At 38.5% G+C, this 118793-nt stretch overlaps 4 protein-coding genes across 4 annotated transcripts; 2 read left to right on the plus strand and 2 right to left on the minus strand.

Annotated features, from left to right (window-relative positions):
• The first annotated feature begins 42674 nt into the window (after nt 1–42674).
• On the plus strand, nt 42675–65617 carry LOC135472125 (lamin Dm0-like). The gene is made up of 11 exons (XM_064751483.1): nt 42675–43165; nt 54725–54857; nt 55826–55975; nt 56585–56755; nt 57301–57426; nt 57795–58015; nt 58474–58693; nt 59597–59701; nt 61242–61358; nt 61753–61839; nt 63158–65617. Exons 1-11 carry the CDS (start codon nt 42753–42755, stop codon nt 63194–63196), a joined length of 1782 nt encoding a protein of 593 aa, XP_064607553.1. The 5' UTR covers nt 42675–42752; the 3' UTR covers nt 63197–65617.
• An 876-nt stretch (nt 65618–66493) lies between these two features.
• On the minus strand, nt 66494–90047 carry LOC135472963 (mucosa-associated lymphoid tissue lymphoma translocation protein 1 homolog). Its single transcript, XM_064752711.1, has 17 exons — nt 89793–90047; nt 87700–87893; nt 86147–86313; nt 84480–84651; nt 83229–83356; nt 80927–81150; nt 80444–80561; nt 79524–79673; nt 78203–78373; nt 76586–76985; nt 75229–75306; nt 74258–74367; nt 72871–72957; nt 71510–71662; nt 70311–70468; nt 68952–69035; nt 66494–68588 (listed from the first exon to the last, which is right to left on the minus strand). Exons 2-17 carry the CDS (start codon nt 87879–87881, stop codon nt 68220–68222), a joined length of 2751 nt encoding a protein of 916 aa, XP_064608781.1. The 5' UTR covers nt 87882–87893; nt 89793–90047; the 3' UTR covers nt 66494–68219.
• Nucleotides 90048–93065: 3018 nt separating this feature from the next.
• On the minus strand, nt 93066–102794 carry LOC135472265 (COP9 signalosome complex subunit 2). The gene is made up of 13 exons (XM_064751681.1): nt 102741–102794; nt 100792–100905; nt 99622–99702; nt 99121–99246; nt 98007–98174; nt 97609–97713; nt 96517–96586; nt 96048–96147; nt 95528–95659; nt 94950–95047; nt 94490–94572; nt 94030–94088; nt 93066–93923 (listed from the first exon to the last, which is right to left on the minus strand). Exons 1-13 carry the CDS (start codon nt 102786–102788, stop codon nt 93779–93781), a joined length of 1329 nt encoding a protein of 442 aa, XP_064607751.1. The 5' UTR covers nt 102789–102794; the 3' UTR covers nt 93066–93778.
• A 421-nt stretch (nt 102795–103215) lies between these two features.
• LOC135472277 (DET1- and DDB1-associated protein 1-like) lies at nt 103216–106510 on the plus strand. Its single transcript, XM_064751710.1, has 4 exons — nt 103216–103399; nt 104536–104587; nt 105528–105589; nt 105977–106510. The coding sequence occupies exons 1-4, from the start codon at nt 103253–103255 to the stop codon at nt 106079–106081; spliced, it is 366 nt and encodes a 121-aa protein (XP_064607780.1). The 5' UTR covers nt 103216–103252; the 3' UTR covers nt 106082–106510.
• Nucleotides 106511–118793: the final 12283 nt, after the last annotated feature.

Here is a 118793-nt window from a genome sequence, read left to right on the forward strand (position 1 = left end):
CTCTCTCTCACCCCCCCCCCCCCCACTCTCTCTCTCTCTTTCTGACTGGAAATTGATGATCCTTGCCATGATGACTGACTATGGCGCTTGTCGTGCGAGACCGGCAATCCTTATATGAAATTATCAGCATTATACAATGTCCAATGGGGCTAATCCTGGATGAAGAGTTCCGACCTTAATCAGTCTTACGCCGAAGAGAACGGTGCCGCTGAATTGATTGATTAAGTTAGAGGAAGTGAATCTAGTTTTCAAATTTCTGCAATTCCGCAAAAGGGCACACAGATAGGCGTGGACAAATTCTGCTAACAAGATTTCTGACTGTACATTTACACTCTTAACCTGAGTGTGAATGAAGATAACACATAACCTTTTCCCTATGTGCAAACGTGTCTGTTAGCGTCACAACATATGGACATGCTTTGTTTATAGGTCAAAATGTAATAGCATTGGGGAAACGGTATTTTCGGTGATGTCAAAAACAGTAAATACCTAATTAAAAGTTACCATGGAAGCAAAATAGGCCTACCTAGCAGAAACTTATACCCCCTTTATTAGAAATGGTTTTCCCAATGATCAATGATTTCCCGACGTACACATTATGTTAATTGTTAGCAATGTAAAAATGTAACAACACACAGTTATAAAAAAAACATCTTATCCCCAGATGATATCGGATTTATCTTTACGGTAGGTTCGACGTTCATTCTCTGTATAATGATATCGTTTAACTCAGAATGATGCTTACTTGCCATCCCACGGAGTATAAATGTCATTCCCTTAGGACAACATTTTCACCCTTCGGGGAACGATATTGCTGGTGCAATATGTTCATTGCATCAACAGTATCTGTTTTGGAATCTTTTTTAATTACACAAATGTTAAGACCATGTTCGTCGTTTTACCTGCAGCTGAATTGATCCGGAGCCAGTGTTAAAAAAAAGTGACAAAGGATACTTTAGCTAGTGATAAATACCACATATTTATCCTTCACACTCCTCTGTACACATTTGATTCTTTTCGTTCTATACATTATCTGCTATCGCGCCTTCTTCGGTGTCGACGTTGTCTGTCTAATCAGTGAGCACGTTGATACCAACAAGGGAAATGCGATAAACGATTACCATTTGAAAAAAATATGTGAAAAAAGATATACACGGTAGTCTACGTGCTGGTGTGAAAATGGCACAAAGATATCAGATCCTTGCACCAAACGGCCGTCGGGTGAAGCGTATTTAAACGGTTGAACAGTGTTGATTTTGTTCATCAGCTTACTTTCGACTGCGTCCTGGTGGAAATTTGTTCTTAATTATGAAAACACATAGCGTATATGTAATTGTGATTGCCTTTACCAATTATCGTTAAGGTTGTAAGTTTCAAAATGTCAAGACAATAATGAAACATGTGCGTGATAAAATTTGTTGGTGATTATATTGGACAAATACTTGCGCTGGTGCAGATGTTTGTTTGAGGGTTTTTTTCGCAGATGGATGCGACACTGCCCAAATAAAAATAAACGTATACATGGCCATGGGAATTCGGTCTGGCGTATCATTACGACTCTGAGGAAGTTCAGAAGGAATTTGATTACTTTCAACCCAGGAGATCGGGGAGAAAAGCCGAAGGTCGACAACGAAGGTGGTTGTTGGAAGTTAGGCAGCTCCACCAATACGTCACTTTTCGGTTTGAAGTCCTAAGAGTTTGCCTGGCGTTCCCTGCATACGCTATCCTTCCCAGCAACACTCATACTTTTGGAGTTTGTCTGCTGCTTAGCTTAATTCACACTTTTCCATCCCAGCTGATCAAACAGACGGCCACACTTCCAGAATGTTTATTAATATTTAAAGTAAATCTGAGGAGCTTTAGGGGCCGAGCCAGCGCTTATCAAAATTTGCAAATGGGATTATCGTGCTACTTGGCACCACACTTGAGGCCAGGTGTAAAAGCCGGGTGGGACGGGGAAACCCAGCACTTCATTAGCCCGGGCCACGGGTGATCGTGCCGGAAAATCGATGTCTAGTGACATTATCCGGAAATCCGTAATGGCGTTAACAGATACGTTCATTCTGAGCAACCGAATTACACAATATATGAAGAGGTTAGAGAAAAAGAAAGACAGAGAAAGAAAAAATAGAGCATTCTATTCACTCTTAGATATAAATATTTGAACAGAATTTTGACTCCATCAGAGAAGAACATTTTACAATAGAAAAAAATAAAGCAGTTTGTTGAGAGTTTGTCAGCGGGATAAATTTACTAAGGGCGACTTCTTCCCCAACTAGACAGGCCCCCCATCCTCCCTTCTTCCATCCACAGACAGGCTTCCTTGGGTTTTCTGATAAACCCACAATGGTTATAGTCTTCGATCCTTTTTTACTGCGGCTGGAATCCCACCGATATGCCACTTCCTTATCTCCTGTGTTCGGTGAACTGATAAAGTCATTGTGACGTCTGACACGAAGGTTAACAGCCAAAGCTGACAAACAGGACGATAGTGTAGAGCTCTGACACAAGCGATGTGTTTTACTTAATGCCTGCTGACATCGCTCATATATTACCCAAAACCCGCTTACCCGATGGAGGCAGACGCCAGGCTGTCTCAGCTCAACGTATCGGTAGCAGTGCCTCCTGGGACAGACGACTTGGTCGCTTCCGGCTACAGCCACTGGTCGTCGGTAAACTACAGCGGAAGCTTGTCCAGAATACATACTGGATCTGATTCATAAGTAAGCAGATCAAATTAACTTCTCTACGCGCCAATAGTGAAGTAGTTGGCCATAACACATTGGTGGTCACGTCTCTTCCCGATACTGTTTCCGTGGATGACTTTCCCCGTCGGCTGGCTAGTGAGCTTAAAGGCCGTAGAGGAACCGTCATTTCAATAATGCCAAATTTATTTCCACTGTTTGCCGAATGCGTTAGACAAATTTCTCAAATGAAGCTGAAGATGGGACAGTGCTCGTGCATCATATTAGCTTTTGTCCACACTGGGGTCCGGCTGCGTTTGAAGTAGGAAAGGCAAACCACTTTACGATTTATCCGGATCGGTTTGGCTTGATTGCTTTGGCCTTTGCATTCATCAACATCTTTTCTATGTCGCGTAAAAAAAGAACTGACATGTGTCTGTACAATATCAAGCTCATCAAAAACTACTAATCAAGAATCAATGCATGCAAAAAAGACGGTTACTCTGTACATTCATTTGACCTAGCTTTTGAGGGTTTTGACAAACTAATCACGAGACAACTTCAATTCTTAATTTACCTTCTCTGCGCACGAGAAGTCTTATAATTTAAAAATGGCACTTCGCCTTTTTGTACATGAACACGAAGCGAAAACCCCAGTGGAAGTTAGTTTCAATAGTTGATATAATAAACTAAGGATTAGCTGTTTGTGGAAGGTTTGTTATGAGCTCCGTGTGAGGTAAGGCCTTTACATGACAGAAACTTATTGTACCGCACCACAAGAGACATTAGACAGGCGATCAGGTTATACCACGAACAAAGCAAAGAAAGAGCCTTGCGGGCCATTAGCCGCCTATCCATAGAAACCCGGTCAGGCTATGTTCTTCTTCTGAGCCATCAAGATTTCCTAGACCAAAAGAGTTACTGAGTGGAAATTCTAAAACACGTTTGGAATAAAAATAACAAATTAGTGTAGTTTTATATAGGCAGCGCATTACCATGGCAGCTGGGTGGAAATTCTGAATACAACTTCCCTAGCGAGTTTGGTGCTCTCAAACAAGGGTAAGAACCAGGGCGCAGAGATATTCACAGAAATTATGATGTATGCGTTGCCGTTTGATATTCTTATTTTGCTACACGAAGGGAGTCTTTTCTATCAAACCACAACAAAAGGATTCCAAACACGTATGTCGATATTCGTCTCTGCCAAGATTTCAGCCAGGCAGTTTACCAACAGTTCTTTGGGAGACGACCTGGTCCTATAGAAACATGCCATAAAGGGGTTGGGCATTGTCTGACCGAGGTATTGATACACAATGAAATTAGCCGTTTTGCGGAAAGGTCAGTAACCGAAACGAATGGGCATCAAGTGGTATACCCGGTAATAGAGTTGTTCCTGCCATCGGATCTCGGTAGAATGGAGCGGATGACGCTGCTTTGACGGCTGTCCTTGGCAGGACTTGCCACGCTGAGAAAGGTTTCTCCAGGACAGAGTACCTTTGGCTCTCGGTGGATCTGGCACAGCCGTCGCTTTTCCAATTTATTCGCGATCCGTGAAAGCAATTTCGCCAGGTGACCCCCGACCTCGGTACACAAGCAAAATGCCCCATGGCGACCAAACGGAGGAGCAGAGATGAAATCCTCCATGTCTTTAATTGCGCGATTCCCGGCGAGCCTCAATTGCTGGGATGGTTTTATGAGCATTAGAATTTTATCACCTCTCGTAGAAGCAGAGAAACATTTGAAATATTTATAAAGACAGATTTTGTAGCCGCATCTCAACCGCCAATCCCAGGAAGAAATATTCCCATAACCATTGTTGGGTACGGAGAAAAACAAAAACAATCTAAAGACTATGTTTAATTCCCAAGTTCAACTAATGGCTTTTTTATGACCTCGATACTGATGTCAGAGTGTAGTAAATTCGATATACATCATCTGACAAGTATCACTTGTACACGTTATTTTAGCAACTACGATAAAAATACACGAGCTATATTTTAACCTATGATACATTAACGCATTCACCCCAAAACGATGGACGAAGGGACACAGGAGCTTCTTGGTGTTTGAGAGACGAAGGGTTCAATACTAAGGCCTTCGGAAAGGCATCAGTCTCTGTACTTCCTTTGCATGGCGCTTAGTACAAACGGTTGGCGAGGTAAAGGTTAGTCTGGTGTCAGTCCAATGCTACTGAACTGGGCGTCCAGTGTGGTGTCTTTGGACTGGCGTTGCAGTTAGGCATTCCTATAAACAACTTGGCACTGAGAACGCTCTGCAACAATGCGACATCGTTGATGATGACCAATAATAATGTCAAAAAGACGATAAACCCTAAGCAAGAAAATAAGTAACTTTTGATACTGTGACAGAAACTTTTAACGCTATTTACAGGTTGTTTGAGATTTTTCTGTTCTATGTATTTGCTGTCTATGTCATGTTTGTTATTTAGAGCATAACTCCGACAAACAAAACATCTATAATGTTTGTTTGTGTAATAAATAGCTACTTTGTACTTGATTACCATAATCGCATATTAATCGGGTTCATAGCATTTACAGGCGCCTCGTACAGACATGTTCTGACGCAAAACAATGTGTGTGAATGACGGGTAATGAGTGTTTTACGGTTTATTGTTCCATTCTATCAGGTTTGATGTTGAACTGAAGGTATATATTACATCACATGTGTAGGTTTGTACTTCATACACTGAAATTAAATCACGAACAGGGAGTTCTTTTATACAACAATACCGAAAAAACACAAAGTGACGAAATAAAATTCTACTGTTGACATTTTCACTGAGTTAGCAACATGAACTATGATCACTTTGCGCACAAAAATCTACTGCACCGTACTTTTGTTACGGATATTCTATAACAAAGTGAAGCGATGTTCTTCTGAACATTCTGGATGACTGTTACTCATGCACAAGAACAAAGAATACTGACTTTTTCTTTGAATTAAGAAAATGAACAATAAACAATTAACAACAGCATTTTTCTGTACGCCTGTTAGCGATAGACTATAACAAAAACTGAAGTGAAGCTTTACTTCTTGTCTATTTCGCTACCGTAGGAACATGATACGTCAGCAATCTTTACCCAGAAACGTCCAGTTACAGAAATGTACCATCACATAGTGAAGTAGCTACCTTCGACAACTTCTTTGACGTTCGCTGTAGAGTACAAGACGACTCTTGTTTTATGTATTCATTTCACTTGTCGTGATTGATTCATTACAATCTGCATATAAATACATAGAAATATGATCTTCTTTACAAAGCATAGTGCAGGATTGTCGCTTATACACAACATTTGAGTGTAGGTACCTGCAAACGCCACATCTCTAAACTACTAAATAGTATAGAACTGCAGCATACACTACAATGGAATGCAAAATGGGCCCTACGCTTACTTTCTGTTGCAAATAACAATGGTAAGTCACATCGATGAGCCAAGGATTTGTAACTCATTTATGAAAAGGTCGTCAAAACAATTCATACCATTTCTGACATGTTATGGAACTAACTGTAAATACCCGGATGAGACATGTCTTATGATGAACATAACACACGTAGCTACCACTGAGCTACCACTGAGCTACCACTGAGCCCAAATCAATTATACTGACTGAGAATAAATAAAGATGACCGGGATGAAAAAGTTATCCAACACACCAATACATTCCCATTTGATTTGCCCGACAGATTTGGATCAGGATTTCCCTAAACATCGTTAGTTAGCTCCTTATCCCCTACTTCAATGTATTAGTTTCTGTGTAATTACATGCTGAAGTTGGAGATAATCCTGTGTGCATATCTCCTGAACTGAAAACCTTTCCAGTGTGGCTTGGAGATTTTGTCGCGGATAAAAGCCGTTTCCATTAGCTGGTGTATTGTTATGTCGAGTTTTAATCCCTCTTCGTCGTCACATGGACGCACAGGGGCTGGACGAGGAAGAGTTGAGTTTCAGTTAGCCTTTTTCCCCATGTATCCGACCAATCGAACCATGCACCGAAGCTCTACGAACAGGCTCAGCAAATCGTTCGATTTTTCTTAAGCTTTGTTTTGTTAATGTGCAGCATTTGTAAAGGTACCGGAGCTATTCATACCAGCAAGGCTCGCGCCATGCCCAAAGCTTGGCAATCCGATTAAGCGTAGTCGAGTTTTGTGTATTGACCTAGAGTCACAAATTGCCGCATCTCTACATTTCCTTCATAATTTATACCCTGAATGACGGTCGTGCTGCCACAATAGGCAGTCAGGGAACCGAAGGGCGCTTGGGAGTAGCAGATTGGCCTCAGCCAGTTGTTGGTCTCATTGTTACTTTTCCTTATCCAGCTCATTACCTGAGACGTTATTGGCACAGAGTTACCTGGCGCTTTATACATATCTAATATACGAGCTAGTTGATTCTCTGCGTGCTGTTGTGTCGTCCAGCGTGTGGGTAGCTGGCGGAACGGGCCTAAAGACAAAGTATAAAATCTAGGGTGGGCTGAGGACAAAGCTCGGCTGACAGAACTGATTACTGGCCTCACAATGGCATAACCAACCTGACTTCATGAGGAAGTTATTTGCTCACAACTCGTCACAGAACGCACCAAATCTCCTTGATGTATTTTCCTCTTTTCAGCGCATTATTGATGTTATCCCTACGACGTGCGCAATTATCTTTGCCCAAGGCCCTTTTTTTTGCAGGAATAGAAATATCATGTCCAGGAGCTAGTTTCATTCCCAAGAGATTTGGTTAAAGCAACATTGCAAGCGAAAACTACAGTAAAGCACATGATACCCTGACTAGTCACCATCGAAAAACAAATTTTCGAACTTTCCTTCTCACATGCAGAAAAGACAACATTTTCCATCCTCATTTCCGAAGAACAACAACAACGCTTAATTATAACCTGGGTTTGATTCAACAGACTCTGCGGTGGAGAATGGCACGTCGAAAACACGAGATGGCGGGTTAAAGAAGTTACATAAACCTCAGCACGAAGGACAAAAGGTCTGAGACAATCTCGGATCGGTACCTTCATTGGTTTTCTGTGAGATTGCGGGATCTAATCAACTGTTTGAATGGACTGGTGTCTATGGTCTGGTCGCGGAGCAGTAAAACGACACCTCCGCGCAGTGTGTGAATAGAATAACTATCTCCCTCCACAGCCTTTTCACGTGTGTCTTACAGTGCACTACAATTTCAGAGGGTATTGTCCTACCAAGGAATAACAACTCATAGCCATGCTTGAGATAAAACGTGAATGTGATTTTCTTCAGAGAATCAATCCACATAAAATACATCAATTTAGGAGCCGTTTTAATGACAAAAAAAACCAACAACAACAACTTTGTATTAGAAGGGTTGGGATGACACAATCTTTAATTTGATCTTGCAACTTTACCTTAGGAACATTTGTTATGTATTCATCCGTTTATTTATTTGATTGAGGTTTAAAGTCTTACTCGGGAATGTTAGATCAGGTTTTAGGGCGGACGAGACCGAAAGAACGCGAAGAAAACCACCACCATTCAACATATATTCCTGAAACCAACGGTACATGGTTTAGAGTACGTGATTTCATTAGCCGATGGCCGATCAGTTGCAGTTAGAGCGACGCGAGGCAGCAAAGGCACCTACGATAAATTGTAACATTACATATGTGATGAACTTCTATGAATCCTGGTACTTCGTGCAGTATTCATATGGAATACGGATTTTCCTGACACTACATAACGTGTGTACTACGTCATTTGTTCACCATTAAAATGTCACAGAAAATTATTGAGTCATACACTACACAGTCTATACATTCACTGCTTTCGGCTCAAATATCTTCAGTAATGTTCTTAGAGCAAACCCAGAAGAGAACCTTAGTTGTCTGTTACCATTCCATTAGACTTGTGATTCGCATAACCTTCAGGCACGCGCAGAGTGCTGAAGATGAAGGGTGTGAGTCTCTATATGTTCACAGAACAACAGTTGTGTAAAGCTGCAGATATAATTCAGGAACCCCAAACTCCGCCTCTAGCGGCGGGGTTTTCACGCGCCATTTTGCAATTCTAAATCGGTTAGGTGCTTCAACAGGACGGACTCGGCGGGCCAGCAGGCGGGTGGCACGAAAAACCTATAGCGGGCCTTAGGGCGTGAAAGTAGGAGAACAATGTGTGAAAACGGATCATTTATGCAATTTCGCTCCTTTCCACAGAAATCCAAGTGACGGCATATGTCACTGCTGGGATTTGGCCCAAACAAGACTTTAGCTAACAAAGGCCTGACTCTTCCATAGCACATGACATTGAATGGATGACGGAGTTGTAACAGATGTAATCTATTGGATTCCCTCATGCACACTTTTGTTTGAGTTTTCTTTTGTCACGATTTTCTATTCTTACTTAACTCTTAGTATACCAAAAGCTTAATAAGCAACACCTTTTAATAAATACAGATAATTTGTCATCGCTTCCATTGTAACGGAGAGCAGCACGTGTTACGTTAATATATCCAGGTCTGACCCAATTCATCTTCACCTGATGATGTAGTTTGCATCATTCAGCAAATTAAACTCCATCAATATTGCATAGCACATTATTCTATCCCATTATACAATCCAGTAAATTACATTTGGAGCAATGGGCTATTTTCCCAGAATAGGGTCTTATTATGATCCTTGTTGTAATTTGATACAGGTATGAAATGAACTTAACAGGGCAAATATATATTACGACAATCTTTGTTAAACTGCAAAACGTGTTTATGGTACACGATAATACACAGAAATACATTTACAAATGGAATGTAAAGTTTGTATTAAGCCAAAGAAATTAAATCAGAACAAAAGACAATTTGATTTACAACATCTTAGGTAAAACAACCAAAACAGTTTTCGCGTTTTAAATCTTTTACAGAGTGTAATGGACATGTGCAACAAACCATAGACCTGAAACTTATTTATTTATTTATTTATTCATTTATTTGATTGGTGATTTACGCCATACTCCATACCAAAAAGAATTATCACACTAATTCAGATAAAGTAAGAATGTGACAAACTGTTACAGCTAAAAGGAGTTGGAAATATCTGATACAGCATTTCCTTTATCATATACAAGTATACAGACATTTATCAGTTCCTGCCTCAAAAATATGAAGCAAGATTATTCCACGTTTACATGATGCCATACACCTCATTTTCCATATTTTCGCATTTGAATAATTTTAGACGATCCTCCTACTTCAGTGGGTTTAGTGACAAGTCATATGATATTATCTCTGATTTCAGTAACTTGTTGTAAAATTCTTAGTACTAAAACAAAATGTCTTCAACTTAACCTATACCAGCGGATGACTTTATTTGTAGATATCGAATACTTTCCATAATGTATAATGTTCCAAAGATGTAAAGCACAATAGTTGATTTTATCAACATCAAAAATGCCATTTCCTCGAAGAAAAGAAAACCTTAAATCTTGTATGAGTCATATGGAAATACGGGGAGAGTTTTGGTTATGTTTTGTTTTGAAATTTGCTGTATTGTTCTTTTACAAACGTCAGAACATATCAATATTTATATTTTTTAGAACATTCATATATATATGCGGGTTATACATATTGAACAATATAAATGAGAAATTTTACATTTTCGTCGCAATGGTATAAAACACATGATTCGCATGATTTTTAGAATGACTTTCACCGGAATCAATCGATTGTTATAATAAAAGTAGTTATTATATAATTTGTTTCACTGATATAAGCTTCAAAATATCTAGTAACAGAATCAAGTAAGAGCGGAAAAGTTTTACATTTTGTACATGCCATGAATTACGGCGAGATTGTAGGTATGATTTGTCTCGTTCAGTTTTCACTGAAATTTGAGTATTTCCTTAATAGCCTTCTCTGTTTGGAAAATTTGAAAACATCAGTATCTGCATTCAAAAGCTGCGGCGAAGATGGTGAACATGTACAGCAAAAGTGTGTAGCCCGATAATATAACCACCAAATAATACCCTACAATATATATTTGCTCCGATTTAATAACAGCATAATTATGGCCAACTATATCATTACGTGTTGAGAATTTGTTAAAATTATTTACTATTTTATAGCAGACTGCATTCTGGTTAAACGATATGGAAAGTACATTACCGGTATTGATAATTGTACACAATTATATTCGTGGTTTGGGAATAATTATCTTACTGAAGTATTTTGACATTTAACAGCCGAGAGTAATTCTCAGATAACAGATGTATATAAGAACAAATAATGAGTGGATAATTCTGTTTCCGTTCAGCCTTTGAAATTATTATACAGCAATCATAAGTAAATAGTCTACATCTTTTACGCTGAAAGTGAAGTGTTTTATTTTCTGGACACGCACGTAACATGCATCTGTTGGCAAAGATTTGTGTGCTGCCACAGGGTTGAAGGTAAAACTTGAATTTATTCACGCTCAGAAGTACTATTTACTTTAGGCTGCATCGTCATGTCTGTAAATTTCCTAGCAAATATTCCGTTACATAGTCAACTCCTCGCTGACATTTCATATTTCAATGGGCTTGCTGTCGTATTGAGCTAGAGCCTACCTGCATTTGGTTTGTGCAGGCAATAAGCACTTAGCCAGTCATATTGTATACCCTATCATTTCAATGGCCCGCAACATTATTGTAAAATACACTGTTTGATTGGCTATGTTGATTCAGCTGTTGATGCAAAAAGCCGGCGCAGTTTATCAAGCGGAGCGCGGACTCAATAAAGCGGTCCATGCATGTTGCTGGGGGCCAGGGCGTCTCTGATAGTAGCAATGTTGACACTGTACAAGTGTATTTATCCACGACTCTCTCACCTGTTATGCACTATACCGTTTACACTTGAGAGCCAAATGGCTCAGCCAAAGCCCTATAGGGACAATTCTGATTCTGAAGTCAAAATGTTAAACCTAAACAAAATGCTTATTTTTTGGAATACTACAAACTGAACTTTTGAAACATCAGTTTGTATTCAGATAATGTCGGTGTTCAAAACTTTAATTTCTAAGGCGCAAAAATAAGGCCTAAAATCCTATTCTCGTGAATATTAAATCATTTTTTCCATAGCATTTTGATAGTTTCCAGAAATCTTATTTCCGCTTCGAATGTTTCTCAAACAATGGACAGGTTTCTGTATGAGTTTATGTTAACACCATCCATACGCTATTTCTAGATACTTGTATTCCCCATCTATATATTCTTGCCATCTATTTATATTGTTAAGTTACAAAACCGTCCGTGCCGGTTATATTTCTATCTATGGTTCAACTCCACAATTATTAAGGCAAATATTAATATTTCCGTACTGGTTCGTTCCACAATATTTCATGTGATATTTGTATATTTTTAAGCAGTTTGATATCAGAAATTAGGGCCTATTTGCTATGTTTATTTCTAAGTCTTCTATTTAATAATTAATAATCCACATTCGTATTTATATATAGTTATAATCCAGAGTCGCCAATGCAATATTCGCATGTAGTTAGGCCAGTAATCCACTCATCCATGCAATATTTGTATGTAGCTATAATCTAAAGTAATCGATGCAATATTTCTAAGTAGCTATAATCCAAACTTGGAAAATCTCTTTAATCCGAAAATCGCCCATACAATATTATTACAGTCATAACGTAAAGAATATTCGATGGTGTTATATAACTTACAATCGCCTATTTAAATATTCTGTGCGCCAAATTTCTTAACCGCTATAACTTGTTATTGTAGTATTTATGAAGACAGATAACATAAGCGGCATGTAGTGATAATTTTTAGTTGTGCACGGTTATAGCTCTTACACTAAATACACAGAGACCTAGCCGTCACCCAGACGTTAGCTACACCAGCGGAAAAGCCTGACATCACTATATCCCATTAAGTGTCCTCTCCAGCCATATATATTTCTTGGATCTATTTCACTGTACTAGGGAACTCTATCCGTGTTTTTGCATATTTGATTATGTCCTCGCCACATTCTATCCGCCCATGGTGCCGGTATCCGGATGGGCAAACCTAGCAATATGGATGGCAGAATGGCGTGCTCCCACCACGTTTGTCTAGCGACATCATATTTAATACGACTAGTGTTATTACCTTGTCAAAGTGGACTGAAATTTCACAATAACATGTCTGATGCGACACTATTATTAGCCACTGTTCGCCTGCCCACGACGAAGCCGTTTTAATTGAGGCAGCACACGTAATTACTCTAGCCTAAGAGGATTTTCGTCTACTCGCGAAAAAAAAAATAAGACAAACTTCAGACTGCTATACGTTTAGTGCAATTTGTCAGCTTTCAACGCAGTGCTCCAAGGCGAAATACACAATTTAAAAAAGTTGTTTATGCGTAAATAAAACAATTTTTTCTTGTGGTCATAAACCTTGATCATATATTTTTTCTGTTTTTGTTTTAGGCAGTGGGAGAGAAATATTGAACCACATGGTAAGGTGTTAACGTTTCTGGCAGAGGATTGTGCTCCTCGCTGAATCACATGATTTATTGAACTAGCCCTGTTTAATTGTCTTATCGTGTTTAATGTATGCATGGTCCGTCATTTATGCTTGCAATCTCTATACATATTTAATACAAGCAGTATTATTAACAGAGAGCCTTGGCCGTAAAATCTGGGCGGCGCGCAAGCTGCATGGCCACGTGTATAGGGCATTATACCTGTCCCCTACAACCTGTGCCATGCAGTTTAAACAACATGGATCACAGTACTGGCAACAGCTGGCGGGAATATACCTTTATACCACAGGATCCATATGCTTACGCGTTCGATAAAAACATGGCTGTGAGGGAAATTGTTAGCCTTAAATCTTATCGAAGCCCCAATTGTAATAAATGTAAAGCAAGGAACATCTACACAGATGCTGGTGATATGAACCTGGTTGCCGTATGAACCATTGTACAATTTACTGTGTTTCCCGATTCACACAAGATCGTTTCCTATGGCATGTACGTCTGTAAATATGTCTTGCTCACAGGAAACCCTCACTGACAATAACACAATTACTACATAAGAACTGGTCGATAACTCCACTGTATACAGATGTAGGTCTATAGCCCGGATAAATCATTTGTTCCTCATAACACCTACATTTACCGTAACAAATAAGAAGTAAAAGCATTTTTACATTTCAAAAATTAAATTAGCGAATGAATTGGTATCATTTTTGGAAAATAGTTATTTTCCGATTCTCTGCCTTATAGACAAGGCCTTGTTGAGATGAAAAATTAACTTTGTAAGTATTTGAACTCAGCTTTACATTTTATCAGATCAAATGCACCCAGTCACGGTGTTAAAACTGGATCAAAGTACATGTGGTGGAGTAAATGTGACTTTCAATTAGCACAGTTATTTTCCAAACAGTCAAATTTCAATTAAAGTTAAATTATAACACATAGCAGTTGTACTACTTAATGTAAAGTTTTATTTAGTGATAGAAAACGAAATGTCGTCTAGAGTACATTAAAAAATTACAAATCATAAAATCATAAATGTAGGCTTTTAGAGCTAGAATCGCAGTGATTTTTTCTTAATTTCTAAAAACGGCCCGAAAAGTGTTACCCTAAAACTTTTAATTGAGTGTTTTTCATAACAGCATAAAAGATTTCATAACAGCTTCATATTCTGTAAATTGTCACAAACCTAAAATTCTGAATATGTACATCCTTTATTCTCCAGATGGATAAAACAACTGTGTTAAACACCGATCAAGCTACCAATCAATCTGAATCGTTACAGGTGACATTTGTCTGAAGGTCACGTGGCAAATTGTACAGCTTCAGGCTACAGCACTGTTCGAAACCTGATATTGTCCTGTGTATGGAAGTGAGTGTACGGTAATAATTACGGACAACAGCCCTGAAGTGATACAAAGGAAATTAGCTTATCTCCGTTATGTACAGCCTGGGTGAAAATGTACGCTCAAAGCCCGTGACAAACAACATATAGTGATGCTTATCGACTAACATTAGATCGACATAAAATTTTCAAATAACTATTTCTTTGTCATAAAAGAAAAACCTACATTTAATTATGCTTTGGTGAATGCCAGATAATATATATGTATATATTTATGTTAGAACTATATGAAGCAACCATTTTCAGCTACGTGGTTCCATCGTGTTCATCTCTCAACACACTATCATTGAATCACATGCTGCATTGAAATTTGATGTTTATCTCCTAAATGTAGATATACTTTCCAAATCATGGTTTCAAGTGTCATGCCTAAATTAGGACATTCCCTTTTCGAAATTGTATATAAATATATATTTTTGTTGAAACGCATGGTGCAATCATTTTCGTCAGCGTTTTTTATTTTATTTTGCTCAATTCTCAAAACAACATCTGCTGCACAGGACTTTTTTTTATTTTTACTACCAGTATACGTTAGACAATGCATCTGACGCCATGCTTCGGCTACCACTTCATTTTACAGGAGTTTAAAATTGTGGAAGGGAATTAAAGTTGGAAACTGTATAAGCATAGTGATTCTTACCGCATAAATATGTGGGCCAGTCAGGATTTTCATGCGTACTATAACCTTTTGTAAGTGGGGCATATACTATAAGGTATAGTACTAAAGTTTACTCGTAGTAAAGCGATGTCAGGCGGGTATACTGTGAGGTATACAATCAATCCGAAAATGTCACATCTAATAGGCAACTTCACATTAGCATGATAACATAATCACTTTTCTATGACATTTTAGACAGAACCAAAAAACAAAAAGCATGTGCTTACAAGATGTGGTTAATAAAAGGGCTACATTAATGTTAACATTGAACTTTATAAGCCTTTGCATTTAGTTCAAACATGGTAAGAAACATTTGTAATTCACAGCTTTTTATGATCATGGTACATTATACCGTTACACTTTCCTTTTGTATTTCGGTACGGTATGTCCAGTGTATATACGGTCTGGTGGGGCCAGATTGGTTATTGCATGATCACTGAGGTATCTACGATATTTACTGCAGTTTTAATATCACCAGAGTCTAATTTAGGTTATAATATTAAGTACTATAGTACCGCATAAAAAAAATTTCTCAAATGTCTCCTTCCCAGAAAAATCAACCTATAATGCACCATGGGCAGTAGTATTGGATGTCAAGGTACATGCAAATAGTCGATAATCTCATCTAAGCAACCATACTGACGATGTAATGACATATTGGGGATGATGCCAACAGACCAATGGTTCGTCGCCAAGCGATACGGTTGGCGATCATCGCGTGACATTGCGGATCCCTGAACACATGTCAACGACCAGATATACCCATGTAACCAAGAATGGAAGCCCGATCGTGCCAGAGCCGCATAACCCCGGTAATTCTGAGATACGGACAAAACTTGGACGGAAATGTTTTAGGATGCCAGACTATATAATAGCTCGGTTGGACATGTTCTAGTTAGACGCGAGATGTCATGGCGGAATATCACGCAATGGCGACACGCGCCAGGATACGATCATCTATCACAGACACCGAGTATAATGGAAGAGCTCAAGTTTAATGTTAACAGTAATTATGCGGGAAAAGCATGCTACACGTTGCAGTTTTAGTGATTTTGAAGGGGTGATTTTTCAGAAACTTACCTAATGGAGAAAACAACAGTTATTATATATTAGGTAATTAGTTTCACTGCCGCCTGTTGTAATCAAACCACCGTCTAATGTTATTCTGGATCTGTACGTTTTTAACCCAGTACTAAATGGGAACTAAATAATTAATTAGGCCACCTGGCCTTCCTATAAATATAATAAGCTACAAACATCATATGTATACAGTTACGCATACAGAGAGGTATTCCGGCTAAATCTCTCAGCAAATGGTGCCCATAGCTTCATAAATATCCTGAAAGTATACCTTTCAGCCAAATTGTAAATTTTGTGCATACTGCAAAAGCATAAATGATCCGAATAAACGGAGAAGCCACATTGCTGAGGTTGAAATATTTCGACTTATTTCAATAAATTCACAAGACATCTCCTCAAAGGGACAAATAAAAATTTGAGGAAATATGGAAACATCACCATCTGCTTCACAGTTCATTCCGAGTATTAGTGCTTGAGCCTTTTAGAGTGCGTCATAATCTTACTAATGGATCACAAAATTGTTTGTTTTTGAACTCCTCTTCTAAATTGTGTATCCCTGGAAATGTTTATATTTTAACTTTGAATCAGCTGGACACATTCATAACTTTATGACGAGTGTATCGATAAAAGATTGTAGCAGTGCACAGACTGTATATCCCGGAAGACGTATTGTTGTCGTCTTATACGTTGACAACTTTCAGGTAGAATGTTTCACCCTGCACTATCCAGACGTATCAGATTTGCATACACCTGGATGTGATCAATGTTATAATACATTATGATAAATTCATAAAACATGAGCTGTTTTGATAACTGATGAAACTTGATGAAATGATGATAAAAGAGAAAACAAAAGGATAGGGCATGCAGATGAAAAATACAAACATGCAGTAATGTAAATGGTTCAATGATACCTATATTGTCATGAAAGTAAACCCACAATGAGAACTAGCGTTTAATAACGTTTCACCAGTTATTAAATGGATTTATTTATTGTTTGCCTGACTGATTAAATGACTGCTCGATTAATTAACTTGTTGGTTTATTGAGTCATCCATGAGTTAGCAGATTCTTTTGGTTACTGATAGTAGTGCTAGATTTTTTTTTGATCCAATGACCGAATTTTAGCTGCAATAAAAACAGAAAATAAAATTTAACCAATACTTAAGTTGGATGCCAAAAGGTCGAAAAAGAAATGATAGAAGAAATTTGCAATTTTCAACCCTGCTATGTGTCAGACAACACTTTTCCGGAACCTCCATGAACCAATATGTACATAACTATGCATAACACTGTATATATGGTCGCGATACTAATTTCGCCGTTCACGGTTGGATCTACTTCAATGTGGTCTACAGACAACAACAACTCACCGTTTGACAGTTCCCATGGCAGGATCGAACAAGTATCTTAACCCACGAAGTCCACTGCGTGATAACTTTTGGTGCCAGCTATAAGGATGATGAAATAAATGAATGCGTAAATAGACAAGACAGAGCACCACAAGGGATACAAGACGAAGCACATCACGGGCACATAAAACATTCCAGAAAGCCACGTTATGATATGGTGGAAAAACTAAAACAAATGATACAAGATAACAAGGAAGTTTCCAACGCAAGGCGATAAGGGAGTGATTCTGTGAATGGCTGGCTATACGAAGATTGAATAAGAATTAACTAAAGCTTTGGGAAGATTAAAGTCAAAGGCGCAATGACATAATCAGTGGGATGATGGATTGATGGCTGGGATCTTTTCAGATGTCGTCACTTTGAGGTTATTGTGAATGTGATCAGCCAAGAGATTCCTGACCCATCAGGTCACTGATCGATCTGGTACATGAGGTGAATACCTGAGCTGTAAAGGTTAATTAAGAGTAAGCATCAGAGACTTATTCGCCCCGTCCCTATACCAGATATACTCACGCCAGAGTCATACACGCAAATTGTTGACGGCAGTTAGTATCCTAGTGTTAGGTCCCACGTTGGAATACCACTCGTAAACCATGAAGGCGATAGTCACAAAACCTTTTTAAAAAACAAACAAAACATTCAGATCTTATGTGTCTTACCTTCTGAGACCTCCTATGTCCGGGTCTATAGCATACCCCAGACGGTGAAATCCTCGGTCCCTCATGTATTTTTTCCACGAGTCATTAGAACCATTGTTATTGTCCACATTACTGGGCGGTCTTTTCCGAATGGGGTTATGGGCCTTCTTTAGGCGCCTACTGTCTATGGTTTCATATACGGCGTCCCCTTCCGTTTTCTTACACAGGTCCACACGTTCGCGAAGGGATTCCACCTGCATCTGCAGGGTGCGGATCATATCTGCTACCTCATTGTTGAAGTATATAGTATCCTTTTCTGACGATCCCTCAAAAGTTCGTGTTTTGTAATCGTCAGTGTTGTAGGCTGAATCCTTGGCACTGGGCACATGTCGGGCATAGGGCAACTTAACCCCCGTGGGCAGGAGAATTTCCAACTCTGGGGCATCTTGCAGGTTTGCATTTACTGGCCTTTTGATGAACGTTTGTTCTGTGGTGGCATAGGCCATGATTGGAGCGTATGTGTAGTTAGTTACTCCCCTGAGAGGAAACGAATCGGCTGGTGAGTTAATTTTTAAGTTTTAGCGGCAAAAACAGTAAATAAAAAAATAACTACGAGGCATTGCAAAACTACGGAGATGAAGCAGAGCTCTACAACCTATTGTGGGTGCATCAAGCCATGTTTGAAACAGTCATGAGCACTTGCTGGTTAAATATGTACACAGCGCTGTTCGAAGAACGTATATAGGCTCCGTTTCGTTACATCAATTTCACTGTGATCGTCAGCCGATCATAACTTCCGGTATCACACAATATCCTCAGCTTAAAACAAAAGACGACGAAAATGAAATGAAATCCAGGTGGTTTCGAAACTTTCCAAGTAACGTCACAAAAAAGTTCCCGGATTTGTTACACAGGCCTGCTGGAAAAGCGTAATCCTAGAAACAGCGGAGTAAAAATCCTTGCGCTATAGAAGAACACGGTTATGAGGACCGGTATTGACTTGTCCAAGTCCAAACCTCCTACTGCCAAGATGACAGCATGAAAAGGGGAGGAGATTTCGAATAGATCAGTCGCTGGATGCAATATTTATCATACGCACGCTGTAAAATCAATTCCAGCGATTCGACGTCTCCTGTAGCTATCGCATTGTTGCTCTGGCCGAACGCTGTTTCATTATTCAGTGTCTATCTGTCACTGCCTCTTTCTGTACTGCAGGCTCACTGCTCGCTCTGATCGTCCTCCCTAGACCCTGCCCATTGAACGTTCGATCCGCCCTTGAATGCAGCTCTCGCTCTCTCCGCATGCCGGCTGAGCACAGATTGTCCCGTCAACACGAGGGCCAGCAGAGCTGTTCTGACATCGCGCCCTTTTCCTCCAGCACTCCGTCAGCTGTTCACGACGCTGACTGGCCGTAACCAAGGTACCGCGTTCTTAATTGATGAAGAACCAAAATTGAAATCGGGAGAGGCTTGTTTGTAGAAGGCTGTTGTCTGTTTCCCGGCTACTTTTTGTCTCTCTCGGTATCGACACCGCTCTCTACGTGACCAAACTATTTACTAGGGCTAATATCGCATACGTTGCTTTTATTTCATTTCCGTTTCTGATGAACAGAAAGGAAATTTTATTTGGCCACTTCACTGCCGACGTAACCCGGTGGATAAGGCGAGAGCTGCTTAGAGAAATTCTCTATAGGCAGAGCTCCTCGCGAGAACAAGATCGTCATGGCGTCTTTATACCGTGGAGACTAAGAGAGTCGCCTTTGATCGGCAGTCCTCTTGATTATGGTAGCCAACTTCATGGAAGAACTCCTTTGTGAAAAGAAAGAAAAGATAGCAGATAATTATGGCGAACAGGGAATTGCACTGAATACAGCCGGGGCTTTTCTCCTGTCAAGATTTCCCTAGTGTAAGGAAAATGGCGCCCACCTAAGTTCTGTCAATTACATTCAATTAAGGGGACGTGATTTGGCCGCGGTTTATATCTTACGCAGAAGCTGTGATCGATCAGTCTCGCGAGAGAACAGCGAACAAACGAGCGAGGACATAATCCACAACATCTCTTCCGATCACTGCCGGGTAGTCTTCCAACAACACGTGAAGCTGTAACCTTTTCCTTTACAACAGCCCCAGTTGTCTTTAGTTTATTGACGGCTGGTTGCGGACGCGCATCGCAGGAAGGTGGTCATTAGAATTTGTAATCGCCTGCCATTGACTTTTGCAAGCTGTGCCGAAAGTTCTAACGGGCTCCTGTTTTTACCACCCGCAATGCTCCTCCCCTTTAAAATGTCCAGGGTACATTTTCGGAGCATCTAAACCGGATTTCGGATGTAGTTCAACAACAACAGCGAAGGCTGTCATTATTTTCCCACGCAGCAGAATCCTTTTCGCCCATTTTTCATTTTTCACGAGCGCAAGTTCGAAGCAAATTGCCGCTGCTACGACTCTCAGCCTTCATTGGCCCTCCACAATTACACAGCACGGAGACTAAATTGTTACAAATTGATACATATTAGGCATATTGATCAGAGGGCTGCCTGCAAGCTCAACATTTCGCACGGACATTTTCAATCTTCTCTCACAAATCATATTTTTAGATCACGACCTGTGTGGGCAATTTGATTTAGCCTTCATTCTTTAGGTTCGCGTGGTGTTACTCACCCTCTGCCGGCTGGGTGGGGAGCACGACCCTTGGGGATAGTGTCTTTACTGCAACACCGCCACAAGCTCAAAGATGCAATTGTCTGTGCAGAATTCGTTCTCGTCCCTGTAACATAATGGCTGACGGTTGCCTGTGTACCAATTGTCTGATAAATAAACCAATGAAACATGAGGTGACCCGACCATTTACACGTGTTTGCTCCGATATTATTGGGGGATTTAGCTTATTTTTGCATAATTCGTGAAAAAGTGAGAATTCCTTAAAGACATTGCAGTTTTCATGCAACTCTGATTGACTGATTGATTGACTGGCTGGTCGATTGAATTATTGATCAATTTACTGATTGATTCATTGATTGACTGATCAACGTATTTTTTCACTGACTGATCAGTTTATTCATCGATTGATCAGTTTATTCATTGATTGAATTGTATCCCCTTTTTTCACTTTAACTTCTCCTCACCATCCGAAGATGTTCAGGCCTTAAACCGGATAATGAAAGGTCCTTAACATAAGTGTGCGTGCTTCCACAATGCAGATGTGATTACGGTTTGCATCTGTGATCTCAAATCCATCTTATCGTTCTTACCTTAACATTAATCCTATGTTGTTTCGAAGTGTATTCCTATCTTCGAATGATTTTGAGATGCCTCCCTAAGACGTGTCCCCCGCCTTAATTATACCTCGATTAAAGTGGTCTCCGAATTATCAAGTACCAATTTTGTAATTGGTAATGCACGGCCACATACTTCAGTATCAACCGTCAAACGAGGAACTCCAGCTACTAAGAACAGAACTCCTGACATCTTGTACAAGAGTAGTTGATAATTTAAATATGACAAAGTAAACAAACTCTCCTTGAGCTCATCCGATGTGCATTTACATGAATGAATGAAGCATTATGGATTAACACCACTTCGACAATATTTGCAGCCATATTTTTGGGAACGTGCGTCTAAAGTGTTGTTTGGAATATCCAATTCAGGTTATTTAAGACAAGCGGGCAAGTGGTTCATTATCAGCCCAAAACAGGCCTGGAAAGGCGGCGAAGCGACACCTTTCCCATATACACGCTTCGCTAACTCGGTAAATTCCTCAAAACACGGTAATTCATCTCCGGAGGTCACGGGGGCGGGGAAGCGGTCCGCGTTGGGCGAACGTGCGTAACTGACGGAGCAGTAGATCTGTACATGCGACGAGCGATGCAAAGTGTGAGTGAGAGCGGTATATGATAGGAAAGGGTGCACAGCACTGTGGATTATCACACGAATTAAGCCGATAGATACAAGTTCATTTACTTTCCATTTCATTTATGGAATTTCGCAAAATATAATAATAATCCTCACATTATTAGCATATTCATGCGATTTGCTTCCATTTTCGCCTGCTCCTTGTAGGCGAATGTGACATAGCCAATAAACCCATATTTTATCATTTCTACGTCATTTCTAAGTGTCAATACAAGTACCAAATATATTCCAAGATGTTGGAACTCTTTACCAACTCACATTCAGCGTCGTATCAGGGCGACGTTTGCCTGTCAGCAAACATGATCGCGGCAATCTCAATATCTGCATGCGAGTGTATAGTGCTGTCTGTTTGAAACATTATATACCGAATCACCGTATACATGTATAACAACTTACCCAGTTACCCATACACCAAACTCTGTCACTGTGTAACCGACATCAGATAAGGCACCTACCTCTGTCATTGTGTAACCGACATCAGATAAGACACTTAGCTCTGTCACTGTGTAACCGACATCAGATAAGACACTTAGCTCTGTCACTGTGTAACCGACATCAGATAAGACACTTAGCTCTGTCACTGTGTAACCGACATCAGATAAGACACTTAGCTCTGTCACTGTGTAATCGACAGCATACATGATACCTAACTCTGTTACTGTGTAACCGACATCCGACATGACGCTTAAATCTGTCACTGTGTAACCGATATCAGACATGACACCCCAACTACTAGTTATCGTGTTCATAGGCACATTCTTCTTAAAACTTTAAGTAAAATGAAAAGTTTTTGTAAACTTCTATTTCGTTCATCAAGGAAAAGCAAAGGCAGAAGGATGTAGGACGCTGTTATTCGTCATTTAGAAAGCTTGCATGGAAAGTTTCTACCCTGTTCACAATGGTATTTAAAAGAAAAGCCATTAAATAATATAAGTTACCTTAGCTCGTTCCGCAGGTCGAGCGTTGTAAGCAGGTCTATACGGCCACACTATATTTTCTCCCTTGCTTGGTAACAATATAAATCAAAGTTTAATCTGAAATGTTTACAAGGCCATGGGTTACGCCATGTAACAGAAACCGGAAACACGACATCGCGTCACTCGTACTCCACATACATATGACCAAAAGGCAAAACATGATTCGCGTGACATAGGCGGAAACAGCTACGTTCCCGGGTTATAGAAATAACTCGCGTCTAATTAGTTAAAATTGATATTATGGCGCTTCCGAGTTTCTTAATAAGCACGAATTTGCTTATTATGAACAGCCATTTTCTCAGTTCTGTGGTTGCACATTTATACATTTGGTCTAGTGTAATCTTCTCTCTTAATTCTGAAAAAAATTCTTGTCAATAGTATGCTTATGAATATGCTGACATGTATAAATATTCATGCATGCCGGTAAATTCATGAAAATATTCATGCATGCCGGTAAATTCATGAAAATATTCATGCATGCCGGTAAATTCATGAAAGGAGGAAAGTGGACACAGCCTGTGTATACTGTGTATGAATATGTTTAATCGAAAACTATTGTGATAAAAAAAAAATTACATGGAACTTATTGCAAGGTTACAGTTAACCTTACTGTGTTTTCCAGAAGGTTCGTGCTTGTCTCCTGAGCATGCACCTGGATAACGGTAAAGTTGTGTAGACGTCTTACCCGTAATTACTTCCAGCAAAATTACCGTAAATACACCTCTTTGATGTCTCCATGTATACCGCTGTGATTGAGCTAGTGTAAGGTCATTAAGTTGGTCAGTTCTGAAAGAGCATACATCACTGTGCATCATTTCTCCTCCATTATTTGTACAATCGATCGGCCCACCATGGCTGCCCACACAGCGAACACCGGACCAGTGTCAGCAGATGCTCAGTAATACCTTGTAAAATGGATAATTCCTCCCAAAATTAAAAGTGCTCCAGGAATGATAATCTGACTGAAAATTCGAGCCGCAGACACATCAAAGATAAATTTCTCACGAGCTACAAGAGGAATTCACTTCGACCAATTTATCGCTGGTCTTTTTGAGCTCCTCCCCCCCCCCCCCACCCTCAGAAACATGCCATGTAAAATGATTATGCCCCCAAGGACGAGCACCATGGATTTCAGGATGCTCTTCCAGCAGTTCTTTGAGCGGAAATCTTTCCCCACGTCTTTTGCCGGTCCTGTTTTTTCATCAACCGCGTTTACAACATTCGGGCGTCCGGGGATACCAGTTAGGATTGATCCCTGGGACAATTACATTACCAGAGTGACATCATCACAGCTATACATAATCACAGTTACATAGCCACAGTATAAACATCAATAAGCCATTCTATATCCGAGTTAAACAATTGCAGTCACATTACCCGAGTCAAACAACAGTCACATTACGCGAATTAAGCAATCACAGTCACATTTCTCGAATTAAACAATCACAGTCACATAACCCGAATTAAACAATCACAGTCACATTATCACACATATATGATTACAGTTGCATTATCACAGTTACATTATTGCGAATACATCATCGCGGGCTACAATTATATATAATATCATCACAGTAACATTATCACAGTGGCACCATAGCAGTTAAATTACCCCTCTCAACAAGTATCAGTTTTCTACATCTATTGCTTAGTCACCGTTTGGGTTTTTATTAATATATGTGGCGCCATATGTTAAAACTGACTGCGCAATGCGAAAAACATTCTTCTTATCGGTGACTGAATTATCGCTTGTTCTGACAGATACTGGGAAAGTGCAATGTGATTTATGAGTAAATAAATGGAATTCGAAAACTGATCACTATGGTTAAAATATGAAAACAAGAAACTTGAAATTGATATGAGGAGTTTAGAAATCTTACAGTCTAGATATTTATTGGCTACTGAACAACTAAAAAACTCAGAAATTAAAAGTTAAAGTTATCTAGTGATCGACCATGACTCTATAGTATACATATTGCAAGTCTGTGCTAGAGAACAAAATCTAAAGGTGTATTCTAGTGAGGAAAGAGCTGATACTATTTACTTGAATACTCCGTGTTCCAAACCAACTGCACATGTAGAACATGAACTGTGGCTGAATTGAATACAGACAAAACAAGGGTAAACGGATCGTTCCGTGTCGTGTCTGCATACAGTTTCTCCAAACACGTAGGTATGTACATGCAAGGTTTATTGACCATGTGTAGTCTTGTATTCAGCAGTCGGCCTTTCAGTCTGTGTCCGTCCATGCACTTCACCCTGAGGCGTCAGTGCACCGCAGGGCGCGCACTAGCTGATTCACGCGACGAAGGCGTTGCTGGGAGGTCTCAAGTTCGACTCCAGTTCTCGCTGTCAAGAGGTTTACCAGCTACCTGGTATTCTCCAGTTCAGGCCATTCGATTCTATGGATTCTATGCTCTGTCGAAAGACGCCTTGTTTACTTATATGAGTGAAACTGGGTAGTCAATGAAAGAGCAAAAACCTTGGCGAAAGATTAGAAATTTTGACTGGTCGAAACGGAGCCTAATATTCATAGCTTACAGAGAGGCAGGGTGTCAACCAGCAAGTCTCGCATTTTCAAAGGGGGAAAACATACTTCAGCAATAAATGACGTCACCAATCACTCACAGGTGAAGCCAAAATAGTGACTAAAAATAATCTTCACCAATGAATTTGGTAAAATATTGTCTGTCTTCACCTTCCTGCTCTGTAGCGAACTGCGGCCGTTCCCTCCTGTCACCGCAACTTCGAAACAACAACAACATGTAGTAGCGATCCTTTCCATCCTCTTATGTACGTTTTTCTATATTAACCGCACCGCTTACTTGCAGTTACTGATTTGTTAGCCGTACATTGTTATTGCAAAGGATTCTGGAGTTTTCTTTGTGAACATAATTCATTACAGTGTCATGATATAGAAATCTTCATAATTGCCTAATGTGAAGTTGTACGGAAACTGTCCATCGCCTATACCTCTTTTAGAAGGTCGTTTTATGACACTTAATTATAACCGTTTTGCCTTGATTTGAGAAAACTGCGGGCAGTGTTTAGTAGAAAACGCGGGTCCTTCGCCAGGTATAGCCTGCCTGACAACATCTGTGACGAATAGTCGTAACCAAATTCCGCCAGAGCCGCAATCGAACACTCACTGGCGTATATTTGAAATAGTTGACAAATGCAGTACAAAATGAAAAACAGGCAAATAAATAAAATATATCGTATTGATCTAAAGAGCGTACACTCACTAATCTTTATCTTAAGGACAGATGGACCTTATGCCAAGATTTCTTCACGGGTTCATTTCATGCTAGAACATTGACCATGAATGCATATTTCCGCCTGTTGGTTTTGTCCGGGTAAAGACTCGCACTGATATCACCCTTCACTGATGATCGATAAAAATGGATATACACTCGAAGGCTGATTCAACACAATTTCAATATTCCTTGTCATACTTCAGCCAATGTGGCATGCCGAAAACAATGCGTAGTTCGCTTCTAAACCATTCTGCATAACTCCATCAATAGTCCCTTCACATCATCTACTACACACACAGCTGCTCATAACGGATAAATAACTCGTCTCCATGGCAACGCATTATTTTAAATGCATAATAAGTTTATTCAGGCATCTGACACTATTCAATAAATTCATAACCGGACCCGTTCCTCTTGTGCAGCACCCTAGAACTGTCAGAGAAAAATAATGTAATCTCCTACAGGGGCCTAACAATTAAATTACGCCATTTGGCAACGCGGACTTCACAGAAAGCTGGCTTCTCTCTCTACCGTTTAATAATAATTGAGAATGACAAGCCGTTCCCGAAGCATTGCCTTTTCTGACTAATCATGTATGACCTTTGTTTTTGGCAAATTTCGGAGCGTATTTTCTACAAATTTCAGTTTTTTATCTTTCATGGTGGTGGCACCGCGAACATGCAGATCATCAGATAAAGCTAGTTGTCCCCTTTGAAAGCCGTTTGTCACTGTCTACACAGCACAACATTTCTCAAGATTTGATTTTCTGCCCTCTCGCACAATTCAGTATGTTTGTCATGTCTCCAGCTCAGATAATAACACAGCTGTTTTTAAACGCGAGTATTCAACGAGTTCAGAGATATGCTGCACATCGTAATGAACGCTGCATGTCATATTTTATTTCTGCTTTATACTCACTGATACCACAAAGTTTAGAAGTTAAACAAGGTCAAGCAAGGTTACTGCAACAACACGAGGACATTTGCGCGCACCATGCGTATTTTATTAACTTCCAAAAAAAAAAGCATATAGAGCAACAAAAAACACAAATAAATTGATCAAATTCTTTTTTTTCTAATATGTAATTCCCATGTTCTGTAAAATTTATTTAATAAGTACTGAATTGGAGATAAATGATTCCGATTAAACATTTTTTTGGGGCTTCATAAATGATCTACTGAAGATTCGATTGTCTATTTATTGTTTGTGCTATATATCTTAGATATGGGTGCATTATATATCATAGGCAGATACAGTTATCGTCCAACATGAAAACAGTGGAACAGAAACAGGAGCGGATGCTGGCCACCGGACGGAGTTTTACTTGAAGAAATAATGTCCGGCATGACACTTATGAGTTATAGATTAACAGTTCTTGATGGATTATTTTTTTTGTCAGACAAATCGACAAATTTTCTTTCACAGATGTGTAATCAATTGAAACCTCATGTGCAAACTGCTTGATAATGTTTCAAATTGTATGGGCATTTGTTTCTGTATTGGAGTAACATCTGTTTCAAGTGCAGGTTACTTTTCTATGTGACACAAAGCTCCCTAACAATCCAATATCAAAAAAACTGTTGCAAAAGTAGTCCATTTTTTCGTTTAAAAAGATCTGTTAGTTTCAACATTTTTATGACTACATATGACAAATCCATTCTAAATCAAGTACGCTGTACATAATTGTTCTGAAAATTGCAAGGAACTTAATTAATTTTTATGTTCTAAAATATAATAATAATTATAATTTGTGACGAAGGTGTTAAGATAGGAGCGTAGTCTTGAAGATATTCTTCATTTATCCAACATTAATACCGTACCTGGAGAAGTGATATATAATTTAAGTTGCGCAATATCCTCAACGCCATTATAGTAGTAAAATATTGGACAAGAGGAAAGTCCGAATTTAAGAAAATAACTGGTTTCTTTAGAGTTTATATTTATACCACCGGCCCCAAGTACAGCAACAGGACAAAATATCTAATACACTACGCTATAAATATATGCATTAATAATTCCTTTGCATTGTTGTGGAAACAGATGCGAAGGTATATAAGTATAGAATGAAAGTTTAAAAGAAGCCTAAGAGAACTAAATAGAATGTGTCGCTGATCTAGAGCAAATTTTAGCAGATTGCAACCTTACGTCTTTCATTGTTTCAGTCGTATAAAAGACCAAGCCGACGAATGTCAATTTACCCAGCTGTGTTTCTGAATTTGGCCCATAAACAAATGATTTGTAAACTTGGCGCACTGTTTCTAAATTTGGCCCGTAAATAAACAGTTTGTAAAGTTGGCGCCTTTTTTTCCACTTTGGCCCGAAAACAAATAGTTTGTAAACTTGGCGTCTTGTTCGTGTTTCTTGGGTATAAATGGCTTCCAAGAATTCGTCGTGAAATTGAATCAGTCAGGGCAAGACGAGTATTACAGAGACAAGAGCAACATTACCAGCCAGGTTGATAATTACGTTATCTTTCTTGATAAAGCACGTCTCATTCTGGCTGATGACTTAGACCAGTTAGAGCAACCAAGATACAATCAAAACCCCGACCCCGCTCAGCCGCTATTAACCTTCTGTCGCTTGGACTAATTATACACTTCCGAACTGAGTTTTCAGATCGGAATGCAACAGCTGAAAATAACAGAGAATGAGTGATAAATAATTATTTCTATTGTATTAATTTTTTTTTTAATAAATAAAGTTCACGTGTAAATGCAAATGACAACTTGTTACCCAATGAAAACATATCGAGGTGGCATTTTGCCATTAAACAGCCAAAATAACGGTATAAAGGAAAGACTGCGTATCACTACTAAGCAATATTCACTTATCATGTCAAAACGAGACACAGTTGATCAAAACAGCCGAGGGTGGACTCAAATTCTCGAAGACGCCATAGTTGAGAAAAATATATATAGAGGGGAATGGTACAATAGTGCATACTTATCTTATGTTTCTTCCACGTTTTGCTTTGAACCAAAATCTTGCTGTTTTACAGATCAAAGGCCTGTCGATGTAGATCCCACGCATTTCTCAAAACACACCGACTGTGCATCAATGTAACAAAAAAATATATGATCAGAAATTCCGCCTTGTCATGTCACTCATAAAATGTAACGTTGTATAAACATGCTATGTAAACAACATTGCATGGCAATATGCTTAAACCTTTGTAATTACTCCTGCAGTCAACTATCGACATCACGTGTTACCAGTAATCCACATCCATATCAATAAGGCAAACCGCCGTATGTTATTTTTTAAGATATATTTCCAGAGGCTTTACTATTCTTGTATACGAATAATTGGGCAACAAATTTCAATCATGTGTATAATTTGACAGCATGCTAATAATTGCATGTAGAATTTTAATGTGCCATTTTATTCAATTAATCATGGAAGTCATTTTGTGGTAATTTTAAACAGGAAATTATTATGAATCATTACATAGTCATTTAGAGTGACGTAACCTGTTAAAAGGTTAATATCGTTGGCATTTACTGTTGACAATAAATTTACCCTTCCTTGGCATAAATGCAATTATATCGGCGTTGCAAATAGTCAAGTTGACCCGTGTCATTCAGTTTGACAGACACTCTTCAGACAAGTTTGTGATCTTGAGGAAATTCATCATGGAATTCGGCAAGATGTTCATTTACGACATATTAAGAGGAAATGTGTAACAAACACCAATAATAGTGCAGAGAATTAAACTGTGTGCGAATATACATATATATTTAAACAAGCACTGTTTGTTTTTTTTTGGGGGGGGGGGGTGCTTTTTGTGTGTGTCAAATTACCATACATCATGCAAACAGCAGTTTTAATGTATTCTGCGTTTTACAAGAAGTTACAGAAAGCAGCAAAAATATAAAGAGATAAAAAAATTTAAACGTGAAGAAAAAAATTATTGTTATTATTGTTATTATTTTAAGCCTAAATTGCGTATATAGCTGAATATTTATTCACGAAATCAATCTTTCAAATTAGTGATCGGAAATCAATTTTCTCTATGTGTAAACTCTAATAAACTTATGATCATCTAGTGCTACTACTGCCTTCGGCCTGACATACAAAATGCGTTCTTCCATAGACCATTCATGAACCATTTTGTCCAGAATCAAAACACTTTCCTGTGGTTTGTTTGGCCTTTTATGGTCAACATAAAAACCATACATAGCTATTCAACTGATATTATCAATTCTTAAAGCAATACAGTTAGATGTGAAAATATTAACTCTTTATAGATGGAAGGAAATGGAGCGTGTTCTAGTGGTCAGGATTGCTTGCATTTCAATCAATAGGACACATAAGGTGGATGTTCAAATCCGAGTTTGGACAGCAAAATTTTATACATGTTGATTCTCCCGCCTTGTTTACAATAAGCTGTCGACGATACTCGTATGGCCATCTTGTTCGTTCAAGACGAATATGGCGCGAATGTATCTGTATGCTATGCATGGGAAAGGTCGGTGAATTGTTTACAGTGAGAACTTCTGTTTTCCCTACTCATAAAACTGACCACCCTCCTATAAATGAACAGTTCTTAGATATTGCCTAAAACAAGCAATCAAAAAACACAACAAATAAATATCACATTCTCTGCACGCTGGTTGGATGTCTAAATGCCATTCTTTCCCACAGCCGAGCATGGTTTCGTCCCAACTCACACACGCTGAGGAGTCCGGTAGAAATTATCTTGACTGTTAGTCCAAAAGAGTATTTAAATTCCTCTGGCCACAGGGGCGCCTGAACAAAAAATGCTGCATTACGTCGGTTAAAGTTATTGATGGAGACCTGGGTACAGATCATAGCGGGGTTCGTCCTCAGCAAAGAGCCTTATCAATCAAACTCATCGGTTTACAGCATAGTTCCTTAGTTATGATGTTGTGTTCTTTATTGTATTAACCCCTGGAACATCTGAGCTACTAATAACTCCGACACTCATGCAGTGGGGAAAATTGCCCAAAAGGGAAAGGGCATAAAAATGACCCGGATTTTTGCCCTGCACAGGGAATAACTGCATTGTTTCAATAATCAAATTACCACGGAGCAATTTCAACTGACGTGTGGGACAAAATTGAAAAACAGCAATAAGCACATAACGTGAAACTGTTTAGAAATGGGCAAAGGACTAATAATTTTATAATTATCCCTTAGCTCGTCCGATCTGGCCATCATTGTACGTAGACTGACAGTTTTATATTCTCGGTTACATTAGAGAGGACATCGTCCATGTATGCGATTAACCAGAAGGGCATCTTCTACATAGCAGACAACTTAGTGGATCGTCATCCATAATCTAACTGACAGCCATCTGCCCGTTATATTCAGAATGACTGACAGACTTTCTTCTGGCTTTTATCCACGTATAATCAGCCTGGATATTTTCATTCTGTTGCGATATTTAAGGAGGTTATAACATCGGTTATATTAGACAAACCGTTATTTACCGTGTGCAAAGATAACCACATAAGCTACATGCACTAGCCACTGTATCGTGAGCCAATCGACGGCTTGTCGCCAAACCGTTGTGTAGTTGTGTAAGTCGATCGAACGCTTAAATTATTTACTTGTAATAAAGTGCACATCGTTTATCTTGTATTCATCACACCGTTATTTGATTTCATTTCGCTAAGTGCCTTAATGAAGTTCTCTGCTTAAATTACATTATTTATTGAAATGAGATGGGTGATATGAATGTGAGTTTATAATAACGCGCGAACATTTCATATGCGAAGCAAAATGATCATGGTAAACAACTTGGCAAAAAAAACACAAAAAGCATACTCATTAAGTTAATTAAATGGCCCTAACAGCTATATATGTGGTTAAGAAAAGCATACGTTTGGAATATATAAAACTACACGTAGAACCGAACTATCCTCATTTTGATGCACAAAGAACCGAAAAGAGCCCAGATATATATGCCATACACATCTATAGTATTGTGACGCTGGTTAGAATTATGTGTCTTGTTTCTAAATCTATATTCGTCAAAAATAACGTATTCACAAAACATTTAAACGCCTTTGCGCGCAATTTCTCATTGGTTAAGATTAAAACTCTTAACAGCAAATACAAAGGGGACATGTACCTCTCTATATACATAACTGTGTATTTAATCCACTAAAACCTGAGAGACATATGGTAATTTGTACTGAATAACATCGTCAAGCGTGAAAATGAACAGCTGGTATCAAAGGGCCTTTGATCATACATTGCGTGTTGAGTATTACGATTCAAAAAGTAAATACAAATTATACGCCCTGGACATTGATCTTGTCTTTCCTACTTCACCGAATCGGCTGATTTTGTCTTTGAATATACCAGCCTGTACTTTTACATTGTTTGCAGATTTATTTCCCATTTCATTTTGAGAAATTTGGGTGTCTTTTTCCCGTGCAATTGCGCCTTGCGACCATGTTGGATTGGCTATACTTCTGATATAAAATGGGTACAAATGTGCGCTCAAGAGCGGATTTTCTTTCTATGCATAACCTGCAGTCAGATTGTGGGCTTCGCAACCACGTTAAATGTTCAATGTCGTCACAAACCTTTTTCCGTCCCAAAACTGTTTTCTGGTGGAATGATTCGTTCGTGTGTACGGACGCACATCACACTTGTAAAGTTCACAAGAATTTGTTTCTAATTAACGCCAAAAACAAAAGCAAAAAAAACTCGGTGTGATATCACTATCATAAACTAATTTAAATATTGTCCATAAAACCCACCTTTGAGCTAAAACATTTGATTGTATTTAATGATTCAGTGGGGGAAACTTTACAAAAAGAAGCATAAAGCTAGGTAGCGTCAGGTATAATTTCAAAGGTCCTGTCACTGATGTTCGCTTTATTTTAGCTTTCTTTCACTTTTAATGCATATATATTTAATAATATCTCTTCGTGTCGGTTGTCAGATGCCCTGAAATGTACAGTATACAGATGTAATGTTTTAACACAAACATACGTCTGGTCACTGATAAATGCACGCACACGACAACCAATGCTCTTCATGCAAAGTGAACATTTACTTATGTATGCAGCTTTAATTGTTCAACTCAGTTAACAGCCGTTGTTCCTTTTTTGTTTTGGTAATCGCTGTTTATCGAAAACTAGAAAATGGAAATGTGCTGGGTGTTTTCACCACAATGACGCCACATAAGGGCATCTGGGAGGATGGGCTCATGTTTATCCAGCCTGAATAATTAACAAATCGAGTTGAAGGAAAAACGCTCGCCCCATTCAAAAGAGCATAAGGTTGAGAGCTCTATAGAATCGTTTACCCGCTTTAATCAATACGGTATACGTGTGATTTAGAACCGACGGCACTACACTATACAGATGATCGGAGAATAGTCAAGAAAATTCCCGATACGAGCCCTATTCCTTCAGACTGATGTATTGATATTTTGTCCGGAAACGTTTATAGAAACACGAAGCATTTTTTGCCGCCATTTTTCTCTCCTTTACGATGCGAGAATGGTACTTTCCTACAGATGTTGGCGTCTCACGCCAGTTTTCCGTATGAGAACAATACCGAGGATTAGGCGGATGGGGTGGGGTGGGGTGACTGTCCCGGGAAGAGAGTAAATCACGTGATCTCAGGCGGCCATTTACACACAGACCGTTTGCAGCCATTGTAGAGCAGCACACTGTACTTTGAGCCATAGTGGTGTATACCAGACCAAAGAATGGTTTATCACAAACCTATCAAAACCATGACCAATTCACATAGACAGTGTCCAGTTGGCTTCATTCATTTGATGGCAACCAGACCATCAGCTGTATACATAGAGCCACAATGAAATTTGCCAGACAGTCGGAATTTCATTAGCGTATATAGGAATCCAATTTGCGTGTCTTTCATACCATGCACAGTGTTAAGTTATAGTTCCACAGTTATACATGTAACCCAACATTATAATACATTACAACGCCATATCGAAAGTGGGGCAAAACATTATTTTCTTACAAGCTGACAAACCAATCCTCTACTCTTTAAAAAAATTGATAAACAGATAAACCAATGAAGCTTATACTGCAATTTTAACATGCTGATAAATATTCATTTAAACAATATTTGACACATACACCGCCGATTGGTGCATGTTTAACTCTAGTATCATAAACAATATTTGATATATACACCGCCGATTGGTGCATGCATGTTTAACTCCATAGTACCATTAATTCATCACGCAACGGCAATGATCAGGTTATTGATGAAGACAATAGCAGGCTTACTTAGCACACCAAACCTTCAGACAATGTCCAATGTACCTATCTTGGTTTGACCTGTGAATAATATGTTATTTTATTCGCAGATTTGACTTATTTCCTAAATTCAAATGTCGCCTGTTTATATTCGAATATCACCCAATATATAATTTCCAAAGTAAGGCGAACTACTATATTTTCCAACCGAGCACTGAGAAGGCATACGATCTTGGCTGTAAATATGCCGCCCATGTATACCACGAATAGCCTATGTATATCCAAGAAGAAGTTTGTGTTCGCATACTGAATAAAGAAATATTTTACATATGTTCAATTTTTTATTCCTTTCACATACCTCTAAGGGCAAATGTACACACTTTCTCATGAATTGTATGTATATATATTCAATATAAATGCTGTGCTTGTAAGGTGTATGCAGACAATTCCATCTCTAGTATCCATGGACCGAGCACTCTGTCGTGAGTTAGCAGACGTAAAATGTTCTACAGTAAAATATGAAAGTCAGAGGTACATATATAGTCACCATCTGAATAGCAAAGGTACAAAGTTAATGTACTTAATGTCTTGGTGAAGTAACATGTCAATAAGAACAGGGGAGGGGTGGGGTATATATTAGATATAATTAAGACCTACCACAATACTGTGCTATTATAACACTTTCATACTTGATTGAATCGATATTCTTTTAATTACCTTATTGCTTTGATGGAAAATGTACAGTAAATGATAATTTCGTCATAATACACCAATATTAATGCACAAGGTGATTTAATGCTCAAAAATATCACCATCATGCAAATTTCATAATTTAGTAACACCCAAAAAGATCACAAGTACTAAAATTAAACACAGGGTAAAGATGGCAATGGTGAGTTCATAGTTTATTAACTATTCTCGAAACAAACGCTATTCAACAACCGCACTCCTACCTTTTTCTTAATCCTTATATATTGGCAAATATTTTCCTAACAAAATATTTTTAGGAGTGTGACTTGAAGTTCACTCACCTAAGCTTTTTTTTTAGTTGCAAACATGCCCCAAAATCATAGGACTGAAAAACATTTTGGCACCTGGAACTAGAGGTTATGTATGTTTTTCTAAGATATACTAGATGTGATCAAAAGTATTTCAGTCTACATCCGTTCTAGACTTGTATTTCGGTTTACATCTCTTCCATACTTGTAAGTGGTTTAGTCTACATTTGTTCTATACTTGTAAGTATTTCAGTCTACATTTCTTCCATGCTTGTAAGTATTTCAGTCTACATCTGTTCTATACTTGTATGTATTTCAGTCTACATCCGTTCTGCACATGTAGGTAGTTCAGTCTACATCTGTTCTATACTTGTATTTCGGTCTACATCTGTTCTGAACTAGTACGTATTTCAGTCTACATCTGTTCCATACTTGTAAGTATTTCAGTCTACATCTGTCCTGTACTTGTACGTATTTCAGCCTATATCTGTTCCATACTTGTAAGTATTTGTCTACATCTGTTTTATACTTGTACATATTTCAGTCTACATCTGTTCCATAGTTGTAAGTATTTCAGTCTACATCTGTTCTATACTTGTGTAAGTATTTCAGTCTATATCTCTTCCATACGTGTTAGTATTTCAGTCTACATCTTTTCTAAACTTGTACTTATTTCAGTCTACATCTGTTCTCTACTTGTAAGTATTTCAGTATACCTCTCCAGAACCTAAACATGTGAAAAGCCTGTTTGTCACCATTATTATGCCCAAAATGATTTCAAATTTAATAGTCTCAAAAGCCGTTTTGACATTCTTTAAGGACGTCTAATGAAAACTGAATAGCAGAATCTTGATTTCTAGGGACATATTCTAAGACGGGCAGATCCCCTGGGGGAAGTTTGCAGCTGCTCACGGGCGGATGAGAAGGTGGTGGACAGTTAAATATTGAGTACAAACTTTTCATATAATAGAACGGCTCTGAAATCTAAATTTGATTTTTTGCAAAACTTTGGTTCTTCAAGTTTTTCTTGATGTTTTGTCTTATGGTTTTCCTTTAACTAAACAATTTGCTTCTTAATTTTTAACTTTGCTTAGATACTTGAGGCAATTCAGTATATGCATATAGCGAGGAACGCCACGATTCTTGTTTGCCTGAAACAATACAAAAACATACGCGCAATACAGACAAAATGTAAGTTCTGAAGAAAAGTTGATAACACGGCTATTTCAGCTCACAACAGCAAAAGCTCCATGCTAAACTGCAAAAATGTTTGGATACGAATTTATCCTTATCATTTTGAGGATGGATATTGACACTAAATTTATTTATTTATTTATTTATTTATTTATTTGACTGGTGTTTTACGCCGTACTCAAGAATATTTCACTTATACGACGGCGACCAGCTTGACACTAAATTAGTTCTACGTACACAACAGCGTACATTGACTCTATTTCAGAGTTCTACACGATTTGAACATCATTTGTGAGAGTTTGATATTTAGGATCATGCATGTGTTTTGTGGCATTTGACGCTTTTCTTGTGAAAACGTCATGAGTGAACCTCTGTGCTCTTCTTAAATGGTCTAGCGATCATTGGTGCTCAGTCAAAACTTGCAGGTCTTACAGGCTTAGTATTCAAAGGATAATACAACACGCATGCAGATACATACAACGAACAGTGACCGCAGACATCTTAGTATTTATTTGATTGTAAATATTAACATTTAATAGAACATAAAGTTTTGTGTGTAGGCCTACATATATTAGACTTATGTCATAAAACTGCCTTTCACTGTTTGCTGACTTACCTGGGAGACTTCCTATGTTGTCTTTCTTTAAGCAACATTTGTTGAGGAAAGTGGAAAATAAGATGTGTAATAGCTGTGTGTCAGCTTAAGCCCAGTGATTTATTTATATATTTTATTTGTGCTTTACGCCGTATTTAAGAATATTTGACTTATACGGCGACTAGCATTATGGTGGGGGAAAACCTGGCAGAGTCCGGCGATTGAGTCCAGTCCAGAAATAAAATATGAAATATAGGGGTTATGCAAAACTTCAACAGTTTGTCTATAGGTTTGTATTTGTAAATGGCTATGCACACTATCTTATGATAGTTTATATGTAACAGCTCTTTATTCTTAAGTATCCGAATGCCTGCATGTTATAATGTACAGGTCAAGACTATGTTACATTGAGGACACAAGAAAAAAAAATAAAAGAAAAATTTTAGTACTACGTTCAAAGGATACATAAAAATGTGCTATAAAATCAAGATTAAAATGAAGAAATATATTAACCAAAAATAAGGAAAAAATCTTTTTTCATTTTTGAGGCATATTTTTTATTATTACTTAATTAACCCTTTTTTTCGTCAATGGTCGAAAATGACGTCATCCAAAAATTTAATTTAACATTGATCCCGATACACAAGAGGAAGTCGTGAAAATTTGTAGTTTACGGTAACTAATGGGTAATGGGTTGACTGGTTTTTACCGTGCATTGGCCAGGGACAGCATATTGATTCAGTGACTACAAATCCCCATGATACAGAACTCAGCTGGAACTAGTTTCGTCTGCTGTTCCTTTGCCAGTCATTAGTTCAGGTAAGCTAAAACTCGCCACCTCGCCTTTCGAGTAAAGTATGAGTATTTCTCTTTTGTACTGCTGCAGTAGTGTGACGTAATCCACATTATTTTCAGATGCACTTTGTTACGTAAGCAGCAACTTTGACGTACATTCTAAATCGTCAATATGTCGTACATCTGAATTCAGGTCTGCCAGCAACCTGCTCGTGGGTGTGCCCCAGGCTCTACCCGGTTTCCTCCCGCCATAGTGCTGGCCGCCGTCATATAAGCGAAATATTCTTGAGTATGGCGTAAAAACACATATTTTGGGCGCATCTGAAACAGTCGATCTCAAATATACCGAGTTGCCTAAATGTTAAACACCGTAGTTGTATATTAGTAATTATAACAACTTAGGTACTAAGCAACAATTTCTCGTTTCATAGTAATATACAAGTTTTAGTCATCACTATTGATATTTTACACGAAATTGTAATTCAAGGGACGTGACTGCGGCATGCTTCAAACACAGAGTAAGTGAAGAGTTGTCTCCCATCTAGAAAAGCTATGATTTACCAAACAAGCAATATTTGGTGTACAATTTGATAAGAAGCATTGATATACATAGAAGTGTAACAAGTTAATACTGCAGAATAAACTGTACGCAATTTACACCCGGAACTTTGTCGTATAACAGCCATCCTTCTCGTAACTGATTTGTTACTTTGTTTAGTTGAGATGAAATGAATAGATGCCTTGGCTTTAACGTCGTACTTTACAATTTTTCAGTTATATGACGTAGAGGAATCATTGGGTTTGAGGGTCGAGCGATTATTGGATTGTGTGATCATTTATTTTTCAGTTTCTCCGCAGTTATACTGCAAACGTTTTGTCTGCATGTCGTCTGAAAATCAAAAATGCCATCCACGTACCTCAAATTGAGATTGTAAGTGTCATGTCGGTTTCCTCCCCCGTAGAAAACCTTTGCCACTGCACAGAGAAAATGCTTCCACCGAGGAGAAAACCTTGGCCACTGCGCAGAGAAAATGCTTCCACCGAGGACAAAACCTTTGCCACTGTGCAGAGAAAATGATTCAACCGCGGAGAAAACCTTTGCCACTGCGCAGAGAAAATGCTTCCACCGAGGAGAAAACCTTTACTGCGCAGAGAAAATGCTTCCACCGAGGAGAAAACCTTTGCCACTGCGCAGAGAAAATGCTTCCACCGAGGAGAAAACCTTTGCCACTGCGCAGAGAAAATGTTTCCCCCGAGGAGAAAACCTTTGCTACCGCACAGAGAGAATGGTTCCGCCGAAGAGAAAACCTTTGCCACTGTGCAGAGAAAATGCTTCCACCCAGGAGAAAACCTTTGTCACTGGGCAGAGAAAATGCTTCCACCCAGGAGAAAACCTTTGCCACTGGGCAGAGAAAATGCTTCCACCCAGGAGAAAACCTTTGCCACTGGGCAGAGAAAATGCTTCCACCCAGGAGAAAACCTTTGTCATTGGGCAGAGAAAATGCTTCCACCCAGGTGAAAACCTTTGCCACTGCGCAGAGAAAATGCTTCCACCCTGGAGAAAACCTTTGCCACCGCACAGAGAGAATGGTTTCGCCGAGGAGAAAACCTTTGCCACCGCACAGAGAGAATGGTTCCGCCGCGGAGAAAACCTTTGCCACCGCACAGAGAGAATGGTTCCGCCGCGGAGAAAACCTTTGCCACCACGCTGAGCAAATGTTCCACCGTGGAGAAAATTCTTTGCCACCGCGCTGAGGAAATGTTCCACCGCAGAGAAAACCTTTGCCACCGCGCGGAGGAAATCTTCCTGACGTGGAGAAAACCTTAACCACCGCGGAGAAAACCTTCCCTCCCACGCGGATGAAATGTTTTCACCCCGAAGAAAACCCTTTCCTCCGCTCACAGAAAATTTTTCCAGCGCGGAGAAACTCGCAAAGGAAAAAGTTAATATCCTCGGAGAAAACCTTTATCCATCACGGAGAAATCCTTCCTCCATCACAACGGTTCAGCAGATTCAGACCGAACGTCTACACCTTTTATACTACCACTTGAGCGAGAGAGAAAGAGCGAAAGAAAAGGGAAAAAAAACTGTACCTCTAATGTACACAAAAGTGTAAATGTTCAATTTTGTTATACAGTTGTACACGGATAAAACTGTCGTTTTTAGAAGTTTTAAAACAAAGATGTGAACGCCGTCATTTGAAGATGAATGCAGCTATGGTGATCTAAAAATGGTATATTGATACATCCCCAGTATATAACTTTAGGGTAAAGAGAATATACACCTGATGCGTGTAACAGCGGGTTGCTTATACGATTCAGGGCGACGGACTTCTAAAGGTAAGGTAATATGGCCCTGAATAGGGTATGACCTCTATGTATGGTCAATAAACCAGATGCCGGAATGATGGCGATCTGAATATAAATTAATAAATAATGAACTGACAGAAACTTAATGGCTACAGTATAAAAGCTGAACCAGGTAATGGTCAGTTAAAAACAGTGTGAAGCTGGGCTATCCAGGTGCGGGAACGATGGTAGCCTGATATACAATACTGTATATCCCAGGAGTCATTCATATAATAATTATAGCTCAGTCAGAAATGTGGTCAAGTAAAAGACTATATAGTGAACAACTACCTTGAATAATTCATGTTTGAATGAAGTTTAGCTTATTACATAGAAAACTATACGCCAGTTGTATCCATGCTGGTCGCACAAGTTTGGGCATATTTTTATTGTGTAAATGTAGGTGATTGCTGAAATACGGCCGTGAAAATGTGTATTGAAGATGTTTCTGATGTGGTCCAAGTGATATACATGTAACTTTATGCTACATGCATTTTATAAATTATGAAATAGATCTAATCAACTTTTTAATCCATACAATAATTAACATATAATATGGACGGTTAATATAATATACAAATATATATATGAACGCCTTCCTTTTCCTGATTACATGTGCACAATGAAATGGTATGTTAATAATTTAATTTTTGTGCAGTGGACAATATGTCAGCTAAATTTGTAATTTATACACATTTGATATCCAATAATCACATCGTGGAAGTTTACATATAAATAGATCTTTTTACACCTGCATGGTCACACACGAGTCGATACACACTCATATGACGGCATTGGTCAAGGTTAGACATCTATATCACCTGTGGTTAGTTACATTTCGGACATGTCAGTATTTCTTTGTGACAGGGTGACACATGCAGGGCTCATATAGTAGGCCTGTATATACATATCGCTAATTCCATTCACCATTCAATTCTCATCAGAGTATCCTGTCAACAAACAGGTCATACAACCGGTACTGAAGTGCAGGGTGGCCTGTGGGGGATAGGGGTGGGGGTCGGGGTGGTTAGCGGTTGAGAACTATCAACGGTGTTTAAGTGTCAGGAATCGCCATTAACTAAAAACACATCACCGGGTTATGACAGAGAGCTGTCGACCCCTGTGGTGACAGATGCCTGAACATAGACTCATGTTAATCCCTTGTCTTGTACACATTTCCATGACTTTTAGAAAAGAAGAATAAAAATACCTCATCTAAAATATGTCGACATTAGCATAGTTCTACAATTCTGATATCAATTCATGGTTTTGAAGTGATGTCTTAGCTAGGTGCTCTGAGCCAATCATCATTACACTCTTTAGTCACGTGACTAGAATACTGGAGGTGAAAACAAACCAAATCTGACCCTTGTTCTGAGACAGGGCTTGAACAAGGTTTTAACAGGAAAAATGAAAAATATAACTTTTAGGTAAGAATTTGTTCCTGGAAAAGTAATCAGAATGTGCCTAACATGATAGTTTCATTGCCCTGTAGTACATTAAACTTCAGAAATGGACAAAAATTAGCATTTTGCCATTTAATTCCATGTTATTTATTACCTCCTAGTCCTCATAAGGAACCCCGATGCTCAAAGCTGTGAAGCACGGCGTTAAACCCCAAGCACTCACTCACTCACTCAAAGCTGTGAATTGTAAGAATGCATAGGCAAAAAATCAGTATATTTCAAGAACGGTAACTCTACAATATAGACATTTAATCACATCGCCAGTGTTAACGAAGTTGCAAAGTTCTCTCCCTTACAACGCGTATTGTAAACAAATCGGACTTGGCGTTCCATAAACCGATTTGTTTATTTCTAGTCATGTCACATTGCTGTCCTTTGTGTATTGTCTGTTCTTAACGCTAGATGTCAAATCAAATCTGGTTCTTTTGTTCACATTATGTCACAGTTGAGTTTCGCAACATGCCGGCCGACTCTCAGCAGACTAAGGTAGCGGTTCCGGTCACGTGATCGAAGGCGGGTACCCACGCTTTATCGGCCATCTTGTTGGAGAGAGAGTTATCAGTGGGTTGTTTTAACCGAACGTCTGTGAGTTTTAAGCGGGAATCAGATATCTACAGCGATCCGACGAGGCTTAGAATGGCGTCCAGATCAGTGAAGAGGACGACGGTAACAACAAAGACGACCCAACATGGTTCGTCGTCGGATGCGGGCACGCCGGCTCGTGGGGCAGCGTCGCCGGGTCGGGCCCGGGCGCCGTCACCGGCTCGGATAAGCCGTACCCAAGAGAAGGAAGAGCTGTCCCATCTGAACGATCGGTTGGCTAACTACATCGACAAAGTGCGCTTCCTGGAATCGGAAAACAGTCGGCTTATGGTCCAGGTGAAACAGTCGGAGGAGACGGTGACCCGGGAAGTGACAAGCATCAAAAGTCTGTACGAAACAGAGTTGTCTGACGCACGCAAATTACTCGACGAGACCGCGAAAGACAAGGCTAGGCTCCAGTTAGAGGCCAGTAAATACAAAGAGGAGGCTAACGAATGGCTCACCAAGTAAGTAATAAATAATGTTGTCCGTTATATTGTCTTTCCTGTCTTCCGTTGCAATTGTTTGCACTCCTTAAGTTCAGAGATACAAGTTATTTTTTTCTTTAAAGAGTTTATAGGTGTCAGCATTGTTTCAGTTTATATCATTTTGGCCTGTATGGTGCTGGGGATAGCTTGTGTAAATTTTCAGTGGGCAGATATTTCATTGTGAGTTGGGTTAACGTTCTGTCTCATCTCACCAGTTCATATTTAATTTGATGGATTGGCTTATAAGTGATTAAGTATATAAAATATTAAGTTGTATATATGATGAAGCACCATGACATGTTTTATAGCTATGTAATTAGACGTCACAGTTCAGTCACAGTTACCAGATTTAAAAATATGGCACCAGCTGTGCAGAATGTAAAGTCATTTGGGAATTTCTTGCTAGAAAGCTTGTAATAAAGATAAAATATGTTTTGGGTGTGTTTATTCTTATATTCTTTAAAATATTTGCTGTGGTTAGATGTACATATAGCAGTTATCGAGTGATGAAAAATTTATAGAACTTATATAAAAAGTCTAAAATTGAACATTCCTGTGAGATATTTTAAATTTTTCCTGAACAGCAAGACAAACTTTGTGAAATTGAATTTAGTTGACTGCATTTTTTTAAAAATTGAAATGTACTGTCTTCTTTACACCACCAATCCTCATCTATCTAACTCCAGTCAAATTAAAACCAGAACATCCTTTCTTCCTCCATGATTAGTGACAGGAGGCGTGCATTTTTGTTTTTTTATTTGCCTCAGGTGATGAATGTTTTAGGAAATATGTGGATCAAGATGAGTTATTGCTTTATGATTTTGTTTAACTAGGTCTGAGTTGAGGGTTGTTAGAACATCAAACTGTCATTGTTGTGTATCAGTATACTGCTGAGGTCAGGGATGATCGAATGAGATTATTTTTGTCCCACTGGTCCTGGTGCGTGCAGTTTGAGGCTCATTCACCTACAGCTGGGTCAGCCACTCAGGATGTGTGTAGGCAGATGCTCCACGCCTTAGTCATTTCTACACATCACATACTGTAGTGTTGAGTTCTCCGTACACTGACAATGTGTGAAGCATATAAAAGTGTCTTTGTCATGCAGATAGACAGTCATGCATAACAATTCTGTCCACCTGCTGTAGCAGTACCATGTTAAACCCCAAGCATTTACTCACTCTCCTGCTGTAACTTTGTGTGAAATGTACTGTACTACATTCTGTGTGAAATGTAGTGTACTACACTTTGTGTGAAATGTAGTGTACTACACTTTGTGTGAAATGTACAGCCCTACATTTTGTGTGAAATGTACTGTTACTATATATATATATGCACTCAGAGATAGCATTTATATTGAGATACCACAGCTTGTGGTCTGATACTGTAATTGGATGCTGATCAATGAAAGTCGTTGACCTCTGGTGACCCATCTCTGTCCTTGCAGTTTTGTCACCTACAGTCAGCAATAGGTGGACATCAGTATATCATAGATCATAGTGACGCCAACACTTTCTGTTACCTGTATGCTGAGCTCTGCTGACCTAGAAAAAGTCTCCTCCCACGCCTTTGGTGCACATGGTGGTAGTGTCAATTCAGCAGTTTTTACTGGCTGTGAGTGTCGTAAAAGCAATTCATTCACTGCGTCACTGAGGTGAACATTTGTGGAGCATTATGTGGCACCCTTCGTAGAGCTTTACAGCGTCAGTGTCTTTCACATATTTGCTCCCAAACAACTTGAAAAGCTTGCCACTTAAGCATACACTGCTATTTGTGTTGTTTTGCAATGCGTTGTTTCTAAAACACAGAATACCAATACTCTTATGTATTAAACAAGTCTTGTGTTGCTGCAGGAGAAAATTCGTGCTCTGCCCTTTTTTTTTAAGGTACTTGTTACCAAATGTATGTCTCTTTTTAAAGGAACATTTTTTTTAAGGTACTCATAATTTGTCCCTTGTTTTTGGTACATTCATAACTTTTCATGTACACCATGTTTTTCTAACCCTTGGTGCACATGTTGAGTACATAATTATGCCTGCACGTGCATTGCAAGAGTGATGAGACGTTGACTTACTCTGAGCAGAGTGTCCAGACTTAGCTGTAAAACAGATGTTGCAAAACATAACAATTTATATGGTGCATGTGAATTGTGAAATTTTAGATTTGGCAAGTCAAAGGTCCATTAAATAATAATAATATTTTTTCTTAACACTGTCACATTTTGTCATACTTTATATTTTATGATTTCTCAAACATTGTATTGATGTATTTAGTTCACAGGGATGTTTTTACAAAATACTGATACAAGTTGGACAAAATTGATCAATAAATGCATTCTTAGGACGAGAATTAATAAGATGATTTCATGCATCATATTCATCTTGTGTTGACACAGTGTGGAACATCACAAATTTCAACAGCATACCCCAGTTTTATGCGTTGATGCGAAGAGAAAAGGGCTGTGAAGCACAAACATGCCTGTATGAATGTTCTAGTATACCAGCTGCCTAGATTCTACGCTTGACTAGACATAGGAGCCAAGTAGTTTTCAAGGCCTAAGAATTTTGGCCGGATGTTACAAGAAGGTCCCCAACAGGTGTTAGTAGGGGCTGTGTAGTGAGAGGAGAGGTCAGATGTTAATGAGACAGTCTGGGATTAAGGTCATTTTGGTACTCCATCAATACCGAGTGTTTTAACTGCACAGATGTGTATACAGTTTGGCCTACTGGTGACCTCCCCAACTCTGACTCTACAGGTAATCACAACTCCGAATTTAAACCCTTCATGGTTGGGTTAATAAAGTAGGCTTGATAACACTCTTTGGCCCTCACTTTTGCCTTCTCATGGAGATTGAGCATATAGTGTTTAGGGATAGGTGCTAGACCCCGATTACCATGTGCTTGAATAATATTTTTACAGATTGTGATGCAGAAAATTACCACATAGTGTTAGACTCGTTAGGTCTTCGTTAACGGTATATTGCTTGATTATTGTATCTTTTATCTGTTCACCACATTTACATTTATTGTTGAAATCCAAGGAGAGGGCATGTGACAAAAAAAAAAAAATAAATGACCCCTTCTGGAGTCTTTATTTCATCAAAGATTACCTGAAAGATCAGATTGTTTACAACATTTCATCCAAAACTAAAAAAAAAAAGTTTGCGAGTAGCAGAGTCTATGGTAGGAGTGTTTTTACTTTACTAGTTGTGAAGCTACTCTTAAATGTCAGGCAGGCCATCCAGCTAAATGTATTCAGTCACAGCATCTGCTCATATCCTTCAAGCAGCAGTGTCCTGCCAATCATCTGCTACCTGGGTTGCAACCCAATTGTCCCACACCCAGGTGTAAACTGAACAAAGCTGGTGGACAACACCTGTCTACGGTCTGTCTATAGCTGACCATACCTTTTACAGGTAATGGATTAGTGAGGGTATGTCAGAGGTAGTAGAGCTGTTACATTGTATAGTGCTGGACTGGACAGGTCACTTGCAGGCCTGACTTGTCACACCTGAGGACAGGACTGTTGACTGACCCAGCACTTGGTACACAAAGCACGAGTATGAAGGACAATTCAAACACTTTGCCTCGTTGATATGTTGGTCTGCCCTCTCACCTGATTTGAGACAGGTTCAGTCGCTGGAACAAGTTCTTAACTTATGTAAAGTCTCTCATAGCACATCCTCTTTCAATACAACAGTCATACACATAAACATTTTGGGGCTAGTACCATCATGAATTTTTATAAAAATGTGCATTGAAATTTAAAATTAATTTACACATAAATTAACATATATTAAGTGCTAGTGCAGGGGACCAGTCTACTAGTTTAATAAATTTTGTGCTTTGCCATACATTTACTTATTTTGTTTTGGCATCTCATTAATAATTAATGTAGGTCTAATTTTGTGAAATGAGTAAGTGACTTCATTTCCTCTACAGTGGGAATAATTGGATGTTTTGATCATGGATCGCATTACGGTTTGGGGGGGGGTCTACTGTTTATTCACTTGAGACACCCATGGGCCATTATTTCATAGGGTGTTATCATGCTGATTTGTAATTACTGTGAGTGGGCCACAGAGAGTGAGACTGCATGGGCTTAACCCTGTCATCTGGGAATGGTAGGAAAATGCAGATACCATCTGGGATACAGCAGCCTTTGTGTGTCTGGTTTACCCCCACCTCTTATCCACTCCCATCCCCTTACCCACATCACCCCCTCATCCACCCCTGCCCATCAGCTGATTCCCCCACCACTAAGCAATAGCTGGCATCTTGTATTTTCATTGCACAGCCCTTGATCATTTAGCTACATGTACCTATGCAGCCTAAGAAGAAGTGTCAATCAAAGCATCAAGGTTGCTGTGACACCCAAGCTGATTCAGACTGGATTTATTGCCTGCCATTAAAGTGCCTTCTCCAAAGAAACTTTGTACATGTATGCCAAGGGGTTAATTGTCCTGTTAATTGTTTAATCTGATTAAATTGAAAGGGTGATGTTGTTCTAATCTCCTCTTTTACTGCCTGGACATTAACTGAGACTGGTATGGGAGTAGGATGTGTTTTCATCCATTCTGCTGGTAGGTGGTCACCCCTGAATGACCTGCCCCTCCCCGCTTCACCCTAGAGCCCACACTCTTGCCTAATGCCTCTCTACTGCCAGGGCAATCTCATTCTGCCCCTCCAGTCCAGGCTATATTCATGTACATGTAGTCACCAAAAAGCAGGCTCACAGCTGGCAAACTGAGTTAAATAAGCCCTTCAATTAACACCATATGTGTACAGCAGTATGTGTAGGGAAGGCAAGCAAGCTATTCCATCAGTCTTCAGGTTGTCCATGAAGTGGAGAATGGTGGCTGCTTAGAAACACCATTAATGATCTGTAAGCTTGTTATAATAGTTATTTCAGACAAACACTGATGTATAATTTATAGCATTTTTTCCCCTCAGTCATTGGCACATATAATGCATTTTATTTTACATGTTCTTGCCATTAAACTATGCATTTGTACATAAATTTAAAAGGAATTGACTTGACATGTAAGCCTGAGTATTGAATACAATTTTTATATTGCAATGTTATAGCTACTGCTTAAACTTTGTGATTTCAAAAACATGTCTCTCTGACTTGCAGTACAAGAGAACTGGTTGAAAATTTTCTGTTGATGGCCTATGACTTAGGCCAATCAAGTGGTGCCAGGTTTACTACATGAAATATAACTTTCACTGAAACTCTACATTCCACATCTTATTGCAATTCACAGTAACCTGTACAGCAAAAACAATGGAGAAAATACTAAGAAGAAAGTGTTAGTTTGACATTTTATTAGTTTTATTAGTTGCAGAAAGCAACTTTAGCACTTCAAAGGCTACTGTCTGCTACTGGTTGCTGTAAGGTGTACATATTGCTTACAACCTTGTTTATGTTCAGTGGCACTAAGCCAGCTGATAAGTGTTTTGAAGTTCAAACAAGCCTACACTGCAGAGACCTCGGGGTTAGACAGCAAGCCTACACTGCAAAGACCTCGGGGTTAGACTGCCACTCCTGATTGCTGGAAATAATCCCAACAGATACATATGTGTGTATATATATATATAGCACTGATGAAATACAACAGTCCAATAATGCGTAGCACATTTATATACACTGAAGTCTGTGACATTTGGCAGAAAACAGACTATTTATTGGAATATATATGAATACAGAAGTTTTAAAAAAAAAAATGGAAAAAAATTAGTGACCTTATACATTCACACGAATATGATGGCTGCAATTATTTAGATAAATACCTGCATGTTCTTGTCATGTAATGGATTATTGGAGTGCTTTGGAGGTATCAGAATCTTCATGCCTGGCAAAAACATTGCAAGCTCAGTTTCATTTCATATGGTTTGATTGAAATGGGCTTTGAAACAGTACAGTGAAACTTTGTGTTGCATCTCACCCAGCTGGCGTGGCACCCAGTACACATGGACACTGGGGCTATTTTTTTCTGCCCTGTGTGAGTCATTCTGATCTCTCTCTGCACGGCAACATGTGTGTAACCATGGTGACAGTATCCTTGACAACGTCACTGAGGAGTAGTTGTGAATGAGAATTTTCCCGGTCATCAAGACTGACCTATTTAGCAATGTAATTATGTGTAGGTTTTTGGTGGCATAGAGATATGGTATGATCATTCCAGCTCAAATTGAGAATTAATGAGGGCTATTTTTGTTCTGTTGGCCCTGTAGTCTATGGCAAAATTGACTTGCATGCACATGTACTGTGGTATACAACCACTTCACATGTCAGTATGCACTTCTGCTAAATGTCAGAGCAACGATTGTGTTGTGACTGTCACATCTTAGCACAGTCACAATGCATACTGTTCATAATGCATCGTGCATGTGCCCATTGAAAAACAACACATACACGTGTTGTCATCCTGATACATTATCTAGACCAGTGGGTCTGCCAGCAACAGGTGGATGGTTGTGGGTTTCCTCCGGGCTCTGCCCAGTTCCCTGACACCATAATGCTGGCCACTATCGTATTAGTGAAATATCCTTGAGTGGTGTTTAAGACATCAATCAAATAAATAAATCTAGACTAGTGCAATCCAGTGGTTATATGTCTTTCAGTCGCATTCTAGCACGGTTACATGTTGACATATAAAATCATCTGATGACATTTTCGGTTTCAAAACAGTGGTCACATAGACAATTTTATAACAGCACCATCTTGAACTTTTATAAAACTGCACATTAAAATGAAAATTAATTCTAGCACAGTTACATGTATACACATAAAATCATCATACACATACTGCTTCAGTCTCTACTGCAGTCCAGTGCACCTCTACTTGTAAACACATACTGAATATATATGGTCATTACTTGTTGATTGTTCCTTTTCTGAACTTGTCATTAATGAAATGGAAACTTCTCACATGGAAACTTCTCACATTGAAGCTTCTCACATTGAAGCTTCTCACATGGAAACTTCTCACATGGAAACTTCTCACATGAAACTTCTCTGTTCAGCTCCTGCATGTACCAATGCTTTTTGTTAATGAATTACTGCTATATACACACCAGTAACGTGCAGGCAGACTGTGGTCAGTGTGCTGTGAATAGAGGGATGGAGCTGTTTCTATGGAAACGACTGGACGTATGGTACCTGGACAAGAGGGAAGTCATTAAAGCATGTTGCTGCAGGTGATCAATATGTGTGGTGTCTACCTGAGACATGGCTGCGTTCAAGGTACATGGGTGAAGGAGATCACAATGGCTGTCATGGAGAAATTTGTTTCCAAGTTATCCAGCATTACATTTCAGAGAAACAAGAAAAATTGCCAAAGATTATATGTTTTACACGTAATAATGCTAGTTTTCCTGCATGCTATGTGCTTAGGTACCGTCAGGTCTTCCCCTTAGTCTTTGTGTGTCACCTCATTGTCATGGTTGACATGTTTGGTGCCATACAGGACAGTCTAGCAAGTGCACAGTTATTGAAATTGATTTGAAGTGTCAATCATCTGGCTTATCACCTATTTGTTATGTTGAATGAGCTGCTAGCTAAATCCCGTACTCCAAACTTTGGGCGATGATGGACAATGGGGACTGGCAAACTGTCAGCAGTTATAATTATGATGTGTAGTTTTAGAGGGTGTGGTCTAATTTCAGTCTACATTGATGCCATGGCAACCCCTCCCAAGCCCCCCTCCCCCTCCTTGTAACCATGGTGATGAGGGCTTCATGTGGAGGCGTGGGAGGGAGTCTTGTCTTTGCTCAGCTGTTATGAACTGGTATACAGTTTCCGCACTGAAAACAAGTACTTTTTGGTCACTGACTACATGTAGTAAACCAGTTTTAGCGTCTCTTCCATCACCTTACCCGCTTTAATATTAACAAGAGCCTATTTCAATCACAGTGACAATCTTCCCTGGAGGCCATGAAACCAGAGCTAGTGAAAAATGCTAATTTCCCCCATCATGTGTCAATTGAAGCATAACCGAGATTTGAGTTTGAATTCATTATTTTATTGTGCCGGTTCCGAGATTTGAGTTTGAATTCATTATTTTATTGTGCCGGTTCCGCACCACTGCACACGAGCTGACCGTGCCCTTAATGTCAACAGCCCCAGCAAAATGTCTCTATTCTTGACTATCATGTTACATTGCTAAGCACATTTAGTATTAGTGGTGTTAGCAAAGTTGAATTGAATTTTCATTTTTCATGGTTGTATGTGCATAATCTTACATAATTTTTTATAGAGTGATATTTATAGCACATGTTGTTAATTACTTTCATACTGACTTGCAGTCTGACAATTAAGGCATGTGGTGAATATAATAAAAGAAAGTGTGTCTACATGAATAAAATGCACACCAAATCAGGTCTGTTTTCTGTTTAATACATAAGTTAAATACAAAACAAAACTTTGTGATTTAATAGATTGTATTGTGAAATGGTAAACTAAATGTCATACCACATTCATGATTGAATATGTGAAACTTGTGCTGAACGAGTTTGAGTATGAATGGGTTTGGATCTACACTGTACCTTCAGTTTATGACAGTTTTGAGTTGGCAGAAGATGTTCTGTGTGCGAGACCTTACTTTGAGTCTTCCACTGATGGGGCTTAAATAGTTACCAGGAGATGTAGACCAGTGCACATTGCAGGAGTAGTCGAGCTGACAAAAGCTTTGTGTGAAGGGTCAGATGTGGCTGTAGTAAAATAGTCAGTCAGTTGTAGATATGGGAGGTCACACATGTGACATGTATTCTCTAGCCCACACCTAAACATGCCTGCCCACCAGAGAATATGAAGTCTTTCATGAAGCCTTTGTTTACTGTTATCTGGTGTGAGGCTCTAGAGGCCCTCCTCTCCCCAGTGATGAATGCAGTAATAGTGGTTCTGTGCAGAATTGATGTCAGATTCAAGTATAAGGCCATCTGTAAAAATCCTTTGTTGGTGATAAAACCCTTGCAAAAATAGGGTTAATCAGTATGGCATTGTTGCTTTTTATTCTGGGTGCCAAAAAAGACACATTTAGATTAAATTAAAAAAAAAAATTCCTTTTGTTGTAAAAAAAATAATAAAAACTGCTAGTAGGGCCCCATTTTTGGCATTGGTCGGTCTAAGTTTACAAACATACCTGAGTAAAAATGAGTAATGCCTATATTTATGTACATATTTTAAGTTATTTTAAACCTTTAGACAGCCTCTATTTCTCAGTTATCTGGCATTAAAAAGAAAACAAATAAGCATGGTTACTCTTACATGTATAGACGCAACCTACACCATGCTTTTTTTTGTGCATGGAAATAAAACTGCATTTGCCCTGTTAATCTCTTTTTATGTCTATAAAAATGTCTGTTTATTGATGATTGCATTCTTTGAAATACATGTAGTTAAAGTCAAGTGCACTGTTGAGAAGTTCGCATGCATTTTTGATCAGAATATAAGACGGGCTTGAAATGTTTTGAAGTCATCGTCAAGAAATTTAATGCTACAAGGAGAAGTGTGTTAATGCCTGTCAAAATTTATGATCAGGGGTCAAGAGCATACTCTTGCAAAAGTATGATTCTCAAGTTGTCCAGAGCGCAAAGTAATCTGGCATGTTTGCACTTCTCAGCTCGGGCTCTGGAATCCTTTTTTTTTGGTACTCTTTACTCAATAAAGCATTAGTACTGGTAGAAAAGTGTACAGCTGAAGTAGTTAGATAACAGTATTGTAAACTAAACCTATTACTATAGTAAACGTGTGTGATAATTACGGGGAAAAATGTGCCTCACATAACTGCCACAAAATGTGTTAAACTAAAATTTGTCAGGTGAACAGTTACTAACAGTTTTACAGCACTGCCTTACTCAGTAAAGTGTGGGTGGTAGGCCTAAAGAGCTGTCCTGCTCTAGTATTACAGTATCCCTGTTTTCCCGCCATCACATAATGAGACCTTTACATATACGCACTCGAATGTAGGTCAGTAGCTGTGGCGTTGTCTATATGGTACACTGTGGAATGTACCTCATGTTAACCTCGTGTGTTACATCTGTTAAGAAAGAACCTCATTCTGGTACATGTGCACCTCATTGTAACGGTAGATTACTCATATCTCATTATAGCCTAATTGAAAGGAAAATAATATACATGTAGTTTACTTTGAGCTTTATGTTGGTTGGATACATTGAGTCTGGTACCCAGTGCATTTTACGGATTTGCAAAGGTGTTGGGTTTACTTCTTTACTTGTCCTGACCCAAAACTGTGGGAATATTTCACCTTCATGTCCTTGAACCTCTACAAATGTACAATGGCACATACCACTTATATATCATTACGTCATCCTTGGTAGGACTTTTATTTTTATTTTCCATAGATTGAAAACTACTTCCTGTACAAATTAGTATACTGATGCACTGTGCAAACACCTCAAAAGTTTCATGGAGTGAGTGAGTGAGTGAGTGAGTGAGTGCTTGGGGTTTAACATCGTACTTAACAATTTTTCAGTCATACATGTAGGTGTTCTTAAGTCTTAGGTGTTACTCGACCCAGGATTGACCCTGGATCTGTCATCTCCCAAAGCGGACATTCTACCAACTGTGCTATCGGTGCCGGTCTAAAGTTTCATGGAAGTTTAAATATGAAAATTAAAGCATGCATTAGCCTTCATTATGAAACAGTTAAGGATTATGATGTTTTTTACCATGTATTTGACAAATTTGTGATTATTCATTACAACAAGTCAGTGAGTATTTTCAAAACTTTTTTCCAGAGTGATAGTTTTTGCAATATTCCTGTACCTCGTTCAAGTGAACAAGTTCATGTTATGGGTTCTCTTTATACTGTAACACGTCTGTTTGTCTGAACTTCCTGGTGTTGTACAGAGAATGTAAATATGACCAGCTGTTAAGCGTTACTATAGAAAACTCCTGCGGAAATGTGAGATAGAAGAGCTCCATAGTTCTCCGTGTTACTATTTGTGCCCTGGAAGTTTCTGGAATTATCTTGTGTTAAAGGGTGACATGTTCCTGATGAGGCTAAGGGGGGATAACTGAGTTCAGGCGTGGGAGTCATAGTGGAGCTGCACAGTGATCAGTATGCCATGACTACAGCATTAAGCTGGACTTGGAATTAACATCCTTGTCAGGCAAAAGCGGGGTCAACTCTGAGCTTGATACATTGAAAACTACTCTACATGTTCTGTTATTTAGGAATACATGTACTTGTTTACAATTGTATTGCACTATTAAAATGTACTTGTTGTAACTATGTGAAGGGAAATTCAATTTTCTAGAACATGAAATAACTATAAGCTGCACAGTTTTTGTTTTTTAAGTTTTGTTTTATTCAAAGTAATAGTCACATTATCAGCGGTTGGCTAAGATGTGGCAGTGCATATTAATTGAAATTTCAGTACTTTTTTTTACATGTAGGTTAGACGGAGTTCTTAATCTTGGAAGAGTCACGGCAAAATGTTTATGTATTGATTTCTAACTTTGTGTAACTATTTTTGTGGTGATTGTTGTGATCAATTTGGTCTCTCATTCTAGATTCGGTCGGAAAGAGCGGGCACTGAAGGATGCCGAGAAGAAGATTGCGGGGCTGGAGGCGGAGCTGGCTGATGTGCAGTTACGGCTGGCTGAGGCTGAGAAGAAGGTCAAACCCCTGGAGAAAGAAAACAATGTGAGTAGAAAGGTGGCTGTGATAGATGTAACAATGGATGTGATAGATGTAACAATGGATGGGATAGATGTAACAGTGGATGGGATAGATGTAACAGTGGATGGGATAGATGTAACAATGGATGGGATAGATGTAACAGTGGATGGGATAGATGTAATAATGGATGGGATAGATGTAACAGTGGATGGGATAGATGTAACAATGGATGGGATGGATGTAACACTGGATGGGATAGATGTAACAATGGATGGGATGGATGTAACACTGGATGGGATGGATGTAACACTGGATGGGATAAATGTAACAATGGATGGGATAAATGTAACACTGGATGGGATAAATGTAACACTGGATGGGATAGATATAATAATGGATGGTCGGTAGATATAAAACTAGGTTGGTGGTGGATGTAGCATTGGGCGGGCACTAGCTGTAACATTGCGTAGTTGCTAGATGTAACTCAGGGTGGACAGAAGATGTATCAAAGGGTGGGTGGTAGATGTAATGATGAGTGGGTGGTAAATGTTGAACAGTAACACTGGGTGGGGGGGGGTGTGGGGGGGTAGAATTTCGTTGCATTCTAATTGTTTGAAACCAAATTCTCATGAATGTAGAGGTTTCCAGGCGTTGAAAAATATTCTGGGACATGTGGGTCAATCACCTTTCAGAGGATATGTGTTTACATTATTTTAGTGTGTTTTGGCTGAAGTTGATATTATTTCAGTGTGCCAAACAGCTTAACAGTTAAAGTTCTGACAGCTGATGTCTCTATCTTGAGTCCTGCCACAGCTATTACTGTTTTGCCCTGCTTGATTTTCTCCATATAGATAAACGGAACATATCATAGTTTTGATTGTTACTTTCAATCCATCCATTATTGCTTTAGTTTATACTTAACATAATTACTACCTAGTTATTTGTTTGTGGTACCACAAAGTAGTCATTATTCTCTGTTGCTTGTCCTGCAGTCTCTACGTGCGGATGTGGCTCGCCTTGAGCGTCAGTTAGCGGACACAAAGAAGCAACTAGAGGCTGAGACGCTGACGCGCGTGGATGTGGAGAACCGACTACAGAGTATGAAGGAGGAACTGGCATTCAAGTCTCAGATTCATGAACAGGTCAGTCCCCTGTGGTCCAGCCATCGCAGATGAGCTCGCATTATTACACTGTTTGACGTCAGTTCTGTTAATTACACGAAGGCATATATGGATGTAATTCTGGGATGCTCATAATTTAATACAATGAAAAATAACCCTGACTGACGGCGTCACAAGGAAGACAAAATAGGATACTGTTATTTCAGTGAAATTCAAATATTATCCTGAACTTTGACCCTTGACTCGGTTGTACTAATTCTGAGAGTGTTGATCTTAAAAAGCGTCTTAGAATATCCAGCCAGAAAAAAGCAACTAAGAACCATGTACTGACCCTTTATTTGCTCTTAAAATTAAATTTTGGGGTTGAGTGTTAGATAGTTTGAAAATGATTTTGGAAGCTACATCAGTACATCACTAGCAACAATTGAAAAAGTTTGTCATCAGTAATATATTATTTTTAGTGTTTTGAGGTTTCAGGTTTAAAGGCATTTTTCAGAAAATTTGCATATGTTGTAAAATTTGATTGTTGGAGAATATGGTTTCAGTTTTGTTCGGAATCAATAAGGGGAACTGTCCATCTGTTTTGAATGGTTTAGTTTGCGGGTTTAACTGTGACATTTTTTACCACAGGAACTGAATGAGACCCGAACAAGAATCAGCACCACCGTGGAGGAAGTGGATGGCCGAATACAGCAGGACTACGATGCCAGATTGGCCGATGCCCTGCGCGAAATGAGGGCACATCATGAGGAGCAAATCGCGCTGCTCAGAGAGGAATACATGACCATGTATGAAGCTAAGGTCAGTGAAAGCACACTAGTTGTGTGCCAAAGCTCTGGTTAATCTTGTGTTTTGGTTCTGGCAGGTTAGACGTGGATGCATCACCCATGGAGTACAGATCTTGGTTTTCAATGGTTAGGAGCGTCTCTAGTTCAGTATGAATTAGTAAATCATAATTTACAAGGTGGGAATTTATGCACCTATGATTCATTGTTTGAAAACAGGACAGATTTCGTTTGATGTGATTTGCACCTTTCAACTTAACAGTTTTGATTTTATTGAACTGCATAAGGTTGTACGTCATTTTCACACCAGGTGAATGCTGCTTAAAGACGGTGTATTTGTTTAAGTGGCATTTAGATTCACTTGATAGGATTCGAACGCACAGTGAAGGTGTCCTGAGGAAATAAATTCAGAAGGATGATTTCCTTTAGAAAATTGTTGTCTCCATTGTAAAACTCACTGTGAATCTTCATATTCACCTGTGTATAAAACAGGTTTTTAAGCAAATCTGACTAAAGTTGAATTTTTCCTCACCAGTTTATTTATTTTCTGACCATTTTAAGATTATGGATTTGGAAGGACAGGCCAGGCGTAACAGTGACTCAGCAAGTTATGCCCGCGAAGAGTTGCGCACCACAAAGAGACGTTTGGATGAGCTTCTGTCAGAAGTCACAAAACTCCGAGCCCAGGTAAGTGTTTAGTGTTCACATGAGCGGATGGCATATGAAATTATTATCAGTATAACATCAGATATTACATTTATGACCAATCAAATTAACTGATGTTTTGTTTTCTCAAACATTTTGCAGCTGTCTTACAAACTTTTTTTTCTACTGTTTTGTGTGTATTTTTTTTAATTCATTTTCTGACATCTTTGACTATCTTCTGTTCAAACTGGAGTTCAGTTTTTTCTTCTCTGTAGAAATAGTTTTCTTAAAACCTTGTTTTTTCGTATTTAATAGACCACATTATGTCTGGTGTATTATAAACCTGGCATTTAAATCATTCAATCATTCTTTGCCCCCTTTGACATCTTCATGTTGTATTATCCTGGCAGAATGCCGAGTACGAGAGTCGTATTCAGGACCTAGAGAGTCAGCTTCTGCGAGAACAAGAGGAGCACGCTATGGCGATCAGGGTACGAGAGGACGAACTGATGAGGCTGCGAAGGCTTCTGGATGACCAGTCACAAGAGTACGCCGAACTGCTGGACATTAAGATCAAACTGGACATGGAGATTGCTGCCTACAGGAAGTTGCTGGAAGGCGAGGAGGCCAGGTATGTTGACCGCACATGGAAGTATTACATCTGCACACGTTGTGGCCATTCAGTTGCTATGGAAACATGAGGTATGGGTTCAAACCCAGCCTTGGGCAAGAAATTTGTAGACGTACAAATATGGCATGTATATCTGTATGTCACAAGGCAAAAACTTGGTCAGTAATGTGCAAAAGGCCTGTGCCGTAAACCGGGCACTCTAGTTTCCTTCACAATTAAAACGGATTGCAATTGTATAAATCAAATATTCATGAGTACATGACACAACTCTCAAAAATAGATATAAGCAATATCTGTAGACAATATGTGACTTTTGAACATAGGTGTCTCTATCATATTCATACTCAGCAGTTGTGTATTATAGTAATACTTAATAAAAGGTTGTGTCAATAAAATGTTTATACGTAAAACGAGCGTTCACAGATTCTATGACTCAGGTACTATTTGTGGTTTTCCAGATTAAATCTGTCTTCGTCTGCGGAGTCTACACCCCACAGAACTCCGTCCCGCTCCGTGGTACGAGGAGTGAAGAGAAAGAGGCCTGTCGTTGAGGAAGAAATCAGTCAGTCCACTTCTAACAGAGGCTTTGCAGCAACGTCCAGTGCGAAGGGTGCTGTCGAGGTCAACGAAACGGATGTAGAGGGGCAGTATATCAAACTCTACAACAACTCTGACAAGGTATAGCATAAAGTTGGTTTTCACATCGTACTGAAAAAGTATTTCCTGAGCAATATTACATACACATGACTTAAAAGCAGCATGCAGTGGTACACTTGTGCAACCTCATACATACAGAGATACCTTCCTTTACAGTTGGATGTAAAATGTATTTGATTGGCAAGTGAGGACAGTTCATGTATTTATTGCTTTGGGCGTTATCTAAGAGATGTTGTTTACTTGTGTGTAATCCCTGTGTTATTAGCAGCATGCAGTGGTACACTTGTGCAACCTCATACATACAGAGATACCTTCCTTTACAGTTGGATGTAAAATGTATTTGATTGGCAAGTGAGGACAGTTCATGTATTTATTGTTTTGGGCGTTATCTAAGAGATGTTGTTTACCTGTGTGTAATCCCTGTGTTATTAGCAGCATGCAGTGGTACACTTGTGCAACCTCATACATACAGAGATACCTTCCTTTATAGTTGGATGTAAAATGTATTTGGTTGGCAAGTGAGGACAGTTCATGTATTTATTGTTTTGGGTGTTATCTAAGAGATGTTGTTTACCTGTGTGTATTCCCTGTGCTATTAGCAGCATGCAGTGGTACACTTGTGCAACCTCATACATACAGAGATACATTTCTTTATACATGTAGTTGGATGTAAAATGTATTTGATTGGCAGGTGAGGACAGTTCATGTATTTATTGTTTTGGGCGTTATCTAAGAGATGTTGTTTACTTGTGTGTAATCCCTGTGTTATTAGCAGCATGCAGTGATACACTTGTGCAACCTCATACATACAGAGATACCTTCCTTTATAGTTGAATGTAAAATGTATTTGATTGGCAAATGAGGACAGTTCATGTATGTATTGTTTTGGGCGTTATCTAAGAGATGTTGTTTACCTGTGTGTAGGACATCTCGCTGGGAGGGTGGCAGATTCGCCACGTGGCCGGTGAGCAGGAGACCACATACAAATTCCACCGCAGCAGTGGCATCAAGGCCGGTACCTACGTCACTGTGAGTAACTTTGAAGCTATGCATCTCGAGGGTAATCCCTGTGTTAAACTCCTACAGCAAGATGAGTAACACTCCACTTAAAGGATACATGAAAATGCACGAAAGTAGTTTTTGTTTTTTAAAGTCAAATGAAGATATTTATGCCAAAGGGAAAAAAATTAATTGTTAGGCGAATTTTATATTTTTTTTAAAACCCCTCTATTTATATTTTCTGTGAGCGGTTGAAAATTTTCAGAAATGATCTCATTGATGAACACACTCTAAACTGTAAGAAAACTGTAGTTTAAAGTCCAAGACAGAGAACCTCTTTTGTACTTTGATGTGATCAGACATCTAAAGTGTATATTAGGAAATATGATCAAACACTTCATGTGCCCTGTAAGTGGCGATGCATGTTACCTAAGCCTTATGGGTCTTTTGCCTCCTTTTGATCAATGGTAATGTATCTAATGAGTCATTCCCATGCAACTCTGGCCAATTATTCTTTCCATGCCATTTGTATTAAAGATGTTTCTGGTTACGACTAGAATTTATTGTACGCCTTTGGCGCATGATAAATATGTCACTGTATTCAAAACTACTCGGCCGGGCCCCGTTAGATCAGCTGGTAGAGCATCCACTTCGGGGATGGGAGATCCAGGGTCAATCATGGGTCGAGTCACACCTAAGACTGAAAAAGAGGAAGTTGTAGCTTCCTCGTTTGGCATTCAGCGTTAAGGGGAAGTGAATGACTGGTTGGCCTGTATCAGTATAATGGGGCAGATGAGGCGGCTTACTTGCCTTTAATAAGTCGTCTCAGTAAAGCAGCACTAGATAAAAGAGCGGTGGAAATCCGTCCTGCAGCAACGTGCACTAAGGACTCCTTCATCATCATATGACTGAAAAATTGTTAAGTACGAGGTTAAATCCCAAGCACTCACTCACTCAAAACTACTGTTGGTCAGTTCCAAACAGAGCAGTATTCTTTACAAGATATAGAAAAATGGCAATGAGTGAGTGAGTGAGTGCTTGGGGTTTAACTTCGTACTCAACAATTTTTCAGTCTTATGACGACGAAGGAATCCTTAGGGTGCATGTACGTGTAATGTGCCTCCTTGTAGCAGGACGGATTTCCACCGCTCTTTTATCTAGTGCTGCTTCACTGAGACGACTTACCGAAGGCAAGTAAGCTGCCCTGCCCAAGCCATTATACTGATACGGGTCAACCAGTCATTGCACTATTCCCGTCATGTTGAACGCCAAGCAAGGAAGTTACAACTTCCTCTTTTAAAGTCTTAGGTGTGACTTGGTAAAGGATTGATCCTGGATCTACCAGTCCCAAAGCGAACGCTCTACCAACTGTGCTATCTGGGCCGGGAAATGTCAGTGAAACCAATGCAATAATTCATTTGCACTTAACCTTCATTTAATGTATTAAGGTTTGAGTGTGTTGTTTTCATTTTGCAGTATAAGCTAAGCTTTTTGAGCATGCATCCAGAAACACTTGAATGCTGTGTAGATTTGTAGAAATGGTTGATTATCAGAGCGGCTTTTCTTGAAGGTGTGGAGTTCTAACAGTGGTCAGACACACAGCCCTCCTAGTGACCTGGTCATGAAGGGTCAGAAGTGGTTCATCGCTGATGACATGAAAACAATACTCCTCAACAATGATGGAGATGTAAGTCAACATGTCACACATTGGTCTTCTCAGTTCTCAAATTTTAGCTTAAAACAGAATGCTGATCTGTGCTAGTCTGTTCAAGATGTTACAATCATTCTTCTAGTCATACAATTTAACACTGGCTTTGCCAGCTACATGACTGCCTGTGCTTCATTTAATGTCACTGGGCTAATAAAATATTTAGTAAGTTATAGTGTACGACACTAATGTTAGAGATAAGTTTTACAACCATTTAGGCCTTAAACATTGGTTTATGTCCATGATGGCAATGTGTTTGTTTTTTGAAAGTGTAACAGTTGATCAGGATTCTCCACTTCTGAAAGTGAAAAATAAATTATGCAGTGTTAAGGTACAAGTGTTTGTATATTGATAAATGATGGGATATTTGCAGGAGATGGCCTCGCGCGAGCTGAGCAAGAGCATGTTGTCGTCAGTGAGCTCCTACAGGACATCTTACGGGGGGAGAGAACTCGATGGGGTAGGTCATCCAACCTTTGTCTACTTCATCTGCTTATCTGGGAAATGCAATTTAAATAACATAGCTGTCTACGTTAGCAGTCTCTTTGGTACATGTTGACCTACCTACATGGCTTAGTGGTTAGTATGCTAGTGCAGTACAATGAACAAGGATCCTGAGTGAAGCCCCGCTCCTCCTGTCTTCCTCTTGGTCATTTTGAGGGAAGGTCTTCCAGCAACTTGTGGATTTGGTCTTGGGTTTCCAGAGTTCGGTTTGCTCAAACCATAATGCTGGTTGCTGCAAAATAATCTTCAGTCGTTGCAGTACAGATTGAAGCTCCCATCAGATAAATGAAACATAATGTCAAAACACCTGATATGGTGCATTGTCCCTTCACAACACTCAGCCTCTACCTTACACTGTGTGCTTAGCTTACAGAGCACCGAGATTGTATAGTCTTGATACAGCTTGACTCAGCTTGTGGTGTACATGGCTGAGCTTGACTAAGGTTGTGGTGTACATGGCTGAGATGCCAGCCTGTCCTCACTGCAGTCATTCTGCAATGATTTGACATAATGATGCAGTGAGGCAGCACTATGGTCAATCAAGCCATTACCAGGCTGCGCTCATGCAAACACATTGGAGTGATGTGACTCAAGAAATGATGTGTAATGCCAAGAAACATTGTAAAATGATAGATTGGGTCTTCCCTGGCTCAGAGGATTGGTGTTGGGCTGTCAACATATGATATCCCACATTAGAGTAGAGCTCTTGCTGGTAGGTAAATCAAATAAGTACATTTATTACACTCACGTAAACTTATCGTTGCCCCATTAGATTATATTACATGACGTGGGGTTCAGCATTTCTGGATTTTGCACACTGCGACATCATTAACAAAACAAATGTGACTTGCTACATCACATTTATTTTTGGTCGTGTCTTAGGTTGTCTCCCCTTTGTGTTGTATTATGTCACATCTGCCATCTGCTTTGAGAGTCGCTGTGTTGACAGTCCCTAACCAGTTCACGTATGGAAACGCAAATAAAGTCTTTAGTGATGGGTTATCCAGTACAATAAAACAGTTATTACATGTTTCAGAGTGGAACATCATGATTTGCAGCAACAGCTGTGCGTTCGTTGTACATCACCTCTCTCTGGCCAACAAATCACGATGTTCCACTCTAAAACATGCAATAATTGTATAATATTTGTTGGTAATTTCTATGCATTTTTTTCTTTATTCCTGCATTTTAACATATATTCACTAATGTTTGATGTAAAGATACATGCGTTTTTGGTGTACTAAACACTGCACATTATTTTGTCTCCCTGCCAGAATCAGCAGTTAGAGCGGGAATCCTGTTCCATCATGTAGACTGACGTCTTCACCTCATTCACCAAACATTTTGTCCAGACAAGGGGAGCTACTCACGAGCAAGAAGGATTTTAACACCACGGTAGACATATCATCAAAGACTGGACAAAAGGCCATACATCAGAAGTTTTAATCAAACTTTCCCAGCTGAAGATGCTCCTCTTAAAGACAGCATCAAGCTGTGGCAATTCGCATTTCATTGTGTTTTAAAGATGTAGTCATAAGATTTAAAAGCAGCATTTTCTGGAACAAATTGTCCCCCACAGAAATACCCAGCTGTTATATCTTGCCTTGCAAGGATCATGTTTTAGTTATTTTTTTTTGTTCCCATTTTCACCACTTCTTGCCTCAAAAGATATTTCGGCTTGCCAGTTTATATTGTTAAAAATATATGAAATGCGGTAAAATGTCTGCAAGGTAGAGACTTGCAAAACAATTAGCAATATACTAAGGCAACATCAGTTTAGATTTGTGTTTTACAGGCGAACCAACACTTAACAGTTCACCTTTTTATTTTGTCCAGTTTTGAACTTTTTATGAATTTACAGCTTTTCAAGACTTTTTGATCCTGGTATAGTCCACAACATTGATAAAAAGATTTATTCTGCCCCCTACAACAACAATTTAAACTGATGTGGCCTCAGAATTATATAAAATATATGAAAGTTCAGGATGTATAGAACAAGTACTATGTCTACAGTAAGAAAAAGTTTCAAAACTCCAAAAATACCCCTTCAACATGAAAGAATTTGGCATTCCAAAGATCCTTGAAAAACAGGGTCAAATTTAAGAAAGGTTGATTTTAAGAAAGGACCATCAAAAAAGAAAAGAGAGTTTTTCTTGAGGAGAGCATTGATACATGTCATTGATAAATTGTGTGAAAAATTCTCTTAAAAATCTGTACCATAGGAATGTCTTCACTACCGATTTCTTGTTTTCTTAAGGACTGATGGCAAATGTCGATATCTTTTGGTTTGATATTTACTTTTAATGTTTATATTAACAAAGACAGAAAAACATAATTGAGGTGAGCTTACTCCGTTAGTAACTTAGCATAACATATTTTAGCATCTCATACGTGTAGCAGCGGCCCTGATGTGGTGTAGCGTATCCTAGTCGTAGCGAGCACGTAGCGGTATTAAGTGTTCATGGATATATATTGATATTGTTATTGCCCTGGAAGAACTCTTGCTTTGTGCTGTATATGTACAAATATATATATTTCCATCCTTTTTCTGTGTTTAAGGTTGTCATGGTAACTGCCTTGTTGTCTGTCACATTGCACACTTGCGTGCACTGCATATTTTTATATGTCTTTATATCTATACACTATACTTTAATAATGTGATCGGCACTTACAAATAAACCTTACATGTGTTTGGCTGAAATCATTTACTGGTAAGGTCAGTGCGCCGTTAAGTTAATAACGACCTTTTGTTTCACAGTGCCCAGTGAATTAAGTCAACGAATGTGGCTTCGGAAATGGTTTAAAGCATTATCATTACAATTGGATCTGATTTAACGCTTGTGAACAACATACTCTCCGTTTGTTTTTTTTTTTTTACTGTGTACGTGATATTTTGACAGTTATCTTACAGCAAAAATGTTCTCAGATTTTGAGTCAAGTTTTCGACTTCTCTTCTGCTGTATACAGACTGATAATACTTTTGATATACTGGTAATTTGCATTATTATGCCAAGTGTATCCTGCAGGATACCACTGCTAGCTTGTAATATATATACTTATGCTTCGTAATAATTGTTTATAGGGTTTACTTTGAACACATGCTCTAATACCTTGGTCTATTACCTCCTTGTTGTCATTGTTTTTTTAAGCTTAATCCAATTTAAGTTGGGTATGTCCATCTGGTTGCTGAATTTTACTATGGTAATATTTTTGTACACCTTGTTACTTTTACATGTTTGTTACCCGTGACGTTTTCGCAGTGTTAGTGAATTTGTATATGGGTGTCTTGCTTGAGTTGTCTCCCTCCTTCGCATTATATTGCGTCTTGAAGCCAAACCATTTGTTTTTTTTTTCTTTTGTTTCTAGCACTTTTGTAATCATACTACATCTATGAGTTGTTGTACGGCAAATGTTTAGAATCTGTGCATGTTTTGGATTGTAAAGTAAGCTCCAAGCATTACAGTTATAAATAGAGATATCAAAACCCTGAAAAACAAAAGAATTTTACTTTTGTTGTCATCAATTCATACATAGGTCATGGTCTCCGCTAATATCCGTTTGGAGGCGTGTGAAACTTGACTCCAGAACAAAGATTGGGCATGGCCGCTATAGACTGGTGGCGGGCTCACTGTGATGTCTATGTCTACTGCATGTTATAATATGTGTTCTCTTTTAGTTTACAAAGCCAATAATATACGGCATAGATCATTCATAATAAAACTCTTTAAATGTTACTTATGCCTTGTTTTTATTTCTTTCAAAGATTGTTTTCTTTATGTATAAAATTATACACGTGTGTACAGATCTTCAAAAAATAGCACAAATGTAGACCAGTCGTAATATTGTATAGGTATACAACGTAACCACACATTTCTTGGGTTGAAAACAGAATGAAAATGTTAACGTGAGCATATACATTACATTAGACACCACTGCTGAAATGCTTTCTATCACAATGAATTCGTATAACATACATTTCACATCATTTCAGTTCAGACTTGAGCAGTACATTACAAATTTAAAATATACGCAAAAACTGCCCTTTGGTGTAAAAAACAGGAATTGGGAACATGATTATCTGTAACAATTTTTGTGTAATGAAATTTTTGCATGAAATTATGATGTAATAAGTGGCAGAAACAGGATAAAACATTTCCTCAATTTATTTCTTACATATGCGAAATACCTTTACCCGACTAGGTAAATCGAATGCTGTCTCCAACACAATGAGCGCCTCAATAACTACGTGTACTGTCATTCTTGGCAGAGTTACCATTACTGTAATTCAACCTTTTCCCATGTTTGCAAGGTGTTTATTCAAGGATATTCTGAGAACATAGTCCTATGTAGCCTGATAAAATAATTGTTTTTTTTTTTTTTTTTGTGAAGTCCCAACCCAGTCAATACAGTTTTGTCCCTGAAAGCAAATGAAAAAGGTGCTATTTCATATGTGAAAAGGTTGAGGAATTGGGGTCCGTATTATACCCAAGAAAACCATTGGATGCAATGCTCTTCCCAGGTCATATATATATATATATATATATATATATATATATATATATGTCTATCACCTGCTTATATATATATATATATGTCTACTTGTATCACCTGCATACCATGTACTGCTGTTATCACACTATCCACATGGAATTTTAAGTCCTTAAGTGACTCACCTTTCTAAGTCATTAAATGTTTTCCCAGGAAAACCTAAAGTTGTCTCTGCAGAGTTTCAAATAGAATTCCAACAATCACATTTATGTATATGTATGTAAAAAGTTGCTCTTGCAAGGGTGACTCAACTGTTGGTCTATTTGCCTGGAAGTTAGCTCCCTTGATAAGAAACCATGAAGTCATGATTCAAACTCAAGATTTTACGAGGTTCTACTTTTTCTCCAAAAATTTGTAAGTGGTTATTGGAATGTAGTCCAGTAGAAACAAGAATTATGTCATACTGGTTTAATTCCGGGCCAAACAATCAGCAGACTGCATCAGTAGGATCAAGCAGTAGCAGTTATATCACCCTACCCAAAGCACAAGATGTACGACCCCTGCTGATAAGTAGTGTGCATCACGGTCACCCTACCCTACATGTACCAGGATGAACCACCCTACCAATCACATACTTTTTTTATACATCTATGTGCAGGGCCAAGCTACACTAGAACACAAATGCTGGCATCCTGCCAGACATATACTTGTATTATACAGATAGGGCAAGCTGAGCGACAGGATATCGGGAATTGTCCCCTCAAAAGAAGTGATATTCAACGAGTTAAATATCACAGGTTGAGAGCTAACAATTCCTGATTTCCAATCCCCAGCATGCACTATATGTTTTATTTATACTGAAAAAAAAAAATCAATCAGTGTACTTGATCAGTTAACACTTTAGATTGCTGAATTTGACAATGGAGCTAGCCAATAGAATATGTGATATCAGCATAAGATCACTGGTTATTGCCTTAATGGGGGATATTATTTTGTGAGGGTGACTTTGTACATCATGTGCACTGAACAATGGAAACTACAAATCACTCTATGAGGTATATAAATAATAAAATGTTATACAGATCACCAAGGCCTTATAGTGCCACATGTACCTGTACCAAACAGACATCAACAAGATAGTGTCAAGTAAAGGTATAGACACCCAAGCAATAACGTTACATGTACCACAGACATATAGTACAGACATCAACAAGATAGTGTCAAGTAAAGGTATAGACACCCAAGCAATAACGTTACATGTACCACAGACATATGGTACAGACATCAACAAGATAGTGTCAAGTAAAGATATAGTACCACACACATGGTAGTGATACTGTGGCAATAGTATGACTGTAACAAACCTAGTACGGACACCCAAGTAATAACGTTACATGTACCACATATGGAACAAACATCAAGAAAATTGTGTCAAATGTACCACACACGCAGATGGTATAGACAGAGGCAATAGTATGACTGTCACATGTAGTACAGAGACATGGAACAGATAATTTACTTTTAATATGCTTATTGTAACCAACCATTTCGCATGTTTGCAAGGTGTTTATTCGTGAAGACAATATATTCATGATATTCTGAAGACAATATTCTGTGTTGACTCATAAAATCATAATTTTTGTTAAGCCCTGAAATTAACCAATCCGACCAATGCAGTTTGTCTCCAAAATCAAATTAATAATGTGCATAAACTACACTGAAAAGTGACCTTTCACATGTGAAAAGGCTGAGGAATTAGGCTACTTAATACAACCTTCAAAGGTGACTCTACAGAAACATCTTGAAAGCACTGTAATTTTTCTTGTGCATGTAGCAATGATCCCCAAGTCACCACATGTCACCACTGATGTTGACATATTTGATATCCTTTGATCCGCATGATGATGGTGGCTGACTGGGCACTGATGACATACAGCTAGGGAAGGACGTGTTTCTAGGGCCCCCCACAGGGGACTTCCCCAGGTGTGATGGCGGGGAATTCACATAGTTCGGAGACATGTTTGCGTAGGTTGGGGGTTCATCGACCTGGTAGTGCTCCGTGGGCACACGTCTTGAAACAGTCTGATTTCTCTCCCCCTTCCAAAGGGCCAGCGTGGAGATCAGTGGGAAGCCCACACGGATAGGCTCATGTTCGTATGAGCAGTTCACGCGACGTTCATCACAGTACTGTAAACCTATTGTCAGCGTCAGAGGTTCCTGAAAGAACCAAGGGAATGAATTTTTTTATTTATTTGATCGGTGTCTTACGCCATACTCAAAAACATTTCACTTATAAGGCCTGCATTATGGGCGGGAGTAAACCCAAGGCAGGTTGCTCGCAGACCTTCTCATTTAAATGAGTTTTTTTTACAGCACGTGCACTTCACAAGTGCTTTATGCATCAGTCAAGGTTGTTACTGCAAGGTGTATCAGGCCATATAGAATATAATTCCATTCTCACAGCAATACTCGGGGATTTATAACTGTTCAAACAATTCATTTTTTCTTCCACCTGATCTAATTTACATGTACAAACACAAGTAACATTATTAGTTAAAAGTTGAAGGCATTAACCAATACCTTGAGTTTCTGGAGGTCTTGTAGGACTATTTTTGTTCGGACTGGCGAATCACTCAGCTTCCCAACATCCATCACTGACAATGTCTGAAAACAACATTGCAGAATCATAATTATTTCACAAAATCACAAGTGATAGGTTTACAATCCAAATAACACAAATACTACCACTAAAAAATAATTATTAGATACACAATCTACAAGTAAACAGCATAAATACTATTTCTCTTCATGCACTGGTTCATACATTTTACAAAGAACTACACCATAAACTATCTGATATACATGTACTTCCTACCACAATGTTGTTGCCAAGTTTACAACTGTACCCTGCATACCACCAGATTTAGTTCGTGTTAAGTTTCTTCACTATAGCCAACCACTGCAATATAAACGTGGGATACTACATAATCCCATACGATATACAATATATACAATATATAGAAACCCTACGTTGAAAACAGAACACAGACAGCTTCCAAGGCGAGAATGTTAAATCCCGCATACTTTTGTGCAGCCACATGTGATTGGTCAATACGAACCATCTCTTCGTAAAAGATGACACCATTAGTATTGCATACTGATTAGCATCATAGGGGATGAATGTAACCTATAGATCCACTGTTATTTACGACGGCCACCATTTGATTCATCTGACTTCGCAAAGTTCCAGAAGACCAGCCCTTCCTTGGTCATATATATCTTCAGCTCTTACCACTTGTTGTTTGACCTCTGACATTCCACACCACCCTGTCAGAAAGTCCCCATCTGGACGTCAGTACCCCATGGTTACTACACTACATGTTATGAGCCGTCTTCTTAGAAAATACTCTTACAGAAGCAAATAATAGCCTTTTTTTAATAAAATGATACTTTTGACCTCAACATTCTCCTAATAAGGAATTCTGATCAAATTTCACAACATGCACTTAAGGGTCCCTCAAAGGCAGATGACTCAATCAGAATCAAGCAAGATGGGTCACTCGAAAAAGCTAACCTTCCAGTGAAATATCATACATGAAATAACCTGAAATAACCAGGACAGGTAGAAATACTATTCAGTCGACGATGCATTTAATTATTTGACCGTTGTTTACTGCCATGCAAACTCAGCAATTTTTCACTTATGCAAAAATGGTCAGTGTGGTTATGGGTGGAGGAAACCGGTACATGGGGTAAAACCAATGACAATTGGCAAGTTACCAATGAACTTTTCCATATGTGACGTGCAGATATGCATACATTATTGGTACAAGTGAATGTCTTCATTGAACATGAGACTGCATAACCTCTTACCGTCGCCAAGGTCTGACGAACGGAGTGAGCAATACAAGTCAGGCGGAACAATATGTGGTGGCTTACCAGGGGTAGGTTGACAATCCATGCATGACAGTCCTTAGTTGTGCCTGGGTTAGTCACGGTGAGGACGATAGACAGAACATTAGAGAAATCTGCATAGTACTCCAGATCTACTGTCACCCCCAGATGTTTGATGTGAACACGGCAGTTGTCTGGCTTTACTGTCAGGAAAGATAAGCATCTTATACAAAAGCTGATCTCTCTCCACAAAAGAACATCTGACACCATAAATAAACGCTGGTAAAATATAAAAGTAACCACTCTGTCAAATGTGGTATTTTACACTTTGACACATCGGTGATATTTTACACACTGACACATCGGTTGTATTTAACTCTGACACATCAGCGATATTTTACATCAGTGGTATCTTACACTTTGATGCATCCGTGATATTTTACACTTTGTAATTCACATATCAGGGGTATTTTTCACTCTGACACCTCAGTGATGTTTTAAACTCTGACACATAAGTGATACCATTTTGTTACATTTTTTAAACTTTTAACAAAATAATTACAAGGCTAAATGGCACACATATGTAATAGCGACATCTTTTATGAGATATAATACGTGTATCAAAAGTTTCGAGGACAGAATCTGTTTTCAATGTTGTCAGAGTACACAGAAATAAACCTTGATTTAAACCAGTCACCTAATTTACGGGAAATGTGGGCTTTCCCAGCAATTTTTCCCATTTAAGATGTATTAACATGACTGGAAAGTCCTGAAAAATGGGAAAATCATAAAAAAGGTCAAAATTGGAGAGCATAGAAGGGTCGAGTTTTTTGTGGAATACTTTAGTGTCAGATGTAAAACATAAAAACGAACTGGTGTTCGTCATTCTCTTCATTTGTTGAACAGCTCAATACGGCTGATTTACTCACCATGGGCATTGCACCACAATTCTGTTCGTTCGTTGAAAACCTCAATACGGCTGTTGTACTCACCATGGGCATTGCGCCACAACTCTGTTCCTTTGTTGAACAGCTCAATACAGCTGATTTACTCACCATGGGCATTGCACCACAACTCTGTCCGTTTGTTGAACACCTCAATACGGCTGATGTACTCACCATGGGCACTGCACCACAACTCTGTTCCTTTGTTGAACACCTCAATACAGCTGATGTACTCACCATGGGCATTGCGCCACAACTCTGTTCCTTTGTTGAACAGTTCAATACGGCTGATGTACTCACCATGGGCATTGCGCCACAACTCTGTTCGTTTTTTGAACACCTGAGTATGGCCAGTATACAGGATCTTGTCAGCCAGGGATCTTTCGGGCTCCCCAAGGTTTGTGCTCACTTCAGCGATCTGGTACTTGTTGACCTTAGGGTCACTGCTTATGTCTGGTCAGAAGTACAAACACAAGTGACAGCCTCAAATAATTCTGGTACATCTTAAGTCTTGTGAATATTGAAGGATACAGACAAGTACAGATCTGAGCAGACTTCAGTATCTGTCTGAAGTGTAACTGTTGCACATCTCAACTGACAAGCCTTAACCATAGAGGTAATATGCTTGAATTCAGCTACTGGTGAAGCAAACCAAGACTAATAAAGTAATACAAGTCATAACGCCAAGCAAAAGTAGCGTAATGGTTGAAGGATTTCACTACATGGGTCACACATGGATTTGAACTCAGGTCTCTGCAACCAAAGTCCAACGCTCTACCAACTGAGCTAAAGGGAAATTCCCACTATATGCTGCTAGTATTAGCACTGGAAAGCTGCTCTCGTTACAGTAGTAATATGACCATAAAGTCAACCAAGGCTAGTAATGTGTGTCATAAAGCCAACCAAAACTAGTAACATGGGTCATAAAACTGGCCAAGATTGGTAATGAAGATCATTAAGCCAGCCAAAATTAGTAATATAGGTCATAAAGCAAACCAAGATGTGTAAAGTGGGTCATAAAGCCAACCAAGACAAGTAAAGTGTGTCAAAAAGCCAACCAAGACAAGTAAAGTGGGTCATACAGCCAACCAAGACTTGTAATGTCAGTCATAAAGCCAACAAAGACAAGTAAAGTGGGTCATAAAGCCAACCAAGACTTGTAATGTCAGTTATAAAGCCAACCAGGACAAATAAAGTGGGTCATAAGGCCAACCAAGACTTGTAATGTCAGTTATAAAGCCAACCATGACAAATAAAGTGGGTTTTAAGGCCAACCAAGACATGTAATGTCAGTTATAAAGCCAACCAAGACAAGTATTGTTGGTCAGTCATAAAGCCAATCAAGACAAGTATTGTTGGTCAGTTATAAAGCCAATCAAGACAAGTATTGTTGGTCAGTTATAAAGCCAACCAAGACAAGTATTGTTGGTCAGTTATAAAGCCAACCAAGACAAGTATTGTTGGTCAGTTATAAAGCCAACCAAGACAAGTATTGTTGGTCAGTCATAAAGCCAATCAAGATTAATCTACATCTATTCTCTAATGCACTCAGAAAATACATCTTAAACTTAATTTTACATTATACATTTAAAATAAACGAAAATTGTAGCAGTTTTTACCTATGAGCAAATTACTCTTCTAAGAACAAAAGAAATCATTACCTCTTCTCACTTCAGCAAAGACACTCTCCACGGGTTTTCTCCTACACAGGTGCTTTCGCAGGTGTTTGACTAGAACTCCATTGGGCTCTGGTAATACAGAAAAAACTTTCCCCAATACATTGAAATACAGAACCTAATTTAATCCATCTTCCATCTGGAACTTTTATATACATGTCTATGTAGATTTTAGTTAATTGGTTCTTGGTGGTTGCTAATGTTTTACAGCAATGAGTTATCTTCATTTACAGATGGTTGATCAAAATTACATATTAGAGTGGTTGGTTTGTTTGCTTTGGGTTTAACATTCTGGGTGTTGATCCACAACATTTGAGATCACAACATAACCACCCCGTTCTTTTCGTGAATTAATAAGTTATGATTCCTGAATTACTCATTATCTAGAACTATATTTATTTATTTATTTATTTATTTATTTGATTGGTCTTTTACGCCGTACTCAAGAATATTTCAATTATACGACGGCGGTCAGCATTATGTTGGGTGGAAACCAGACAGAGCCCGGGGGAAACCCACGGCCATCCGCAGGTTGCTGACAGACCTTCCCACTTACGGCAGGAGAGGAAGCCAGCATGAGCATCTAGAACTATAGATGTATGGGGGTCACAAAAGTAAAACAAAAGTGTGTGACAAAAAGCATCTAAATTACAGGTCATTAATAAAATTCCACATGTCTTGATTCTTTTCCTCGCCAATATGTTTGGTCTTAAGTGTATGGCACAGTGATTTGAGAGATAATAGCTAGTCAGACATAAATGCATCATACGCATCATATATAATTCTAGACGTGTAAAATCTTCCAATAAAGATGGAATCAATTTTTATAAATAGAAACATTATTAATAATATCATTGATAAAATTTTATGGAACAACGTTTAAAACACACTTAATATAAATAAATAAATATTAAGTACTGTTTTGCAGTTAATAAAAACTAATTAGCCGAACATGTATTAATGAAATGAAACCTTTTTTCTTGTTTTTAAAAAAAAATCTAAGGAATGGTTTGCCCTCCTCAAATAAATTAATACTATAATTTTCCATATTACAAGAGTTTAATTTTTTGATTGATATTAACTTCATAGTCAGTATTTTTTACTTACACTAATACATTCAGTTTAATGAGAAAAGGAAACTGGAGAATCACCAACCAATCTTCACTAAAAGTTACAAATGGCCACATACGTGTCACATTAGCACCAGAAGCAGTACTATACAATGTACACTGATGCTTTTTTAAATATAGCCACATGTCCAAGTAAGTAGAATATTTTTTAATGTACATGTTTATATCCAAACAAATTACAACTTGTGAAAAGATGGACTGCGCTGAACGTACCATACCGAGCTCCTTAGCCTGCAGCTTACCTTCATTTACCCGAGCTTTGACCTCATCCTGGGTTTGCTTCCTGTATAAATGGCCCAGTGGCATGTGTTCAGATCTTTTCTCAAACTCATAAGCCCGCATGCCCAAAGTTCTGAAATCATCCAACAGGTACAGTATTAAGGAAAGCAGATAGTTACACTTCATGACAAAATTTTGAGCCAAGAATTCTAAAAGCAATAAACCACGCCCTCAGAGGTGAAGTTGACAGGAAGTATATGGCATAACATGGAAGTCTTGATTTTATTTATTTATTTGATTAGCGTTTTACGCTGTACTCAAGAATATTTCATTTAGACAACAGTGGACCTCATTATGATGGGAGGAAACCAGGTAGAGCCCGACACAGGTTGCTGACAGATCTTCCCATGTACGACCGGACAGGAAGCTGTAAATGTTGAGTTAGGAAACTAAAGACACTGCAACATCAATGAATCCATAACAACCTGACATCATTGCCATATACTTTAAGCTCATCACTTCAGGCCTGCTACCACTGAAGATCCATGCTACACTAAAGTGGTGATGTCACAAACCAGAAAGGTCCATCTCTCATAAGTTAAACATGAAACCATCATATTTATCACCTCTGCTAAAATCGAGTGTTTATTTGTGTGTCTGTCAGCTACATTACAAAAAAAAAAAATGCATCGAGTTGGCTCAAACTTTGTGCACAGGTTTTAAAGCCGATACATGAAATTCTGGTGGCGTACGAGATGGGAATCAGGATGCTGGATGAAATTGGCGAGAACTGCAGAGTATTGTCTTAGGTCTGTAGTGCTTGAGGGAAATCTACATGTAGTTTCACGCCATACTCAAGAAGTTTTAATTTCCAACCCTTCCTACTTGTGATCTACTCACTTGTGTGCTATATTGGAGGACAACAAGTAGTCTTAAACTAAGGCAAGCACCAAAAGTTTGTATGAAGCAATCAAAAGACCGAGGTCTAACTTACGTAGCATATAAGTAGATGACATTCCCAGATGGTCGAGGGACGTAATGTTCTAGCGATGTGTCGGGTGGATTATCAGATCTGTAACAAATGATTACACATATAAGCAATATTTACACACAGACAGAGGAACAAATACACTGTAGTTCAATCTCAAATAACAGCCTTCACAACAGTAAAGATACATCATTCTATGTTGTTTGGGGAAACAGCATTTTATTGAAATTAAATGTTCCTTTCCCAGCTCGTCATGACGATGTCATTATTTATTGTATTGATTGGTGTTTTATGATGGCCATGACGTCACAAAGACAAGTCTTGATATAGCAAAGGTTCAAGGTCCTGCTTCACACTAGAGGAAGTGCTATTCTGCATCATTTGTAGAATTCAACAAATCTCACCATCTACACAGTTAATGAAATACCCATACATGTAGCATTGGTCCTATTATCATTTGATTACTCGATCTGACAGGAAGAATAAAAGTGGCATAAAAACTGCATATGGAAAAACACATCTGTGTCACATGTCACTATGAACAAAAACATATCTGTGTCACAGGCCGCTATGAACAAAAACACATCTTTGTCACAAGCCACTATGAACAAAAACACATCGGTGTCACATGCCACTATGAACAAAAACACATCGGCGTTACAAGCCACTATGAACAAAAACACATCTGTGTCACAAGCCACTATGAACAAAAACACATCTGTGTCACATGCCAATATGAACAAAAACACATCATTGTCACATGTCACTATGAACAAAAACACATGTGTGTCACATGTCACTATAAACAAAAACACATGTGCGTCACATGTCACTATAAACAAAAACACATGTGTGTCAAATGTCACTATAAACAAAAACAAATCTGTGTCACATGCCACCATGAACAAAAACACATAATATTTATTTACATGTATTTATTTATTTATTTATTTGATTGGTGTTTTTTTTGCCTCAGGAATATTATACTTATATGACGGTGGCCAGCATTATGGTGAAAGCATATCTCCACTGGAGCATTTCTCAGATTTTGGTGAAACCCATGCCCATATGCGCGATCCTGGTAGATCTTCCCATGTACAACTGAAGAGGAAACCAACACAAGTCGAGCTGAACTCACAGCAATTGCATTGGTGCGACACTTCGGAGTAACTGTGCTGCGCTAGCACACTAATCACTAAGCCATGGAGCCACCCCATGGGACACAAAAAGAAACCAATTAAGCCCATGTATTCTAACTCAATTTGTAATTCAGATTCAGATGCACAATTATAGAGTCAAACCTAAAAGTTATCCAGCAAATGACAGTAGGCAGAGCTTACATGAATAATACTTGGTAGCTTACTTGATACGGCAGCAGTCCAGGATCATGGTGCAGAGGGCGGGGTTTGCATCCTGCATCTGCTGTACAACTTTCTGGGCGCACAGACAGTTACTAGAGCTGTAGCCTGTGGGGGCATCCTGCGGCACCAGGTAACACTGACCTTTCTCCTCTATACCATGACCGCAGAAGTAGAACAGACCATACACCCCACTGTTCCCAGGGCCATCAGACCTCAGTAAACTGCAGAACTTTTCCACCGCTGCTTCCATCTCCCCCAGGGTCAGGTTTAAAAGGGTGACGACCTTAAAATCCATGGAGCGCAGCAGTTCAGCTAACACCTGCACATCAACTTTGGGTGCCTTCAGCAAATCAGTGCCAGAGTAATCGTAGTTTCCTATTAGCAAAGCTATTTTGTCTGTCGCTGAAAATAAATCACAACATAAATATTTACTTATTTATATGATTGGTGTTTTACGCCGTACTCAAGAATATTTCACTTATACGACCGGGGCCAGCATTATGGTGGGAAGAAACCAGGCAGAGTCTGGGGGAAACCCACGACCATCCACAACATAAACACATCATGTTACCATCCACATACCAGTCAATGAAAATAACACAGACTTTTTAATACTAATTCTGCTTCATTATGAGATTTCTTGTGGTCTTAGGAATGTGTTTTGAAGTTTACCTGAAAAGTAGGATGATGTTCTACTCGAAAAACGTAAATGTTACAACCAAAAGTAACATTTCAAAACCTTTCTTTGCTTTTAGAAATGAAATGTTCACATCCTACAGAGCTGAATTCCATGCAATATATTAATATTATTCATAAATCACTTTTCAAAAGAAGAAAATTATACAAATTAGATTTTATAAGCATATTTAATAGAGAGTAACTTGATGTCGCACCGTACAGAGCTGAATTCCATGCAATACATTAATATTATTCATAAATCACTTTTCAAACGAAGAAAATTATACAAATTAGATTTTATAAGTATATTTAATAGAGAGTAAATTGATGTCACACCGTACAGAGCTGAATTCCATGCAATATATTAATATTATTCATAAATCACTTTTCAAAAGAAGAAAATTATACAAATTAGATTTTATAAGCATATTTAATAGAGAGTAAATTGATGTCACACCGTACAGAGCTGAATTCCATGCAATATATTAATATTATTCATAAATCACTTTTCAAAAGAAGAAAATTATACAAATTAGATTTTATAAGTATATTTAATAGAGAGTAAATTGATGTCACACCGTACAGAGCTGAATTCCATGCAATATATTAATATTATTCATAAATCACTTTTCAAAAGAAGAAAATTATACAAATTAGATTTTATAAGCATATTTAATAGAGAGTAACTTGATGTCGCACCGTACAGAGCTGAATTCCATGCAATATATTAATATTATTCATAAATCACTTTTCAAAAGAAGAAAGTTATACAAATTAGATTTTATAAGTATATTTAATAGAGAGTAAATTGATGTCACACCGTACAGAGCTGAGTTCCATGCAATATATTAATATTATTCATAAATCACTTTTCAAAAGAAGAAAATTATACAAATTAGATTTTATAAGTATATTTAATAGAGAGTAAATAAAATCCATACCTGTATGGACAGTTCCAACATTAGAGGGCAATGTGGGCACATCATAGTCAAGCCTGAGGAATGCCCCAGCAGAGATAAGCTCCAGAGATCTGTTCCAAACTCGACATTGAAAACTGCCTTCTTGATCATATGACTTTATGTCACGAATAATGAGTTCATGTCTGGTCTCACCTGATTTTCGGCAAAAATACAAAAAAATATAGCAAAAATATTTAACTAAATTTTTACGAAAACATTTGTTTAATAAGTGTTACATCCCTTACTTACACATGTTGGCACATTTTGCTTGATTCTGACTGATCCATCCACTGTATAGGGCCACTTCATTTTTTCATGAAGTTTAAGTAATTTCTTAGAAAAAATATTAAAATCATTTTAAGGTATTTAAGTGCTTCTGAAATTGCATTTTTACATACCAAACTTATTTCACATAGGCAAAATACAGTGTACCAAAAATTCACAGTAATTCTGGACATATGGATGACAGCCTACGATTTGTTTAAAGAGCATGCAACTTTTTTATGTACAACAACATCACAAAATCAAGTAAACATCAAAACATCCAAACATCTTTAAGATGTCACATGCTCTCCTTTAGATATAATCTCGTAAAGCCTTCACATGATTCTTTCAATAGATCATGTCTTAAATTAAAAAATCCAAACTTTTTTAAGCTTGCTTTGGAAGGGTTTCAAGATCCAAGAGTATAATATTACTCCACTATTGCAGAGCCCATGGAAGCGAAATCTATAGACAAGGAAAGCAAAACAGCACATTTTTTCCCCCCAGTCACATGCTTTTACCGATTTTTCATTGGTTAAAATTGAATGGGGGGATGTTCAATTTGCATACAAAGATAAACAGCGTAAATAAGACATTTATTATTCTAGTTTCTTTCACGTGTTTACTTAACTTGTTGTGAAATGCTCTGGATTCGAACTTCCATCAGACAGCATGTCTGGCCCATAGCCGGTTGCTTACAATACTACACCACTCGAGTTGATGTGCTAGAACATGGTTCTTTTTGGCCTTTAAGACAGATGAATATGGTGAGGGTTGAATGCACATGTGTGTGTCACATGCCTTAGTCACGTGAACTACATCTGAAAAGGGTCCCCTCCATATATGGCCAACTTCATTCAGCAAAGCATAAATGAACTTACATAAGCAAAGATGTAGGAAGTTACAGGTAAATATAACCCTAGTCTTCACAAAAGCCATCTGTTTTAAGGGATTATTCCTTTTTTCACACACTTTCACTCCACTTAAATGTGCATTGTTTTCACTATGTGGAAAATTATAAACAGTATCTTCAGTTTACCTGGCATAGGTCGGCCATCTTTGTACCACTGATAGTTGATTGGAAGTTCACCAACAGCCCTACACAAGAATAATGCGTTCCCACCCTTCTCTAGGGCACAAGACTTGGGGTGAGCAATGATATCAAGTGTACAGGTTTCCATTACTGTCGCTGAAAACACCAATAAAGATACAGTTATTCACGCTGTTGGACAAAGCATACAAATGGTCCATGCAGACAAATACACCAGATTTGTTTAAGTTTGGGCCATGAGGTCAAAGCACAGAAACTGAGAAAAGAAATATTCAATGATGTGGATCCATGAACTTAGATATTTTATTCACTTCATTTACAGCAGTGGCTAAAAGCAGCAACTAACATGGGGAAATACTGAAATTACTAAAGATGTCTGGCTGGATAATTTACAATGCATGATGGTGTAAGAGAAAATCTTGTTCTTGCCCTCTGAATACTTGTAAGACCCCATCACAAGACTAATCCACAAAGCAATAATCAGCTTTCTGAATGAACTGCATTCTACACACAGTTATACTTATGACAATATGTATGCATGCTTGAGTTTTTATGTCATACATATGTACTTAAAAGTATTTCAGTCACATGACTCACAAGGAGTTGCTAGATGTGTCCATATTTACTTTGTATTAAGTTAACCCCTTAGCTGCCTTAAACATGTTTTGGAGACAATATCTTTTAAAGAAAGAACTTGGGAGAAACTACAACACTAATGAATAAAAACATGAACCGTTTGCTGGAATAAAGTTATTGTAAGTGAGTGTGATAAAGAATGCTGCTCTTTCACCAGTACAGCAAGAGTTTCTTCCCCTTACTTTATGGATGAAATTAAAGACATAAAAGAAAGAAAGAAACAATGTAGAAAAGAATAAGTTATAATTTATTAGCATTTTTCCTTCACCTACCTTTTGTGGCAGGTTGCAGGACAATTCTGACAGAAATGACTTTGCTTTTCATTTTTCCATACTGGTTTTTCACCTGGCATTCATAGCTACCGCTGTCCACAACTGAGGCATAATCCACCTAGAACATCAAAATATGCACAGAACAATACAACCAGGCTTGGTATTTATACACAAAATACCTAGAACCTTCATAGCTGAAACTCTCAAGTGAAACATTTCTTCAAATACAATGTTTACATGAATAATCAACACATCATAATAAAGGTTAAAATCTGTTTTCAGTGACAACAAATGAATAATTTATCCACTGTAATACTGTATATCCTGATAGTACAAACTTATTTGTGGAAATCACACTTCATATACTGAAACCAAAGTTCCAAAACAACTAGAAATTTACACCTATCCTTATAACTTCATCTACAAGTGAGGCGTACAAAAAACTAGTCTAACAGGCTGGTTTCCATTTGAGGCTGTCATTACCTTGTACTGGGAGGAAGAACCCATCTCACTGGGCTCAGGGGACCCATTTTTAAACCAGCAATACTCTAAAGGTTGTGTTCCGATGGCTGACACATAGAGCATTATGGGGGTTCCCATTGACACAGTGACATCTGCAGACTGCTCTAGTATGTGAGGGGGTTGACCTGCAGGGATTATCTCCCTTGGAATGGGTGCAGAAGTTGGCAGAGAGTCCGGCCAGCAACCTGAGAGGATGGATATGCAAATGAGTTCATATTACTCATGGTTATCAATGTATTCCAATGCAGGGTATTTAAATGTGTTGCCTTGTATTTCTCTAATAATGTTAGTAAACAGTTTCTTTCACCAGAGGCAGTAATGTCTGTGGTAAACATTCATTTTTTGTCAATATTTTTAAATCATATATGTGAGTGAATCATTATTTCTTTCATTTTATGTGTATATTTGTCAATGTTTTCACAAGTTTAAATCACTTCATAGTTTCCATAACACGTATATGAATTAAAAACATGTAATGTAATGTAAACAGCACGTATACATAAATACGAGAAGACCTAATACAAAACCCTGACTATTAACAACTATATGTTGGTTCTACATGTGCATAAACCAGGGGAGAATTTAGACTGTCATGATTTAAGCTGAACTCTAAAGCAAAGAAGATAGAAGTCATAAATAAAAGATCTTTTTGGGTCTTTTTGAAAAAATCATCCTTTTTGAAAGATCATCACCCCACCAATATGGTGTTACTACCCCACCAGTGTGGTGTTACTTATTACCCACCAATAAGGTGTTACTGTCCCACCAGTGTGGTGTTACTTATTACCCACCAATAAGGTGTTACTGCCCCACCAATGAGGTGTTACTTACTGCCCCACAAGTGTGGTGTTACTTATTACCCACCAATAAGGTGTTACTGCCCCACCAATGTGGTGTTACTTACTGCCCCACCAATGTGGTGTTACTTATTACCCACCAATAAGGTGTTACTGCCCCACCAATGTGGTATTACTTACTGCCCCACCAATGTTGTGTTACTTATTACCCACCAATAAGGTGTTACTTACTACCCCACCAATGTGGTGTTACTTACTACCCCACCAATGTGGTGTTACTTACTACCCCACCAATGTGGTGTAACTTACTGCCCCACCAATGTGGTATTACTTATTACCCACCAATAAGGTGTTACTGCCCCACCAATGTGGTGTTACTTACTGCCCCACCAATGTGGTGTTACTTATTACCCACCAATATGGTGTTACTGCCCCACCAATGTGGTGTAACTTACTGCCCCACCAGTGTGGTGTTACTTATTACCCACCAATAAGGTGTTACTTACTACCCTACCAATGTGGTGTTACTTACTACCCCACCAATGTGGTGTTACTTACTACCCCACCAATGTGGTGTAACTTACTGCCCCACCAAATGTGGTGTTACTTATTACCCACCAATAAGGTGTTACTTACTACCCACCAATGTGGTGTTACTTACTACCCCACCAAATGTGGTGTTATTTACTACCCCACCAATGTGGTGTTACTTACTGCCCCACCAATGTGGTGTTACTTACTGCCCCACCAATGTGGTGTTACTTACTGCCCCACCAGTGTGGTGTTACTTATTACCCACCAATAAGGTGTTACTGCCCCACCAATGTGGTGTAACTTACTGCCCCACCAATGTGGTGTTATTTACTGCCCCACCAATGTGGTGTAACTTACTGCCCCACCAATGTGGTGTAACTTACTGCCCCACCAATGTGGTGTAACTTACTACCCCACCAATGTGGTGTTACTTACTGCCCCACCATTGTGGTGTAACTTACTGCCCCACCAATGAGGTGTAACTTACTGCCCAACCAATGTGGTGTTACTTACTGCCCCACCAATGTGGTGTTACTTACTGTCCCACCAATGTGGTGTTACTTACTGCCCCACCAATATGGTGTTACTTACTGCCCCACCAATGAGGTGTTACTTACTGCCCCACCAATGAGGTGTTACTTACTGCCCCACCAATGTGGTGTTACTTACTGCCCCACCAATGTGGTGTAACTTACTGCCAAACCAATGTGGTGTAACTTACTGCCAAACCAATGTGGTGTTACTTACTGCCCCACCAATGCGGTGTAACTTACTGCCCCACCAATGTGGTGTTATTTACTGCCCCACCAATGAGGTGTTACTTACTGCCCCACCAATGTGGTGTTACTTACTGTCCCACCAATGAGGTGTAACTTACTGCCCAACCAATAAGGTGTTACTTAGTGCCCCACCAATGAGGTGTAACTTATTACCTTCCTGTGGTCTCTGTGAGGTATAATTTGGATTAGGTGCCACATTTACAGAGGAAAACGTGAACACCGCCAAATCCAGGTCTGAGGAGTTGTGTATACGGCAGCTGTATGTTCCCGTGTCTGACTGACTGCAAACACAAACATATCATGTCTATCAATTCTTCTGAATGCTTTATAGTTACTGTGCCACAATATTAAACTGACATCATTTCCAAAATTTTTCTATTTATTTATTTTTATGCCATATTCCAGAATATTTCACTCAAACATAAGAGACTCTTTTTAAGCCAATAACAACCATTTCCATGAACACTTTTCAGGACAATCTGAATCCTCTTTTCTACTAAGTGTATGACATTGTAGAATAACCCAATTTCTCCGCTAGATACCTACTCAGTCTATCAAATCTGGACAGGCAAACTGCACAGATATCCTATAAGAATCAAAAGTCTTGCAAATCTGACCAATTATGGGCAGTCTTAGAAATAGGTATACATGTACATCAGATTTTTTTATCTCATTAGAACCAAGCTCTTGTCCAATTTAATTCAGTTTGACAAGGCTTCGGTTGAAGTCTGTACTAAAACAAACAAAAAAATGAATCCACAGCTGAGTAAATACCAAACTGAACCTACGTCATGTGATTTAATGTAAAATAAATTAAAAAGAAGCCTTGTAAACTTTAATGATTCTGCACAAGAGAGCAAATCATTTGTAGCTATAATTAAGCATCTCCATATATTGGAATGAGCAATTTTTTTTTTTTATGTATCTTTTAACATGGGCCTCAAGAGCCATTCAGTACAGGGCCTACATGCAAGATGACATGAAATCCAATTCTGGGATGTCACAGCTACAAAACTGCGAAATTGTGTTGGATGTATTCCACAAACACAGCGGTTGGATATGGAATTCATCCAATTTCCACCAGTTTCATGCTTGTGTGGATTTACTAGTGATGACACATGGGAACTCATAGATGAGATGTCTATGAGTATCGACAGACACATTTGGCAGACAACAACATAGTGTACTGAGGACAGCACAGGCAGAGGTGTTCAAGGTAAGACTATGGAACGAGATAGGGTTGTGATTGTATATGTAATCATAGCCCTACAAGGCTAGTGTAAACATACCTGGCAGAAGGAATCATGAAGGTACATGTAATGAGTTACCTGTAAGCACAGCACTATCAAAACCATGACTTCACAGAGAGATCACACGACAAGCAGCAGCTAGATGACAGCTTACCTGATATCAGGTATCATCAAAGTACTGTCTGTCGCTCCCTGAATTTCATCGTCGCCCTTAAACCACTGGAAACGAGGATACGGAAATGCCGTGGCTGACACAGCCAGCGTCAATGTGTCACCCTCCATCAACTTCACTTTCTCCCTCGGCGCGGAAATAACCTTGATCTTCTCTGAAAATGATGGGAGTCAAAACATTACCATAATTTAATACAGAACCAGTTTCCAATGTCTCACATAAATTCAGCCAAACCAACTCAAAAACTAAATTGAAATAGGTATTGGTAATTGTGCAAGTTAAACATGCAAACAGGTCATGGAAAACTGTCTGAGCCTAGGTATATGTCACTGTACCTGGCCTTGAACAGGATGCTACAAAATTTATCACACTCACCGGACTGAATATTGCACCAAGGGGAATCAGTGCAGCAAACTGTATGACATTCAGCCTGGTGAACCCAGTTGACAAATCCTGTACCACCCAGCACAGGGCCATGTAACATATTTATCACTATTATCAATAAACTTTATCAAATGTTGACTGTAAACTTTCACAAATTCGATAGTCGTTATTCATTGTGGCGACAAAGGAATCCTTGGGCTGTATGTAATGTGCCTCCCTGTTGCAGGACGGATTTCCACCGCTCTTTTATTTAGTGTTGCTTCACTGAGACGATTTACCAAAGGCAAGTAACCGCCTCACCCAAGCCATTATACACAACTTTTTCCTTTAAAGACTTAGGTGTGACTCAACCCAGAATTGATCCTGGATCTACCGCTCCCGAAACAAACATTTCCCAAGGAAGCACTGTCTTGTCATTTTCCAAGCAAGCATTGCCGTGTGATTTTCCAAGCAAGCATTGCCGTGTGACTTTCCAAGCAAGTATTGCCATCATAATTTTTAAGCAGGCAGTGCCATATGATTTTCAAAGCAAGCATTAACTTCCCATGTGACTTTCCCAGCAACTCCATGTGACTTTTCAAACACGTATTGCCATGTGATTTGCCAAGTAAGCAAAGCTTCCCCTTAATATACTCAAAGAACTTTTTTGAAAGTTTTATAAAGCATCTACCTGTTTGGTTTGTATTTAATACCGCTATAAAGCATTACACCTGTCATGGTTAGACAGTATGTCACTGTAGCACACAACTCTGTCACTAATGAAAACACATTTATAGCGTTGCCTCACTGAAATGCCCTGAAGGAGACACCTAATCAGCTACGCCACCAGTACAGTCAAACTGACATCAGACTGGACATACTTCGCCCTACTCTTCTGCTGATTGATGAGCACTGGTTTTGGAAAGTATCAATACCTGGCACTGTTTTTCTTAAGTCTAAGGTACATGTATGACCTGCTTTGGGTTTGAACCCCAGATAGGCTGACAGATTATAGAAAATGACACCGACTTTCACCCAAATACATGTATGACTAAGTTAGACATTTTGCCTGATTCTGTTGATTGTAAGGAGCCTTCATGGCCAGAATGTGATGACGGATGAAATATTCTCGAGTATGACATACAATACCAATCAAACCCAAGTATTGATCTTACAAAGGTGTTCTGAGGTTTGATTGGAGAGTGTGTATTGGGCGAGATCCAAATGAAAAAGTTAGTTTCAGCACTAATAGTGAAAATTTATGATGCTGATCTGCCTGAGATTACCGTAGGGTTTTAAGTCCAGGAGAAGATATTCCCAGCCCAGGGCATCCAGGTATTTAATCAGGTCACGCACACGGAAGTCACGACTCGCCAGATGATCCATCAACATCTGCGTTGGACTTCCATTGAGCCTGTTCGCAGCCATTCCAAACTGCTCCACTTCCTGCTGACTGAAAGGCAGAGAATAATAACCAAGTTCTTTTATTCCTCCTTCAAATGATTTAGAATAATAATAACAGTTACAAATAATAACATTGTTTACTGAGGTTGTGCAGTCAAATAAAATTTACAAGAAATTTACTGGCAAAGAGCTAAATGTATTCAATAAACACAATTGAAATTGTCCTCTAAATTAAACAATGAAACATATTCAAAATAATTATTATAATTATAATTCTGTTTTTGATGTAAATGATAAACTACATGCATATTAAACATGCATACCAGTAAATATATATGTAATTAATTTTTTTAATGTCTAACAATAGTTAGACATGACTTGTAGGACTCAATGCAAAAAAAAATGACCCAAAAAAATCAAAAGTGCTGAACACTGATCTGAACATCTGTTTGGCATTGAAAGCTTGAGGAAAAAAACATACAAGTTTCGATTATTTATTTGATTAGTGTTTCACAACGTTCTCAAGAATATTTCACTTATATGACAGCAGCCAGCAATATGGTTGGGGGAAATCCACGACCATCTGCACTTTGCTGGCAGACCTTCCCACATACGGCCAGAGAGGAAGACAGCATGAGCTGGACTTCTACTCACAGCAACCCCATTGGTGACAAGTTCCTGGGTCATTGCGCCTCGCTGGCCGGCCAACCACCTCGTCCATTCAGGTTTTGTGATACTGAACCACTTACTGGGCACTCTCACGGCACATTACAGATCTACATGTGATTAATCATGCCAGAAGCTCTTTACAGAGGCCAGCCTTAAAAACTGCCTCTTTGACATAACCAGACCATATCAGTATACCATACTGGGATTTTAAAAATAAAATTTTTCAATCTTTGAATAAAATTGAGCATTGATTAATTTAGCATTTACCATCAAAATGATTTCACTGAGAAAAGCTTAAAAATCCAAGTACATTAGAGTAAAATTGGTTTTACCTGGGCAGCCCCTGACATTTGTGAAGGTTGATTCACCTGTAATTGAGCCATTTTTTTCTCACTGTCCTACACAAGTATAACCACCCATGGGGCACGTTGCAGGCCCTGGTTATTTCTTAAGCTAATAAAAGTGTACGCTAAGATTTATGTTTGTTTTAATTCAGTGAATTAGAACACAAGTATATTTTTAAAGACAGTCTGATAATGTTTCTACACATTATTCTGATATGTAGTAATTATAATAGTTTAAATGGCTTTCACATTGAACTGACTTTTCTTTTTGAATTTTAAATCGATTTTATAACTGCATGTTTATTTTAGTATAACTTTGAATAGTATAAGGCTTTCTTCTAGCATACCTTTTCCTTGTTCAAACACAAAAATATTGCCCACATGTCATTTTAATCCACATTCATTTTTTCACTCTTGCTTACCTAAATGAGAACTTCTCTACCATAGCTGCCACAAACGCCCGCCAGTTACGGTCCTGAGGAGCTGTGTCAAGGGCTTTGCGAACCTTCTGAGCTATGTCAGGGCCCAGCTTCTTTATGTTGTCTTTCCCTCTTGGCAGGAAGCGAGTTGCCCTACTCCTTAACCCAGCTTCCCGTCCTGACATCTTCTCTGAAATCTTCCCACATACAATATAAAGTGAGTATTCTAATCCAATATCCTGCGTTCTGATTGGTCAACTGAACAAAAGTTCCGTCCACAAAATCAACATTATCAACCTCAACTTTGCATTCAAGGCAGCATCACAACCAAATGACACCCTGTTTGAGTGTCAAGACATGTACCTTTCTATTGTAATTGTATATCAAATCCTGCCAAGAACATACAGGGAAAGGACTGTGATGTTACATAAAAAAGGGGACAACATTGCAACACTGCATATTGTTGAACTGACATAACAAAAATTTCCTAAAAATTCCCTCAAAATATGCATATTTTATGTCATCAAGCAGGAATGATACTACAACATGATGAGATTGCATGCAATGGGAATAGCCTTGTTTTGTATTGCTGAATTTCTGACGTTAAAGATGGTTTTACTGTCACAAATACCCATGCTACCAGCGCCATGTAAAAATTAACACTGGCATCACCAATTCAGCCAACAACAGGGTTATTCTCTCAATCACCCGCCCTCATATCAACCCTACAAACCCTGTCATAGTGCTATAATCCTGTATTTTTCAGCCCATAATACATGGGCTAAATACCTTTTTAAGGATTTACTTCCCTTGAAGGCAGGATTCTGTCCTTCATTTGAGTATTAAAGCATATAGGACTATGGAATATACTGCTCTATACTTTGTCAGTTTCTCAATGCATAGAAGCAAATTACAAAGATTCAAAAGCACTTAACCTGATGCAAAATCTCACAAGCTGATTAGTCACAGTTGATCACTATGACTGGTTTAAATTCCATCACACCAGTACTTCTAAATGCTAACGGCACTGGATAGTTGAACTGATATCAATTGTAAAGGGAGATACTCCACAAAAAGGGAAGTACATGTAATCTATGTATTTTGAAAACACACAGTATATTCCCTGTGAACATAAATAAAGATGAAGATCAGAAATAAAGTTTTACTGAGTTTAGAAATAAAACATTTCTAGGTTAGCTTTACACTCATCTGTACGTTTGTCCTGCGAGACTCATGCCACCAAAAGGTTGTCAGAAATATCCACAATGTGAACAGAATCTATCCAAAATTTCATCACATAGATTAGTAACTTCTGGTGGCCAAGGTGGTTAACGAGCCTGCGTGGCACAATAACCCAGGAGCCCCTCACCAACGTGATCGCTGTGGGTAGAAGTCCAGTTCATGCTGTCTTCCTCTCTGGCGAGAAGGTCTGCCAGCAACCTGCAGATAGTTGTGGGTTTTTCCACGGCTTTGCCTGGTTTCCTCCCACCATAATGCTGCTCGCCATTCTATAAGTGAAATACTTTTGTGTACTGCATAAAACATAAATCAAATAGATTAGTGACCTATCTGTACCTATAAGTTCAAGTCAAGATCCAAGTCTTCCGACAAATGTAAAACTGAAATCACATAAAAACTATGACCCAAATCGGAAAATAGTCAATCTAGAGTTCAGCAATTCTGCCGCAACTAGAATAGACAGAAGACATTGGTGTTGTGTCCACAAAAATCATTAATCTGCTTGCTCACGTTCTGACCTTCTGATCTAGTCCTTCTATCTGCCTACACATATAGAGTACACTTGCAATATACGATTACGTAGTATTACGTTTCAATGTGTTGGATCGATTCAAGGCCCTGTGCCAAAATCAACAGCTGATAAACTCTACATTCAGCTGCGTGTTTACATGTGCGGCGCTTCCACTTTGCTTTAATTAACCTGACATGTCCAGTGGGCTAAGGGCCTTGTCCAGGAACAAACTGATGATGTTGACACGTAATACACCGATTGTATATGGCATGGTGACAGTACGAGCTAATGACACTGGTAAGAAAGTAATGGGGAGACAGCAACAAATTGGAACGTAGATACTTACATTCCTTTGCCTTTCAGACAATCTTGTATATAAATTAAGCGTAAATAACGACTGACACTACGAAACTTTTAAAAGACCGTGACATATCCTCCATTTTTCTCCCATCCCTTCCTGATTGAAGAAGTGTTCCAAGCTATTTTTAGATCTTCATGACGTCACGTTATTCTGTATTTTGATTGGGCTATCGTCCTATCCTTCAAGAGGGTCCATGTAGGGGTAATTTGCACGCACCTGTCGACATTTAAAATTACTTTAAATTTCGTCAACAGAATGAAATACATACACTATTCTCATTTTCAGACCGATGTCTTTACAATCATCTTTCAGTCACAGTTCGTAACTGAGATTTATCACTTATGACAGACCCTGGTAATGCTACTACGAGTAGGGGAATCCCCGACCTACTGCAGCGCGCAGTCCTATCACCGCATGGTGCAGGTGTACGCATTTACTGTAGTCTTGCCTTTCTGTGATACAATCGTGATACAGACTTCAAGTCGGACATTTCATAGACTTTAGCCTTTAAAAATCTTCCTATTTTCTACATGCATTATACTGTAAATTTATAGGACCTTCAAATTTTCTCCAATTTTAGTGTTTACTAATTTATCAGTTTGTAAGAAAACAGGCAAGTAGGAAGTCATATATTGCCAGTATGAAATCAAACACAGCCAGCAGGAAACCATGCACTTGCAGCTAGCCTAGTTGGAAGTCAGAGCGAGTAGGAAACCACTCACAGTGCAAACTGAATAATAAGTCACGAAGCAGTAAACCAAGTACAGCCAGTAGGACACCAGACACCACGAGCAGGAAATCCGACACGAAAGCATGCCTTACAACTACAGCCAGGAGGAAACCACCAAACCTAACAGACAGTGAATTTGACAAATTTAAACAAGCGCTTATATAAATTAAGCCATAGTCAAGAATACACATTTCTGATATATTTTTTTCACAATTTGTGGTTAGTGTCATGAAACCAGAATGCCCAGAGGAAACTCATAGGAAAATCAAATGCCCTTAGGAAATTGGAGTAGCCTACCCAAGTAGATACCTATGAACCTAACAGCCGTACCCACATGAAGTTGTATTAAGTGCCCACTGGAAACTGGTGTACACATCATGACGTGCCCATAGGTAAACTAAAGTGCCCAAAGGAAAACTGAAATGCCCCAAAGGAAAATTGGAGTACGAGTAGGAAACAACTGGTAAATGTGATTGCCCATAAAAAAAAGAGGACTGCACAGAGGAGACAGGAGAGTGCAGGGGAGACTAGAGTGCGAAGTGGAGACAGGAGTGCACACAGGTGGCTGGAGTGTGCAGAGAAGACTGGAGTGTGCAGAGGAGACAGCAGTGTGCAGAGGAGATAGCAGTGCACAGTGGTGAGTGGAGTACACAGGAGGTTCTCTGAAATGAGAAATTAGTTACCATCTGGTTTGGTGTCTCAGTTGGTAGAGCAGTGGTGCTAGACACCCTGTTTTGAGTTGGAGCCAGTATTTTCACTTGTCCTAATTCAATATTTAAGCTTAAAATCACTTTGTGAAATGGGTACCACATACTCAATGTGTTCACATATTAATAAAGTAACCTTTAAAGCTAACAACAGTAACATTATGTGAATGTTGTCCCCTGCAACCAAAGAATTACACATAATAGCACAATGCATTCAAAATTTACCTTTCTTTTATTTTTTTAATTTTTGTTAGCAATCATATACATTTATTGTACAAGCAAATATCATCAGAGACTCATTAGCAACTGATTACCACTTCTAGTACATAAAGCTATATACATCTCTGCTGCTCACCAACTGCTATATAGAACACACATTATGAATATCCCATGATTCAATGTGGAAAAATAGCCTCAGCTTTGTCACCAATCAGACTGTAACTATAACCAGCCTTCAATAATGAATTAACAAAACTGAAAAAATACACTGGCTTCTGCATGTCGAGAATAAATACAACTAATCCAAAGAGAGTTATTTCAATAACCAGAGCAAATATGACGATATGCAATATACTGAGCAGTCATGCCAACACAGCACATTGTTTGCTTATCGTAACAATACAGAGGTCGGTAAAGATGACGATGTCTGCGTTAATTAAATATGTCGATCAACATGCCCACATTCTCTCTAGCCATTTGGACATTTTCCAATTTATAGGTATTCCACTCCTCCTAACCTGAATATGAAAAAGTACATGTATCTATATTCTGAGCAGTTTAACATTTAAACAGAACATTATCTGTGGACATAGAAAAAGTACTTTCTATATACAGGAACCTTAATCACCAATATTTTGTTACTGCAGCCTAAAAGTATGACATTCAGTTCTCATCTCAGCCACTGTTATAGACAAGTTATAGATGAGCTTTGTAAAGTTTACATATTATTGAAATCCAAATCTTTTTCCAAAAAGCACAATCAGACAAGATCAAGTTTACCTTGAACTTACACTATCTTCGAAAATGGCAAAGGGATCAATTGTTTCATTAACTGGTGTTCACACCAAACAGCATTCTTTTACATACACAAGTGCAATCAATCACCTAGCATTGGATTAATCTTCTAATACTTTTCCAGGCTAAATAGAAATCTGAGAGAGAAGTGAAACACTAATTTGTTTAAGGCCCATCTAGGTTCTTCAGCCGCTTTAACCATTTTTCATATCTTGTCATCTTCTAGCAAAGAATATGCTGACAGATCAAAGTGTGTCTGACAACCACATCATTCTGCTGGAGTTGACAAAACCTTCTCAGTCATGTCAGTGCATAGATCCACTTCTACAGAAGCCCAGCGAAGTGGGTGTGAAAGTTACAGCAATGGCATGCTACAAAGATCCTTTAAAAGGCCTGTATAACGTTGCCGTGTTTAAAATCCTTAATACCAAATGACTGCACATGCATTTGAGAAATACAAAATGCAGAATAGTCCATTACGTGGGCTATCAACAGCTCACATGGACAGGCTGTTTGCTACACCCTGTCCATGTAGCATGGCCTTATGGCCCCACATGGTACTGGTTTTCAGGACGATTATTGCAACAAACTTTGAGTAAAACTCCTGTGTGATAAATACCACACAGGATAATGCAGAGTGGAGTTTAAATACTACATTATATATAATAATGATTGAAAAATGTGAGAGACGGTCCATGAGTCTCCTTCAGCTAAGCTTATAAATTATGGTATTTAAACTTCACCATGCGACGTTCCATGGATTCTTGATATTGATAGCCCTGTCTGAATAATATGGAATTATGTGTGTATCATCTCATTTTAACAAGAGAATAACATTATTATAAATAATAATAATAAACATCATGCATGTATATCTGTATTAAAGGTTGGGTTCAGGTACCATAAAGCCATAATGTGGTATTATTTCTCGTGATGAACTAAATCAACAGTTCACTGACACTGGGAACATTCATACCCTGCAGTATCCTGTTCAAATTTCCAATCTTTCAAACCAGACACCATTCCAGCCATCTTATACAAAATGTCCCAAAACTTGAAGATCATATTTCAAGTCTAGGCATACCCTCATATATTTATTTTAACCACGTGAAGTGAGGACGAGGCGTACAACACAAGTAGAGACAATCGGCTTTACCACCCCTTTCACCCCAAGTATTCTCTTTTAATATGAGAGGCAGGAATCAAATCAACCTACTCAGGAGCATGCAGTACAGATTCTTATCATAAATGTCCTTGGCAGGAGCTGGAAATCATGTAGCGTAGATCATAGAATTCCCTATGCCACAATTCCCTAACCTCATACAGTGTGGCCATATTAAAACCACAGGATGACGTGCTTTGTGAGGGCACAGTCGTCTTAAAAGCTGTCTCTCCTACAGTAAACTCCAGAGTACAATGTTTAGTCTGAGTCACATAAACTCTTCTCCCACAGCTGGGATAACTGTGTCTCTGTTCAGCCATGAATGACCACAGGAAGGTGGTCATTCAGTTGCCGTATGTCAGGCCGTCTTGTTGACCACAGAGAGATGAAGCGTCTGAAGTTGCTGCGTCCAGATGTCCAGCGCTCTGTATCTGGCCACTCCGGACACCTCCTGGTCAAGTTCCAACACCTGGTTCACCTGGTCAATACGGCCATTGATTGTGCTACAACAGATAAACAATCCATGTACAATCCCAAACAATTTGATGCTTATATTATTATTATTAAGAAAAAAAAAAAAAAAGCAAACCAAAGAGGGTCTATACTCACTTGTCTAATATACAGGACACCAGCAGATTTTCCACTTCAGTCACATCAATGTTCAGTTCCTGAAATGATGATTGGTATTTAGATTTTAAGATTTGCCTTGCATGAGATACAAAAAAAAAGTAGAAATCCTCTTTTTGTATATCACTGAACATATGTCTCACGGCCCTATGTAACAATACTTCTTTAAACTGAAAGAATGCTTCATTTTTTGAAGTGCCATACAAAACAAATATATTTTCTTGTTGTCAGAAAATGGTTGTACTTTTTAAACTTTTCCTGAATTGTATGATTGTGAAGGCAATAATTCTGCACAAATGTATGTGGCTTTCAGCACGAGGCTAAATGCATATGCCAAAACCCCTGGACATACACAGCCTTGGAGATAAATTATACTGACCAACAACTGGTAGGTAAATGTAGTATACAGAAAAACATAACAACCAATTTATTCGGAATTTACCTTTGAAATGAATGGAATATGTATCCTGGTATAGGGCTTGATAAGTTTGATTAGCACTTGTGTTCGAATATTCCTAAGTAAATCTGAAAAGTAAAATCCACAAATGTCTCTGTTAGAAAAGATATTAATGAAGCACAAAACAGAAGAAACTTCAATGAACTAAAGTTGACAGATTCACTTCCAAATAGCAGAACTGTATGAAATAATCATGTCACATGTGAATGTTAAGAAGATTCTGATTCCATTTACTGTTGTCAAAACACATACACCTTTTGGCGAAATATGAATATAGTTACAGGATATTGCATTCAGTTCTATTTTTCAGGATATTGCATTCAGTTCGATTTCTCAGGATATTGCATTCAGTTCGATTTCTCTGGATATTGCATTCAGTTCGATTTCTCAGGATATTGCATTCAGTTCGATTTCTCAATTCTACTCCAATGTTACAGACCAGTACCTTCTATGTGTTCTCTGATGAATGGGTCTTCCATGATATTCCGTCGGTTCATCTTAAGAATCTTTTCAAATTCATTGATGTCATTGTTCTGGTAAGAACTGGAACGGATTACAAGTTATCTCAATAAAGAAGCAGTGAATTGCCCAGTATCAAATACAATCACCTTGCAAAACTAAATTCAACACAAATCTAAATCTGTTGAAAAAGTCACTGCCATCAATCACTGATTTCTCAATTTATCAATCTACTACATTTTTGGCTCCTTACATATACATATACATACATTTATGTATACCATTTTTGAGTTAACAGAAATGACACTGAAACTTAACAGAAATTTTTAAGCTACTTTGTCTTCTAACCTGATCAATCCCCAGATTATTATAGCCTAAGGATCTTGTGAAATAAAATATTACATCTCTCAACGAAGTAACTTTACACATGCATGCTTTGGTAGGTAAACCACACTATCTTTTAAGCATATGACACAAAATACGAAAAGGGCTTGGTTGTAACTTCTCCAGCAAAATGGTCATTAACATAGCAAGTATTCTTATCTCAGTAAGAAATTTGCTTACCTAACAAGATTTGTCATTGCCAAGATCTCATTGTCATTTTTGTAAGGCTTGGTTTCTTGGGAATCAAATGGATTAATGCCTGACTTCATGAGCATGTTTGCCAGCACCAGGTACTTCAGACAAGTGGTCCTCCTGGCAGAGGAAGAGAAAATGCAGTCAGTATTCATGTTCATTCAATTTAGAAAATACCTGCAGTAGCCCAAAACCAGCATGTAGAGTCTAACATAAGAAATCATTTGAAATCTTGACTCTTAACAACAGACACACTGTTTCTTGCTTTTCCTAAATTTACATATACATGCTTGGATCAAAGTCACGGTCTATAAATTAAAGATTTTACCTTTGTACGAATTTTCGAAGTACCATTTTATCTAGTTTCTAGACAAAGGTTATCTTGATTGTACTAAACCAGTTCTTCTCACGTTGTCAATTTCATTCAACTCATTGAGAAATGGTAAACATTTTCTCACAGAAATCTTGTACAGAGATTACTCTCTGAACAACTTCAATTTCTTATTACCTTGGGCTTCCAGATTCATCATAATTCTTGAATGCCTCAAAGAAGTCAGTGTGAGCTTTTTCATATTCTCCCTCTCTGAGATGCATCTTTCCGCCACATTCTACAATTTAATTTACAATCACAAAAACTTTTAAAGGGTATGAAGACAGAAAACATCCATGTATGGATCAACTCCTCAATGCCTGAACCTCTCTAATGGTGATTCCTCGTAACAATGTCACTACAGAATGACTAAAACAAACTAAACAAAACAAATGACTACTATTATGTGCTAAACGTAAAGTTGATGCATTTCAGGCTGTACTCTTTAAATAATGAATTACTTTTAAGTCCATTCATTAACCTATACCTTGAAAATAACAAAAGTGACTTTAAATCAAAAACATTTAACTTAATGTTTACATAGAATGTTTCAATCAAATTTAACATGACATTCATGGCATCCACTCTCAGAAAAGATGGCACTTACCTCTAATTACACCCATGATAAGAGGATGAGGAATGGCAGACTTGATATGCAAAGACTGCTCGTACAGGGCCTGCAAAATCACACAGTAATTCTGTTCAAAAGATTCTGTCACTCAGAAAAGTGTTGGCCAGGCCCTGTGATCACGAAGTTGTCTTGGACTTAAGTCAGACTTAGTCGTAACATCGAAACAAAAAATTTACTGCCCTCAAAATGTTCTTATCTTTAGGAATTTTTATTTTAATGGTTCAAGTTGTTATAGACTTGAATGACAAAACTGAAAATTAGCAGTTAAGTTAAAAAATAAGCTCAGGAACTATATCACAAGTTAAGGCTAAAAGACAAGTTAGTGGTCCGGAGACCTGAATGTCACAATCATTTAACTTCACTCTGCTGAAACTTACTTGGCACTAAGCATAAATGGATAGGCCAAGTACTGGTCACTGTGGTGTCAGTGTAGTATGACTGGATGAGGCATCATTCTTTATGTTATCAAAATGGCTTTACAGTGAGGCAGCACTATTAAAATGTTGGCAATAAGATTGTCCTGCTTTAAGGAAATGCAGTCACAAGACAATGAACCACAAACAAGCAAGAAATGTACACAATGAATTCAACAGCCTGTTCTAACCCAAGGAATCAAATCTTCCAGTCTTCAATTCATGTATTTACTGGATTGGTGTTTTACACTGTACTCAAGAATATTTCACTTATGTGACGGTGACCAGCATTTTCTTGGGAGGAAAAGAGGCAGAGAGAGGGAGAAAACCACAACCATCTGCAGGTTGCTAACAAGTCCTGTTGTCACCTCAAGTGAGTGTATAAACAAATACATATTCATTTATATCAAGGGTGCTTTATACTCTAGAATCTTTATAGCCACAATAAGGCAGAGATATTGCCCAAGTGGCACTAGGCCATAATCATTCATTCAAAAATCTTTACGGTTTATGGGTGGAGAGAATAGGCTCTCAGACCACTGCATCACCTCACATACATCTAGCTAACAAACAGCCTGACCATAAGCCACAGATCAAAAAAAAAAAAAAGCATAATTCACAAAGCTTTAATCGTCATTACTGTTATGCAGTTTACCTTGAGTTTCTTGTTGTTTTTCTGTGCTGTGTACATCTGGATTTCCAGGGCATATATCTCCAGTAGTTGAGTTCCCTTTTTCAGATCATCCTCTCCTTCGTCAGTCTATAGACAAACCACAAACTCACAGGCATGATAACTGGATACAAGCGATCTTAGTATATGAAACTTGGCCAGGGCCACCTAACCATGACTTTTTAAAGCAACCAAATAATAACAGCTACAAAGTAGGTATATATTATTACTCCGCGCAGTTTGCTGTAGGACAAATGTTACAGTACAAACTCTGACCCATATATGTGTAATTTCCCTCTGACACATAAACTAAAGTCATTTCTTTCGTTCATTTCATTCTTTGGTTTCTTTAATTAATTTTCATAGAGGTATACAAAAATTACCTGACAAGAGATGTGTAGCTGTTTCAATATTTTCTGTAGCTTGCCGTAGTCCCCTCTGTCAAAGTACAGCTTTCCCAGTTTGGTATTTGTTTTAAACCAAAGCCTCTCATTTTTTGCTTCTTTTAGAGCTTCTAATGTAGTTTCATAAAAATCCTGCAGAAGTTCCATCTGTAGACAGAAAAAGCACAAAATCATAAAACACCTTATTTTGTGTTTTGTCTAAAGTCCTACAGACAATATTCAAGATACACTTTAAATGTGACAGTGAAATACTGAACTTCAATCTAACTCAATCAGCCAAACATTTTGCACATACCGGAAACCTTTCATCTATTCCAATAAATGTGTTCATTTAACAGGTTGTTTCGTTTGTCATTATTTACCACCACATTAACCACCTACCATCAAGAGTATTTGACTTAAATGATAATGGTGAGATTTGTGGGCAGAGCAATACAGGCAGTACTGTATGAAATCATTCTATATCATCAGGAACATGCGCCGGTGCTTGACAAATCTCTAGATTTAGAAGCTGTAGCATTTAACCAATGATTTATTTATTTATCTGATTGGTGTTCTATGCCGTACTCAAGAATATTTCACTTATACAACGGCGGCCAGCATTATGGTGGCAGGAAACTGGGACCAGGGGAAACCCATGACCATCCGCAGGTTGGTGACAGACCTTCCCACTTACGACTAGAGATGAAGCCAGCATGAGCTGGACTTGAACTCACAGCGACCGCATTGGTGAGAGACTCCTGGGTCCTTACGCTGTGCTAGCGCGCCTACCAACTGAACAACGGAAACCCCCTTTAACCAATGAGAGCAGGAATTAAGTTTGTGACCATAATGGTCCATGGCCAGTGGACTTCTGGGAAAAGTATTAAGCCACGTCCAGCTGGAGGAACCCTAAAATGTGCATTTAATTTGTTTTTCTAACATCTTGATTTTCCAGCCAGGTATTAAAAGGCCATATATTATAACTCAAGAAGCACACCAAATTTTTCAGACTGTTGGAGGATATAAAAATGCTATTAACTGTTGAGGAACGCAGAAAGCTTGTATTCTTAATTGCATAACGGGACGTAAGTATGCGGACTATTACACACACCTGTTTTGACGTAGATATGTAGTCCAAGATGGAATTGATGGACTTCTCAGAATAGTTCCGTGTCACAGCTGATTTGATGTACAACAACAGTTGTTTGTATCGCTTCATCATCTCTTCATATTTACCCTATAATTACATGAATAGGCAAACATAAAGGGATAAACCAGTATATTTTGTACAGTGGTATGAAATTACTGTGTGATGTGGAACAGTGAGCTGTCCTTTGCTAAATTCCTTAAAAATTATAATTTCCTTGATGTTTTCGAATATCAATACTTGAGTGTTAAGCATATATGTGGCAAATGGTATTTATATTCATACAAGTAGTTAAAGCAATAAAATAATTTTATGAGGGCTTTAAACTTTTTCTGATCCCACTCAATAATGAACAGCAAACTTCCATAGCAGCATTTTGCGCTGGAGACTTAACCACCTAGGTGGCTCTTAACAGAATTTGAAGTGTGATGACATGTTATTTTTACAGATCAAAAAGCTTCTCACCAGTTTAAAGTTGATTTTGATCATCTGTTTCAAGGCTTTAAATCCCCATTCTCCTTTGTCTTTTCCTTCCAGTTCTAAAACCTACAAATATGATTGAATCAACGTTGTGTAAACTAACAGTTGAAAGTGTCAAACACAAATTTATGTATGATTAAGTCTATGTACCTCAATATTTGTATCAATAGAAAGGTTCAGCACAGCTACGTATACACTTACAGATATTAATACAATTACTGAAACCATATGTCTATGCCAAGACTGCAGGTGACACTATTCATTTTAAGTAAACTCTGCTATTTGCTCATTTTTCAATGTGAAATGGGACTAAATTTTACAACCCAAAACAGCATCAAAGGTATGCTTATAGTTTCCTTACAATTCTTGACACAATGGAGTAAACCTACATCACAAGATATTGACAAATTACAATCTGTACTGAAGTGTGAGGCATGAGCTGGATTTGATTTGATTTGATTTATTGGATTGGTATTTTACACCATATGCAAGAAAATTTCATTCATACAATGGTACGAGTGACACTGGTATTGAAAGAGAAGGAACTATACAACATACTCATAATTTTGACATTTTCAGCATTTCTGAAATAAATTCTGAATATTTTTCTGAAGTTTTTTTTTGTATAAATAAAGAGGAATTACTCCAAAAAGAGGACAAATCTCATGCCTGAATGAGAGTCAGCATCGCAGTCGGAGGAAACCGGGCAGAGCCTGGAGGAAATACACAACCATTCACAGGCAGCTGTCAGACCTACCAATTCACATCAGCCACACTGGAAAGCTGGATTTGAGTCTGAACGTCACTGACCAAGGGTCACTCAAATGGGACAAGAACATGAAAACGACGACTTCACTTTTGACATCCAAGTTCACACATATTGTAATTGTGTAAATGTTCTCTTCTTGTCATTTGCATCATCACATTACTCCAAACGTGTCACTCTGACTGCCAAAATTGAGGAAAGGAACAGATGAAAACAATGCCTTTTCTAATCATCTTGTTTAAATTCGGAACCCCCATTTAAAAGCTGCCAATTTTTTTTTGTTCTTTTGGAACAATAACAAATTTTCGGCATTCCTTTGGATCTCACTTGTTACTGACCTCTCTGGTGTCATAAGCAAATCTAAACCAATGCAAAAAAACAGACGCTACCTTCTGAAAACTCTCCAGAGCAGCACGAGGGTCATCCTCCTTCAGCGCTTTTGAATTATAATACTGATTTTCCAGATCCACATCTGGTTCGGAATTACTCTCTTCAGAATACTCCTGAAAATATTTAATGGTTTTGGTAAGTTCACTTGTGTCCCCTTACTGTTCACAGCTGTACACGTACTTGGAGTGTAAATGACGCTCAACCAATGAAAAAGATTTGTAAAAAGACTAAATAAACTAACATATGTGTGCAAGTTTAAAATGTTCATATAGCCACTGGTCAGAAATAGTTTGGTATCAAATTGGGATAATGTAAATTCCTCATGACCACCATTACAATCAAGGACACTCACATTATTAACAATAGTCGAAGTACTGCTGTGATTACACCATGGCCTAAATTATGACTGTTTATATATTTATTTACTCAAATGGTAATTTGAGACCATATTTATCATGTTTCTCTTTCAAATATAACCTAATTCTTCAACCTTTTCAACCATCTCTGCAACTAATTAGTTTGAAACATTCTTGCACAACCATGAGGCGTACAGATATAATTGGCACAGTTTTATGAAGCTTACATCTCAAGTGACATAACACGTCATTTCGGCATCATTTTTATAATACAACATAACTGAAAACAGTGTTTTAGCAGTTGAAAATGTAAAAGATTTACAATATTTATGTATTTATTGTTTTTGTGTTTTTTTTTTTATTTGTTTGGTGTTTTACGCCACACTCAAAAATATTTCACTAATATAATGGTGGCTAGTATCATGGTAGGAGGAAACCTGAAAGATTTATGTCAAGCAACACATATATTTACAACTGTCATCAATATGTAGCACTTTGTATTCAAGCAATTACCACTGGGGAAAATCCCACCGACATGCTTGCATTTCACACTAAAAAGAACTCTTCAGCACTGCCATCCCAGAAGAATTATTTTTGTCTGGTACCCTGACTTCCGACATGAACTGCCATGCAAGGGCAGCAGGGTAGCATGCAAAAAATAACTTTTCTTGTCGTAAAAAAACAGCGTGTATATGTCAGAAAAGGGACGTGTGCGAAAATGCAAGAGGGTAGGATTTTTTAAAATCATTTTATTTGACTAGCGTACTGAGAAATATTTCACTATATTCTAGCCTATGTTCAGCCACATTTTGCCCACAACCATCTGCATGTTGCTGGCAAACTTCCCCATGTATGATGGGAGAGGAAGGTCATTGCACGAGATTGCTCTGACATTAGGTTTGGCAAAAGTTTTGATCAGCCAAAATCAAAAAACTGATGAGTGCGAGACAAAAATTACCCATCAAATATGTATCCGAACAAAATTTTGCCACACCCAGCTTCAGAGCAATCTTGGATTATACTGAGCTTCCTCAGCAGCAGCACATTAAACACTAGTAGGCCAATTCTTACCAATACACCAATAGCATTAAATACTCAACGACAATACACAGCTACCTTTCACAGTTTTGGATGAAGGCGCTCCTTTTAATTTCAGAAATCGTGAGGAGAAATACCCTTCTTGAACCTGGAAAATCGTATTACGGTTACATCTTTGCAAGTAAACTTCCATAAGCAAGCTTCTGGGACGAGTATAAAGGGAGACAACTTATTAACCGGCAATGGCTAAATCTCAATCTCACATTATTTTTGCACGGTCATATTTTCTGGGGATATATATTCCTCGACAGTCTCAGTCTAATAACATAACTATGCATCCGTATACATAGTTCTATGAGCAGTTGCATAGCTTTGATTCTTGTTTGCATTTTTTTTGACAGTGCCATTGGCAGTGGCACCAGTAGCACTGCCACTCGGAGTGAAAAATGGGCGACCAAGATTGCGCGAAGCTAAGATCATGACAGAAGAATTTCTGCAATGATGAGTTTATGATATTAAATGAATTTCAAAAGCAAGCATTAACAGAATCATACCAAATCATATTCTTCGTCATCGTCAACCATAAACTCTTCGTCCGACATGTTGACGGTTTTAGCACTGAGCACGCGCACTGTCTGGAATGACGTCACTTCTCCTACACGAACGCGACGACACTCCTTGTGCGCATGTTGGAATAATGGCAGTTAGAAACTCGGGTGTTATCAAACGCTTTTTGTTCGAGTAAAATAACAGTTTCTGCGAAAGAAATCATATTGTGGTTGCTTTTTATGATATATTGATTTATAGTAGCAGTTTTATTTTGTAACTATATCGGTAGATAACCTCATGCCGACCTTTGTGTAGGCAAAACAAGGATTCTTGCGTATTTGATAGAGGCAGCGATGCAACTTACATTGAACTCTGTTTAAACCAGTGACTGGGCGCAGTTTAACTTCAAGATGGCGAGTATTTTAATGTTTATGGACACATTTAGCCTTTTAAATGTCTGCTGTATCTGCCATACTTGTCATGAACCATCTTTTCCCCAATGGCGATGTTTTAAAGGATGCTTGCAATTGTTTCTGCCCTCACACTCACTCATGTTTGTAATCCGTGTACATTATCTTTTCAGGCCGACTTTCTGAAAGGGTTGCCCTCTTACAACGAGACAAACTTTACAAGGTTTCACCAAGATTCGAGCTGTAAAACAACGGTAAAGTATACGATATCAAGTTTTCGTTCTAACAGTCAACGTGTTTTATGGAGTATTCCTATCTCGGATGTATTCTCTTATAGGATATACGTTATTACTTGTCCGTCTCACAGCTTGACGTTGAAATGTTTGCCACCAGGGCAGAAAAATCCCAGTATCCTTCACACAGTAAGATTCATAGTTAAGGGCTCACAGTTGCACTCAGGAGAGACAGTCGTTTGTTATTAATTTATCACACACATATACATTTGTAAAGGGGGGCCTCTGTAGCCCAACGCTAATCTGGACGTTCCTACGCCCAGCATCGGTCATACAGACTTCCACCCGGACAACTTCACTTAAAAAAAAAAAACGGCTCGAACCCAACCTTATTTTTGCTATCCATCGATTCCCTGAAAGGCGGGAAGTGTGATATGTCAAAGCCAGCATTGATAAGCTATTTTTCAGCAGTTATCCAGCTGTGTAAACAACTGAAGTCAACGTCTGCCATGGTGGGATTTTTTGTTTTTTTCATTGGGCAGGGTAATGGGCTGCAAAAATTTTAGCCCACCCAACATTCTATTTACAGGACATGCAATTCTGTGGTACCTTGAAATGAGGTAAGGTTTGACCCATTTTGTTTAGTGAAATTCTCTCCATGGAAGTCTATATGACCAAAGCTGGGCGTTACAGTAGGAACGTCCAGCTTAGCTTTGGGCTAGGACTGTGTGGTTGAAGTGGTTGCCTTGCCAGCACAGGGCAATGACCCAGGGCTAGGAACCTTTCACCCACGACCAATGCAGTCATCTCTCTGGCTATACATGGGAAGGTCTAGCATCAACCTGCTCTGCCCAGTTTTCTCCCAACATAATACTGACCCCAGATTACAGATGAAATATTCTTGAGTATGTTGTGAAACACCAATCAAATAAGTAAGTAAATTTGTGAAGGCTTCTGTCTATAACTTCTAAAACTAGTTGTTGAGTAATGTACCCGAAACTCTCTTTCGAAGCAACGCAGTTTTGAGAGTTATGGAGGGAAAAGCCTTGAATGTGTCAGATTCATGGTAAGAAATGTTTTTTTGCTTTTCAGCATCCTATGCAAGTTTGTGTTTAACGGAGTAAGAGCATGATGTATTTCAATGTTATTTGCTGTAGGTACGGAGACCTGGTGTGTATATATCAACTAAGGATCATCCCTGTGAACAAGGTAAACAGTTTTGGCTATGATAAAGATATAGGAAATTCAGGTGCAGATGTTGCAAGTAACATTTGTACAGCATGCCACAAAACTCCCAAGAAGAGCTTATTCATTTTATTAAATAGTATATATTCTGTTCCAGTAATTTCCTGCAGAATGTCCATTGTTTAATGATTTTTAGATGGCTCAGTTGTCTGGTGTGTAAAGATGTAGCTTCTGTCCCACACCACAGTTGTATTGGGAAAGACACATGTGACACAACTGCCCAGCTCTGCAGCTAGTCTTAAGTTAACAACTCTGGTCGAATACTTCAACTCAGGTGAAAATGACTGATCTCCACTGTGAGTTAAAAATAACTAATGACTGCAACTGAAACTAGTCAAAATATTCCAGGTAGAAAACTTGATGCTGACGTACCATGTTGCCCTTCAAGTTAGTCTGTCAGGTGAACAAGTTAGATTGGGAACAGGCTTATCAGTTATTATATATCAGTGTGTCGATTGGTTGATTACCAGTATATCAGTCATCACTTAAGCCTACTTGTATTTGTCAGACATTTCCACTTAATCCATAGTCTCATCCTTTGAACGTTACAATAACAGGGCTTGAAGGGGTGAAACTTCGTCTTACTGTTTATACGAACAACAACAACATCAAAATGTCGAACTGTGTGGATCTTCAACGTTTTCATTTGTTTGTTTTTTTTTTTTTTGGAATTGCCTCCAAAGTTACTTTGTACCTTCTCACCAGAGTTATCTCACTGGAGGGCAGATATGTGTGCTACTTGAATAATTCAGAACACTCTCTCCAGAGAGCTTTCTCACTGGTGGGTAAGTGTGTGCTACTTGAATGTCTCGGCTTGTTCTCACCCGAGAGCTTTCTCACTGCCTGGCAATTGTACGTGTATTTTCATGACTAATTATGTTGATGTACATTTGTTCCTCCACAGTTATTACAACAGAGAAGACCAATATTCTACTGAGGTATCTACATCAACAGTGGGATAAAAGGGTAGGTTTTACTCTTGGAAAATAACATTTATTTATTTATGATACTGACCGTATAAAATACCCTTACTGTTATTTATTTAATTGGTGTTTTGTTTTGCGCTTTACTTATACGACAGCAGCTAGCATTACATGCATGGTGGGATAAAACTGGGCAGAGCCCAGGGGAAGCCACGCCCATCTGCAGGTTGCTGGCTGACATTCCCACATACACTGGCTGATTTAGCCTCTGGTTACAAAGCTTCAAGTGTAATGACAGTCTCTCTGTGGAAGATATATTTGATTTGTGACAATGTGAACATAAAATAACTGATAAAGTATTGAAGCAACAATTTATTTTAGATATGTATTTATGCCATTGACAAGTCTTGTTTTCTGTTATCTTTTGTAGAATGCAAATAAGAGGGACTCAAATAAGGCAAATTTAGATACAGTTGAAGGAAACAACAGCCAAAAAGTACCTAGATTAAGTCAACAAGGGAGCAGCAATTCATGAAAAGTTCTGTGTGGGCAAAGGAATATTCGTCTCCATGTGTGTGAAGACAAAACTACAAGAGACCATGGCCAGTTGTTGTGAGCTTGGGACTGGGAACTTGATCCCTGTGAGCTGTGCCAACACATCTCTGTGCAGAGACACACTGTTAAAACAGCTTGTAGTGCTCAACAATAACAACAGAACAGTGACCCAGTGGTCCAGTTTTAAACGTGAAACAAGGTGGACATTTTGTTCAGTGGCTAGTTCAGTGGTTCTTGTATGTGAATGCTTTACTGCCCTATGTGAACAGCTAGAAAATCCATTTGATCTGACATGAGCTCTGATGGTAATCTGTGTACCTAAAGCTAAACATTGGCTGCATTTCGAATTGGTGAAGTTCAAGGGTTCACAGCATGGTTGATTTATTCAGTCTGTACTATACAATTGTCTCAAAGGCTGCAAATGCTGTAGTTTTGTTGTAAAAGTGTTTTTTGAATAGACGACCTCTCCTGATATATGAAAGTATGGAATTTTGTAGGTCAGACTATTTTCTCTGTCAGTAAGCAGATCTGCATCAGTTATATCCTGCGGTGTGTAGGGGACTATGAACCGCAGTTTTGACTTCTCCAAGTGTTGCTGTTAAGTGAAAGAGAATGAACCTTTGATGTTTCTTTTAATTGTGAAAATGAAAGTACAAAAACTTGGATTTACATCACTGGCATCTGACCTTGTCAGTGTGATCCATATTAAAGCAGGCCACAGAACTGAAGCATTTAAAAAACTCAATATTTATATATAGTTTCCAGTTCCATTAATGTTCACTTATTTTGTTTCCATTCAAAGCTTTTATCTAACTCAAGACACTCGTAAGAGATGTTCTTCTTTCAATTTGTTAAAATCAAAGTAGTGTTAACCAAGTCCCCATTTCTCTGTAGGTTGAAAGTTGCATTTTAGATCCTGAGTTCAAACTTATGACATACACATGTTATAGTAAAATACACGAACTGATATTAGGTCAGCTGTATTATATGCTGGCTATTAAAAATTACGACTTAAGTTTTTGGAAAGGATTTCTAAGTTAGGCTAAGTTTATTGTAACTACCAACAACATATAGTATATATAGTCATGACAGTTAAAATTGTCCTATCCTGCAATCGCTTCTTTGAACTGATCAAGGAATTTGTGCCAAATATTAAAACTGGTAAGCCAGTTTGACTTGGGCATAAATCTTGTTTGCATAGGTAGTCGACGTTAACATAATAGAAATATTGTTTCCCTACAAAAACAGTAATAACCGTAGGCCTCATTGGAGATGTGACATTTATCTAGCGTGAGATTAAACTGAATGAATTTGGATTATGAACCCCTTAGAAGACAGGCAAACCATATATCATTTATACATTGGGCATTTTCAGGACGTGTCTTGCAATGTGGAGGCTTGCATTTGAGAGCTTACTGTATATCTGCGTAAATAAAAAATCATTAGATTAGGGGAAGTGGGGGGTGGGGGTGGGGGTTGTAAATGTTCTGTGTGGTGTACAGCTTTGAATACTATGCAGCATTTAAATATAAGAAGTAGCCATATTTTTGTGAGTACAAATGCTTCCCCCATAACAAAAACCTTGTCTAGCATTTTATTTTATGTTTGATTTGAAATTGCTAATTTTTCACTCCTATGTTACATGTAAAATGATTTTTACACAAAAACTTTACACAACCATCAAGTCAGAACGTACTTTTCCTTGTGAATCCTATAGATATGATAGATTTTTTAAGCAAAAGACAGCAAACGTGGAATATTAAATAATGTTGAATAATCTTCCAAAAATGTGCTTTCAAAACTTTTTGCCACTCTCTCCTTTGATACAGCTTTTAATTGATTGAATAGTACCATAAACAAAAGGATAGATCTTTGTGTGCTGATTTACTTTTGAGAGCATTTGCCCAAATAGCTGTGCTCTTTCCTGTAAAAGAAAGCTTTAGCTGGATTATAAATCTTCTGTATGAATATATCTGAAATACATGTATAACTGTTACATATGTAAATACTCTTAATGATAAATAGCTCAACATATTTTGTGTATATATTAAAATGTCAATATTTGTTTTGACCGTTGCATACGCTGTATGTATTTTTCTGTTCTGACATTTCGTGACTGTCTTGTCCTTGATTCTGTGTCATTTTTTGTTTTGTTTTTTGTCATTCCACTACATGTATATGTCTTGTAAATCTTCTTTTGTTTTTTTTTTTTGTGGTTTTCTTTTTGCCCTAAAATCTTTTTGAAGTTATGGGCTTTTTCGACACGTCAACAGATTCCTGCGGATTTTAACCAAAACATCTTGGTAGAGAAAGAGGGTATATTCCTTGTGATTTTGGACCACGATAGCTATAGAACAGTTATGACTAACTCTAAAATAACAGTTGTATTTAACTAGTTACCGCTAGGTAGCCATATACTTCCAGCATCGAAGTCATTAATGCATTCATAGTGAAAAGCCCTAACAGATTTCACCAACTGTGATGTAGCAGGTTGCAGATGCAAAACTTAACGTTCTCTCTCGGATCAAATAATGCAGTGGTGAAATCTTTGATCAGAAGGCAGAAATTGGACAACAGAATTTCTTTGCCATATGTACTACTTAGAGATTTTAGTGTTGTATATTTCAAAGATTTTAGTGTTGGCTAGATAGCTTATGGACTCTTTCTATTTTTTTCTTTCTGTTTTATTTTATATTAAAATTTTATGCAAATGTGTGTTTGGAGGAAAACAAGTATTGAATGTAATTACATGTGTTCTGTTCTTTGGTCTATCACTTGTGGTAAAGCTTTCATTAATTAGTTGGCAAAGTCGTGCTTCTTCCTATTTTCATATAAAAATTGAGTTAATAAAATTACAGATAATTAACAGATGAATGTGCTTGAGATCAAATTAAGGAATTGACCATATAGACATGGGGATTTCATCAGCCTCAGTCTCGAAATACACTGCCATTACTTTTTTGTTGTTTTTTTTTTTTTTTTACAATTTTTGCAACTGAGGTATGTCAAGCCTTAACCATGCTGTGGTTACTTAAGCGGCTAGAAACCAGCATACATCAAGTCGAAACATTCCAGCAAAAGGCCAACATACGAAAGGCTCAATCAAACATTGATCTACTATTGATCTAATCAGCTCTTCTGAGAATAACAATACATGTACTTGTCAGCTAAGAGATCTTACTGGTTAAGTACTGGTAATGCACCTAATTAAAGTTTAACAGTTTTTCAAGTGACACATTTTGCTTCATCCAGACTGATTCATCCACCTGATAGGGCCACTAAAGAGGGGTTTTTTGGCATTGAGAGTATAATTTTAAAGCCCTTATATGCTTCTGAAAGTCCATTTTTATTTCAAACTCTAGCTGGAATACAGCATTCCTTCTCTTCCTGCCTTAGACCAATTAAGCGGTGTGTTAGAAACAGGTCTTGGTGGTTCAACAGTTGTTCATGAAGAGTGTTCATACAAAGTGCTGGGCCACTTTCACAAAACTTTGTGAATCAGTTTTTACTTTTCTCCTAAATGATGTTGCCTTATGTCACTATAACCCAGACGTCAGTTGTGAAAAAAAAGTTACAAAAAATGTGACTTACGAAGTTGTGTGAAAGTGTCCCCTGTCCAGTGTTCTGTACCTGCAAATCTGGGGGGTTAAACTCAAAACTGTCATAACAAGGGTAGTGGACTCACAGTTACTGGTGTGGGTGTAGAACCTGAAGACTGAATGATTGTAATGATTGTAGTTTTTATTGTGACTCAAGATTTTGTAGCTATCTAGAAGTTACAAATTTATAACTAAATAGCCATGTCATGGAGCTACATGTAAGCAATAGTTTGGTAGTACATATATATATATAAACTGTATTGCAGATTTTATTTGCTAGCAATTTATGCCCAGACAATGTTGACTGTACTGAGATCAGTTCTCCCAGATTTGCCTCCAAATTATAATTATGTACACCTGAAAGCTAAGCTTTGAACTAGTGTGTGAAATTTCTGTTGTATTTAATTCACTCATCTATATGTACCAACACTAGAATGTATTCTGACTCCTTTCAGTTGCATTGATGCTTGATGTACTTCAACAGTTAATGTAGGTAAATTAGCCTATTTAAAAACATCCACCGTACAGCTGTCAGTTTCTCTGTTTATGCTGGGGTCTTCCCATGCAGTGGTCATGCTGTTTGGCAGTTACTGTTAGATTGTGTACATTTTGTTTTACCTGTTTGTAGATGTGTTTTTATGATGTACAAGTGTCAGACAACTTCATTTGTTTGGCTACAAGTTTGTACAGGTAAACAGCAAAGTCTTATTAAAGGGTAATGTGTAAGGTACACAATTACCAATGATACATTTCAACTGTGGACTCCTGATTAATATTTATTTTGATTGGAGTTTCATGCGGTTCTGAATATTTCACAGAACCTAATTCCTCAACTTTTTAGCATATGAGAGAGCAAATTTCAGCGCAATTTTTATTTTTAGCACACTGTTTGGATTTTTATTACGTTTCCAGGCTTCGCTTGGAAGACTATTGTTCCCACTCAGATTATTTTTCTTCTTCTCTGATAACTGTTTTTTTTTTTCATTTTGCAAGAAAACTGGGTGTCACACCTGATAACTTTCTGCACACCATGACCAAATTGCTTGGAGCTGGAGTATATTACTTTACCCACCTGTGACCCATTTTTTTTTTCGCCATATTAGAGCAGTATGGAACTCTAAAAAAACTTCTTCAGAACTGCTGATCCAATTGCATTTAAAATTGATATGCATTACTGGGGTATCAGGATTGAAAATTCTAAAATCAGTCAAGAAATGTGAATTGGTCATTTTAGTAAAGTGATAACCTGTGGTTGAATTTTGAAGAAACAAGTTAGCAATTAGATGTAGTTTGGCCTGCTGAAGACAACCATGCTTTTAGTTTTTTCCTATGATGTATAGATTTTCTTTAAATTGCAATAAATGCTCATTTTAGTGTCATTTTTCAAATGTGACGTGACATCGTAATACCTATGAAGTTGAAAATTGGTCAGTAAATAGATCAACTACAGATCTTCGTTTATGACTTTTGATTTATTTATTTATTTATTTGATTGGTGTTTTACACGGTACCGAAGAATATTTCACTTATACGACGGCGGCCAGCATTATGGTGGGAGGAAACCGGACAGAGCCCGGGGGGAAACCCACGGCCATCTGCAGGTTGCTGGCAGACCTTCCCACGTTGGATTTTTGAGCTACAACTGATAGTTTTGCCATTAAAATGCGTTTAAAAACTTTTTATTTTTATTCATGGTCGGCTCCTAAGATTGCAATATGTCCAAAGCCGCTTTAGGTAGAAAAAACAGGCTTGGCAATTTTAACTGCGAACATAGGAAGCAGCTTTTGACGTGCTATCTGGCCAGTCACGTGATTTTGCAGCCATTTTGAATTTTATTAATAAGGGTAATCTATCTTTTTCCATAAATTGGCTATTGATCTTTAGGGGACATTTTCACTTGCAAGTTTTAGGTGGATCACCTTACATGTATGGTACAAAAACGTTTTGTTTGGTATGCAAGTTGTGCTGTAACTGACCACTGAATTTAGAAGTAGGTCAAGTCTAAACGCTGCTCAAAATGATTAAATAAACACAATGTCTAGTACTCCTTGACGTTAGGATTACGGATCTGTAAGAATTATTTTTGTATTTGATATAGTTTTAAGGTTATGATAAAAAAAAGCATCAAAAGTATGAAGTATGACATAAACCCCCCTGCGTACATACATACCAAAACGGACAAACCCTTCCAGTCAAATAACACGGGAGCTTCGTGGTAAACTGCATGAAACCCATTCTCTGAACAGTGCTGGTTTCAGGGCGTGTATTCTAATTTTGTCTGGTGACAGGCGCAATAGATCAAAGGAATAACCTCTCTATACATGTGGTCCAGCTCCGCTGTTTGAGCGCAATGTTTTTTTTTCTTTTCATTGTCTTTCACCATAGCCCGCCATAAGCCCATAGCAGTCACCAGTTCAAATCCAGTTCATTCCTTCCGATTATTGTTTTCTTTTTTTTTGTTCAAGTACCATGAAATTATTAGGCATTAGACTACCACTCCTAGCAGCCTGGGGTTCAAATCCAGTCTACTCCTTACCATTCTTACTTTTTTTTGAATTTTGATAATGTTTTCATGTATTCTTGTGTACGTGGCAACGCTGATTCCCATTCTGCTTTTGGATTTTGCTTATCTTTGTAAGTTTTTGAGATATGGTCAAAAAACTTCTCTCAACTACGTAATTTCAATGGTCTGTAACTCAAGAACTACGGTAGCTAAAAATGTGAAACTTTACCAAATTGTAGCCCAAGACATGCATTTTCTGATGGGATTTGACCTACGATCTATAGTTTTATCGCTAGAAATATTTAAATGACACCACCCTACTTCAGAAATAGAAATGTAAACCTGTGCATTTAACAAAGACTTTAGAGGCGACTGTGTATTACTATACATGTGCTGCAGGTAACTTGTCACATAGGTTGGCCGCCTGTCACTCAGACCGAGAAATGAACAACTCTCCGTCCACTCCAAAGCTATCAACGGACAGTTTTGAATGTTCGCACGCAAACCATCCGTGTTAGCAGTAATTTTGAACAATCCTGACGGCATTCCCCCATACCACCGTGCTATCACCAATAAAAGCCCAAAGCCATGGCCAAATATACCAACAATTTCTATCCACACATATACCTTTAGTCATGACAAGCCCCAAAAAATGTAACTCTTATTAGGCCAAATTCAACCGTTAAAGAAGCATCGTGGTTTCCAGATTCTTTTCAGGTCTAGATATTACATACCCGTAAAGAAGAGACGGACTTTAGGATGCCGCACAGAAAAGTAACTACGAAACCATACGCCATGGCTGTGGACTGGGGATCTTTTTCAAACAAAACAAGATAAAACACCGCTTATTCCTTCGAATTATTTAGACCAAGATGTCATATCTTTATAGTCTAATAACATATCCTGTTAGATGCATGCACTCTGTCCTCGCCCGCTCTCAAAACTGAACTGAGCGCAGGCAAACCAGATGGGACACTAGAGTGGGGGTGATTGCACACCATGTGTCGAGCAATCTGACACGTACATACTTACCCAGGTGCGGTGATCGCCAAGGCCTAATACGGGCAAGACGCGGTAGTGATCTTCAGCACTGAACGCATTGTATGTGATATCTGGTAGTGTGGGGGTGCAAACATATTTGATTATTTTTCATTTTTGTCCTGCTTTTTCTTCATGTTGTCTGTTTTTGTCAATACTGTTACAGTTTGTACATGCAAGTTGAATTTGTTGAATCGTCCGTTGTCCATGTACGTTGGCAGTTAAATCGAGCTATTTGTCGTTATGTTTGTTGGTATCTGTTGGTAAACAGACGCTTGCCAAAGCTTAATTTTTCCGATGATGGCAAATTAGTTTAGCGCATACTGTTTTTACCGGGTCCGGATAGCACAGCTGGTAGAGAGCGACCGGGAGCGGTAGATCCAGGATCTGGGTCGAGTCACACCTTAGACCTTAAAAGAGTAAGTTGTAACTCCGACGCTTGGCGTTCAACATGAAGGGGATAGTGCAACGATTGACTGACCTGAATCAGTATAATGGCTCGGGCGGGGCTGCTTACTTGCCTTCGGAAAGTCGTCTCAGTGAAGCAGCACTAGATTAAAGCGGTAGAAATCCGTCCTGCAACAAAGAGGCACATTGCATACGCCCCAAGGATTCCTTCGCCGTCAAATGACTGAAAAATTCTTGAGTACGACGTTAAACCTCAAGCACTCACGCACTCATAGTGTTTTCTTATTTGACATTCATTTGGGCCTTGATGCTTGGCACCGGTATCGCTGTAAAGAACGTAACAACTTCAATTTCAATTTGACTTTGGAGACAAAACTACTTTGGTTGGAATGGCCAGTTGCAGGGCTTCATAAAAAGTAAAATGTTATCAGTCAACACAGAAAAATGCCTTGAGAAGGTGGGAGAAAACCGGACAGGGCGCTGGAGAAAACCCATGTACGACTCTCTGATTAATTCATAAGATCTGGTTTTATTTAAAATTATATTAAGATCGAAATTAACTCAGTTCAGACTACAGGACCATTTGGATCAGACTGGCATCAACATTGAGAGGTGAGAGGTTCGGGTCAACCTTGCAAATAGCCTGTAGAAGTTTTCTTATCTTTGAACAATGAGGTCGCATGTTCAAATCTTGCCCCAGCTTTTTGTATGAAAACTTGTGAGGTATCTAACAAAGTTGGGGGGGGGTCCTCCACCCCTAAACTAGACTTCCATTCAGGTGAAAAATTCTTGAGCACACATATCTTTAAAATTAAGACCAAGTGTTCTTTGCCAATGACTTGAACAACACTGACTATTATAATCCCAATTTTGATCAAGTAGCATATGCCTGTCACTGTGAATTTGGAATACAACCCTGATCGCTTGCATGCATGGTGAAAGTACAACTAGGACTGTGCAAGTTTGGAGTTGTTTGGCCTGATCATACCTTTCTCACTCTGATGAAAGCTTTCTGACATCTTGAGTTGTCAAGTGAAACAAAGCGCATGTCTCTTTTCTGTGGAACATTGGAAGCTTTCGATATAAAGCTTTCCACAGGCCATAAGTGACTTGTCTCCCTTTTGCATTGTTTCCAGTTAGTAAATTCCCTGACTAAAGTAATGTGGAAAAAGATCTGCGGAAGTATATAGTCTAAGCAAGGGCTGACACAGCATAAAGACGCTCTGCTGACAATACCAAAACCACAAAAAAAAAAACAAAGCGGGATGGAAAAGATAAGTCTGTTTCTTCAAGTGAGGTGGAAAACTTCTAGAATTCACTTTTTATGTAGTTAATTTGTCAACTTTAACTTCAAAAATATATATCACCGAACTTTTGCATGGTACCATGCCATTCACCACGACGTATCAAAAAATCAACCTTGCATGACCACCATTTCTTATCTGTCATGGCTGGAAGTGAAATCATAGGATTCTGTTACCTTGGTAACCTATAGCTCTACATCATGCCTCTACACTTTCGCTAACTGAACGGGGTAGATCCATACAACGTCCTGTTTGATTTTCTTGGAGTAGCGGCAGAATTCTACCAACATGCTCCTCTGGCAGAGCAGGCAAACATAAATATGCTTTCATTTCGTTTTTTTTAAATTTTTGGGAAGAGAATTAAACGCGTTAAAAGTTTGAATTCTAAGGTAAGCTTTATGGACCATACTATCACAGTTTAGAAACTCTGACGTCACAGGAAGTTTTTCCGTCTGTAATTATGACACTGAATGTTGTAATAACTCATTTTACAAATAATTTTGATTTGTCTGTACGGTGAAACTTAATTCATGTTTTAGCTTTCTTTGACTTTAAGGTTTTCAGTGACATATCTAGAATCTGGTCATTGCATACTATTTCTTTTTGCCTTTATTAACGGTTTGTACTATGTTTTATGCTTTTTTATAAACTACCAGGCAAAAGAAAGGTTTCACCGTATTTTTTGTCATAAAAAAAAATAAAAGCGCGGTTCCAGATTTGATTCTAAGCAGGACATGGTTTATGACTGCATCGTTTCCTCTACCAGAACGCACCGTCACGAACGCAGCAATTGGAATTGTGAAATTGCGACCACATGCAAAACGTCCTTTTGAGGCATGGCTCGTGATGCACGTGCGGTAATGTTGCATAAATACTCTTGCTCGAAAGAGCAGACATTCAGTGACCGAAAAAACACCAACAGTATGCCAAGACTTACGCAAGCGCAACGAGACCAGGCCATCGGTATGTCCACCATGGGAGTCTCGCAACGTCACATTGCAAGAACGTTCAACTGCAGCCAAACCACCATCAGGAGGTTGTTGATACGCTATCAGCAGACAGGCCAGACCCAAGACAGACCAAGATCGGGAAGACCAAGGGTAACAACTGCGGCTGAAGATCGCTACATCCGGCAGATCCACCTCCGAAACCGATTCGTCACGGCGACGTCAACAGCGGCGACGGCACTAGGCCATGTCATCAGCCCCAGAACAACACTGCGTCGTCTTCGTTCAGCTGGTTTACGACCTTACCGCCCCTTCCGTAGGATGGCCTTGACCCTTTTACACCGTCAACGCAGATTGCGATGGGCACGTATTGTACGTCAAGAGGCGAGCGTCTCGCGCCAAACTGCGTAAGAGAGGTTTATCCGTTTGGAGGCGGAGGCGTCATGGCTTGGAGAGGGATTTGTGACCAAATGAAGACGTAGCTGGTTATTGTGCGAGGTAATCTGACTGGCCAGCGATACCTTGATGAGGTACTGAGACCTGTCGTCGTTCCTTTCCTCCAATGACAGCCAAAAGGATCGATCTTGCAACACGACAACGCAAGACCTCACACTGCCCGCATTTTTACAGACTACCTCGAGACCGCAAACGTCATCGTGTTGCCCTGGCCAGCCAACTCACCAGACATGAACCCATTGAGCATCTCTGGGATCACCTTGACCGCCGTTTGAGACAGTTGGTGCCTCCTCCAACTAACCAACAGGAACTTGAGCAAGCTCTGTTAAACCTATGGAACGTTATCCCTGCTGACGTCATCCAGCGACTGACGACGTCAATGTGGAGGCGTGTGCTTGCTTGCATTGATGCCCAGGGTGGCCACACTCGCTACTGATGACTGTAGTCCTTCATTTCTGTGGATACTGTGACTTTACATGCACTTGCCAGTTAACTTTACATTTGTGTAATTTTTTCTTCTGACCCCTTGTCTCTTTCATTGTGTTTTGTGGCCAATTGAATGCCAATATTTTAAAGCCTTTTTGAGAGAATATTTCACAATGATTCCTGTTTATAAACCAATCTTCTTAATTCTTATATTTGACTTTGTTTTGTTTTATGGGCTCAAGAAGTGGGTGAAACCTTTCTTTTGCCTGGTAGTTTATTTGGTGAAGCGATCCTGTAGCAGCCACTGTGTGAACACAATATCTCCCACGATCAAACTGCTCCACTTTGAACACATCCTGGATAAAGTTCGCACACGCTGAACAAAGTTCACGCACCCTGGACAAAGTTCGAACACCATGTACAAAGTTCGGACACCCTGTACAAAGTTCGGACACCCTGGCCACCGTCGCGTGCATACCTTAATATGCACATCAAGCAAGGTTGTAGAATGTTCGGTATAGAAGGATATGAAGACTGCAATTGAAACTGAAATAATTCAAATAAGTTATAAAATAAGTCTAAACATGGGTTTCCCCGTGACTGTTTTTCCAGAATTCTGATTTATGCTAGCAAACTTTAATACCCCAAGCAGTTATATTGCTTCCATAACTATGTATGACCTATGAGATTGTACATGTCAATGGCAGAGAAATTTCAGGTGAGTACAGTATCTATGTATCTGCTTACAACTTATGCCATCACTATATTATATGTAGTCCAGGAGCTAGCAGAGGTTTATCGGTCAGGCCTCGTACGAAAGCTTTGACACACTGATAATACAGAACAATGTGTGAAAACTCCAAAATGGGGATTCTTAAGTGCGCCCCCTTTGGGTGCTGTTGAAAGTACCCCAAAATTAATTCCATCAATCACGATCGAGTGCGAGGAAGAAACTCACTGTATACATTCCTCTTGACATCCTGATCTTTAAAAGCCAATTCTTAAGTTCCTAGGCCATACTAGAATCCACGCAAGAACGTCTTAATTACCCCTAATTATGAATTTTATCGATCATATAGCGTACGAGGACATTTTTTTTTTTACCAAAAGATACCTTGAGATATGCTAATTATAAAATGGTAATTCTTATGTGATCTATTTAGTGAGATCTGCTTTGATTTTAGAGGTCTTTACCTTTAAAATAATAGAGCCTCTGCCCCTTCGGGGGCTCTGCTCCATTAACATTAAGAAAAGGGGCGTTACTCAGATATTCCCCTGTACATAATACATGTACACAGGTTAACCTTCATGTACAGACTTTCTTTGGGATAGTTCCTGTCGTCATCTTGATTAGTGAATAAGGAATACACAAGCAACACATAGAAATCTATTGTTAAAAGAGTATTTTTTTATTCCATTTTAATGTAAACAAGGCATGCTGGAGATACCCCCAATAAACAACAAATGGGATCACATGAGTGAAAATATTTCGTAAGTACCCGCACCACAACCGTAAACAGGTATAATGAACACATTAAGACAAGGGTCGCGCCAGACATAGACAGCACAAGAAAACCAGGTATTGGATGAGACAAGACGAGCAACAAGAGAACAATGCTAACTGGAGAGTGGACAGACAGCAACCTTATCCTGGAGAAACCATTATGAGATGGGACAAAAGGCACTGGGTTGGAATGCTGTCACTCCCTGATCAGATGAACATGCTTTGTGTTGTTGTTGGCAAATGACACCTACTGCTGCAGCACTCCGTCCTCAGTCTGCATCATGTTTCGAGGAACAGCTACTTCCAATTGAAAACCAGCAAACCAAAGCTCGGGAATTTATTTATTTATTTTTTTTTTGTTATGATGATTTGCAACCATTGCTGACAGCGTGACATACATTTGTTTTCCCACTGCTGGGAAACACCAAATGGCCTACCTTTCTTGATATCGATAGTCAATCTTGCTATCCACACACATTCCATACCTTTCTTGACACCTATGAATGC

The sequence above is a fragment of the Liolophura sinensis genome, chromosome 8 (genome assembly GCF_032854445.1).
Source record: "Liolophura sinensis isolate JHLJ2023 chromosome 8, CUHK_Ljap_v2, whole genome shotgun sequence".
Taxonomy (NCBI): Eukaryota; Metazoa; Mollusca; class Polyplacophora; order Chitonida; family Chitonidae; genus Liolophura; species Liolophura sinensis.

What these genes read in the sequence shown, in the direction of transcription:
- LOC135472125 (XM_064751483.1), top strand. Translation starts at nt 42,753, where the DNA reads ATGGCGTCCAGATCAGTGAAGAGGACGACGGTAACAACAAAGACGACC. An exon ending in GCTAACGAATGGCTCACCAA is followed by an intron (nt 43,166 to 54,724) that starts GTAAGTAATAAA and finishes CTCTCATTCTAG; the next exon opens with ATTCGGTCGGAAAGAGCGGG. An exon ending in AGTCTCAGATTCATGAACAG is followed by an intron (nt 55,976 to 56,584) that starts GTCAGTCCCCTG and finishes TTTTTACCACAG; the next exon opens with GAACTGAATGAGACCCGAAC.
- LOC135472963 (XM_064752711.1), bottom strand. Translation starts at nt 87,881, where the DNA reads ATGTCAGGACGGGAAGCTGGGTTAAGGAGTAGGGCAACTCGCTTCCTG. An exon ending in TGTTGGAACTGTCCATACAG is followed by an intron (nt 76,986 to 78,202) that starts GTATGGATTTTA and finishes ATTTATTTTCAG; the next exon opens with CGACAGACAAAATAGCTTTG. An exon ending in GTTGTGGCGCAATGCCCATG is followed by an intron (nt 70,469 to 71,509) that starts GTGAGTACATCA and finishes CTTTCCTGACAG; the next exon opens with TAAAGCCAGACAACTGCCGT.
- LOC135472265 (XM_064751681.1), bottom strand. Translation starts at nt 102,788, where the DNA reads ATGTCGGACGAAGAGTTTATGGTTGACGATGACGAAGAATATGATTTG. An exon ending in TATCATGGGTGTAATTAGAG is followed by an intron (nt 96,148 to 96,516) that starts GTAAGTGCCATC and finishes ATTAAATTGTAG; the next exon opens with AATGTGGCGGAAAGATGCAT. An exon ending in CATCAGAGAACACATAGAAG is followed by an intron (nt 94,573 to 94,949) that starts GTACTGGTCTGT and finishes TTTACTTTTCAG; the next exon opens with ATTTACTTAGGAATATTCGA.
- LOC135472277 (XM_064751710.1), top strand. Translation starts at nt 103,253, where the DNA reads ATGCTTGCAATTGTTTCTGCCCTCACACTCACTCATGTTTGTAATCCG. An exon ending in ATTCGAGCTGTAAAACAACG is followed by an intron (nt 103,400 to 104,535) that starts GTAAAGTATACG and finishes TATTTGCTGTAG; the next exon opens with GTACGGAGACCTGGTGTGTA. An exon ending in ATCAACAGTGGGATAAAAGG is followed by an intron (nt 105,590 to 105,976) that starts GTAGGTTTTACT and finishes TATCTTTTGTAG; the next exon opens with AATGCAAATAAGAGGGACTC.